This window comes from Marmota monax, unplaced genomic scaffold (assembly GCF_021218885.2).
Source record: "Marmota monax isolate L192 unplaced genomic scaffold, Marmota_monax_Labrador192_F-V1.1 WCK01_AAM20220418_F8-fsc00101, whole genome shotgun sequence".
In the NCBI taxonomy this organism is placed as follows: domain Eukaryota; kingdom Metazoa; phylum Chordata; class Mammalia; order Rodentia; family Sciuridae; genus Marmota; species Marmota monax.
Window position 1 is genome coordinate 2,423,973 of NW_026692786.1, and position 142,346 is coordinate 2,566,318.

Sequence of the window (142,346 nt, forward strand, 5' to 3'; positions counted from 1 at the left end):
AGTTAAAACCCCTGCCCTTTATAAATTTCATTTTGAGATATGGTCTCTCTAAGTTGCCGAGGCTGGCCTCGAACTTGCTATCCTCCTCCCTCAGCCTCCGGAGTGGTCACTGAGATTACAGGTGTGCACTACCATTCTTGACGTCCTCCCAAGGTTTCTTTATTCAGATGAGTTCTTCCCGCGGGAGTGCTGGGAAGCCCGGTCCCGGGCTGAAGCAGAATCAAGGTGTGTACAGTCTCGGGTCACTTCCTCCCATCCTAGAAAGGGGTGGGAATATGCTCGGTCCAGCCTCGTACCTCGCCTGCAGCCGGAGGTTGGCGCTTCAATGCTCTCCATGGTCCAGCGCTCAGCCTCTGCGTCCAGCGGAGCCCCTACTCTGGAGGGGGCGGGGCAGAGGCGCCCAGGACACGCCCCTCCCGGGGACACGCCCCCGTCCCGCCCTCTACAGTGGGACCAGGCCGGGTTCAGCTGACGCCGTACTTCACGTGACGCGTGCGCCGAGTGAACATGGCGTCTGCTGCGAGGTGAGTGAGGCTCCTCTCCCTCGCTCCTGCCGGCCACGGAGAGGGGACCTCGGTGTTCCCCGCTGGACAGGGGGTGAGAGCCTCCGGGCTCGGCCGGGCTCCTCGTGTGGCAGCGGGCTGTGCGCTTCTTCCCGCCGACCCAGCGGCCGCGTTGGTGCCCGCAGCCCCCTGCACCCTCCCGCTGCTCACCTTACGCTGGGGCTCCCCTGGCTCCAGGCCTCAGCCGCACGCCTGTGGCGGCCTCACTGTGTGCGGCCAAGGTGGGCGCCCAGGTTGACGCGAGTGTCCATTGCCACGCCCCTCAGAGGGGAAGGTGGCCTGGCCCTGGCTGCCGGTCCCCAGGCGCTTCCCGAAGGGGCTAGTGTTTGAGGTGGGCGTGGAACCCCCTTTGCCAGAGGGGCGCTTCCCCCTTCTTTCGGGGCCCAGATGTCAGCTCCTCTTCCCTAACTACCTGTCATACTTTCGTAGGCCTGTGGCCTGATAAAATGTGGAGTTCATCAATGGTTCACGGTTCACAGGGGGTCTCACTGGCCCAGCCCCGTGCACACAGTAGGAGATCCATAATTCTTCAGAATGAAAGAAGAATTAGTTGTCCTAGCGGGGAGCATTGTCACCAAAGGGTTGGGGAGATTGTTCCAGATGAGGGAATATTTGAGCAAAGGTTAAGAGATAAAGACTGAGAGTTGAGGAGTGTCCTGGGGACAGGGAGGAGGGGTGCATCCCTGGGCTAGAGGGTGTGGTGGCCCAGCTGGCCTCTCCAGACTTTGTCCTGAGGGGTGGGAGAGGTTTTAATCTACTGGGATCTACTTTTTAAGGAGCTTGCTCCCCTGGTGGCTGTGATTTCAGTAGAAGGGGTTGTGGGTCTGGTGGCCCAGGGCACTAGGAAGGGTAGGGGTAGAAGGGAGCAGCATCTCAGATACCAGGGTGGGAACTGAGATCAGAATGGGGAAGCTAGTGGACAGAATGCATTTTGGGGGAGGTGGGGAGAACGACAGCACAGTAGGTTCTCAGTTGACCCTCAAGGTTGGGAAAACTTTGAATGTACAAATCAGACATTTAGTGGGCACCTGCTGTGTTCCAAGTACAGCACTTGGGCCGACACTTGGGTACTCACAGGCCACTGGGGTAGATGGACATACAGGGCTCTGTCATCTCTCTGCCTCAGGTCTTGGAGTGTGCTTTGGAGGGACATGGACTCTAAGGTCAGGGGAGAATATGGGAAGGCTTCATTCCCTGGATGATCTTTGTGTTAGGAGTTAAGCAATGAGACACTTCCCGTAGAGAACTTTGCAGACCAAAGTCCCAATTTGGTGTGAAGGAGTTCAGGATCAGAGCTTTGAACCCAGCCTGTGACTCTGTCTTAAGGAACAAAGTGAGCAGTAGGTGTAGTCTGGCATCTGCTGTGGGTTGGTTATCTCTCTGTTTGGGCTGGTCAGGTGGCTACAGGGAGTGCCAGGGGCTGCATTTTGGTAAGGGCTCCAGGCTGGTCTAAGGCCTGCTCCTCTTCTGAAGGTATAGAGGAGCCAAACTGGTGATTGGAACTGACTGAATACTGGAAGGAAGGGCTTTTGTAGCAGAACTGATTCTCTGGGTCATCACACAAGATGGATGAGGAGGTTAAAGCAGAATTGAGAGAAGTTTTGGAAAGGGTCACTGTTAGAAGGGAAACCTGACAGGTAGGGGAGCTTCCAGAGGCTAGGCAGGGCCTCCTTGGGAAGGGCCATCCCAAGCTGTACAGGGCTTCTCTTAGTGACTTTGAGCCTGAGGTTAAGCCCACTTGCTTCCCCAAGAGATTTGAGTATGTCCCCAGCAAAACCCCACTCCCAGCTGCAGTATTCACGGGACAGATCAGAGTATCATGCATAATGAGCCATTAAGTCATGGCCAGGGAGTTAGATTTGGTTGCTCATAGAGTCCTACCAGAGCCTGGGACTGGGGAGCTCCCTGAGAGTCCCATGTGACTGAGGTGTGCCACACATGAATTGGGGAACAGTGGAAGCCCTGCGTAGCATCTCAGGCTCACTTAGTAATTTAAGAGGCTCCTCTGGGAAGTGTTTCAGGGTAGGTACTACTCTGGCCTGCCTGGGCAGAGGCTTCTGTTTTAAGACAGAGGGTCTCACAGCCTCCTGAGGGTCAGCTGCACTCACCATTAATTCCTCCACGAAGAGGGCCCCCATCCAGTGGCACTTGGTGAGAGGCAACCCTGCCTTCTTGAGCCGGGCTTTGAGCTTTCTGTGGACAGAGTTGGGACCTTTCAGCTCCAGCCAGACCTGTCTGCATCTGCTCCCTCACGTGGCTTTTTCCATTCTCACTTCTTGGCCCCCTCCCCTTCTGGTCCTGGACCACCCCTGTCCTCTGACATGATTACAAGATTATTCACACACTTGCAGGCCCAGCTCAGATGGTTCCTCCTCCCAGAGACATTTCCTGGCCTCCTACTCAGAACTCAGGCTTCCTACTCAGAGCTCCAGAGGATCCAAGTTTTCCCGACTGGCAGGACCTGTTTCCTCACCCGCCCGTCATGACTGGGTGGGGGGTGGCTTCCTTTCCTGCCTCTCCTGGCATTCTAGGAGCCCCGGAACCCATTCAGCTTATATCCCCAGGGCCATCTGTGGACGCTCTGTGACTGGTGCTTGGTGAAATGTGCCACACACATGAAAGGGGCATTTACTCTAAATTAGTCCAGCATCCTGTCCTACTGTCTTGAGAGACACTTGGCAACTGAGGAAAGAAGTTGTGGGTGGAAGGGGGACCAAATTCCAAGGAGTGGGATGGATCTAGCTCTCATTCTTTAACTGAGAGACACCCAGGAACTGTTGCAGAGTCAAGGGAAGCAGCAGGTGAGTGCCCTGGGTGTGGCCCTGTTGGGCCACAGGCCACACTGAAGTCAGCATTCTTCTGGAGAGTATCTGGAGATGTTCTTGGTCAAAAGCCTGCCCCTCTGTCCCACCTTGCTCCGGAGTCAAGGCCTTGGGCGAGCACTGGGAGCTGCAGATGGTAGGTCTGTGGCAGCCAGGTTTGCCCTTGAGTGCCCCTTTGCTCTCCCCGACTTTTCCTAGACTTGGTTCTATTTCCACATAGGCCCTCTGTTGGTCCCTGTGTGTGCTTGACCCCCTCATCCTCCTTGGAGTGGAGGAAGTGGAGTGGGAATGCTCACCAGCTGCTTTGAGGCCCTCTCCAGCCAGGTGACCGCCGGCCTTGATGATGGTTAGGAGGCTTCCCAAGTCTCTACTCGATGCCTGGCCCTATGCCGGAGGCTGAGAGTTGAGAAGCTGGCTAGTTGTTGGCTGGCTTCTTACCGGGAGCTTAACAGTGTGGCCCTGTTGAGAAGTGACTTCACACTGTAGTGCAGGAGTCTTACCCTGGTTTGTGCTGTGGACCCCACGGGCATTGGTGAAACCTGTGCTCCTGCCAGTCTATTTTGTGTTGCTATAATAAAATACCCAAGATGTGGTACTTTTTAAAGTGAAGAGATTTATTTTGGTTCATAGTTCTGGAGGCTAGATCAGCTGACTGCATCTCTTGAGGGCCTCATGCTGCAGAGGCAGATAGCATCACACAGCAGGAGCACATGAGAGAATAGGAAGCTGTTTGTGGGGAAGAGAGGGGTCTTGTAGCAAAAGAACCAGCTGAGAAAGCTGAACTCATTTTATAATCATCTACTGCCACAGTAACTATTCCAGTCCTGCCAGGCCTGACCCATTCTGGGGAGACAGGTATCAGCCTCCTCTGAGGGTGGTACCCCACAGTGAATTAAGCACCTCCCAGTCAGCCCCACCTCTTAAAGGTTCCACTCCCTATTACGTGGGCGACCAGGTCTCTTATCACATGAACCTTTGGGGACAAACCATGGCAGTACCCTTCTTGGCCTAATATTTTTTAATTCATGAAATAATTACGGAGGATTACAAGGAATATCCATTATATGAAAATACACTTATCAAAATGTTAAATTTGCGATTGATCATATGTTTCTTTATTAACACATTCACTAATAAAAGCTAACAGCAGGTCTGATAACTACTTTGATTTTGACAGCAATACTGTGAATTGAAAGTGCCTGTGATTTCTGTGGGTGATAAATTCACATGCATTGCTGATTCTGAGTGATTAGTTGCTTACATCATTAGTTGGAAAAAAATGTAAATTTGTATTAGAAATTAAAGAATAAAGGTCTGACTTTTTCCCAAAAAGAGGATGAAGCCTCTAAATCCTATGTGTGACTCCCCAGGGGTCCACAGTCCTTAGGTCAGAACCTCACAGGTGGTCTTTGAGGGTAAAGGAGAGGGTGGCACTGATATGGGGACACAGATTTTATAGGACAGGGACAGTTATAGGGGCAATGACATCACCCTCCTTGGGGGTTGACCCATTGCCGGTTGCTCTGCTTTTGGCCCTGGGTTGCTTGCTGGCCCTTGGTGGCTGTCTGGTGGGGTTGGGGGGCTGTCCTGTAGGGCCAGAGGCTTGTCTGCTTGTTCTTGCCCCAGCTGCTCCTCTGGGGCATCCCTGTGTCCTTGACTGTTTGCAGTGAAGTGGGCCTTATTTGTCCTGGGTCTCGGGGATGACATGGCTTGTGCCTTTTAAATTCCAAGAGCCAGTTAATAAAAGCTCCAGCAGAAACCAGTTGGAGATATTTTATTAGTGCTGCTTTTGCTGAATTTGCAGGCAGAAGACACCTGCCTTGGCTGTGGGCCTGACCGTCTCTCTGGGGGTTTGGTTTATGCTGTGAGAAATCAAAGGGCATGTCTCTCTAAGCCTTGATTCCGGGGTGTCCTGCAGTAATTAGTGACTGTGGAACATTGCCCTGTAGTTCAGGCTGAGCTGCCCTCAGGCCCAGAGCCCTGGCCAGGTTGAGCTCATTCAGTCTGAGCCCTGTGGAAGTCATAAGTGCAGTCGTCCCTGAGTGTCCTAGGGGGATTGGTTCCTGGACGACCCCCCTCAAATACCAATATCTGCTGGTGCTCAAATCCCTTAAATATAACGGCCAATAAACCCCAGTGTGGGTGCCCCAAGGGATTTCGGCCTCTCCAAAGGATCTGACAAGAGGCCCAGCCCTTCTGAGCACCCCCCAGGTGGAGTGTGGTCACAGGCCAGGTGGAGGCAGCACCCCACATGCTTAAGGTGGAGACTGGTCAGAGGGAGGTGGAGCCGTGGGAGAAGAGGTGGCCCCTGTTGGACATGTTCAGCCAGTGGTGCTGTTGGGTGATGCTGGCTGAGGCCATCTGTAGCAGGGTCCCATCGTCATTGCCTCTGTGCTGACAGGGAGTCTGTAGAGATGAGTTTCTCCCCTGTGCCCACCCTGCACCGTGGCCTTTGCCCGATGAAGGAAAGGGTGTAGGAGGCTGTGGGGGACCCCTGTGCATGGATGTGACAGATACACTTTCACTTCCTGATAGCAGGGCCAGCTGGGACAGCCATGTTTACAAGCTGTCACCAAGTTCCCTTGGGCTGAGCATGACAGAGAAGCACCCTGGCATAGAGGAAGCCCTGGTCACTTGGGTCCACCCACCATCTGCTTATCCTGGGAGGAAGGACGGGCATGTGCCCAGGGAGGGTCTAGCCCTGTTGGTGTGTGTGGGTTGATCCTGACCCTTACACCCTTCCTGACCAGAAGGGAACCCAAGGGTTTGCTTCCTGCCCCGCTGGTGCTGATGTGGCACCTTTGATCTGCACAGCTTGGAGTGTGGCCTGGTGTTTCAGCTGTGAGTCGTACACTCAGCAGATCCTTACTGAGAGCTTGCTGTGTGTCACGCAGGGTGCTAGGCCCAGTATGCAGTAGTGACCAGAGCAGGCTTAGATCTGTGTCTCATGGGGCAAGTGGGCAGAGAGGACAGCGCCAGGGCACACACTGCTTTAGAGTAGAAGGCCAAGGATCAAGTCTGAAGCCAGGAGCCCGCTTAAGGGTGTTGGAAGATAGTTTAATGTAGGGACAGTTCTCAGAGCTGTGGGCAGGTGACGGGAACCTGGAAGGAAGAGGAGAGAAGCTGTTTAGTATTCTGGGAGGACTGCACCAGGGCTCAGGTGGCCTGGCCAGAGCTGTGGCCCCTGTGTGGAGGGACTGCCATAGGTCATTTAGTTTCATGGCCAGCCAGGGAGGAGCATGGGTGTAGGTTCTCTGTCCTTGTTATCCCCCATCTCTTATACCTCCTGTTGTCTTGGCCCACCTAGAGGCCAGAGGCAGGAGGCAGACTGTTAGGGCCGAGTCCATCTGGGCAGAGTGGGTGGGGGGGATCTGGAGGGAAACTTGCCCAGAGCAACATGGGGGTCAGCAGGACAAGTGTTGCAGGTTCAAAGAGGGAAACATGAGAAGACCTCGTTAGAAGGTGGCTCTGGGGCCAAGATCTACAAGAGGCACCACCTGCTTGTGTCCCTGGCAGGAGGGCCGGGTCCTCCGAGGGTCTCAGATGAGGTGCCCTGAGGCCTCTTCAAGGCCATGTTGCTGTGAGGGAAGGTTTCTCCCCAGGCAGAACCCTCTCTGCTTGCGCTAGCTCTGGGTTGTCCCTGCCTTCCTTGAGCACTGTCTCCTGGCTGAGAGTCTTTGGGGGCTCCCTCCCGCGTACCCCACCTCTGCCTAACCCCTCTCCACCCCGGTCACTCGTCTCTTCATACTTTGGTTTCCAGCTGGCCTGCTGACTCTGCCCTTCCTTCCCTCCTAATTTGTTGGACAGGTAGCCTTTGTCCCTCTCGTGGGACTTGGATCTCACCCAGCGAGCTAATGAATTCCTTAGTTATGATGCTGGAGAGGCGGAGGAGCAGGGGCTGGGGTTTGGGTGGATGACGAGGAGACGCTGCTCTGGGGAGAGGGAGGTGTTTCTGCAGAGGTGTGGACAGAGCGTGGACGAGAGTGGGCACCGCAGGAGAGCAGTCCCTAGCAGCAGCAGCAGCAGCAGCAAAGGACGGCGCCTTCCTGGTGTTGAGGGAGGGTAGAGGAGGCCCACATTGCAGGGGAGGAAACCTTTTCTTGACCTCCTCATCAGCAGGGAGTAGCCTGCTCCTTGTTCTGAGCCCACGAGGAGCTGGTGAGGGGCAGGGAGCTGGGACCAAGAGAATACCTGAGAGTTCCTTGCAGTGGTCCAGGTGGGAGGTGGTCCCCAACAGGTGAGGGGTCAGGTCCTGGGTGTGTGTGGATGCTAGAGCCCGTGGCTTTGCTGACCAGGGGCGGATGAGAGAGGAGATGAGGATGACTCTGCAACAGTCAGGCAGAGGTGCCCTCCTGGTGGCACCAGCAGGCAGGGTTGGGTCTGTTGTGTCTGCTGAGTTTAAGGTGACTGGGGTCTGAGATGCGGATCAAAAGGCCAGGGCTTTTGTGAATCTGGAGGGGGATGTTGCTGGGTGCATAAAGCCAAGGCACTGTGGGAAGGAGCCCAGTGAGGGAAAGGTCCAGAACCCAGCCCTGGGGCTCCAGCAGGACATTTGGCCACTGGGGAGGGAGGGAGGGAGGGAGGATGGAGTCAGTGTCATGGACACAGAGGCCTGGCGGGGACTGGGGACTAGTAGGGACTAGTGCAGATTCAGGAGTAGGGGGTCATCGTGTCCCCTGGGCTGTGTGTGGGGTACAGAGACCTGATGGGGTGGACCTGGGAGAGCAAGGGTTGTCAGACCATGGGTGGGGACATGGGCTGGGTGACTCTTTAGAGGATATTAAATGCGAAGGGAGGGCGAAGTAGACCGCCAGGGGACCAGGGGAGTCATTTTCTTTCTCTTTGTAGGACCCAAGGGGTTCCAATGTGCTCCACTGTGGCTGATGCTGAGGGGAAGCTGCTGCTGGAGTGCCCATGAGTAGCTAGGGGTGGGGGGGCCGTGCAGGTGGAGGAGAAGCCTCGGGGGTCCAGAGGCAGATGGGGGGTTTGAAGGGAGGATGCTGGGCACGAGTTGTGTCTTCTGGTGATCGGGGAATCCAGCAGGGCATGAGGAGCCCAAAGAGAGACACCTCCCAACCCTACCAGGCCCTGCTCTACCCACCCCTCGAGGGGCTCTCCTCAGTGATGTCCTTGTTGGTCCCTCTGCTGTTCGCGGGGTCTGTACCCCTGTGACTCCTGCTCACAGAGTCATCTTGTCCTGGTTTTTCCTCAGACACTCAGCTCAGAGTGCCGTGTGTGTGTGTGTGTGTGTGTGTGTGTGTGAGAGAGAGAGAGAGAGAGAGAGAGAGAGAGAGAAAGAGAGCGAGCGCTAAGAGGGTTGGGGTATGAGTGTTGTTGGGGTGGGGACAGCAAACCCAGGCTGTGGGTCAAAGGCTTGAGGAGAATGGGACAGAAGGCTGGGAACACGGTCAGATGCCAGTGTTGTCTGGGTCAGATCTTGTTTCACACTGGCCACCATCACGGGAAGCTCTAAGCAGACGTGGAGCTCCTGGGAACGATCCTGGAGAGTGATCGTTGTTGCGTGACATCTCTGAGCACTGCAGGCTGTCCCTCCGTGGCCTCACCCTTGCACCCCTGAGCAGATCAGCTGTCCCTCAAGCCCATGGTAGGCCAGGCCTTCAGAGACAGCAGGGCAGGGTGGATGATGAGCCCTGTGGCCCTCGGGCGGCCCAGCGAGTGACCATCTCCGAGCCACAGCAGTGGAGCTCTGACTGGCTTGCCGAGGCTGGTGGGTCCCCCACAGTCTCAGACCTTGGGCGGTGGGACCCTTGGAGGTGCTGATGTGCCTGTGTGCTCATGTGCTTATGTCTCTGCAGCCCTTCTTTTTCCCTGGGGAATGAGACCCTGAAGGTCCCGCTGGCACTCTTCGCGCTGAACCGGCGGCGCCTGTGTGAGCGTTTGAAGAAGAACGTGGCCGTGGAGCCCGGCTCGGCTGTGCTGCTGCAGGGCGGTGAGGAAACGCAGCGCTACTGCACCGACACTGGCGTCATCTTCCGCCAGGTGAGTCTCCAGGGCTGCCCGGGAGGTGCAGGGTAGTGGAGGGGGCAGGGAGTCCATGCTGAGGGGTTCAATGTCCAGAGCTGTCACCAGCCAGGCTCAGTTCCCTCAGGCCAATGTACAGAAAAGTGATGTTCCTGGGAGCCAGCAGGCCAGCTTCGTGGAGGGGGAGCTACTGGGGTGGGCCCCAAAGGCCAGGTGAATTCGGACAGGTGAGGGCTAGTGTGCACAGGGGTGGGCGAGCAGAGGGTGGGCTGGGTGTGTTCCTGCGGTTGGACGCCATCTGCACTGAGGAGGACCCAGAGGGGATGTGTGATTGGGCTGCTTGTCTGAGCAGGAGTCAGAGCCTGGCTTTCATCCTGGCTTGGCCAGTGCTGAGCCTCCCTGGTTTCCTCTGCTGGAAAGTGGTCTGGGAACTCCTTTGGTTCTGGAGCCCCGTGTTGTCCTATCTGGATGTGGTGGCCTCAGCTGAGAATAGCTGGCAGCATTCAGTCCCCAGGAACAAGGACCCTTGCTCATGAAGCCAGGAGACCCTGGGCTGAGCTCACGCCTGTTGGTCCTAGCATTATACCCACTTTACAGATGAAGAAACTGAGGCTCAAGAAGGGTAATAACTTGTTAGGAGATGAAGCTGGGATTAGAACCCTGTCTTTGGACTCCATGTCTAGTGCTCTTTTTCTCCCTGCTGCCAGGCCCAACTACAGTGGGAATTCCAGAATCTCCCTGGGGACAGAAAGCCTAGGGGACCTGGGCCAGCATCCACATCAGTGGTGGGACAGGGAATGTGAGGAGTTGCTGAGGTGGAGAGAAGTAGCAAGGCCTGGCCTCCGCAGGTAGACCATGTCTGTCCTGGCAGGGCACAGACAGGCTGAGATCCTCTGCTAAGGGTGATTGGAGAGGTTTTTGTTTGTTTGTTTTTTGTTTTTTTATTTTTTATGGAAAGCCCCTCCTGTCCCAAGGGTCCTTTCCCTCTGCCCCATTGTTTCTGCAGCTGCAAGACTACAATCTCCAGCTGCCAGCAACATGGGGCCCTAATTTTTTTTTTTTTTTGGACCAGGCTTGATGCTTCTTAAAGTTTACATTCTCGTGGTTTAAAGATCAGTTTCCTAAATTCACCTGTGGGCTCTCTTACTGACGTTTGGCTGGGTAAATCTCAAAAGAGCTCCTCCTACACATCGTACCTTGATGACGTTGTTTGAGCTCAGTGCTTGTTGCTAAACACTGAAGTCATCAGCTGCCCCGGGGGGTGGTTGGGGGAAGTAAGCTGTTCTAAATGAGGGAATCCATTTTGGTGTAGATGTCTGGCCTGGGTGTCTGAATCGAGCTGGAATTGTGGGGCTGTTGGGCACTGTGTCTCAACCCTGCTATGTTCTTGGGGAATGTGGGTGGGGGCCTGGGGGCACAGGAAGGCTGGGGCACACACACAAAACACGCATCATTGGAGAGGCCTGGAGCAGGCTTGGAGGAGCCACCGGGCTGCCCTTGCCAAGCCATGGCAGGGTGAGATGGGAAGCCTGCAGCCAGAGCAGAGGTGGGAGGGCTGTGTGGGGTTGGGGGTCAGTTTCCAAGAGCATGAGGGCACTGGTCTGTTTCCTGGAAAGAAGGCCCTGTTTGCTGCTCGCCTCCCCCTCCCCCCCTTACCTCTTGTTTCTGTCCTGATCACTGGGTAACCAGGCTCCTTATTCCATCCACAGGAGTCCTTCTTTCACTGGGCATTTGGTGTCCTCGAGCCAGGCTGCTATGGCGTCATCAATGTTGACACTGGGAAATCCACTCTCTTTGTGCCCAGGCTTCCTCCCAGCTATGCCACCTGGATGGGAAAGTAAGGAGTGGTCTCTGCCATGTTACCATGGTTGCTGACCACTGGGTGGCTGGGGGTGGCAATGGGGGTGGGAGTACAGGTTGGGCCAGTGGGTGGCTAGGAGGCACAGTAACAAGAGGAGAGGTTGGTGGTAAGAGAGGGCCCTTTGATGGCATGCTCTGTGCTAGCAACTTGTGCCTTGGTTGGGAAGAGACACCTGAGTATGGTGGCTATATTAATCTTGAAATCAAGGATTCTCAGCTTAGTTAAAATGCCCAAGGTTTTGGCCCCAGTGGGTGGGTGGTCACATCCACTTGGCCTTGCTGGGGGTGGTGTGGGCCTGCATATGCCCAAGTGGTAGATTTGGTTTGGATCAGGGAGAGCAGTCTGGGGCCCATCACCGTCATGAGGGGACATTACTCCTTCCTGTATCTGGCCGCAGATGAGCCTGTCCTTCACTGGCCTATCTCTGAGATAGGGTGAGACCTTAGAGCTGTCCTGTGTCACAGGTGTGGGGTCAGAGACTGGGCCTTGTCCCCCAGGAGAAGTTGCCCCTCCCCCATCCTCCATAGTGCCTGCCAGCTCCAGGGCCTCTAGAGAGTTGTCCCTGCCTCTCGCAGGCACTGAGGCAGAAGCTGTGCTTAACCAGGGATGTTTGAGGTGATCAGAGGATCCTGCTAAATGCTCCCCGCCTTCCAGCCTGTCATTTCTGCCTGGAGAGTGATTATTCTTGGCTAATGTGTAAATTGCAGCCTTTGCTGCCTAGTGCCCCAGAACGCTCATTACCAGGTGGGCTGGTAAGTCAACGGCTGGTTTGAATGACAAGGCACTTGGCTGCTGCAGGGACTCTGGGCTTTTCGCAGAGGGCAAGGCCATTGCAGGGCTTGCCTGGACTTCCTCTGCTTTGTGGTCTCCCCTCCCCTTCACAGGCTCTTTAGTGCAGACTCCACAGCCTCCCTTGCTGGCCCTGGCATGTAGCTCTTGTGCTGTCTTGGAGTTGGGTGGCCAGGCCCACAAACTGGCATCAGTTCTACTCTGAGGATCCCAGCCTGGCTCTGGGCTTTCAGCTTTGCCATGACGACTCAGCTTCAGGCAGAATTGGCAATAGAAGAGAAGCCGGCTCTGTTTCTCCTGGGGGATATTTTCCTGGCGTAGCTCTTGAGAAGGAGGGCGGGGAGTGGACACTCCCCATCAAGTTGGCCTTTGGTGTGAATGGCTGCACTGTCATGGAGAGGCCTTACCTGATCACTGCCTTCCCATTCTGACCTCAGTTATTGTCTACTTGTATTCCATTTGTGGCTGAATCCTTGCGAATGCCCATTTATAGAGGAAACTGGCCCAGTGTGGGGGGACAACCTGTGCAGGTCCCATGACCTGGAGCCGAAGTTGGGAGCTAATGTTGTCAGTGGTTCAGTGTAGTGTCCATGTGGAGGTCATGGGGCTGGTGAATAGGTCTGGTCACTGTTTGGGGCTCCAGTTCCTTCCTGCAAAATAATAGTGGTGCTGCTCATGAGATGCCACCTGGGCTGTCGTTACAGTGGTGGCCACTGTGGGGATGGTTATATTTTTGACACTGACATGAGGCAGTAATGATGGGGTAGATTGTAATGTCCAGAATTGACTGCAGCAACGTTTCTGGCAATTTGCTATCTAAAAGTGGAATCTGTTTTCCCTGACCCTGGTCAGGATTCCCTGACCATCTTGGTGCTTAGAAGTGGTGGTGTCATTGTGCAACTTGAGAGGCTAGATGTCAAATGCAGTGGTAAGTTCACCCATGGAAGCGAGTCTTCCTGCGGAGGTCTAGATGTCCTAGGTGTGGTGGAGCAGAGCTTAGGCATACTCTCTGGGCTCCAAGTGCCTGACCTAGAAAATCCATGAACATGATAAATGGTTTTCTGTTCCACCGACTGTCAGGGTAGTTTGTTACCCAACCCTAGCACCCAGAACAACCTTGTTGAAGAGTTTAGATCTGGTCCCTGTAAGAGGATCCTTGCAGATTTTTTCACCCCAAGGTGGTCACAGGAGCAGAGTTGTGGCCTTAGCCCTTCTTTGTGAGTCACATCTGAGTAGTAGCTGGGGCCCCTGTGCTGAGCGTCCCGTGGCTCTGGGTGGCACCTGCAGTTTTCACCTGGCTGCCCTCTTAGCCTTTTTGTGGTCCTGCCTCTTGGCTCAGAAATTGCTGAGAGCTCACTGCTCAGAGAGTTAGCTCGGCTCTCAGACCAAATGCCTCTGTCTGTGAGTTGTGGGGAGAGACTGTGGTAAGAAAGACAGCTTCCAGAAGGTTCTGATCAGGGCGTCTGTAGGGCCTCACCTGGGGTTTCTGAATCAAGAGGAGGAGGGGCTCTGAGAATGTCTCTTCTGCCTATTTACTTCTTTTTATGAAGAACTGGCTCTAGCAAGAAGTCAGAGGGTGCTTGTCCATGGGTTGAGTGTGGGCATCTTCTGGGGCTGTGGGAGGAGGGACCTGGTCCTACCTTAGGACCACTATCCAGTGGCTAAACCTGAGCGAATTTCAACATGTCTCCTCGCATCCACCCTGTGCACTTGACTTGAGGGTTTAAAACCCAGTATCCTATTGGTCAGGGAACAGCAGTTAGCAGCTGGCTTTTCTGGAGCATACAGGAATAATATTCTATGCTTTGGCCACAGCTGGGTTTCAGAGAAGCTGTTAGAAGTCTCCTTTAGTCTGCCACTGCTTTGCCTTGCCCTCTCATTGTCTAGGACAGGCAGATAGCCTTGGGTGACCTTGAGGGTTCAGGCAGGTCTGTAGGGTGGTCCTCCCTGGTGGAAAAGTCTTCATGTGTAGGCTGGACAGGCTTGCTGGGCAGCCTTGGTCCCAAGGGGAATTCCCACACCTGAGTAGATCTTTGTCTCCTGCAGCCCTGGCTTCCTGCCATGGCCACTCCCAGCAGGCCTTTCCCTTTCTCTGTTCTGTGATGACCCTCTCTTAGTCCCCCGTCTCGAACCTTTGGGAGAGAAGGCGTGGTTATAATGGGGCAGCGACAAAGGGGCTGGTTGTTCAGGCTGGTGTTGGGGGTCGGCCAGATCTGATGTGTGTGGCTGCTTCCAGACACTTCTATAATCAATAGGGCACCGGGAACGAGCTCATGGGATTACCTGGCCTTTGCAATCAAAACCCACCAGACTGAACATTTGACCTTCAGCTCCTCAGCTTCCTTCGGAGTCTCTATCTGATGACTTTTGAAAATCCATCTGGCAGATACTGCAATCCAAAGTCACCCAGGGAAACAACACCCCCGTCTGCAGGATCTGCCGCTTCCTGCATTCGCTGTCTAGGCTGCTGTCAGGGTTGCAGACACCCAGGGGGCTGTGAGCAGCCTGGAGCCTGCCTGTGCCTTACCCTAGGCCTTTTTTGGAGCAGGAGAGTGGTAGTTTTAAACTCATTTTTATTTGCAGCCTTTGTTCATGAAATTGTGTTGTCTTTTTGATGTAAGGGTGTTCATCAAAATAGTTCATCAGAATCAGGCTTAGCTGATGGCAGCGTTGGTTTTGGGGTGTCTGGGGTCCTCAGAACAGGAAATTACTTCTGTAATTTAACACCCTGGGAAGACACAGGGCCCATAGAGGGTGAACAACTTTGGACCAAGGTAGGGACCCTCCTGGAACCTCTGAAAAACCCAATCTGTAGGATGAGAGACAGTGTGTCGAGCTTGAGTTTGTAGGTAGTGGGTGCTCATCCTCCTGAATACCTGTCTGGGCCTCAGGCTGCCCAGAAGAGTGGCAGGTGAGTTTCTCTAGGGCTGAGGACCTGAGACTCTGCGCCTGATTTCTTTTGGTGTAGGAAGTGATATATGGGTGTGTGTGTGTGTGTGTGTGTGTGTGTGTGTGTGTGTGTGGTGTGATGCATGTGGAGTGTTTGTGACATGGGTGTGTGTGTGTGATGTGTTTGGTGTTTTCATGGCACAGCTCCTCATGCACACATCTTGGGTCATGAGGACAGAGCTTCCTCAACCTCTCTCTGGCCTCACCCCAGCTCCTTCTATTATCAGAGGTATGTGCGGGGCCATCTTCCAGGGGCACAGGCCTTACCGAGAAGGGGCTGGTGGGGTTCCTTTGGCTTTTCATGGGCTGCTCGTAGATCCTCCCAGCACCTAGTCTCCGGGGCTGTGCTGACCCCCTGGCAAGCCTGTCTTAATCACCTGTGCTTACCCCCTCTCTCTCTGCTGGGCCTCTCTGAGCTGAGCATCTCACAGGAAGCGCTGCCGATGCACCGGCTCGCCTGCGGGAGAGGTCTCTAGGATCACACGCCCGCATTGCTCTGGAGGGGGCTGCTTTTCTCTTTGACAACCTAATGAAATCTTGAAATGGTTGCCGACTTCCACTCAGGAGCAAGTGCCGCTGCGTTCTGCTGTGAACGGAATGAAGGGCAGCGGCATTGTTTGGAGCTGAAGGCAGGCTCTGGCCGCTGGAAATTGATGGTGACTGCTGTAATTTGGCCCTATTACTTATTCATTAACTGTATGCAGGTGGTCAGCTAGCCGCCAAGACCTGCTCTTTGAAATTTCATTTTCCAAGGGGCTCCATCGTGTCTGCATTGTGTGACATTAATTTAATGTCTCCTTCCCACCCGAGGCCTTGCGCGGGGTGTTGGCGCTCACTGCACAGTAAGCAGATATCAGCTCTGACTCTGGGCTCCTGCTGGGGCCCAGCTGCTAGCAGAGCAGGCCTGCATTGGCCAGGTCCCTGGGCGTGGGCCCCCTCTGAAGGATGAGAATCCATTGAGTGAGAGGACTTCTCTTTTTGCAAAAGCTTCCTTTGCACTTGAACGAAAAATATTGCACCGGAAGCCTCAGCTTCCCTCCAGACCCATCCTTTCCTAGTCCAATTTTTTTTTCTTCAAATTTGCCATGTGATGGGGCCTGGAATGAGTTATTTTCTGGATCCCCGACTCTAGGTGGGACAGGGTGTAGAACCTCCAAGTGGGTATCTCCCGCTCTGGCCAGCCTGGCCCTCAGTGGGTTCAGAGCCACTCAGTGACCTCTCCAGTGGGTTCAGAGCCACTCAGTGACCTCTCCAGCCAGCTTGGCAGGGTTCCGTGGACATGCTACTCCTGTTCCCATCAACCTGCCAAATCATGGCTGCCAAGCGTTCTGATGACTGGTGTGACATGGTAGCCTGGCATGCATATTGCTTTAGGTGACATTTAAATGATTTTTACTATAATTAATTCCAAAACATGAAAAAATAAGTACTATTCAAACTTAATTATTTCTGCCCTTTGACAAGAATTAAGTGCACGGTGCCAGACACAATGCTTATAAATCTTCAGGTCTTAATTGTCAAATAAAGAATCAGGCCTGTTGCTAGGGAGGCCCTTTTTGTCTCATTGGCATCACTGAGGAGGGCAAGCACTGATTGGGCAAAGGGCATTTGGTGGGTCTGGCGCCTATGCCCGCTTCTTCCTGATATTGGGGTGGCAGTAGCAGGCTCTCCTGTGGGCCAGCTTCCTGTGCTTCAGCTCAGCTTCCATGATCAGTGAGTGGAAGGGCTATGGCCACCAAGAAGGAGTGGATAGGTGAGCACATCCCCTGGGGTCACCCACAGGTCTCAGCTCCCTTAGTTCACCTCCCCTTTGCTGGTACCTCTTTTGGTTTCCTGCTGTTAAATCCTTGACCTCAGGCTTACTGGCTGGAGACCTCCCCATGAGGACTAACTGACAAGACTCTTGGGTTGGAAGGGCAGGTGGCTTCCTTCAGCAGGATGGTTCCAGTGAGGTGGGAGGATTTAGGACTCCTACTGGAGTGGAGATGGAAAGGCCAGGTGCCTACCTACACGTAGCCGAGATGCCTCTCTGTAGGAGCCATGGAGGCTGGCTTTGAAGTCAGATCCGATGAACTTTATGAATCCATTGGGAATTTGCCCTCCATGCCTCTTATCACTGGAGGTAATGAAGTGAAAGGGGCCAGAGTTGGGCAGAGTCGGGGACTTGCTGAGGATGCAGGCATGTGTTGTGGAGCTGGCAATCACAGTGGATATGGTCAAGACACCCACAACCACCGGTCCTGGGGATTGAACCCAGGGGTGCTCAATCACTGAGCTACCTCCCCAGTCCTTTTTATTGTATTTTGAAATAGGGTCTTGATAAATTGGCTGAAGCTGGCCTTGAACTTGTGATCCTCCTGCCTTAGCCTCTCGAATTGCTGGGATTACAGGCGTGCACCACGCTCCAGCAACACATTTTGCTGATGGCCCTGCCTCTTGCTTTTCTGGTTCTTGTTTTTGTGCCACTTGCAAGGTCAACTACTTGCCAAGAGAGTCGCTGCTCAGTAGCGAAGGACCTGACAGTTCTCTAAGCCAGCCTGCAGCTGGGACCTCCAGAATCCTGCTGGGGGGTACTTGTCATCCATTTCTGCCTGGAGCTGCTTGGGGCCATGCTAATGGAGGTGTCAGACCTTGGCCATTTAAACTTTTGAGTCCTGTCTCAAACATGGAAGTTAATGTGATTGAATTGTGCAAATTTAATTAACAGTAAGAGCTTGATACCCAGTGATCACATCTGAAGGGCCGAAAGGGAGGAAAAGCTGAGGGCATTCTGGGCTGTGGTGAGCAGCCGACCACACTGAAACCAGACTCTGGACCCTGAGGTGGGCTTTCTGCCTGACCCAGCTCACCCTGAGTGCCTGTGAGCTCCCTGCTGCTGCTCCCACAGCCCACCACTGTGCCCTAGGTCCTGTGGCCTACCCTCTTGGCAGTCAGTTCCTGAGGATTGTTCTTGTGGAGAGGGAAGTGGTGGAGGGCCAGGGAGAGCTGTGGGATTCTGGTTTTTGGTCATTCATGTCACACAGGCCTTGGATGTAGGAGTCTTTAAGGATTCATTCTGAGTGCTGAAGTTCAGTGCCTCCCCTGTTTCATCTGGGACTCCCTAGATACCCTCTTATCATATAACCCCTGAGGGCCCAGGAAGCAGAATCCGGAAACCATCTGCTGTGCTTTGTCTGAGGCCAGTGTAGGGTGTGACACCTGCTGATGACAATGCTGTGAGACCACAGGTAGCCTGGCAGGGCAAGGATGGAGGTGACTGCTGGGTTTCTGTTCTCCCGACTAAAAGGCTCAGGGATTACTCCAGTTGAACTGGGCTGACTGGGCTGTGCAAAATAACCACACAAGAGACACAAATATCTTTTTCTTTGGGGTCGCTGTGTCGGCACCTCTGACCTTAAGGGTCCGCAGGAAGAGAGAGAGAGCGAGAGCACACGCTGACCCCTTTTTTTGAGGAGAAGCTGTTCAAATGAGGCAAGGGGTCAGGTTTCATGGGGCTGAATCTATCTTCATGATGTCCACCATCAGCAGGTTGACTGACATCTGGGTAGGCCACACCCAAGGGCACAGTAAGAGAGGGGGACACACACAAGGCACTTCCATGGAAGATTTTATCCTAAACCAGGCAAGGAGTTATATTTCAAAGGAACAGGTGAGCATAGCTTCACCCAAGGGGCTGTAGGAAGACACACCCATGCACGAGACACCAACTCTCAAACCCAAGAAAGGGGGGGAAAGCTCTGCCATATTTCTGTGACTGAGCGCCTCAGCACCCAGCCGGGGAGTGTGACTCAGTCATGTGCAAGTGGTCTCCCACAGGTGACTCCTTGTGATGACATTGCTGCCAGGGGGGATGGCGTGGATGGTGTGAGCGTGCGTCATTGGACTTGGCTGGCGCTGGCCTTCCCCCATGTAGTTAGTGTTCCTCCATATGTAAGTTCTGTCACCAGCAGTGACATTGACTCATCTGCTGACCTGGAGCCTGAGAGTGGGGGTGGTGGCCTGCTGGACCCAGCGTGAGGTCTGCCTGGCATAGCTGTGACCCCCAGGCGCATCACTGTAAGGTGGGTGAGGTGGGCGAGGGCTGCCCAACCTCATCTGCCCTGTCTCTTCTCATTGGCTGATTTTTCAGGATTGATGATTCAGCTTAAGTTTTTCTCATCCTGTTGAGTAATACTGATATTAACTTCTTTAAAATGTTAATTTGTTAACTTTCCTTTAAAGAGACTCCATTACAGCCAGGAGGCTGCTTGCTTCATGTTCTAAGGGTTGTGCATACAGTCTGGGCCAGGCTCTGCGGTGGTGGAGAGAGATCTTGGAAAGAGGGGGCATTTGCATCTGCTTGCTGCAGGCAAGAGGGGTGGAGGTCCCTGGGAATGGTGGTGTCTAAGAAGGCAGGTGACATTCTGGCCCAGTGTCCTTGTCCTCAAGTTCTACTGGGCAGATCCGCTCTGTGTCCACTCCAAATGGGCCCGGGGCTTCGGCCTAGGCATGAAAAGCAAGAAAGTGGCCACGCTGAGCCATTGCTAAACCCTGACCCTGGCATTCCTTGTGCTTCCTTTTGAGGATCCATTCCAAGGAGCATTTCAAGGAGAAATATGCTGTGGACGCCGTCCAGTATACAGATGAGGTAAGTTGCTGATGCCTGCTCTCTCAAGCAGCTCCTTGGCTTCAGTAACCCTTCTGCTTCTGAATTTCCTCTCCTCCCACTGCCACAGCCTGCGGACACCATTGCCTGGCCACCAGCCCTGAGGAGAACCTCACTCAGAGCTGGCAGGAAATGTGCACTTCGGACTTCTCGGAGGAAGCCATTTGTGCCCTGGGTATTGCCTCTGACTTAGGTGGAAATGCCTGGTGACCTGGATTGTGGCCACTGAGATGCACCGGGGGATGACTTCTCTGAGAGGCAGCTTACCTGAAGCAGGGACTTAGGTCTGACCAAAGGAACCCCTGGGCTTGGCCTGAGGCTGTGTGTCAGGAGGCTTCCTTACAGGCCCTTGCCAGCTACAGGTGCCACTGTCTAGAGAACCCAGGGCAGTGAAAGGCTGGTGGGGTGGGTGGAGTTGGAGGTCTCTTGACTTAAATCCACTTCCCAGCCTGGTTGTCCGGCAGGTGTGATGTGACCTGGTTAAGTGTATGACTGTCCTCCTGAGGCTTTGAATGTGTTCCAGGCAGACGGAAGGGTTCTCCTCCAGCTTCTACTGCTGAGAGGGCTGTGGCATTGGTGACACTAGCTAGCTCTGTGGTCCAAGTGACCAAATGACCAAGGCTCTGTGATGCTGTGGCCACTGCCTGGCACACAGGAGGCCCCTCCGCTCTGTTTTGGGGCACCAGCACTACCTTCAAGTTCTGTGCAAGTCAGAGCCCCACCCCACCAGGCCATTGCTACTCACTTGATATCACATATAAAATGCAAACTGGGCTTTCCGGTTCCCCTCTCCTCATATAGGGGCCTGAGTTTAATTATTGAGATGGTAGCTTCCCTGACAAGGGGACACTCAGGAGACCCGTGAGTGGTACTTGAGGCATTGCAGCGCGGCGAGGACCCAGCTGGGGGCTAGTGGCGTGCAGGGAATGCTCTGTGCACTTTCTCTCCTTCAGGGCACCTGGCAGATGTTCAGAGACACTGGGGTCACCAATTCAGATCCAGAAAGGACAGATGTTAGAGAAACAACCACAGCACCACAGGGAAGATGCTGCCTGCCCCCCAGCCCCGGGGTAGAGATACCTCAGGGAGTTGGGGGGTGGGGGGGCAGGGAGAGCCACCCCTCCTCTAAAGGGGCCGCTGTTCTGCAGAACTCCTGGCCCAGGTCTGCTGGATATTCCAGTTGTTCAGCTGCATATCCATATTGTTTGTGATGTTTCCATTTTAAAAACAAATTCAAAATTTTAAAAGCATTGCAGGCCACCAGTGTGCACTAATGTTTCAAGAGACTGCTGTGAACGAGGGTTTACTTTCAAGAGTTTTAGTGCTTGCATGGCGAAGCCCAGCTCTCTGGAGCCAGATGGGCGCTCTCGGCAACACTGGTGAAGGCATGACTAATTCCTTTGTGAAGAGTGGCCACAGGCCTGGTTGGCATCCTGATTAGGGGAATGCATGAGGTGGCCGTGCCCACCAGGCTCTGAAGCATGCTGTGGATGCCTATCTACCTTGACCTGCCCGGGAGGCCAGGCTGCCTGGGAGATCAATGCTGGCCATGGCCTGCGGCACAGCCGGGGCATTTAACAGCACTGGCTGGGGAGAGCTGATGTGTCCCCAGCGGCCACTGCTCTGTGGAAATGAGGCCCTGGGTTGACAGAACTGTGCTGTCCTGTGTGGGGGCTGCATTTTGAGCCAGCGGGATACAGCCACATCGTGTTCCCTTAATTTTTGAGACACAGCTTCAGAGTGTGCCGATGAGAACGTCACCCTAATGGGTCTCCATGGGGAAGGGCTGATGGAGCTGCCAGGCCGGGAGAGGCTTCACAGCTGCAGAGGTAGCCAGGGCCCACTGAAGTAGTTGTGATCAATAAAAGATGTTGCCCTGCCAGGCCTCGCAGACGCACAGCCTGCTCTCTGTGTCGGGCCTCGATCCATCTGAGCGTCAGGCAGCATGGCGAGGGCTGCTTTCTCCTCCATTATCCCTAACCAGCACGTCCAGAGAGTCGTTGTAGAGAGAAAAACCATCAGCCCGCACATTTGTTATCCAGCTCCTCTCTCCCAAGGACAATAGCAGATACAATCCCCAAGTGCCTTCTCTGATTCTGCTGCTGTAATTGACAGAATCGTTGTGTGCTGATGAATGTAGACCCTTCGTGTCAACATAACAACACACGCAGGACCTGCTCCGTGGCAGTGAGGCAGCTCTGTTCCTTTTCCTGAGCCTCCCGCTCCTGCGGGAGGGGCTGGGGAGTGGAAGGGACCGAGGCTGAGGGCTCATTCATTCTTAGAGCAGTTTCAGAGTGAATGAGGGAGTGACGGACAGGACATGGGGAGAGGGAGCCTCGGGCATGGCTGGAGGGAGGGTGGTTGGTATGAATCTGGAGGGTAACTTGACAATGGGCATCACAAGCCTTGACACTGTATACAGCTTTTGACCCAACTGAATCAACTTTGTTTTTTTCCTTCCTCCCTCCCTCCTTCCTTCCTTTCTAAAGGAAATAAGCTTTTTAAGAAATTTAATTTTAAAGAAATAAAGCCTTATGTGCTAGATGTTCATCACAACATTATTTATAATCGCTCATCCTTAGAAATAATTTATGTCCAATAGAAGGATGAATAAATTATGCTGTGTCCATTCAGAGAGTATTACACAGTCATAGGTTCAAATCTGGGCTTTGCCATCTTTTAGCTCTGATCTTGGGCAAGTTCTCTAGCCCACAAGCCCTTCTCATTTGTGAAATCTGGCCGTGGTGGCAGCATCTTCATGGGTGGTTAAATGAGATGATGGGTGTAAGATGACTGGCACAGGCCATAATCAAGGACTTATTGAACGTTTATCATCCCCAGAGGTAGTGACTGCTAAAAATTGCGTGTTTGAAGAATATTTAATGACAGGAAATAAGTGAACCGTGTAATTTCGTATGATCCAAATGTCATTACAGATCTCTGTTTTTATGTGTAGAGCTAAAAAGTCTCCCAGGATGGGATTGCAGGTGCACTTTATTGTCATGTGCTGAACTCTGATTGTTCAAGAGTAGCTGCACATCCATATTGTTTGTGATGCTTCAGAATATTCCAGCTTTTCTCTGGGAGCATCTCTGTATTAAAATAGATGTATATACATATGTCAAAATGTCCCCTTAAAATAAATTCATTGTAGAGTATGTCAGTGACAGCTCAGTCAGTCTGTTAAAACAGCAACATGTCCTCCTTACTGTCACAGTGGCCAGGGTGTCAGAGTTTAGGGCAGGGGCTGCAGGGGGAGGGGGCCGACTCAGTAGCCCAGACACAGGCAGACTAGGGTGGGGGTCTGGAGAGGAAGAAATTGCTCCTTGCAGGGCGGTGGCACTCTTGGGTGCAGGAGTCACAGCTGGGGAATTGATGACTGCTGGTGAGGTCGTAGAGGAGGGGCGGATGAGCCTGCCTTGGGGATGCAGACGGGGTGGAGCGGTGGAGATGGGGGGAAGGCATTCTGGGCAGAGGTCCCATTGAAAGGAGAGCAGGGATGTGGAGAGTTGTGTGGGGTATCGGCGGAGGAGGAAGTGACTGGCCTGCTGAGAAGGGCATCTGAGTGGGCTATGGTAGGGCGTGGGGAACTGGAGAGCAACTGATGGGCTGGAGGCCAAAGGGTGGAGTTGGGGATGGCTAACTCTCTCAGTCTAGTTGAGAATGGGGGACAGGGAGGGAGGTGTCTTCCCTGGGGTTGCAGAGCTGGTGGGACAGTGCCTGAGGGTTTTGGGCTGGTGGGACTGGCTCTTGGCAGATGGCAGAGGTGGTAGCCTGGAGGGTGGGCGGGTCTGGTTGTTTGGAACTAGGATCTGCTGGTACCTGGAGGCCCATGCCATGGGGTCGTGCCAGGCTTAGGTTTGAAGCCTTCTCTTCCACTTGATAGCTGTGTGACTTTCAGAAGTTCTTCGACCTGTGTAAGCCTTGGTTTCCTCCTCTGCAGAATGGGACAATAGTCTCACCTATTTTAAGGACCTGCTGTATAAATGTGCACTGTCATTAAGTAATGGAGGTATATTATATCCAGCAGACTTCTTCACAATTGCTCTAAAATGGTAAAATGGTTTTTTTTTCTTTCTTACCTTTCAGATTGCCAGTATCCTGACATCACAGAACCCCTCTGTCCTCCTAACCTTGGTAAGTGGCTGGTGTCTAGGAGCTGGGCAGTGTTCAGTACAGAGAAGAGGTTTCAGGGAGCAACCTTTCCCTGCTAATGTCAGAGTGGTAGGGGAGAATTAGGAAATGGGGAGGAATGGTCATTGGTAATAGTAGCCATGTTTTCTTAGTCTGAATGGCTGACTGTGTCCAGGACCCATTCTTGTCCCTGGGACGTGATGGACGAGGCACCATGTGCACTTAGGGTTAACACCTGCTGGAAGATGCAGTCGTGTTGGTCTGAGCTCATGGGCTTTGCAGTGTGGAATGATAGTTTACTCCTCCCTCAGTAGCATTTGCATATAACTTGTCGTTAATGGAATTTGAAAAACACCCTTGGTTTCCCTCCTCAGATAGCTGGGCTGTGGAGCCCAGCCTGGAGTGCAGCATGGGCTCCCGGCACCTGGCAGGGCTTGGGCTCGCTTGCTGTGGGATGTCTAGAGGGGAAGCGCGCTTCGTTGCTCTTCTTTGACTTTGGGAGTTTCATCTACATGGTCCTTCCAAAGTGACCCTTCTTTCCTTTGTTAATTGATTTTTACAGGAATAGTTCTTGGTGATTTTTTTTCTTTAGTCCTTGGTTTATTTATTCTGTGCTGCTGTTTTGGTGGCTAAGAAGGAAGGTTGCATTCGATGCTTGTGGTCAGAGATGGCCCAGTGCCTTGGGTATGCGGTGAGACATCGATTGGCCTGAAGTTCTTGAGAAAGCAGTTGTGATCTAAAATGCCTTGCCTTGCTGGGGGGCATCTTTTTCTCTGAATCTCTTGTTTCATTTCCACTTGGTCCATTTCCACGTGAAGTCTCCTTACAATTAGGAAAAGGATAGGGGTGGAACAGCTTCACAACAGTCCTGTCTGATGTAGGTCCCACACCCTTGGATTTGATAGTACAGTCATCCCTCTATCTGTAGGTTTGGTTCTAGAACCCTCTTGGATATCGAGACCTCCAGGTGCTCAAGTTCTTTATATAAAATAACATAGTATTTGTATAACTTATATATCTCTTTTAATATACTTTAAATTATCTCTGGATTATTTATAATACCTGATCTAATGTAAATGCTATGGAAATAACCTATGCAGTAGATTTAGGGAATGATGACAAGAAGTTCAGTACAGATGCAATTTTTTTTCAATTATTTTTGATCCGCGATCGGTCATATCTGTGCAGATAAGGGGGCTTGGGGGTGCTGCTGATATCCCTGTTACATGTGGGTGAGAGAGATGATAAGGCCCAGCCTGGGCAGAGCAGTTGGTAGTGGTGGAGAGCAGTTCCTGGTACCCACTTTTCTTGCCTGGGCCCTACCTGGGCCCAGCACCCTAGCTGGTGTCATCAGAGTATTCTGACCCATCCATGGAGGAGACCTTGTTGTGTACCTGGACATTGTGGGAAACATGAGGCTCCTGACTTGCTTTTCAAGCTGCAGTGCAGAAAGGAGGGCCTGGGTTGGAGCTGCCTGGCCAGGGTGGGAGTGGGGGCCTCATGGGTGAGGGAAAGGCAGGAGGGGGAGGGGTTTTGGGTTCAGAGTTGGGGCTCCCTGACTTCCCCTATCTTGAGCCTGCTTGGAGGAGGTAGGGTCTCCTGTGCAGGCTATGGGGACACTGTGTGGCCCCCGTGTGACATGTGTGTATTCTTACACCCTCTCTCCCTTTCCTTGCAGCGTGGTGTCAATACCGACAGTGGCAGCGTGTGCAGGGAAGCCTCCTTTGAGGGCATCAGCAAGTGAGTGCGGGTCCCAGGCTGTCTGTCCATCCCTCATGTACTTGCTCCTTGGCCAGAGGGTCTTCCCCAGTCTATACATGAGCTGTGAAATACACAGAGGAACATTCGAAAAATGGATTTGGTGCTGGGCATTTTGAGGAAATGGTTTTAAAATTATTGGCCTAAAATTGTCTATTTTTGCTTTAAGGAGCACAAACCTTCTCTGTTGTGCTTCATGATGCAAGTGCCCGGCTCTAGCAGCTGTGCATGGTCTCTCTGGATCACACTGTTTGCCATATGGGCCCTCCTGTTACTCCTGGCCACTGACCTCTCCCAGTCCAGCTCTCAACAACTTCTTGTGTCCCCTACTGCCCTAGTCTCAGGTAGTGTCCCTTTATCTGCCTGTATTCCTCAACTGAGCTCTGAGATGAATCACCAAACCCTGCTTAGGAAGCAGTTTTCCCTTTCTAGGCCTCTCCAGGCAGGTGGGCAGCTGTTGGTCACAGGGAGAGGAGCACCTTCACCTCACTGTCACCTCGTCACCCTGTGGCCCCCAGAGAGTACTGCCTATCCACTATGCTGTGTCCCCAGGCTGACTCGGGACCAGCTTCAGGGATCTGTGGGCCTACAATGCTGGGCTGACCCTGCCGCAGACAAGCCCTCAAAGAGAGGCCCTGCTCCAGGCTGCTGAGTGTGGACAGTGGACAGCACCCAGCCTTGCTCCTGAATGAACCTGGGCCGCCAGCGTCCTCCTCCACCACACATTCACTGTAGCTGCTGCGTCCTCTGTTGTCCTTTGGTGGACCCAGGCAGTGACGGAGGAAGCTCCTTATAATTATGTATGAGCCTGAGCTGCGGGAGTTTGTGCGTATGTGTGATGTAGTGGTGATTAGAAAGGATTATGAGCTCATGAATATGTATCACTTTCCCAGTGATAAGAGCGCTGAGATAGGGGGAGTGGGTATCAGGTTTGCTTCTTTCCATTGTACAAATCTCTGCATCCTCTAGGGAGTTTGCTCAAAGTGGCCTTGCCTCCTATGCCATTAGTCTGCTCGTTGAAATGCTGACCATGGAGCTGGAACTGCTGTCTGTCCTCAGGCCCTTGGGGGGAGTGTGGGCACAGTCAGCTGCTGCTGTCCAGGGCTAGGCCTCCCCATGACCCAGGTGCCTGCATTCAAGGCCCTGCTCAGCTTCCTTGACCAACACCACGGACCATCTCCACAGCATCCTTATGTCCACTCCTAGGTCTTTCCTCGGGCAGGGCCCTGAGCTTTGAAGGGGTACCCTGACTGGCTTTGTGACCTTGCCCTCCCCCCCCCCCCCCCCCCACCGACATAACATGATACTGCTTGGGCTTCTTGTGGGGACTAAAGAGATCCCATTCATCCAGAGTCTGCATGGAGCTGCTGTTTAGTAGTTGCTTGCCGTGTGGGCCTGTCTTCACATCTACACAGTGGGCTAGATAGGCCCAGCATGGCGGGCGTTCCCAGGTGATGGTGAGATGCAGGGCCTCTTGGCTGTGGGGCCTTTTCTTGTCTCTTTGGAGATCTCTGTTACAGAGGGCTGAGCTTCCCCCAGACCACACAGTGAGTTGGTATGGCAGGTGTGGTCCTGGGTGGGAAGCTCAGGATGGGGTCCCTGAGGCAGACCTCTGCTGGCTGCTCTATGAGGTTCACAGAAAAGAGTCAGGGCCACCGTCACGTTATGGGGGAGTCAGAAGTGGAGGCCTCATCCCACATCACTGTAAACTCCAGCTTTCTCTCTCTTTTAAGCAGACCCTGCCCTGTTCCCCTCTTACTCCCATGAATCTCCACAGTCCCCCAAAGCCCTGAGGGTCCTGTGCTCCACAAGCCCTTACCCACTACCTCAGCATCTGGAGATGATTTTCAGAGAGCCAAGGGCAAGCTTAATTTTGCATCATCTCCCCTGGCACATAGATTGCACCATCTGTGGCACACAGTCTGGTCCAGATGTGGGCTGACTGGTGGTCTCCAGGCCTTCATCTGCTTGTCTGGGCTAAGAGACTGTCCTCCAAATGGGCATTGGGTAGATTTATTTTCACACCCACATGATGGGCAGTTGGCTGAGGTCCCTGATTGGTTGAGTGCTGCAGGGGAAAGCCCTCCCACCTGTTTCTTTGCTTTTGTATCTCCCGGTCTCCTGGTCTCCCTTCTCCTCTATCCCCAGGCAGGTGTGTCCCCTCAGGCCTCTTCTCTGGGCCTCACATCTCACCATTCTCTTGGTATAACTTCACAACCAGGGGTTGCTCCGCTGGGGAAGGATCCTTCACAGGTGCCCCCTACCTAGTATCCCATGGGCACTGACTTGGGGCTCTGGCGTCTGCCTCCAGGTGCTCCCTGATCCTTCCTCCAGGAAGTCACCTCTGTATTCCTGGGCTCTGAGTATAGCTCAGTCCCCTGCCTCCCACCACCCAGGTGGAGAATTGACCAGCACCTCAATTCTACCACTGCACTGGGCTGGGAAGAGACCTTGTCCTTGAGGGCCACTGCGGCTCAGTGACCGCATTCACCTGCCTGCTGAGTGCCTCCAGCTGTTTGCTGGGGATAATAATAGACTGTTTCCTAAGCAAGATGAATCTTGCTGTCGTCCTACTTTCCAGTTCTCAACTGCTGTGTCCCTAGTTGCCTCTCACTGCCCTAATGAAGCTCCTTATTCCTGGAATTTTTGCTTTTGACCATATTAAACATCTCTGCTGTACCTCCGTCTTGGATTTTTGTTGAACCTCCCACTTCAACAGAAGTTCAGGTTTGGCCTCTCAGTTTGTCCTGATGGGCCCTCTCAGGCTGCCTTTGCTTTTGCTCGCAGACAGGAGGAGGCTAACTCCTTCCACTTGGGCTCAACCTTGGTCTTAGACCTCCCTTAGCTCCCAGGATCAGAGGCGATCAGCCCATTGCAGGAGGGCTTGGGGTCTCACAGTGATAGGGATGATAGAGGGTGGCATCAGAGGGAAGGGAGGCAGAGGCAGGGTGGGTGGTAGACGCACAGGAGGCCAGAGAGCTGAGACGGGGAGAGGAGCCCTGCAGTAAAGAGGAATTGAGACTTCTTCCTGTGGACTCTGGGTACCCAGGCTCCATGGAGCACCTGATTGCTGCACCCTGGGAACCCTGTCAGATGTGATGGGTCTTTGTTAGCTGCTGAGGAGATGATAGATTTCAGGGCATATTTTCCTGAGATGGGGAGGCTGACCATGAAGGGAAGAAAATGGTCTTTAGGGGGCCATGCTGTCTGAGTTGAGGGCCCCCCCATTTTTCAGGTTTGATTTGCCTCACTTAATAGGGATGCATCCCTGGCATGAGACAGTTCCCTTCTAGGCAGGCAGAGTCTGTGCCCAGGAGTCCTGCATGGGGACAGCAAGTTATAGACTGCATTTCATAGGCTGTCTGAGAGAGAAATATGGTCCCTGTTTTACATCAGCTGGTTATTCAGGATAAGCATATTTCTTATCTTTTGGCATGTACTTAAATTGCCTTGGATATTTGAAGACAATTGGTTACAAATTAATTCCATTTAAATAAGCAGTTAAATGTGAAATGCTGAATTTGGGGGTTGTTAATGTAGGAATATTAATATTCAAAGATGTGAATTTTAAAACCCAGGAAGTAGAGGGACATTATTAAAACTTGATAATTATAACAAAATGCCAATTTGTGGTTTGGGGACCTTGGCTTCTGGCTACTGTTAACTTGCATAACAAATTAATATTTAGGATTGGGTTTCAAATTCCATGGAAGTCTCCATGAGGGGAGAACCTGCCCCACCCCCTAGCAGGGAGTAGAGTTGGGGGTCTGCCTCATGCATTGGGTTAGACCCTCCAGGGTTGAAGCTAGAGGCCCACGCAGGAAGTCAGGCCCACCCTGTTCACCCCTTTATTGCTTACCCCATATTTAGAGCGTACCAGGAAATTACCGTCTTCTTCCAGGACATTCTTGCTTTCTTATGACCATTGGTGGGTTTTGTTGTTGATTTTATATAATTGATATACAGTCATCATAGAAAAATGCTGTTAGCACAGAGGTAAAAATATGGAATATTCAAGTTTCATTATCCAGAATTAAACCCATCAATACTGTCTTTTGAACTCTTTTCTGTGCATCTGAATGTGTTTCCTTCTGTATGTTTTTGTGGCTGAATGTGCATTTGTGTGTGTCTGTGTATATACATCAGTTTATAGGAGTCTGTGTATCTGTATCTATTTATCTGGATCTGGGTCTTTGTGTATATCTGAATATATCCTTGTCCAAATGGGTGTGTGTGTGTCTGTGTTTGTTCACATGCTTCTAAGTTTATGTAACTTAGTGTGTGTTTGTGTGTATAAACCTGTATCTATGTGTTTGGCCATATACAGTAGTCCCTGCTTTCTGTGGTTTTGGTTTTTGAGGTAAGTTAGCCATAGTCAATGGAGGGCCAAAAACATTAAAGGACAAATTGTAGAAATAAACAATTCGTAAGTTTTAAATTGTATGCCATTCTGAGTAGTAGCATGATCAAATCTTACACTTTCCTGCTCAGGACATGAGTCATCACTTTGTCCATTGTATCCATGTTACACATGCTACCCAACCGTTAGTCACTGGTAGCTGTGTTACTTATCAAATTGACTGTCATTGTATCCCAGTGTTTGTGTTCATTATTATTTTACTTAATAATGGCCCCAAAGAGCAAAAGTAATGACGCTGGAATTTTTATTACTGTCTTTTTGTATAATTGTTCTGCTTTATTATTAGTTATTGTCAATTTCTTATGTATTTAATTTATAAATTAAACTTAATCATAGATGTATATGTATATATAGGATAAGATTCCCTATTCTCTGTGGTTTCTAGTATCCATAGAGGGTCTTGGAACATGTCCCCCTGACCATGGATAGGGTAAGACTGGGACTAGCGTCTATTGTGTGTATCTCAAGCATATGACTATTGTGTACACACTTGGGTGTATTTTTTCTAAGCATATGCCCATCTTTGTGTGTGTGTGTGCGCGCGCGTACTCTGAGTCATTTTGTGCTGGGTCACTGCTGTTTATGTGTTTGTGCATGTGTGTGCATACATATTGTGTAAAGTGAAATTTTGCTAGTTTGTCTGGCTGTCAGGTAGATTGGCCATTGCTTTTCCTAAGGTCAAAGTGACATTTGGCAAAATGGGCAGCAGTGTCTGTGTTGTGTCTTGATTTATGTTGTCTGCTACTCTGTTCTTCACCCTGAACTACCTTGCTGCCTCTAGCCTCTTTGATATTTCACAAGTAGGTCTTTGATTCTACAGCATTTAGGTTGACTTTGAATCAAGTAGTCCTGCTTATAGTTAGGAATCAGATCTGGAATCCTCTTCACCTGCTGGTTGTGCTTGCCTTTCTCTTCCCTTCTCCCTGCTTCTTGGTCAGCTGGCTCAGCCAAGAGCAAGGCTGCTGGCCTCACAACCATGGCATTACCTAGGTGTTTTCAAACACTAGTAGTGAAGCCATGGAGAGTCCCTGGCTTGCAGGTCAGGAGCTCAGAGCCTTGCATGTGCTTGCATGTGGTATCCCAACCTGAGATGGAGCAGGTCTTGGACGAGAGTTGAAGGCTTGCCAAGTCTCCTCTGCCGAGACTTCTACTTTATTGGGCCACATCATTTTTCCCCAGCTGTCTCTCCAATAGCTTGAGCTCTGGGTCACACATGGCTCTCCTGGGTCAGAGAGGTGCCCTGACCTAATAATTTTTGTCTCCTGGGGTCATCTTTTATGTTACGTTCATCTTATCCAAGAGCAACTTTTGACGTTTTTTTCATCTCCTGTTTTATTTCATTAATTTGTGCTCTTTTAAATTTCCTCCTAATCTTTTTTGGTTTTATTTGTTCTTTCTCTAGCTTCTTAGGAAGGAAGAAAGGGACATTGTTGGGATGGAAGCTTAAATTGTTGATTTTTAATGTTCTTCTCTATTCATTTAGGACTGTCAATTATCTTCTAAAAATTACTTTAGCTGCATTTCACAGCTGATATTTTATATTTTTGTTTCTAGTTTCACTGTGATTTTTGTCTTTGAACAGAGGGAATTTAAAGTTTGTTGCTTAATTTCTAAACAACTTGGGATTATATATTTCCCTTTCTGTTACTGATTTCTAGTTTGATTCTGTGTTCAATGAATATTCTTAGTATCTCATCCCTTTGAAAGTTGTTTCAACTTCTAGCATGTGATTGTTATGATATTTATTAGTATATAAATGATATACACTTGTAGAGAGCATAGATTCTGTAGCTGTTGGCAGTGGTGTTCTGCATGCCAATTGAGTCTGGTTGATTAATTGTATTGCTCATGTCTTGTATATCTTTCCTGATTTTTCTGCTTGTTTTTATTACCATCAGAGGTATGTGACAATCTCAACTATGTTTGTGGATTTATCTATTTCTCCTTTCTGTTTTGTTAATTTTTATAAATCAGCTTTATTTAAGTAAAATTTGCATTATATAACTTTTACTATCGGCATAGTTCAGTAAGTTTTAAAACAATTTAATTGGGATGCAATCCATGTACCTTACAACTTACCCATTTAAAGTGTGCAGTTAAGTGAGTTTTGTGTGTTTATAGAGTTGTGCAATGATCATCACAATCAATTTTAGAACATTTTCATCACCCAAAAAGAAACCCTGTGCTCTTTTACAGTTCTCATTCCTCCATTCCTCTCACTCCAACATTCCTTTTACCCTGAGTCTCTATGGATTAACCTGCTCTGACATTTGATATAAATGAAATCATTCAGTATGTAGTATTTTGTGTCTGGCTTCTTTCACCTGGAAAATATCAAACTTTATCCGTATTATAGCATGAATCCATACTTTGCTTATTTTTGTGGCTAAAAAAAATTCTTTTTTTAATGAATATTTGCCACATCTTCTTTGTCCATTCATTAGATGATGAACTCTTGAGTTGTGCCCACTGTTTGGCCATTATGAATATTGCCACTGTGAATATGGATGTAAAAGTTTTTGGGTGAACATGTTTTTCAATTCTCCAGAAGTGGAATTATTGGGTCATGTGGTAGCCCTTTAACTTTTTGAGGGATTTCCAAATAATTTTTCAGAGCAACTGGACCAATTTATATTCCCAGCAGCAACGTATGAGGGCACTAGTTGCTCTACATGCTCGTCAGTACTTGTTATTGTCTGTTTTATTATAACCATGCAGATGGCCGTAAGTAATATCTTGTGGGTTTTATTTGCATTTTCTTGAAGATTGATGATGAGCATCTTTGCTTGTGCTGTTTGGCAATTTGTTTATCTTCTTTGGAAAAATTTCTATTCAGACCCTTTACCCATTTCTTTCTTTTTTGGATACTGGGGATTGAACTCAGGGGCACTCGACCACTGAGCCATATCCCCAGCCCTATTTTGTATTTTATTTATAGACAGGGTCTCACTGAGTTGCTTAGCACATCACTTTTTTTTTTTTTTTTCTGAGGCTGGCTTTGAACTTGCGATCCTCCTGTTTCAGCCTCCTGAGCTGCTGGGATTACAGGTGTGTGCCACCACCCAGCTCATTTACCCATTTTTTATTAAGGTGCTTTTTTTTTTTTAAACTCGTTTTCAAAATTCTTTATTCTTTATTCTGGGTAGCAGCTCTTGATGATTCACGAATTTTTTCTCCCATTGTGTAGGTTGTCGTTTCAGTTTCCTGATAGTATCTTTGATACACAAAAATTTTAATTTTGATGAAGTCCAGTATCTATTTTTCTTTGGCTTCTTATGCTTTGGGTATCATATCTAGGAAATCTAGTTCAAGGCCATAAAGATTTAAACCCATGTTTTCTTCTAGGAATTGTATAGTTTTAGTTCTTACATTTAGGTCTTTGATTCAGTGTGGTAGATTTTTTTTTACGAGGTGTTAGGTAGGGACCCAACCTAATTCTTTTTCATTTGGATATCCAGTTGTTTCGGCATCACTTGTTGAAAAGATTGTCTTCACATTTATTGGATTGTCAAAATCCAACTTGCCAAGGATAAATATTGTATAATTCTACATATATGAGGTTACTAAAGTAGCCAAATTCGTGGAGACAAAAAAAAATAGAACAGTGGTTACCAGCACTGGGGGGAAAAGAGAAATGGGGGTGTTACTGCTTACTGGATGCAGAGTTTTGGAATGGGATGCTGGACAGTTATGGAGATGTGTAGTGGTGATGATTGTTCAACAATATGACAATGCCACTGAATAAAAAGGCCACTTTACCATTAATGGATGGATTTATTTTGGGACCTACAATTTTATTATGTTTATCTATATGCTTGTCTCTGTTAAGATTTCTGTCTCTTTAACAAAATACCTGGGATGATCAACTTTCAAAGAGAGGTTTATTTTGACTCAGAGTTTTAGATGCTCCTGTGCTTGATTGATTGGCCCCTCTGCTTTTGGGTCTGCACATCACAGTGGGAGCATGTGGCAGAGCAGAACCATCCATCTCATGGCCAACATAAAAGAGAGTGAGGAGTAGGGGACCAGGGACCCCATTGCCTTCTTTTGTGTTTGATTTTTTTCCTTCCTTTTTTGTTTTTGTGGTTCTGGGGGTTGAATCCAGGGCTTTGCACCTACTAAGCAAACACTGTACCACCCAGCTTTATATATATTTATTTATTGTTCAATTTTTATTTTCTTATTTTCTGTATGTTTTAGTTATTTTCTTAGGGATTGCTCTAGAGATAACAATTGAAACTTTAAACATAAAAATCTAGTTTACATTAAAAGCAATTTAATTTCAGTAGTATACAAAAATTTTGCCCTTATAGATTTCCATTTCCTCCCTCTCCTTTTTGCTGTTATTACATGTAAATTGCATCTTTGTGTATTTTGTGCATATCAACAGTTATTATTTTTTGCAGTTTTCTCTTAAGTCAGATGGGAGGAAAAAAGGACTTAGAAAAATACATTTGTCCTGTCTCTGTGTTTGCCTATATGGTTACCTTTATCAGTGTCCTTCTTTTCTTCATTTGAATTCAAGTTATTCTCTGGTGCCCTTTCTTTGCAGTGAGAAGGATTCTTTTCACTGTTTCTCACAGGGTAGGTCTGCTAGTGATGAATTCTCTTGGTTTTTGTTATGTGAGATGTTTTAATTTTTCAGATTTGAAGCAGAGTCTTGCTAGATGTAGAATTCTTAGTTGGCAATGTTTTTTCTTTCAGCACTTTGAATGCATTATCCCACTGCCTTCTGCTCTCCATAGTTTCTGATGAGAAATTAGCCATTAATCTTATTGAGGATCCTGTGTATGTGATGAATTGTTTTTCTCTGGCTGCTTTTAAGATACAGGTGTTCCTCACCTTACATTGAGGTGATATTCCAATAAACCCTTTGTAAAGTAAAAAAAAAAAAATGTTGAGTTGAATCAATGTGAGTGTAGTTATTCCTTGTTACGTCCTGATAAACCCATCATAAGTTGAAAAATCCTAAATTGAACTATTATAAGTTGGGGTCCATCTGTATTCTTTGTGTTTTCACAGTTTGAATATGATGTGTCCAGGAGTGGATATCTTTGAATTTATCTAACTTGGAGGTCATTGAGCTTTATGGATGTGTATGTAGGTTAATGTTTTAATTTTTTTTTTAGTCAAGTTGGTGAAGTTTTCAGCCATTATTTTTTCAAATATTCTCTCTATTGCTTTCTGTTTTCTCTCTGATGCTTCCAATATGTTGGCTGCTTGACAGAAGCTCTGGTATCTGCATTGTGGGGGTGGAGGGGAAGCTGCATTTGGGGGATACACCCTGGGCTTCCGGGTCTGCTGTAGGAACTGAATGGCAGGTCTTCTGCAGGTCAAGAAGTCTTGAAGTTCATTGGGGGCCTCTCTTGGTCATGGTGTGTGTGTATTAAATGAGGTACTTCTCAATGTTAGACTACTGACCGAATGGGCTTTGTTTATTTTCTTTCTGTAGGTTCAATGTCAACAACACCATTCTTCACCCAGAGATCGTTGAGTGGTAAGTATGGTTGTGGGAAACTTGGCTTCTTGTTATACTCAGCTCAAGGAGACAGGAGACCCTGGTGTTTCTACCTACCCAACTCAGAAAGCTGGTCCCTAGAACTTCCTCCTTTAGCCTTTTCTGTTTTTTCTTTTTTCTTTTGGGGTGTTGTTGTTGTTGTTGTTGGTTGGTTGGTTTTTTTCAAAAGGGCATGAGTCACTTGAATATCAATTAAATTTCACTTAACATTTCTTCTATTTTTTGGTGTGTGTGTGTGTGTGTGTTTGTTTTCTGGGGATGAACCCAGGCCCTTAGGCATGCCAGTGTTTTCAGAATTCTTCCATCATAAGTCAGACATACACAGCTCAGAGCAAAGGCAGGTAGTGCAGAGTACAGAAGTGAACGTCACACACAATGCCATGCCAGAAAGGTAAACATGTTTTCCTCCTGTTGCACAGGTGTCCTGACAGATGTGTCATTCCATTATACATGTTTTTTTTTTTTTTTTTTGTGTGTGTGTGTGTGTGTGGCTTCTTTCTTCCCTAGGCAGCCCTTAGCTGTAGCACACCTGATTTTTGTTAGGTGCCTGGAGGTCAAGCCCTCTCAGGTTGGGCATGGCCTTTGTGGGCCCTGGCAGTGACCCTCCAATCTGATTGCCACTGATTTTCTTCCCACGCCATCAAGGTGTTCTGCGATAGCAGCAAGGCATTCTTTCTTTGCTGCGTGACTGGACTTACTGTAAATGTAAAAGAGAGATGAGGCAGGGCCTTTGCCACCTTGTCACTCACTGGTGAGATATGTAGACTTTTCGCTTCTGATCTTCCCAAATCTAATTGAAAGATGTAATTCACCTAAGCTTGGAGCTTGGGACCAATACCGTGACCCAAGGATTAACAGAAATTGGCTGCTGGAGAGGGAGAGAGTGATCCAGGCCAAGGAGACATTAGCTCAGGGAACCAGAGAAAGGGTAGTCACCTTGTGTGGCCATGGGGGCAGGGAGGTGCAGCCTAAGGGTGGTCAGAGAGGTGAGCTGTGACTAGGCCAGTCTTGGTGCCAGTTTTGACTCTATCTTGAGAGAAATGGGAAACACAGGAAACCCCTGAAGGGTTGAAGCAGGAGAGTGTGGCATCAGGTTTGCCTTTCCAAAAACAATTCTGGCCTCTGACTGGAGACTCAGCTGTGGGGGAAGAGTGGGAACAGGTTGCCTGTGAGGAGGCTGTTGTTGCAGGGATCCAGGTGGCCATGGAAGGGGTATGGTGACAGATGTGAGAGAAAAAGCAATTGCGTCGGGGACTCCTGGGAGGAACCAGCTGTGATGGTGGAGCGAAGGTGGCTGGGTTTTTGCCCTGAGCAGTGGGATCATACTTCACTGAAATGGGGATGACTGGAAGGGGAGGCTGTGGCATATTGGGACTTACTTGGGATGTGTTGAGTCCACTGACCCTCCAGAGAAGCCAGGTGGGCTGACCTAGGTCTCTCAGCAGCCCCGGCCTGGTTTCTGTCATAGCCACACACTGTGAGGATGGGGGCTGTGACCTTCAAGTTCATGGCCACCTTTTCTTTCTGTATTAAGTAACAAGTGCCTGGCCTCTCGGTAGCCCCCAACTTGGCAGAACAGGCCCACGTGCATCCATGTTGCCTCACTGTGACTTTCCCTTGCTTATAGTGGGGGCGCTTTGGAGCCTGTGACAGGATTGTGCACTCCAGCATCTCCCTGAGGGATGCACCATTAGTTTGTCACTTTGGAGCAAGCTTGCTTTAATTCAAGTGACATTTCCAAGGCTCTGAGGTGGAATCTGCGTTCATAGAATACCTCTCAACTTTATTAAAGTGAGCAGCGGAAAGGACTTATTTGGCATTTGATGGCAGTAGAACGATTTCAGAAATGTCACATTGTCCTTGCTGCCTCAGGGGTGTGTTTTAATAGCACAGACCTTGGCCTCTGCAGTGATGCAGCGGCTCTCCGTGGATCTGTTGCAGCCTCGAACATCGCCCTTGCCCTGTAAATGAGGAAGGGTTCGGGGTAGAATGCTGGGCAGGTCCTTCATTTCCTGGGGAGGATGGGCTTTCCATGATGTTGCATCTGGGCTCCTGGGTCTTGAATGCTCTCAGCACCCTCTCTGTCTATAGAGGGAAGCTGTTTGGGGGAAACTGTCAACCCAGACACCTGAGTTCTAGCCCCAGCATGTGACCCTCAGAATTTACTTAACTTTTTACAAGGCTTGACTATTTCATCTGAAAAGTGGAGGTGTAGTAACACCTAGCCCACCGTGAGGATGCGGAGATGCACCCAGCCTCCACTGCTCACCTGCAAAGGAGGTGGATGGAGCAAGGATTGAATGAGAGCACGAGCCAAATACTGACTGCTGAGGCTCCCTGTGTGCAAGGGACTGTACTGAGCACTGGGCGTGCCACCTGATTCATTTGGTGTTGTAGGTAGGTTCTTAGTTACTCCCATGCTACAGATGAGGAAACTGAGGCACAGGGAGTTTAGGGACTTGTCCAGGCTGTTGGTTCCAGAATCTTGTGCAGCCCTTGCAGCTCAGGAGAGCTAGGACCTGCCAGAATGCCAGCCTTTCTCCCTGTCCACTCCTGGTTATACTGGAAGTATGGGGTTCTTGGAGTCAGCAGAATGGATTTTGGGCTGAGGCCAGGGTGTAGCAGGGCTGGAGAACAGGGGCTGTGTACAAAGCTTCCGTGGCACCCATGCGTACCCCAGCTCCAAGCTGGCTTGGGTTGTTCCCCGAGTCTGTCTGATTGGAAGACAACAGCAGACTCCCAGCCTGGGGAAGCACACTTTCTCATTTTTGTTTGGTTGTCATTCATTTCCTTTGTGTGACTGTTTTATTGTTTTCCATTCTCTCAAGCAGGGCCTTTTTGATTTCCTGTAAATTCCTCTATAATCATACTCTTCCCCACAAACATGAGATCATAACCGATCATTTCTTTTCTTGTGCTGGGTATTGCAGTTTGAATGTGTAGGTCAAAAGTTGAAATTTAATAAGAGCAGGCATCTCACTTCCATAATTTAGGCTGTGGTTCTACTTTGCCGTTTTGCAGATGATGAAATTGATCTGAAGGTAGGGTAGGAAATAAAAGGAGAGGCCTTCATACCGTCTAATAGCTCAGTGCTTTGGGTTCTGGCTAAGTACCTCTGGAAGTGTCACAGAAGAGCAAGTGTATCAGCGATTGCCGTGTGCCTTCTTGGGTTTTAAGTGCGACTGTTCAATTGAGTCATACACCGGTTTTAGAACTGTTAATTACACTGAGTGAAAGTGTCCTGCATGCATTTAACAGGCCGTGGGTAACAGATCTATTTCTGCTCCCCTGCCTTCTGTGAACACAAGAGATGGTAAGCCTTGAACGGCTTAGGGGCAAAGTGCCCCAGGACCCTACATTCTGAGTAACAAGTCCCAAGTTAGAAAAGTAGATGATGACCTACATTCTTGGTGCACATATGAAAGGTTTTCTAGTAGAGTAACTCATCTTTGTCTCCTAATAAGTAGGCATTTAACCTTCCATTTGAAGACAAAGTCAAATGGAAATTGGGATTCCCAGGGCAGAGGGAGAATGAGTTATCATGAACCAGAAGGCAGGAGACAGGATGTGGGAACATCAAGATGGGGGACAGATAATCTAGGTGTGGAGTGAACCTCCCATCCACACTGGCCTGTCCTGGGCCAGGTCTCAGGTATGCTGTGCTCTGGGTTGAGCTTGGCTCTAGTTCCTTGAGAGAATTATTGATTGAGCCTTCTGAAAGGTTGGTGTAATTCCACCCGACCCATTTCTTTTCTGTCCCTCCTATTGTTCTGAGATTTTATTCTTTGTATGGCTCCATCTTGGGATGTGGAAGGGATGGTTGTTGCTTGGGAGTGGGAGGGGGCAGGGGGAGTCCTGTGGTATTGAACTCTTGCCCACCTGGATCCCACAGAACCATGCTGTGCACATTTGTCTTCCAGGAGAGATGGAATTTCCAGGTCCTTCAAATGGGTTTAGTTCAGCACGGTGGCACTTTGATGCGCAGAGAGTGATTTTGGAAATACTTTATCCTGTCTCACTACTGTGTTAATCAGTGGAGCAATCAGACCTCAGTTAATTGATGTCTTAATCCTGGGTTTAATGCCCAGAGGCAGTTTTGTGACCTGTGAATATTTAAGGGCCAAAAAGATTGTGCAAATAAATCTCTGCCTAATACAGTTTTTGTCATTTCTACCCAGTAGCAGGAAACTCTGGGCACAGGGTGGGGCAGGAGCCTTCACTCTCTCAACCTCCCCGTGTGGAGGTGGCCACCTTTCTGTTTGAGTGCAATGATGCTCGCAGGCATGGCCATGAACCCATGATTTGGCATGAAGCCCAGGGGTGCCCCTGGCTCCCAGCCTATACCAGGCACCTCCTTCCTATCTGGAAAGCCTCAGCTGCCTTCTTCCCCAGTTTCTTATGGGACATCTGTGTTGTCCTGTCCTGAGCTGTGGTTCTCTATTGTATCCTGGAGGAGATGACCTGGTCTTCTCATGGGGATATCAGCCTTATGAATTCTTGTAACAGCCACTCCTCACCTCTGTGGACACACAAGGCTGGGACAGCATCCCTCTCTCAGGGATGGTGGGTCTACAGAACCTTGGGAATCCTCCTTTCTCAGTCCTGTTTACTCAGGAGTGGCAGAATTAGCTTCATCAGATGGATCGAAACCAGGCAGTGTGCTGGACAGTCTTATTTCTGCAGCAATCATAACAGTGTCTGGGGCTTGTGTCTTAGAGATAACTGGGCCAGGAATGGTTCCTCTCTCCCTGGCGCCTGGGCGAGACTGCAGGCCCAGAGCCCCCGATGGATAATTGGTTAAGCCAGCACACACAGACGTCTGTTTGAGCTGGGATTAAGTTGGGCCAGCCCAAAGAACAGCCGGGCCAGTTTTACCAGAGAACTGCCTTTGTGGAATAATTTGCCTGGGTTCTATTTGAATTCTTTTTCTTTTTAAAAGGAGATCCAAGGGTGTGGGGGAGAAAGTCCTGGGTAAACCAGCCAGAGGCCCAGTGTGTCACCTTTCCCAAAGTAAAATCACAAAAGAAAGCAGGACTCCACCTCAAAGGCTGAAAACACATCATTGTGCTCAAGATCAGGTGTGGTGTGGGTCAAGGCTTCTTTCTCCTTGGGCTGGCGATATGCCGTCCTCTCATCTCCAGGAGGATGGAAGGAGGCATTGGGGAGCCTGGGAGTGTGGGCTCTGTCTCTTCTTGCCTTTGTGGTGAGAGTTTGGGCTGCAGAGGCCCCCCGGAGGCTGTACCTATGCTGCCTGGCCTGGGAGCTGCTGCTGGCCTGGGAGCTGTGCAGAATTCCACTTGACCTGATGAACTCCACCGGGGTGGGGCGGAGAAGGAAATCTGTTTTTAATTTTAACTGAGGCCATTAACTCTCCTTGCTGGAGAGTTTCCAGCTGGGGTGCAAAGTCTGTACGGTGTGGTGAGCCTGTTTCTGTATGCCTGCTCTGGGCTACCTTGTTCTGGCACTGTGGGACCTTGCCCTTAGGGGCTTTAGCCTTTTGGAAGAGACTTTAAAGAAATTAGAAGTGTGAGCGCTTTCTGAGGATTCCTACAGACTGCCCAGGGAGCACAGAGAAGGGATTTAGCCTACGGTCACGGATGGAGGAGACCCTCCCCAACCTTGGGAAAGGAGTATTTCCAGGGGGAGCTGGAGGCAACTTAGGTGAAAGGGCAAGAGCAAGGTCCAGGCAGAGGAGGGAGGAGGCTGGAGACAGAGCAGTGGCGAGTGTTGGGGAGCAGAAGGAGGGCCTGGAGAGCCTCAGGAGCTTTACCTTCATCCTGAGGACACCTAGAGGCCACTGAAAGATTGTCAGCAAGAGAAAGCTCGAGAAGATTTGCATTTCCTCAGCATCCCCAGATGCTGTCTGGGAGCAGGCAGGGCCAGAGGTGGTCAGAGTGAGGTCCCCCAGGGAGAATGGCAGCCCTTGGTCCTGGGTCCTGTGGGGAGCCATGGGTGGGCCAGAGGGAGGTGTCTGGGATGACGTCCATGGCCGTTCAGCAGCAGGAGAATCATGGAGCTGGGACACAGTGGAAGTTGTCTCATGCAGGGCTCCAGGTACCAGGGGACCTCCAAGTCTTGAGGAGCAGGTGCGGAAGGCAAAGTGCAGAGGGAGGGGGAGAACAGGCCAAGTGGGCACCTGGGAGCCCTGTGATCTGGGCGGGGGTGAGAGGAGGGCTGGTAGAGTGGCTGGGGCTGAAGAGGGGAGGGAAGGAGGTGAGGTGGGAAATGAGAAAGGCTTGTCAGGAGGAGGGGGAGACAGGAGCGAGGAGGGGAGGGGTTTTCAGTGGAGCTGCTAGTTAAGAGGGGCAGGTGGGGGGGGCTGGGAGAAGGGGGGGAGGGAGGGAACGGTGTGCACATGCTTGTGTGTGCATGTGCACGTGCGCCTGTGCCTCTGCCTGCCTGCCTGTCTCTGTCTCATTAGAAGGCCTCACTTCCCTCACAAGGGGAAGGAGAGGATTTGTAGAGAGGTGGAAAGTCCTTAGTTCAAGGTGGAGTGGAGGCAGGGTTCATCATCTCCTGAGCAGGAGCCTGTGCATGGAGAGGGGCTGCAGGAGTAGAGAAGGTAGAGGAGTTGAGAGGAGGCTTCCTGCATGTTGTGTAGCTGGGGGCCATGTGGGAGTCAGGTGTGGTGGGTGCCTGGGAGCTTGAGGGCTGTCTGCCCAGCCGTGCACTTCCTGGCAACCATGGCTCTGCAGCCCTAGAGCAGGCATGGAGCGGGCTGGTTGGGCCCAGGAGAGGGCAGTGTTGGCAGGAGTGGTGGTTAGAGGGATGGGCCCACCACCCAGCCAAGGAGAGGGCCAGAGGGCCAGAGGTGGGCATGGCCTGGGCCTGGTTCCATCCATGTTGTCACTCTGGCCATCACTGTCTTTGATAAAGGTCCTCTCCCTGTGGAGGGTGGCAGTGAGGTTATCCTGTAAGTGGATTTGGATCTTAAGAACCCAAGCTGCTCATTGAGTCCTGTACATTTGAGTCCTATATGCCTATCTGTACCCTCCTGCTCTAGGGAATAGGGACTAGGATTCTGATCCCCAGGTGGGACAGCAGCTAGCACCCTGCCCTAGAATCAGGCTGCGTTCTGATGACGGAGAACACACTGCCAGGCTGTGGGTCTGCCTCCTCAGGAAAGGGCGTTCCTTTTGTGAAAGTCCCTCTGGGCCTGTGTCTGTTTTTCCGCCTGACCTGGAAGGTTTTATAGTCTTTGGGAGACAGCGGCATGCTGCAAGATGCCTTTCTCATTTTGCAGTGACAAATGGCTGTCTGAGCCATCTGTGTGGCGTCATTGGAGACAGTGTGAGTCAGTGGCTGCTTCTGTGAAGTCCCCGGGGGCTGGCTGGCTGTGATGGAGGTGGGGGAGCCGCCCCGTCCAGATCTCACAGAGCCCCTTGTCTGCCCTGCTGTCCTCATCTGCCCGAGGCCAGCTCATGGGCTCTCTGGTTGACTGAGGAGAATGGACAGGGTACCCTCTGGACAGAGGGGAGGGGTTTGTCACTCGGGCTTTTCTGATCTTGATGGTGCTTGAATGTCCCCTTTTGGGAGAAGGAAAGGTAATTACAAGGGATCTTGGAGAAGGTGGGTCACCTTTAGTAAAGGAGCAGAGCTGACCATGAGGGGGATACACCTAGAACCTTTGGCCTCTCTCCAGGCCCCTTTGATGGCAGGTCAGCTCTGTATTACAGGCCTCTGTACTGGGACCATCTCCTACCAAGCTTGGGTCCCTGTGGTTCTGCTCCATAGCATCTGGACTTGCCCTCGCAGCAGCCCTTTCCCATTTTGTAACTGTGGATTTCCTTGTAAGGCATATCTCCCGAGTCTCAGAGCCCCACCAGAGAAGGAGGGGTTTGCCTTACTCCTCACCAGTGCCAGGAACACCAAATCGGCACTTCCTTAACAGAAAGGTGAAATGAGTGAATGGATATTCATTTGCCATCATGGTAGCACCTTATTAAAGGTTTTAGTGTTATCAAAGCAATATGTGCATTTGTTAGAAAGCCCCGCTAGTGCAGAATCAGAACAGGGAAGGTAGATTAAAATCAAGCCACCGACTCTGCCTTCTTGACACCTCTTTACCCTGCTCACTTTTAATGGTATGATTATTTCTGCTTCCTTTGCTGGTTCCCTTTGTCATCTTGTAGTGCACTTGATCCTCCTTTATATATTGCTCTTTGAACTCTCCATACCATCTTGCCCTCCCCCCCAGGTCAGCCGAAACTGTGGAAGGGTCCTTGAGGCCCTTTCTACATCGTATCTCCAGTCCCCTGCCTTCACCTCCTGATCTTTTACTGTTTGCTCATCAGGATTCTTATCATTTTCATCGTGTTTATGTGATCAGTAAATCTTATGTGTGTTTTGGGAAAAGTTAAAGGTAAAAACAACAAAAACCCATAAAATCAGACTTTTATCATTGTCACTGTAGTTGTGGCCTCTGCAGAGCTGAGGAATGTACCAGGATGGCAGCTTCTCTTTGAGTCCAGCATCACCATTCCAGGGTGCTCCTAGCATCAAGGACATATGGATTATTTTCTTATATAATAATCAGTTGTAGAAAAATAAAACTCCATATTTTATTCTATGCCCTGTTTGGAGTATTTTTTTAATTAAAAAAACTTTTCATTAAAACAAAAGCAGCAAATGTACATTGTTGAAAGTTAGGAAATATGGCCAGAGCTTGGGAAGGGTGCTAGGGAAGGAGGGATGGTGAGAGGATGATTAATGGATCCAGGGGTGGGATAAGAGGAATAACTTCCAATGTTCTATAGCACAGTGGAACAACTACGGTTGGCAGCAATTAGTTGAATATTTCAAAATAGCTACTAGAGAGGATTTTGAGTGTCCCCAACACAAAGAAATGATATATATCTGAGGTAATAGATATGCCAATTACCCTGATCCAATCATCAGACACTGTATACATGGATTGAGGTGCAAGGTCGTACCCCATAAATACATACAATTATTATTTCAATTAAAATGTTAATTTAAAAGACATCCCTAACTGTCCTTGACACATTCATTTTCCATGTCTTACTCAGTTATTTTCATTATTTGCCCATGATATTGACTATATAAGTTAGCTTTCCATTGTTGCAACAAAATACCTGAGATAATCAACTTATAAAGAGGAAAGATTTATTTTTGCTTATTTCAGAGATTTCAGTTCTTGGTCACCTGGCCCCATCACTTTGGGCCTGTGGCAAGGCAGAACATCATGGTGGATAGATGTGGTGAAGGAAAGCTGTTCCCCTCATGGCCAGAGGGCTGGGCCCGCAAGATCTCCTTCAAGGGCACTAACTTCCTCCAAGTAGGCCTCACTTCTTAAATGCTCCATCACCTCCCAAAGGCCACCAAGCCTTTAACATATGATCTTTGGGGACATTCAGAGCCTAACTATTTACTGAAAAGGCTGGGCTGGTTGTGCTGCAGGATGTCCTGCCTTCTGGATTTGTATAGTGGTTCCTTTGCGATGTCCTTAGCTAGTTCTTCTGTGCCCAAACGTCTTAGAAACTGAATGTTAGACCTAAAGCTTTACAAGTTTAAAATATTTGGTAGAATACGTCCTAGGTGATGGTATTTCCTGTTGCACCACATTAGGACCCAAATAATATGGAGCTGACCTGCCATCAATGATGCTAGATTGACTGCTGTGTCACATTTCCTGCCTGGGACTGGAAAGTAACCTGCATGGTGTTATTTTGGTTCCACACAAATCAATGTGGCTTCTATATATATTTCCTGGAGTTCTATTTGCCTTCGCCATATCACTAAGAGTTTTAAGCTTCTTATTGATTTTACGTGTGGAAATGAGTCCATTCCATTCTCAGAGCCACATATCTAATTTCTGATTGCTTTCCAGGCTTGCCATCCTGCATGTCCTGGGCTTTTATTTAATTATACTTTGGGGCCAACTCTACTTTCTAAAAATATCCCTTTATATCATCTCATCCTCTTAATTGATTTGTTCTTTCTCTCTCCCCACCCTTTCCCTCTCTCTCCCCACCCTTTCCCTCTCTCTCCCTTTGTGCTGGGGTAAATTCTTAAATATTTTCCCCATTTCTGAATTTTTGAACTTCTGAAAAGGACTCTCTTTCTTTTGTATTTGATTAGTAAATCGTCTGGGTTTAAAGTTCTATATTTACATGCAGTTAAAGAAAAGGGAGTCAGTGAGGCAGAATAGATCCTGCACTTTTTAAAATAAATTTAGTTGTAGATGGACACAATACCTTTTATTTATTTTCTTTTTATGTGGTGCTGAGAATCGAACCTAGGGCTCTACACATGCCAGGTGAGCATCTACCACTGAACCACAACTCCAGCCCGGGTCCTACATTTTTGATCTTAATTTAGCTGTTTCAGTTTCTCATCTGTGAAATGGGGATGGTGATGTTTTCCAGGCAGGGTTCCCCAGGGAGCTGGGTCTCTGAGATAAATAGGTAGAAAACATGCGGAGGCGTGCTCTTGGGATCAGCACGTGTGGCAGAGAGAAGAAGCAGGACGGGCCTGTATTGCAGTCCCAAGCATGCCCCAGCTGATCCCAAAGGGCGCTTTGGAGCTGGAGCGACCTGGCAGAGATATCCCTAGTTGAAGCAAAAAGCTGGGTCTTTGTTCCCTCCATTGAATCAAGGAGACCTCCAGAGAGGACTGGTTGGCCGCCAGCATCCTCAGCAGCTGGGGGACGAGTGCGTTGGCACTGCAGGGGGTGAGTTGGGCATCACAGCCGGTGTTCATGGCCATTCCCAGAACCTACAAGGAACAGGCCCCCAGTAAATGGCAATCCAAAAAGAAGGGAAGCTGTGTTTGTTTTCTGAGATTTGTCTAGCTTCATAGTCCTGTTGTAAACATTGGGAGATACAGTTAGCCCACATATCCGTGGGTTTAAACCATCCACAGGTTCGACCAGATGCAATAGGGAAAAAAACCCAGAAGGTTCCAGAAAGCAAGTCTCAGATTTGCCATTTACTGAGCACCATGTTGAATTCACATGAATGAAGTGATGTCTCACACTTCTTCACAGATCCTCAGCTTCTCTCCAGCACTCGTTCCTGACCTTTGTGGTCAGGTCTGTACCTGTGCAAATGCTGTGTAAATAGTTGTAAAGTTTATGCACATCCTCTGTGAACGGCCAAAGCGTCTCTCGATTACTTATAATACCTAATACGATGTAAATGCTATGTAATAGTTGTTATACTGTATCCATTAGGGAATAAAGACAAGAAAAAAGAGTCTGTACAGCTCAGAACAGACATAACTATGTAGGCCTAACTGCAGAGTAGGTGAAAAGCAAATACTACACCATTTCACATAAGGGACCCGGCATCTGCAGGGATTCCAGGCCACGCCTCCTCAAATACCACCTTTTGAGGAGAATCAGGCAACCTACCTAAGGGTGGCTTTGAGGTGGGCAGTGTGGCCGAGGCAGCATCTCCAGGCTTTGTACTTTGTTTATGTCACAGACACTCACAGAGCGCTGGCGAGTGCCTGGCACCGCCCTCGGTACATAGAAAATGCAGCGCTGAATTCTCACAACACCCTATGAGGGGAGCATGTTGTCATCCCCACTTTACAGGCAAGGAAACGGGCACAGAATAAGGAGCTCAGCCGCACAGCTGGGGAGGGGTGCAGTTGGAGTAGGAGCTCAGGGTCTGTCTCTGGATCAGTGCCCTTAGTGACTTACATGCCTGTGAATGTGGCATTATGCACAGGGGTAGAAGATGAGGATCTTTGTGAATCTCACTTGGGGATGAGGCTAAGTGCAAGGACCAGACACCTAACACATTTGGGCACATTGCCGTGAGTTTGTTGTGAGAGCCCTGGGCATCCCCCAGAGCCAGTTGCTGGAGACACAGCGGGGTCTCTGGTCTTGCCTCCCTTGCCCTGCATATGCCCATTCTCCCCTTCATTGCTGCCTCACTCCTCTTGTCTGCCCCAGTCTCCTGCTTCTCTCTGTAGACCAGCTGTTTCCACATCTGTATCTGTACACACAGGCTGAAAATGGCTGCAGGCCTCCTGGTGTCTCCCACTGCCTGACCTGTCTCAGGCAAGGCCCAAAACACATGTGTCCCTGGGCTGCCCCAGGGACAGGTGGGTAGGGAGAGACAAGTGTTCTCTGCAGCCAGCTAGGCAGAGCCCTAGGAGGTGGCGCCTTAAGGTTAAAGTCCCACCTCCTCGCCATAGGGAATTTATTCCCCTTCCATGGGGGAGGAAGCAGGCTCAGAGAGGTAGGATGTGTCTGGCTGTAGAGGCTGGGCTTCTTCCACTGCCAACAGTGGCTTCAGGTTCTGGTCATGGGCCTTTCTGCCCAGGGCTGGTGTTGGGACAAGATGGGCAGCTGCTGTTCTCCCCTGCAGGGATTTTCTTCTAGGCCACTCTGGGTAACTCGTCACTCCTGGGGCGTGGGGCTCCCCTTCTGGTCCTGTGCAGCCACAGGCAGGCAGAGTGTGTCGGGTCTTCCTGGAAGGGTCCAGTCTGGGCTGGAGGTCACTGACCTGCTACTTTCTTTTCTCCCCTGAAGCCGAGTGTTCAAGACAGACATGGAGCTGGAAGTTTTGCGCTACACCAATCGAATCTCCAGCGAGGCCCATCGGGAGGTGAGTTAGGTGGTTGGGCAGGCAGCACTGCTGTGTGTGCGCTTAGAAAACCACGTGGAAGCTTGCGGGCGATCTAGTCCCTGAGGACCTGTGACAGGCAGGAAGTTTTGCACAGAATGATTCTTTTCCCTAGTGGGCAGAGGCCAGTGACAGGAGAGGTTCTGCCCTGGCTCCTCCTATTAAGGCGGCCACCTTCGTGAGTGGGAACGCTAGTCCTCAGGGAGTTTTGCAAAAAAATTCCCAACTGTGGGAGGGTAGAGCTGGCCTTCCTGGCATCTTGGCACTTCCCAGCTTCTTTCTTTTGTTCTTATCAAGATTCCAGCACATTTATTACCATTGTCCACTTTCTGAAAACATCTTCACATGGTTGTTTTTCACACTTCCCAATTGATAGAGAAACAAGACCAAATAAGGAAGTGCATCTTTTGAAGGATGTTCAGGGTGCTGGGCCAGCCCAGGGCCTGCTTAGTGTCGCAGCTTCATGTTAGGAAAAAACCAGGGTGATTGATGGACTGCGTGACCTCTTGTACAGGCGATTTTCTCCATTTTATGAAAGTCAAGCAAAGGAAACCTTTCAGAGATCATCTTCATAGTCTTCTCAGCATTAGGTATTCACCAAACACACCTCAGCCAAACCTTTGCTTTCTTCAGTTTTGCTCGCCACCTCGCAGCTGTGGCTCAAAGCGTGGCGTTGATCCGCTTCCCAATGGAAGTACTCCACAGTGGTTTAAATAAACTGTATGGATTTTGGAGCCCTTAAAAGTCCAATTTGTCACATTTCTGCACCACTGTGTGCACGTATCATTCTCCCCCCTTTCTCTAAAGAAGAGCTTCTTTTGAAAAAAATGCTATACATTATTTATAAGGCCGAGTTACTTATCTGCGTAATACAAATGTCTTTGCTTAATATCCATCCTCCAGGTAATGAAGGCTGTAAAAGTGGGAATGAAAGAATATGAGATGGAAAGGTAAGCTGCGTCTCTCTGGGTAAAGATTAAAATGTAAAAAGTGGTAATTTATGTTCCCTGAGTGAGTAACAGATGAGGCGCCGCAGCGCCGTGCACAGACCGGGCGGGGATTACGAGCAGGCTTTGGGGTCCTGGGCAGAGATTATTTCTCTCCCGACTGTGGCTACCTCCGTAGCTCTTGGCAGAGTGTTTGATGGTAATGGTCTTTCATTACTTTTCAGGGTGGTTTAGTGCCCATCATTCTGCTCTTGGACTTTGTTTCTGCAATTTGCAGGAAACTTTACCAAATAGCTGCCATTGTGACTCTAAAAGCTGCTAGTAAAACAGCTTGCCATTTTTATGTGTAAACACTGCCATTATGTCTGCTGTGCTTGGGCGACTGGGTCGAGGGATGGTTAAGTGGCTCATAAAGCGCTCTGGAGAGCTCCATTGGCCTTTGGCTTCAATTAGGCCTGCAGTGAGCCCATGTCCTGGGGTACTTCCTGGGGCTACCCAGCTATGCAGGTGTGGCTGGTCAGCTCAGCCCTGCTCCAAGACCCCTGTGACCAAGGAGTTGGTATTCTGCTGCCCATGGATTGTGGAAGCCCTTGACTCAGACCCAGGCTACCCGCATAGCTCCCTTCCCACTCATGTTCTGGGTCTCCCACCAGTATTTGCACTGCCCAGAACCTCTGGGGAGGGGACCTTGAAGAACTGCTAGTCTCTCTAGGGGACTAGGGTTTCTCTCCCATGACTGGTCTTGGAAGAGCTGCCCCATCCCTACCTTGCAGGGCCCAGGTCTGGCTCAGGTGCCCTCAGGGGCTGCCCTGTGCAGAGCTGGCTCAAGGGGATGCTGGTTCTGCATTGCCCTCTGCTATGGTTTGGATGTAGTTTGTCCCTCAGGGGCTCATGTACTGGAAGTTTTGTCCTCAGTATAGTGATGTGAGAGGTGGTAGGACCTTTAAGAGGTGGGCCCTAGTGAGAGGCCCTTGGGTCATGGGGGGCCCTGCCTCAGGGGAATTAAAGTGGTTCTTGTGGGATCCTGAGTTAGTTTCGAGATAGACTTGTTATTAAAGTGGGAGCCTGACCCCACACAGCTCACTGGTTTCCTCTGTCAAGTGTGATCTTTTGCTCTTGCTAATGCTCCTGCAATGATGTCATCCATAGTTTACCCTCTCCAATGGCCAAACCAAGGTTACCTGATGTTGAAATTTCAGCCTCTGAAGCTGTGAGCTAAACACACCTCTTTTCTTTATAAAGTAGCCATCCTCTGGTATTTTTGTTATAGTAAAAATCAACAGGCTAATATATCCTCCTAGCCCCTCGGGCCTGCCTGTTGCATCAGTGTGGGAAGCAGGGCTAAGTTATGGGTAGGACTGCAATGGCTGAGTGGACATTTCTGTTCATTGTGGCTGTGGCTTGGGGACGGAGGTCTTCTTCAGTGTCTAACCTGAAAGGAGACTGCATCACAGTCTCTGTGGTCTAATTCCCAGGATCCCAGCCCCCTTGAGTATCTGAGATGGGAAGAGTACTGTGCCCCAGGGAGGTGGCTGGGCATTGGGTCCTCAAACTGGCATTGCCCCAGAAACCTGTTCCCAAATCAGTTGACTCATAGTGACCCATAGCTGATGCCTCAAATAAAAATAACCAAGAAATTGGAGCAAGAGTAGCTTACTGCAGTGTGGGGCTGACTCTGTGCTGCACACGGCAGCCTTGTGCCCTGAGCTACAGGAGGTCCAGCTCTGGAGTGGCTTCTGAAAGGGTCCTTGAGCCACCTCCTCTGTGATATCCCAGAGCCCTACCCTGCTGCAGCCTGCGGACAGGCTCCAGTGCTCCCCCTTCCCCGCTACCCTCACAAGGCCCCCCGACCTTGGTAATGGAGGAGATCTTTTTTTTTTTCCTCTTACTGAGAAATTTCAAATTTCTAACAAGTAGAATAATATAATGAACCCTAGAGTCTCCACAGGTCTTTGTCTTATGTTTCATTTTGTTTTGTTTTGCTGGAGTATTTTAAAAATGAGTCTCAAATATCACGTCATTTCACTTGTAGATACTTCAGGAGGTGTCTCAATTGACAAGGATATTTTTCTCTTTATATAACCACCCTGCCATTATCGCATCTAAGTAAATTAACAGTATAGTTGGTCCTCCGTGTCTGAGTGTTCGGCATCACAGGTTTAACCAACCGTGAATTGAAAATATTTGTTTAAAAATACTGCATCTGCACTGAACATGTATAGACTCTTGTCATTATTCTCTAAGTCACCTAGTACAGCAACTGTTTACATCATGCTGGATAGTATGAAGAACCTAGAGATGATTTAAAGTGTATGGAGGGATATGTGTAGTTTATATGCAAATACGGTGCCCATAAGGGACTTGAGTATCTAAGGGGGTTTTGGTTTCCAAGAGAGTCCCCAAACCAACACCCCCTGGATTCAGAGAGACAAATGTAATTCCTGAATAGTATCAGTACCCTAGTCTCACCCCTCCCCGCCATCCCTACAAGGTCCCTGGGTTGGCCCTGCTGGTTCCTCCTCTGTGGACCAGGGGGCCTGAAACTGGAGGCTGTGGCCGACTGAGCATGCCGGGGGACCATGGCCAATAGCATCTTCCCAGAGGGTGCTGAGTGGAGGGACTTGGTGTGATGGGCCAGTTGTGCTCACTGCTGTGCACCTGCTGTGTGCCACACCCACTTGTGGCTAGTCCTGGGAATCCACGGGGTGCCTGTGTCCAGTGGGAGCCATCTGGTCATGGGTCCCTGAGAGCTTAGAATTGAGAGGCGACGTCTCCAGGGAAGAGTAGAAGGTGGGAACAAAGGGTGTCCCGAAGGTTGTGGGAAGACCGTTGTCCACAGATGCCATCATATCCCCTCTGATGTGTAGGGGGGCATCTGCAGTCATGAGGTGGGCAGACTCTTCCTGCCTGAGCTCCCTCCCCCAGGCTTGTCTCTCTGTCACTGCCCAGGTCACTGCAACACAGTGTATAGCCCAGATCCTTGGGAGCCTGGGGGCTTCGTAGGAGCCACATCTCATCTATTGTGCCATGTCTCGCCCACCACTGGCGTCAGGAAATGTGTGTGGGTTTGATGGATAAAAAGGTCCTGGGCTATTTTTCTGCCATCCTCTGTGCCACTAGGGACTTCAGAATTCTCCTCTTGATTAGTGGAGGAAGTCTTTTAAAACAGGAGGTGTTGGTTGCCCAGGGGACATGGCCCTTTTAACACAGGCTGGGCTGCTGCCTGGAAAGGTCAGGGCGGCCAGTCTGCTGTGCAGACTGAGGACTCACCCGGTTGAAAGGAAGCGAGCTGCTCTTTTGGGCAAGTCACTGGCACCCTGCACGAATGGTGGGCATCCCTAAAACCTGCTGGACCTGCTGCTCCAGCCCCATAGAGGGACATCTGGCCGGAAGGACAGGGAATCCTGCAAGTCGGTCTGGAAGCAGAGGCAGAAGACTGGGGACACCACAGGACAATTGTGCTCATACTTGAGCCAGAAAACCCAGTTCTAAGCCTCATTTTTTTTTTTTTTAATTATCAAAGATTTGTTACACAGTCTTGCAGGCACGTTAAAAAAAAAAAAAGTAAGCGAGCTGATGGCATTTATAAGATACCTCCTCCTCTGTGCTGTGCCTGTGAGTGAGGTTTCAGAGGAAATGAAAATCATTTTCCAAAATTGAGGTGTAGTAAATTGTGTTAAACCAATAAGACACTAATGTTTGGGCAAATCGGGCTCTAACAGCATCTGACTGCAGGCCCAATCAGGCAGTCCATTTTACCGCCTCATATTATTTAATGTTAGTGGTGTAACCAGCTTGTAGCGGGCTGGCACCGGGCTGGCAGCTGAATCAATTACCTGCAAACACTAATTTAGAGCATGCTCAATTGGCTGTGTAAGCAGGTCCCTGCTCACATTTGCCACAAGGAGATTAATAACTTGATGTTTTTGACAGCCTGGGACCTTAATTGGAATTATGCTGTCTCTCTCTCCAAGCCACGAGTAGGTTGTTTGAGCCCCTTTTGTGACAGTTTGGGACTGGGGGTGTTGTGAAAGTCATTTAAAAGACAGAGGTTCTGTGATGTGCTGTGGTGTTGGTGCGGCCTCGTCCTCCTCCCCTGGCTGGGTTTTCCTTGGCAAACACTTGGCCCCATCTGAAGACCCTCGGTCAGGCCTGGGTTTTTCTGAGCTCTTCTGTTACAGGCAGCAGCCCACAGTAGTAGCTTCCTGTTTTCTTTGAGTCCTTTGTTAATGAAGAACTTGGCCTCGCAGTGCAGTCTTTTTTTTTAATTAAAGGTCTTATTGCTTTTTCCTGCCCTTTGGACAGATGGAGTGACTCACAATTCTGTGTTCACTGCGTCTGTCAAGTCCAGATTTGGGGAGTGAGGACACAGCCGGAGAGTCTTCATCTCCCCAGTGTGTGTGCATGCTCTTGCTTACTGTCACCCACAGCCCCCAGACCTCTGTACACACCACACCTACATAAACATACCCCACACATACTCTTGACAACCCCTACTCCCCACCACACCCCCGCCCCCACATGGATAGTCGATTCAAGCCACGAGGTGCAGGGTCAGGTGGCTGATCTTCCAGTTTACCCAGGTTGCAAAACCTTGTTGAATTCTTGTTAAGCAGGTGGTGGTTTTTGTTTTTGGTGGGGTTGGGGTGGCACTAGAAACTTGAACCACCATCAGGAGGTAGAGTCTGTAGGCAACCCCATAGCACTGTTCCCCCTTTCCTGCAGGTAGGCCACAGCAGATGGGCTTAGTGGACCCCTGAGTGCACCCCTCACTCTGGGAAGCCCCCTTTACTACTGAGCCAGGCTCCTGCTTCTCTGTCACACCTTCAGGGTCTGCATTTCCATCTCCCTGGAGGCCATGAGCCTTCTCAAATGTCATAGTCTTCTTCTTGTCCGTCCATTCCACGGTTTGGGTCCAGGGTGCCTCTGAGGCCAGGACAACAGTGGATGTGATGGGTCCTTCTCCATGGACCTGGTCACTGTTGATGCTTAGTGCCCTGCACTCTCCATAGCAGATGCAGCCTCTCTCCTTTGACCAAGCTGAGGGATGAGAGATGAGGCCCAGCCCATTTGAGCAGGATGACCCCCCACCCATGTCTGGGTGCAGAAAACCCCCTCAGCCTCAAAGTCTGTCCTGGGTGGAGAATTCCTGAGAATCCAGGGCAGTCTTTACTTCATCCTGGGCCACCCATACAGTCAGGGCAGTCCTATGTGCCCACCTACCCCACTCTGGTGCCAGGGTCTGGTCATAAATCTCTATATATCACTCCAGTGGTCTTGTCTACGTATAGTATGCTGGGAACTATACAGGAAAACTGACCAGGGTTGCTCAGGGCAGTCATGATGGTTTTGACCCAAGATGGCAGCCATCACATCAAGCAGAGTCCACTTTCAGGGACAGCTCCACCTACCCCTGAGGGGAGCTGAGAAATGGTCACACTTAGGGTGCAGACCAGCCTGGTGTCCACAAAAAGCTAGACAAAGAACCAGAGAGAAGAGCTTTCTTAAAAATAGGTAGCCCTTCAAAAGAGGTTGATGCAGGCCTAATGAGAGGTGTGAGGGCAAAACCATCCAATATAGGTGTTGTCTTTTGTGGGTACCCAGGATTGAACTCAGGGACCCTTGACCACTGAGCCACATCCCCAGCCCTATTTTGTATTTTATTTAGAGTCAGGGTCTCACTGAGTTGCTTAGCTCCTCGCTTTTGCTGAGGCTGGCTTTGAACTTGAGCTCCTCCTGCCTCAGCCTTCCAGGGATCACAGGAGTGCACCACTGCGCCCAGCAGCCATTGTCTTTTCAATGCAGAGGAATTGCCCCTCAAAACCCCATTAAACAGTGGTGCCAGCCAGGTACCCTTATGGGTTTGCCTCCAGTGGTTCACCACTAGCCTGGTTCTGACTGTTGACTGCAGATAAATATTTATCATGTGTTTACGGAAGTAGTGTTTTCTTGCCTGCTGGGAGATTTTATCAGGAAAGGATGTCAACCTTTATCAGCTGCCTTTTTGGCTTCTCGCTTGGCTGTGTGTGTGTGTTCAGCAATTAATAAATTTTTATTTTAGATCACAGAAGGATTAAAGAGTTGCATATGCCCTGCACCCATTCTCCCCATAGTTAACATCATTATGGAACATTCCCACGACTCAGGAACGTCACTGAAGCATTCTCATTTCTAAGCCATACTTGACTCCACTTCCCTTAGCTTTCACCCAGTGCCTTTTTCTGTTCCAGGATCCAGGAGAACATACTAAATCTAGTTATCTCACATCCTCCAGTTTCTCTGGGCTGTGAGTTTCTCACTCTCCTTGTTTTTGATGACCTTGATGGTTTCGAGGAGTCCTGCTTAGGTAATGTGAAGGGTGTCTCTCATTTCTAGTTTTTCTTGTGGTTAGACTGGGCTTATGGGTTATTAGGAGGAAGATCACAGAGATAAAGTGCCGTTGTCATTGTGTCATAGCAAGGGTAGGTATTATCAACATGACTTAAGTTGATGTTGACCTTGATCACCTATATAAGGTGGTAGTTGTCAGGTTTTTCCACTGTGAAGTGACTGTCTCCCTCTCCCCTTCCATATTGTATTCTCTGGAAGGAAGTCACTATGCACAGCCCACACATAATCATGGGGGGTTTGTTCCCCCTCCTTGAGGGGAAATATCTACATGTTATTGGTAAGTCTTCTGCATTCATTTGTCCATTCAACTTCTTTTTTTTAACCTGTATCTGTACAGACCATGGACATTATTTTATACTTTGGGTTACAACCCAGTCTTACACTCTCTACTTTGTTGTCCAAATCACTGTAACTTGTGCATTGAAGGAGGCTCTTTCATTTGGCTCCCATGTGCCTTTGGTACACTCCCATCATTTTGCTTTCTGAGCACTGCCTTACTTAATGGCACTGCAGGATGCGCCACGCTTATCTCGTATATTCCCTGCTCCAACCCTAGGGCCATTTCTCCAAGGAGCCTGGTTTCTGTTATTGGAGAATTTAAAAAAAAAAAAAACAAACTAAGATTGAGTACTGGGTATACAGTGGGTGGATGTATCACCAACCTTCCTTCTCTGTAGAGCCAGTGTGGCATCCTGGGATATGCTATCCTTTGCATGGTAGATTACTGTTTTCATAGGCTAAAAGAGGGAGCCAGGTTAGAGTATGGTCCCTAAAGATGGGGCCTTGGGGTTTGGATCCAGTTCTGCCACTTACCACCATGTGACCTTGGGCAAATTGATAATACTCTACCTCAGTTTCCTCATCTGGGAAAAAGGAGACTGATAAAAAAAAACTTTATAGCATGCTTGGGAACAATTCAGTGAACTAATGGGTGTCTTGTATATAGAATAGACTTGATATTTACAAATCTTCATAATGATGTTTGCTTTTGTTCTTTTTTTACAAGCATTTTATATAGGTTCAAAGTGGGAGGTGAAGCTATAAATGCCCCCTACCCCCTTTTAATTCTCTTAGCCATATTTTTGAGGCCCAGAGATTTTTTAGATCCTGTTTTGGGAAACGCCCTTATTTTTCTCTTTTCTGGAACAATCCACTGACTGTTGATTTCAGATAAATATTTATCATGTGTTTAAGGAAAGCGTAGGATTTGGCTGCTCCTTGAATATATAAGAAGTCCTTTGATGTAATCAGAAACTGTTGTTTCTCTGGGGAGAATTTCTTCATTCACTTTTCAGGTTTTTCTATATGGGATTGTTTTATTCTGACTTCATTACTCTTAGAATCAATACATGATATGTTCCTAGAAAGTTTTTGTATTCACCAAGGATTTAGACTTTCTAGTTTGATTAACTCTTACATTTTTAGATGTATCTCCTCTCTATCCACGGTTGTATTTCCTTTCTCATGCCTATTATGTATTCATGTTCTTTCTCATTGATTAACATGGTGTGGATTGTATCTGTTTTATTGGTCTTTTCATAAAATCTGTTCTGTAATTTATTTTCAGCTCTACTGTTTGTCTAACTCATTGATTCCCAATTTTATTATTAACTCATTTCTCCTTCCTTCCTGAAACTTGTTCGGAACTTGTTTAGATGAATTTTAGTTTGTTTTTTCTTTCCTAGTGATAAATGGATCTTGGCTAATCTGCTTTTCAACACTGCCTTTGCTTTATCCCAGTAAGTTTTGATTGATTTGTTTTTTGACCCAAGAAATGAACTAGTTCTCTCCCACATTGATGTGGGTTTTCTTAGTTAACTTTTTGTTATTAGTTACTGGTTTTGTCACCATTTGTAGTTAGAAAATGTGGTCTGTGTAATTTTTTTTTTTAATTTTGAGATTTTTTTTGTGGCCTGTTCAAAAACATTTTTGTCAATATTTTATGGAACACTGGAAACTATTTAGTTTTTATTTTTAGAGTGTGTACTATAGTGTACATTAATCAGGTTTATTATATTTTTCCATCTTCTTTCTCCTTCCTTAATTTTGAATGTTTGTTCCAAGATTAGGAGAGATGACTTTTATGAATTTTTTTTTTTTTTGTGATTCTTAATAGGTTTTATTTTACTCACTTCAGTGGTAAGTAGTTTGAACTATATAGGTTGCTGATTATTATGTCTTTATTGTATATTTTACCTTTTTACAGCTTATATGAAAACCTTTTAACCTATTTAGTCTTGAATCTGATTTTATCTGATTTTGGTATTGCTATTAATAACCAATTTTAGGTTATTTTGTTTGTTTGATTCGTTTGGTTTTGGGTACTAGGATTGAACTCAGGGCCTCACATGTGCGAGTCAAGTACCATTGAGCTATATCCCCAGCCCTTTTTAAAATTTTATTTTAGGACAGTTCTTTCTAAGTTGTTCAGACTGACTTTAAAGTTTCAATCCTCTAGGCTCAGCCTCCTGAGTAGCTGAGATTATAAGCCTGTGCTACCCTACCTAGCTTAAATGTTTTCTTTTTGTTCTATTTTTCTGGCTTATATTTGTTCATTCCTTTATTTATGTAGGTATTTATTTTTGTGGTGCTGGGGATTGAACCCAGGGCCTCATGCCTACTAGTCAGCCATGGTACTGTTGAGCTGCACCCTAACCCTCCTTTATTGTTAAGGTTTGTTATTGGTTGCTTATAAATTGGAGATTTCTTTATTCTTGAGAGTAACAGTATTTCCTGAGGACCCATCTTGGTGCCATTCTGGGCTTGGGCTGTGCTTTGAGAATCTGAATCTCACCCAGCTGCCAGTTGGTTGGGAGGACCAAGTGGAGGCCCGCTCCTTGGGATGCAGCGGAGCTGGGTGCTGGGCCGCTTTCCAGCTCTACGGTCAGTAGGCAGCACTGGTGGGTGTGGAGGGCCTAACAATCAAGTGGCTGGGTTCAGATCTTGTGTGTTCTGTTCTGACTTAGATCTGGGAAGGGTAGACAGAGGAGCAGTCATACCTAACAGAGTCTGAATGAGGTGGGAGGAGGAGGTGGCCTGCTGATTGGCATATATGGTATGTCTGTGGAATCAGGGACAGCTGGGCCCCCAGTGAGGCTGGTCTGCCCACAGTGGACAGGCCAACGGCTACACCCAAGGAGGGGTCTCACCCTCTCTGTGTTTCCTGTTATTCCACTGGTCACTCACCAGGGGCAAGCATTTAGTCTATGGTCATGTTATCTGAAAGCTGTGATCTAATTGTCATGTCATCCAAGACAGATTTCACTCCCTGTCTTTGTGGCTTCCTTCTCAGTTACAGAAGGTAATGGGGTGACCTGTTAGGGTTAGAAACCATGGACATCGGCCTGGGCCTGGGCCTGGGCCTGGGTTGTCCCTATGAGCCCCCGTGATGGTCTAGGATCTGCTTCTTTAATCAGAGCTGTCTTCTGCTCAGGGCCTTCTTTGAACTTCCTGTTCTCACACACTGGAGATTTTGGATAGTGCCCTGGGGCTGTTGTCTTTTCTCTCATAATTCCCACTTCCGTGTAGTTGTAAGTTCCCACCCTTCTCTCCCCATTCACTTCCTGAAACCCACCTGTTCTGGGGCTCACTACTTGTGTGCATTTTGAAACTTGACCCCTTCCCACATTTGAGCCTCCTCTCTGTTGAGACTGTGCCCTGTTCCTCAGCTGTGCTGTCCTTGAGGAACAGCTGGCTGGAGGCTCTAAGTTCCCCCAGGGAGACTTGCCCTGGCTCCTGCCCGTCTGACCAGGGGCTATCTGGTGGGCCCCAGAACCTCTATGGAAAATGCTCAGGTGCAGAAGAAAAGGGGTGGAAACCTGGCTTGTGCAAGTGAGACCCCTGCCCAGAGAGGCTAAGGAGTGGAGTGTGGGCTACACTGGGAGGCCCCACCAGTGCTGAGCCCCCTCTTTGTGGAAACAGGGGACATCTCCTCCATAGTTCTGGTTGCCTGGAGGTGCTTTGATTGAACCCCATTAGCTTGTCTGCCTTCAAACTGAGGCCCCAGTGGAACTGACTTCAGCACCTGTGGGACTCTAGAGTCCTCTCTGTGGGCTCAGAGCCTTGGTTGGAGGGATTTCAGGAGGAATTTTCTAGCAAGACAAAAGGCCAGAGCTTGTAAACTGGTAGCCTCTGAGCTCAGCCCTATGCATAGGTAGCTTTGGCTTGGTCCATGCCAAACTAAAGGGTTTTTTTGTGGTTTTTTATGGTTCGTTCGTTTGTTTTGGTTAATTTGAGTCAATGATTAAAAATGGATTTTTCTAGAAAATCAGTAAGTAACCTTAAGTTGGAATTCCACAGAGCAGTGACCTAGTGGTAACTGAGTAGGCTTTGGGTGCATGCCACAGGCCTCACCCCTCCCTGTGACCTCCCCCAGTACTGGGCCTGGCCCTTTCATCAATCTCAGGCTGCTGACTCTTTTCCCAGTTGAGAAAGATTTCTCATACCAGTGTCTCTAGCAAAGGATGAAAGAAAGTCAAAAGAGTCATGCATTTCAAGAAAAATGGAAGAGCTCCGGAAAAAAGACTTTTTCATGTTTTGTCTGTAAATGCCCGGTCAGCTTCCCTCCTGCCAGGGGCGCCATCACCCATCTCAGAGGGAGCTCTGTCCTGTTTGTTCCAGCCTTGTCCTGGGAGCGCCTGGTGAGGAATTACCCCGTAGGAAGGGTTATTTCGGTTTGGCTCCCTGAGCAAGCAGACAGCTGTGATTACACTGTGAGGTTTGGTGCCAGGCTGGTTTTTAGCAAATTCTCATCCAGACCTTTTACATGCTGGTGCAAAAAGGCATTCCCTGTGGGAGCAATTATTCTGGGCCTTGAGTTTTTTCCCTCCTAGCTCTGACTTCTGTGGATGTCATGAAGGGTTTAACCTAGGAACTTTGAAAGGCGTTTCCAGATCTGCCAGCAGGCACGTCTGCTCTTGAAACCTGGAGGTAATTTATGATAGAACCACAGAGGGGGTTCCCGTGGCTTAGAGGTCCCAATAATAGGCTGCATGTCCTGGGGCTGTGAGGTCACCCAGGCCAGGCCCGCTCCTGCCCTGCCTGCAGCTCAGGCTGTTTGGCTCCGCTCAGTCTGCGGCATGGAGGATGGGAGGTGTGAGCCCCTGAGCTTCCTCCAGCAGCTGTGCCCGGCTGTGCCACAGTCCTGGCCGCAGCCTCCCCCTCCCACAGCTGCCCCAGAGACCATCGGGAGGCTGGGTTGCCTCCACCTGCTCAACTGGGCTCTCACAGCTGTCAGGGGAGGTAGGGCCTCAGATTACTGCCACACTAGAGGGTCTGAAGTGAGTCTGGACACCCAGGGGAGCCAGCTGCTTATGGCTGTGGATGATGTCCTGGTGCTGATGAAAGGCTCAGGTCAGGGGCTTGCGTAACATGATCCTGCCCTAGCTGCAGTGACACAGTCTCTCTTAAGCATCCTGGGATCCAGCACTGCCGGAGCCTGGCAAGGGGGCCATAGGAAATGGGTCTGGGGTCATGTTACTGCTGCTCACAGATTCAGCCAGCTGCTTTTGTGCAAATTCCACCCTTTAGTTAGACAAATCTGTTCTGTAGGCTCTGAGTGCCCATGCCTTTGTGTCCCTTGCTGATCCTGCATTTGTGCAACTGTGAGTGTGTTTCCCTGGGGCTGCCTCCTGTAAGCAACACACACACACACACACACACACACACATCTTAGCACCAGCTCAGTGGACACGTCTGTGACAGCACTCTGGGGCCCCCTTGTTGGTGAGTGGCGATTTCTGGCCTTCTGTGTGTCTGGCCCTGGGGTTAGGGCTTTTCCCATGTCATGGCCTTCAGAAGCAGCACTGTGGCCTGCTCATTTGGCTCTCTGAGTGTGCCAGCTAGGACCAGGTCCACCATGCTCCCAGCCTGAGGTGACAGAGGATTGTTTAGTGGAGCTCTTGGCAGGTCCTGTCTCCACACCACACACGTCTGAGTAGCTGCTTCGGTCAGAGCCTGGCTGGCTCAGTGTCTGCTCTTCTACTCTCTTAGTGTTCACCCACGCAAAAGAAGTCGGGCTTGATGCCTTCTTGGGGCTGGCTCATGGCTGTGGAGACAGGCAGGTAGATTTGACAGCAGGGTCACATCCGAAAGCTATGATCCCAGGACAGGGTTGGCATAGGTGGAAGAAAGCCTCACCACCCTGCAGGAGGAAGAGGCTGCTGCCGCCTGCTCCCCCTCTGGACCTGGGGTTGAGCAGCCATGGTGGTGAGCATGCCCTTTTGGGGGTAGGGTTTTTCTTGGAAAAGTGGTACCAGCTGCGAGGCTAGGGAGGAGCTTATTCCTGAACAGTGTGCAAACAGAGCACCTCCTGCTTCCCACCAGCCATAGCCAGCTGGCATGTGCCTGTGAGGCCCTCGGTAACACTGGGTGAGAGGTAGCGGGGGCTTGGCCATGGCATCGGCACCTGGTTTTGGCTGGATCCAGATAAGCATCACCATCCCACAGGAGAAAAGACCTCAGAGGGAGTGTCCAGGTGCCAGGGTGAGTCAGGCCAGCAGCCAGTGTGGCCCGTCCTGGGTGAGAGGGTGGTCAGCGCTTCTCTCCCCAACTTTGGCTCATTAATCAGAATCCGCTTTGCAGTCCATATATCTTCAACACAAGTCAGAGCCTTTGAATCATTTATCTTGGCAGCTCTTCTTAGAGCTGGAGAAGGTGGAAATTCATCTAGGTACTGAGAAAGGAGCCTGGAAGAAAAAAGTGTCGGTGGCCGCCGCGATGAGTGGCGTGCCTGGAGACAGTGCTGGTGGCTCTGCGATCAAACAGCTGAGAAATGGTTTCCCAGGAAGAACTCGGGGAATTCTAAGTAGGTAATGAGGAGTGACTTTCTTTTGATTTACTGCAGGACTTGGCAATCAATCCATAATGCTTTGAAGAGGAAAGAAACGAATCCCTAACAAGCACGGTGTCTGGAGAGTTTGGACCCGAAGCTCTTGTTGGGAGGGGTGGGCAAAACCCCAGCCAGGGCCATAGAGGTCTCGGGCTACTTCTCTCCTCTGCCATAAAAACATAGGCCCCTCCTCCACGCTGTGGCTGGGGCTAGCCCACGGGAAAGGGTCCTCATGTCTTCTCGAACCAGCCCCTCCAAGGTCTTGGCTTTGACTCTTGGGGGACTCTAGTTCAGAGTTCAGGTCCTGGATGATGACCCAGTGGTTTGTGACCATAGCCTCCCTGATAGATCTGGAGACCTTTTGGTCATCCCTTGGGCCTTGAGTTTCTGTTATTAATCTGTTTGGGCTGCCATAACAAAATAGCACAGACTAGGGGTTTAAACAACAGAAAGTTATTACTCATGGTTCTGGGTTCTTGAGAATCCAAGATCAAGGTGTTGGCAGGGTTGCTTTCTTCTGAAGCCTCTCCCTCTGGCTTGCAGATGGCCACCTTCTCACCTTTGCCTCATGTGGCCTTACCTATGCTTGCACATCCCTGGTGTCTCTGTATGATCAATTTCCTCTTATAAGACATGAGTCAGATTGGATTAGGGCCCACCCTGGTGGTGGCCTCAGTTTGGTTTATGCACCTCCTTAAAGCCCGTCTTCAAATGCAATCACATTCTGAGGTACTGGGGGCTGAGGCTCCCATGTGTGGACTTGAGGGGGACACAGTTCAGCCCGTAACAGTGCCTCTGCTATCTGGAGAAGCGCAGAGTGGCCCCAGTCTGCTGGTTCACTCATGCTGACTCAGCGCTGCCTAACGTTCCAAGGGGTGGGCTGGCCTGGCCTCTGAGGGGGACAGACACATAGTGATAAATCATTATCCAGGAAAATAAGGTGACCCTCAAGATGAGGCTAAGAGGGGACAAGGAGCCAGCTCAGGATCTGCCACATGTTAAGAAGGCACGTGGGAAAGGGCCCAGTGGGTGGGGTCCAGTCGGTAGGAGAGGAGTGGATGGCAGGACCAGGTTGCAGTGAGACTCCCTGCTGTGAACTGGGTTGTGACCTGACCAGCCAAGGCTGTGGCTTTGGGTGGTGAGTCAGTGGAGGTGATGAAGGGAGGACCCTGTGCCTGGGCAAGGCTGGAGGACATGGGTGTGTGGAGAGGGTAGTTAGAGCAGAAACGAGGGGACTTGTGGATAGAGTAGATGTTGGGGTGAGGGAGGAGGAGTTGTGGTGATGGGTCCCAACTATCAAGTGGCATTGGGCTGTGTAGACTGAGTCAGGCCTTTCCTGGGGATTGTGGCCTGCCAGGGGGGCCGGTCCAGGAAGCCCCAGTGCTGTGCTGAGTCTGCGGATTCTTTGTTTCCTGCCTCCTGCCTCATGGTCATTGTATTTCCTGCTTAAACCACAGAGCTCTGCCCTCAGGCTGTACTTTTATGGGGCTCATGAATTTGGAGGAGGAGAGATCCCGAGGGCCCTGGTGCTGCACTTTCAGTCAGGGCCTGGCTGTGTTTCATGTTCCTGCCTAGGAGGGGGGAGGGGAGGAGGGGGAGAGAGAGGCAAGTCTTCTCACTCTGTGCCTGCCTTAGTCAGAGGGCTTCTCTCTCAGTCCATTCATTTGTTCAACAAATATTTATTAAGCATCTACTGAATGTCAGACACTGTTCTGCACCCCAGGAATGCAGCAGTGAAAGAAATGCTAGGTCCCTATTGAGCAAAGTTCTAGGGTGGGAGCAGTGGGCAGCCCCAGAAGACATTGCCTGAGGCCTATGCCTGAGGCCCAGCCACACACAAGCCTCTGGTCTGGGCCTTTTGCATGTTGCAGTTAAATGAGGGTATGATCCATTTAATCTTCAAAGCAGCCCTCTTAGCCTAAGGACCACTATTAAGCTCCTTTTATGGGTAAGGAACAAAGAGACCAAACAGTTTTATCCAAAATCACACTGTGGGCTAGTGGAGGGGCCTGGTGGAAACCCTGACTGGTGACCCCAGAGCCTGCACTCCAGGCTGCCACGGTGACCTCTGCCTGATGCAAGGGGACCTTCTTCTTTCAACCCAGTAGGTATCATGCACCAGGAAGATAAAGTTGTCTTTTGGGGTAGCTCTAGTTTAAAAGATATCTACAAAAAAGGACAAATACCTAATACATTAGGAATTACTATGACATAGACCATAATGCTGGAGTCAGGGTAGAATCTGGCCAGTTCCAGGTAAGGAAGAAGGCATGAAGACACTGCCTAAGAAGGGCAAGAGGCCCAACACCCTGGGTCAAGGTCAGACTTAGCCAGGAAGCCAGGGAGCCATGGCTCCAGCCCCCAGCCCTGATCTCTCTGTGGCCTTTCAGGACAGCAGGTCCAGAGCAAAGGGCTGCGCTGTGCAGGGATAGGGAAGGGTCAGAAGGGTGGTAAGTGGATAAAGGTCATGTGCAGGAATGCTCAGTGTCCCTGGAGGCCTATCCTAACAGGTTCCAGACAGGGCAAGGCCTGGCACCCAGCAGGCATTCTGTAAATGCTCTGGAGTGAAGGGAAGGAGCAACACCAGCAGCCACTGGACATGGGAATGAGGACCCAACACTCCACACCCATTCAGAGCAAGGTGGCAGTCACTCCAGGGCTGTGTTCTTCCAAAGGCCCAGCTTCCTGGGGATGTGGTCACCGATAGCCCCAAGGTTATCGAGGAATCGGGTCCCTGCCATTGGACTGACAGATAAAAGGACACATGTTGTTGTGTTGCAATGAGGCAACGTGGGGCAGTTGTTCTCAGGTGGTCTTGAGGCCAGACAAAAGCCTATCTCACCGGAAGGATGTTAAATGCCAAGGCATTTTTCTGAAGATGCCATCTCAAGAGGTCTTGGGGAGCCAGGGCTGATCTATTTGGCTTGATGAAAAGAGCAGAAACCAGACTCATTATCCCTTTAAGACCAGGAGTGCCCGGTATCATTTCCAGATATCAAACATTTGGCCAAAACTATCTAGGAATTACAACTAACCAGGGCTGTCCATTTCACGGAGCTCCAATTTAACCATTCTGTGGGTTTGCTGGATTACAGCAAAAACCTTGACTCTCTGCCTGCTGGGGGCCAGACAGGCTGATGGTGTCCACCATCCACTGCCCATGGCAAACAGGTCACTCACGTCCATTTTGGACCAACACATCTGGTTTGCAGCTTGCCCATAATGGTCTGTTTTGTTGCAAACCCTTACTGAGTAATGACAGGTGCCAGTCCTGTCATTAGGAACTGCCAAAACAGGAACAGCTGCTTTTGAAGCTCTCAAGGGGAAACAAACCAAATAAATAAGTAAAATAAGCAACGTATTGGGTGGTGGCAAATGCGGGGGGGGGGGGGGCAGAGAAGAAAGGTCATAATGGGACTTACTGGGTCCCCTTATGGTTTGATTTGGGTGTTGTCAAAGGCCTTGTGAAGAGGACTCAAGTGAGATTCTTAGGGAGTGAGGGGTCCTAGGTTATTGGAGAAAAGGAACAGCAAGGAGGCCCGAGTGGCAAGAGGACAGGGCAGGGGTGGGACATGCCGTTGGAGAGGTGCAGGGCAAGTTGAGGAGGGGCACAGCTTGATGTCTTGTGGAGGAGCAGTGGGCCAGCTGATTGGCAGTTATCAGACCCAGGAGGGCTGTGTGAGAAGAGTCAAGGGTATCACGGGCATTTCCAACTTGAGCAGCTGGAGAGAAAACTGGGAGAGGTGTCTCAGCCACTGGTCCCTGGAGAAGTTGAGGCAGCAGAGGGGAGACTAGAAGAGCATGTGGAGAAAGGTTCATGTCTAGCCAGGGTTACCCATCCTGTGGCACATCCCACCAAATGTCATTCATGGGTATTAGAAATGGCCCATTGCTAAGCTTTAGAAAAGCTGGTATAAAATCATTACTTAAGAGCATTTTTTGGAATCCAGTCTTGTACAGTTTGACATTTGCTCCAGGGAGTTTATGAGAGGCATTATTCAAGGCACCTTTGAGGTTGTGATCTGATTTAATCATGGGACAGGCTTATAGTCAGTGGGCCTTTCTCAAGGTAGGGACAGCCTGGCCAGGACAGTGCTGGGCTCAGGACCCACTTAAGGAACTGTGGTGGTCATCATTCATCTGGGGAGACTTCTTGGTTGAGGGCCCCTAAGAAGCTAAAACAAGTGGCTGGGCTCCTGAGGCATTGCCAGGTAGCCCTCACAAAAATGCCAGGGAGGCTTGGTGGGCACTCAAGCAGCCCACACAGGACACCATGCCACCCACATTTCCCCTGCCCCCGTGCACAGGGGAGAAAGCCATTCTTCCACTCCTCTTTGCTTGGGGGGATTTAGAGGGTCCTTGCTTCCCAGGGTCCAGCCAGAAATCATGGCCATCAATAGCTGGGGCCCCTTGGCTTGGGTGCCCAGCCCAGAGGAGCTCTTAGGTATTCTAGGATTTGTATGGGGGCTGGGAGGCATAGTTGCTGTGCACCCCAAGGGCTGAGGGTACCCGTGGGAGCCCTGGATGGCCACATCTTTCCCTCCTTGGAGAGGCACCTGGTGTGAACAGCCTGTGCCGAGCCTTCAGCACTCCAGGTCCTGTCCAGGTCCTGCCGGCGGGGTAAAACCACACTTGGATCAGCCTGGCTGAGTGCAGATCCCTCTCTGAATCAAATCTGCTCCTGATGTTTCTGTGCAGCCATGGGGACTGACCACTCCTCAGCCCCACAGTTGCCATGAGTTGTTCCTGAGGTGTCACACTTCTGCTCCAAGGAGGGCCACCAACGTGGGAAGGCATTTTCTAGGACAACTACCCCTGCTAGGGCTACTCTACCGGCCACAGATGGAACCCTGCTGTCCCTACTCCATCACCCAGGAGCTGCTCCAATCCTGGACCTGTCTAGCTGGACAGTGCAAGAACTGGACATCAGGAAAACCTGGGACACAGAAGTCCTTGGCACTAAGGGCAAGGGAAACCTTTGGGTCTGCCTCTTCCCTTGATGTCATACAAGCTCTATTTTAGCAACCATTTGTGGGGCCCAGGACAAGAAGCAGCCTCTTTTAGTCTGGGCTGGGCAGGATTGCTGAATGGACATTGTGGGTCCTGAGAGAGCTGGGATACAATATTCTTCAGGGCCCAGAAAACAAGTGTGTGTCTTCACTCAGTGCTCAGCACCATGAGCCTTTCCCTGCCTGGTTCCTGGATGCTCTCCCACCTCAAGGGTTGATATCATCCTTGGGGACTGGTGCTTGGCAGAAGGTCAGACAGCAGGACTGAGAGGGTTATTACCAGCTATTCAGAGAATCACCCATTGCTTTAGTTCACTGTGTCTCATTCATGAGTCAGTTCACCACACTAGTATTCTTTTTTTTTTTTTTTTTTAAATTCCTTTCCTTGGCTCTGCTGTGACTTGGCTATGGACTACCTGTGTATCAGACCCCACGCGTTACCAGGAATTTGCCTCCTCCATCAGTGAGATTACATGACCAGAATACGAGCAAACAGACCCCAGACCACAGGTCCAAAGCATTTTCGGAAATTATTGTCTGAGTCATTTCTGACACCGCCACCTGCCTGAAGATTCCCCCCCTCACCCCCAGGTCACCGCCTGCTTACCTGTAGTGGGCAGTTTGGTTGGATTTATTCTGATGGGCTCTTTGTACTTAGCTGTTGAGAAAGATATTTGTCATTTTGCTATAAAACATCAAACACATCATGACCTAAACGATTATGACAGCAGAGGCTTCAACTACAGTCTAGAATTTTAGCATTATTTATGATGCTTAGAGGTCTGGTGCCTACAGTGTCTCCTTAATCCTGTCTAAATCCGGAACACTGTCTCCCGGGCCTGGCCCTGTGTCTCCCAGGGCTGTTAATAACAGCTCCTCCAGGCGCCCTATTTGTGGATGGAAAATCCATCTGAGGCTTTTGCATCTCACGTGGCTATTAAAAATTGACGTTTCTTTATTGATGTAACTGGTTCCTGCCAAATACTTGGGGACAAATAAAAGTGCCTGGACTCAGAGACAAGCAGAGAACCATTTGTTCGTGAACTTGCCGGCCAATTGATATTGGCAGTTAAACAAGCTTTCGTTTAAAAGAATCTTGAAAAGAAGAAGTTGACTGTTGTGAGACAGGATCAGAGTACTATGACAAAACCTGGTGACACCGCCTTTCCAAGGATCAGAGCCCAGGTGGCCGGGAAATGCATCTCTTCTCCGGACTCCTGGCTGCGATCGGGAGGTGCTGGCTTTGCTCGGCCCCTGCTTCCCTCGTGTGTCTCTTCTTGTGGCCTCTGGATTTCCCACTTGCTCTTCTTTCTGCTGAAGATGCCGGAGTCTTCCCACAAGCCCCATCCTGTGGCCGTGTCCCCCAGCACTGGCTTCTGCCTTGGCATGCTCCACATCCTCAGTCACTCAGGGAGGGGACTGCCACTGCATGGGCTGCCCTGCTCATCCTGCCATCACAGCTGAGCACTGGCACACAGTAGGTGTGCAATAGTGTTGACCTGACCGACGGTTGCAGGGGCCCCCAGGGCACCCACAGAGTGGGGGGTGTGGGTGTCCCAACCCCACTCCACCCAGGGAGCACTGGCCAGGTCCTTCTTTTCTCTTCACATCCTTCTCTCCTTTTCCTTGTTTCTCTCAGCCAAAGCAGCACCCCTAAACCAAGGTGGGGGGCTTCTGTAATTTAGATATAGTTTGTCCCCCTCAAAACTGAGGCAGTATTGAGAGGTATTGGGACCTTTAAGAGGGATTAACGCTTTTCTCCAGGGATGAGTCAGGATTGGTTACTTCTAGGGGGGTTGCTATAAAGCACACCTGCTGCCTCCCCTCACCCACTGCTGCACACACCCACTTGCCACACTCTCACGTGCTCCTGCCGTGATGCCACCCACCATGTTATGACACAGCCTGAGGCCATCACCAGATGCAGCTGGCATACTTTTAGACTTGCAGAACTGTGAGCTAAATAAACTCTATAAATTTTCTGGTCTCAGGTGTTTTGCTATAGCAACACAGAACAGACTTAGAGAAGGGCAGGGAAGTCAGAGGTAGCCTTGGGCTGGTTTAAACTCTGGCCCATTCTCACCTCCCTGAGCCCACACCTGCCTTTTGTCCCCCTTACTGCTTCCTGTAGGCAACCTTCCTCCTCCAAGCCCTCTCCACCTTCCTGTGGCATTTGCAGAGTGAGTGTTCAGTGCTGGGTACCAGGAGGTGGGGGATCTGCCGAGAGGGACACCCGTGCCAACCAGCCTTAGACTAGCATAAGCATCCTGTGTGGCTGGTGCCAGTGACCCAGCTGGGAACACCAAGGGAACTGTTTGGAGATGCCCTGGGTGTGAGCAGCCTGGGGCAGCTCTCTGCCTGCAGCCCTTGGAGATTCTGACCCTTGGAGATTCTGCTGCTGTGAGAACTGAGGGTCCTGCAAATAAGAGCTGAATTCACACAGCCTGATGTGACAGCAGCCACAGTAGCACTGCCATTCTCGTTGCATTAGTGGGGCAACCGACACCAGAGAGGCATGCTGCAGGATCCAGGGTAAGCTGTGCTCAGAACCGAGCAAGGAAGTCAGTTCTGGGATGGCCCTCATAACCCAGCCAGGCCTGAACTTCATTGTTTTTCATTCTGTGCTCTGGCCAGGGTGAGGTTTGCCCATAACTTCCTCCCTTGTCTATAAACTGCCCCCCCCACCCCGACCTCCTGACCACCTGTCCTTTCTGAGGGGCCCTGGCGGAAGTGACAAGGGAGACAACCTGCTAAGTCACTCACCCTGGGGCCTCTACTTGGCTTCTAGATTCTGTTTTCCATCATGCTAATTACATTTATTATTCATAAACTGCTAAAACCGGCTTCTTGGGCCTCAGTGTTCCAAGCCCCCAGGCTGTCACAGCTGAGGCTCCTCTGTGTCGGGCTGGCCAAGGGTCCCCTGTGGTTTTGAGTCTGGATCAGACGCTGGCACAGCCAAGGGGCCTTGGAGTTTGGAAATGAAAACAAAGGATTCCCCAGTGTGGTGGCTTTCCGGCAGCCTGGGGTGGCTGCTGCTTTTTTCTCTTCTGCCTGGAAATGCCAGCTGGACAAGGGAGGGTCACCTCAGCCACCTCACTTGGCCTCTTCCTATCCGCTGTTTGCTTTTGATCTTCCCGAGTCCTTGGGCCTGAACCTGTGCCCTAGGGCTCCATCACTGTGGAGGCTGATGTCTACTTCTTTCCTTCTCTCTAGGCTGTCCTCAGATATTTTAGACTGTCCAGTAGTTGAAGGTCCCCAGTGCACCGTCTTTATCCTTGGCTCTGTAGGCAGGGAGAACCCAGGCCTGTGGAACCCAGCCATGCAAAGGCTGGACCTCGTGTGTGACTTGCTCGGCTTCCTGCTGATCCACCTGGATCATTTCTGGCCCTGTTCCCAAGGTTCAGTGACCACTCAGCGGGTACAACCTTTCCCAGCCACTTATGGACACACCTTGCTTTCATCCATCCCTAACCCCCATCCATGGTCAAGTTCCATTTCTATGAAGTGTCCATCTGTAGGAAAATCTCGGATGTTCCCACCCCTGAGACCAAGGGAAGGCCAAATACACTGTCATCCATTCGGTAGGTGGCACCTGGCAGGCAGCCCTCACCCCTGAGGAGCCACTCTGACTCCTTACACTTAGGCTCCAGCCTCCAGGTTCATACAGTGATGGTGTGAAGGTTTCCTCCCTGTCATGAGAAAAGCAGAAAGATGCAGTAATGATTGCTGGAAAATGACAGGTAGCATCAAGCAAAGCCAAGCATCCCCTACTGATGCTCCTGCAGTCCCACTAAGCATGAAGAAGATGACGTGCTCTGTCTGTGGTCCAGGAGAGGTTGGAAGCCGGAGGAAACCCAGGCCTGTGGATGGTGGGCAGAGAGACCACGGTAGGTTCAAACCATGAGTACCACCAGGCAAATTGATTGAGCAGATTGTCGTGACACAGAAGAACATTGCTGGATGAGTCTCACGATAACAGTGTAGACAATGCAGAATCAAGAAATCCGTAAGAATTTACACATTTTAAAATGTGTCATCCTGGCACTGGCCTCGCATGTGTGAGGCAACAGGTTCAATTCTCAGCACCGCATATAAGTAAATGAATAAATAAGGTCCATTAACATCTAAAAGAATATTTAAAAAAAAAGAATGTCATCCTATTTATATATGAAGTTTTCAAACAGGAAAAAATGCTGTTAAATGAGGAGTAGGGAGAGTGGGCAGTGATGGAGCCCACTAAGAGACTAGAAGTCTTCCGGGTCTTGATCTGGGGGTATGTTGGTGGACCCCTGAAGTGTGTGCACTTTATGGGGTAAATGTTATATACCTCAAGAAATAGATTCAGGGCTGGGGTTGTGGTTCAGTGGTAGAGTGCTCACCTAGCATATGTGAGGCACTGGGTTCAATCCTCAGCAGCACATAAAAAAATAAACAAAATAAAGGTACTGTGTCCATCTACAACTAAAAAAAAAAAAGAAATAGATTCAAAGAAAGCTTCAAAGAAGAGCTACTACACTGGAAGTCTAGGCAGGAAGACCGCAGCATCTCTTATCCTGAGTGGTTCTTATAACTCCCAAATTTACCGGCTGACACCATGAAATGACCATTTGTGTGCTTTCTGAATTACTCCGTTGCTGATGACAGAAAGAAAATGTAAAGTTAAATGCAATTTAGGGAAGTACCGCCTGGACTGTCTGTTAAGGCCAAGGCCTGAATATTGAGTCTATTAGAAGCAATTATAAAAGGGACAGTGCTTCTTAATGTTTCTCATTTGACAAGAAGATTTTTAAATATGGGGCATTAGTTAATAAAAAATCCCCAGAAGCCCATTGTAATATATTACCTAATTCCTAACAGTTCAGAGCCACTGGAATAGGTAAAAAGGGGATGTAAAATTAATATATAGTTATTATTAAAATTGCCTTATAAATTAGTTAAGGCCCCTGGAGGCACAAAGTAGGCATCGTGATTCTAAGAGCGTCTCAAGGGCTTAGCTGTGCCCTGTGTGTTTGTGGAGCAGGAATGCCCCCTTCGCGGGGTGGGCCGAGCTCGGCTCTGTGGTTGGGGACGAAACACCTGCTCACACTGCAAGAGACAGGAGCCAGCAGAGCAAGCGGGCTCCAGACACTTCATAAAGAACCCTCTTCCTGAGTTATTGAAATTTGGGGGGTGGCTGGTGCTTTGAGGCCTTACTGGGCATATTCTGTGCTGGAGGCAAGAAAGACCAGATAGACAGCCCTGTCCACGTGGGTTAGGAGCAACATTAAAACATTTGTGTAGTTCCTGAGGTCCTGGGGACCAGCCAGCTTGTCCCAGGCCTGGCGGGGTTGAAATGATTGCTCTGTGGTGTTTTCACCCAAGAACACCCAGCTGCAAGCAGGATGGAAGGGAAGGCCAGAGTGCAGGCGGGCAGGCGGGCAGGTTACTGTGGGCCAGCCACATCTGCAGGCTGCTTGAGCTGAGGGTGCTTCTGAGCAATATTTGTATGTGACTCAGGCTGTGTCACGGCCATCATCTCCAGGCTGTGCGTGCTGGGAGCCCAGGAGTCTGGCCTTCCCACCTTTGCTATGCAACTGTGCATTTAATTGGGGGATTTAGAAGCTGTGACTGGAAATCCATTCAGATCTGAGCTGTCTGCTGAATCTTAGTTTTCTGTCCAAGCAGGATTTGGCCAGAGTGATATTTTACCCATTCTAGGTGATTTGCCTGTACCTGCTGCATCTGTTCATGGTGGCAAGCTAGTTTCCTGGGAATGGCACAGTTCTCCCAGAAATAGAAGCTTCCTGCCGCCCCCCAGGGAGATAGCTATCTGGGGTCTTCTGGTGGCAGCACCAGAGGCCCATTTGCCCTTTCATTTGGCCCTGCTTTAGTTCTACCCCATCCTGCCTGTGGACCCCTCCACTGCAGTGGAAGCTGGGGCTGCTGCTGCTGTTTCCCTAGGAGCGGGGAGCTCATTTGGCTTAGGTGAGTGGCCTTCAAGATATAGCATGAGTGCAGAGGGCAGCCAGAGGAAGCAGGTAAGGCTGTTGTCCAACCAGTCTCTCACCTCTCCAGCTCACATTGTGATAGGGATACCTCCTTGTGCAGACTGAAGTTTTGCCAAAGAATCTGATTCCAGAGGAGGAAGATACGTGAGCTTTCAAAGCAGAACTGAGCAGAAATTCTTGTGACTTGAATTCTCCAAAGCACATACCAAAGAGTCTGACCCATAGCCTGGCACGTGATGCATGCTTGTGATCCTGGCAACTCGAGAGGCTAAGGTAGGAGGATCACAAGTTCGAGGCCAGCCTCAGCAACTTAGCAAGGCCCTGAGCAACTTAGTGAGATTGTCTCAAAATAAAAAACAAAAAGGGCTAGTGATGTGGCTCAGTGGTAAAGCACTTCTGAGTTCAACCCCCCCTCAAAAAAAAATCTTGCCTATAGAGTTCATTTCTGTGCCTACTGATGTAATATAGAGAAGGTCCAAGAACTCTAGGTAGAGGAAGGGGTGGGGCCTCACTGTCTTCCAAGAGTATGTATTTCCTTGAGGTTTCTTCCTGGCCTCATTCATTAAGGGGCACCTATGACCCCTAAGCTCGTGACAGCCCCTTTGGGTTTAATCTTCCAGTTCTGATCCTGAGCCCAAGAAGCAGAAGAGTAGTGGCACTTAGTCTGAACACCCGTCTCCAGGCAGAAATGTTACCAGATGGGTATAAAGAGGGGCAGGTAGGAAAGTCTCTGAGGGTTGTGTCCCTCCTGGGAAGGATCTGTGCCCTGGTGGCAAAACACAGGTGCAAGGCAGACAGTTTAAGAAAATATCAAGAGCAGGGATTTCAAATGTCTTGGGCAGAACACGGAGGGAGAAACTGCTGTCCTGTTTTACATTCCCCTCTCTTGGGGACATTCCCCATGTGACTCCCAGGACTACACCTCAGTCCTGGCCTCTAGGAGGACCCAAGGCATTCAGACTTTGGATGATCTCAACCCCCTACCCCCACTCCAGGGAGGTTCCCCATGAAGAGTCAGCAAGAATTGAGTTTGGGTCATTGTTGGGTGTTTTTTGTTTGTTTTTGTTTTCGTCTGTGGTATTTAGGATTGAACCCAGGGATGCTCCACCACTGAGCTACATCCCTGTCCCTTCTTATTTTGAGACAGGGTCTCGCTAAGTTGCCTAGTCTAGTTTCCAGCTTGCAATCCTCCTGCCTCAGCCTCCCGAGTCACTGGCATTACAGGCATGCACCACCATGCCTGGCTTGATTTGGCTATTTTTTAATTTGTCCACAACAGTGGTGTAGAAAACAGATCTAGTTGTGGTTCCCTCCAGCCAGGCAGAAGGATTTTCAAGGCACTCCTGGTGGGCAGCAGATGGTGTGCACTCGCGACCCCTTGTGGCAGCTTCGCAGAGTTGTTCTGGATCTCAGAGTGCTTAGGAGTATGGGCTGAGTCCCCTGGCAGCTAGTGAGGCAAGTCTGGGTCCAGGGGAGCTGTTTGGTCTTTGACAGATAGCTTTCATTTCTTTCAGAAAACATTTTTGAATGAAAATGGCTTTAATCTGATACAAAAATAATACCTATACCAGTAGGATACTCAGTACAGAATATTATAAACAAGATATGGGGGACAGGGTGGCGTGGGGGGAGAAGTCAATGGTGCAGAGGCTCACTCACCCTTGTTGCTTTAGCCAATAGGCTCCGGATCTCTCTGGGGTACAGACAGACAGACTTTGATGTGCTGAATCACACTGGGTGGGGTTTGTTCCTCATTTGTGCAGTGGAAACCTCTTCCGTCAGTGAACTGGGGCACACTGTGGGGCTCCAACCATAATCCACCCCCACAGTCCTTAACCGGACAACCAGATGGTTCTTGGCTTCTCTGTATGACACTATGATGATCAGCCTTATCTGGCCATCCCTGAAGGAACATTTAACTGATCATCTCTTTGGGACAAATTCCTACAAATGGAATTGCTGGAGGAAATGTTGAAGCACAAAGCCAATCTGCCTTCTTAAAAAAGTTGTTCTCCCTTCTCAACTGTGACTGGCATGGATATACTTCATACTTCCTGAGGATTTTCTCACTTAATCCTTGGAGGGGCACATAGCATCCTTTCCACCTTTGTAGGATAGGCCACAAAGGTTTCGCAGGCCCCACAGCAGACAGGTAGGCCTTGGAGGAGCCAGGTGGTCTCTCTCTCTCTCTCAAAACCACTCTCAGAGCCATCATGCTGAACAGCCAATGAGTGTCCGTGTGTCCACAGGGCCTCAAGGTTAGCTATGTTGTTTCTGGGATTATTCCAATCTGATAAGGACAAAGTACTATCCCATCTTTATGGGTGCTTCTATGATTACTGGGAAGGTTAAACTTTTGCCAGCATTTCTTGGGCATTTGTCAGTTGTGGCCTGTCTCTTCTTTGCCCCATTTGCTGTGGGGACATTTGTGCTTGACTTACTAATCTACAAGAACACTCCGTAGTAGGGCTCATGTTATTATTCTGTATGTTGAAAATAGTTTTCCCAGTGAGATATACAGAAATTTTAAATATAAGTAGTTCCTTCCTATATAGTTTATATCTTTGCATAATTATCATTTCTGTTGACTCAGTACATTTCAACTATTTACATGTGTTTTCATCTGTCTATAATTTTATTTATGATTTTTTAAAAACTTTCTGCATAATTATGAAATACTTCAAACACTGGTACATATAGTATCATAACATATCCATGCATCTACATGCTTGACTTTTCTTTATATTTACCTCTCCATCTAAAATGCATTTAAGGTAAGTGTGGAAGCAAGAATCCTGATTTTTCTGCTCCCCCAACCCTGCAGAATGTCTGGCCAGCTCATTGCCTTTGGAATAATGTCTTTGCCTCATTGATTTAAAATTCTTTTTCCATATTCTAGATTTCCACGTGTATTTAGTCAGCATAGGGTAGCATTTGTTGCTGTAACAACAAAAACCCAATTCTTGGTTGTTTAGTAAAAAAAAAAAAAAAAAAAGCCTTATTTCTTGAAAATGTTGCAGTTTGAGGCTGGCACGTGGCACTACTGGGGAGCAGTGACTCAGGGCTGCTTCCGTTGCCTGACTTCCCCCTCTTAGAAGGGAGAGAAACATGGAAAACTCATACCTACTCGTAAAAGCCAAGGTCTAGAAACAGCACATGTCACTTCCCTTCATATTCCTTTTGGGGGGAAGACAGTCACATGTTCACAACCTAAAGCCAGGAGGCCAAGAAATGTGCCCAGAAAGAGGAAATAGAGTGGGGAGCTTATGGCCACATCTCCACTGAGGCTACTCTTGGACAGGTGGAGTTCAGGGGGTGTGTATGAGTGTGAACTTTCTCTTTCAATCATTATTCAAGTTGGGTCTTTCTGTCATTGGTTACCCTTTCCTCTCATACTTACTGAGGACCTACTGTGTGCCCATCACCATGCTTATCCTTGAGTACCAGACGACTTGGGCTTGTTGCTAGGAGTTCCTTCAAGACTGGTTGGGAAAAGAGGAAGCACTGTTTTGGGCCACATGCTTGACTGAAAGCTCTGTGGGACAGGAGTGAGGGCAGAGCCATCTATGAAGAGCAGTAGGTGGTGATAGGAAGGAAAGCCACCTGAGAGAACCCAGGGAGGTTCCTAGGGTGGGAGGTCAGGCCCGGCATGTGGATGCAGGTCGTGATGATGGTGCCTTCCTCCTGACTCCTGAAGCCCCCCAGGAGGGCTGCTAGTGCTAAGAATACACCAAGACCCCTCCAGCCACCACCTCCTGGGTGGACAATTGGGCCAGGAGGGGATCTGGTTAAAGCCAGCAGATGGATGAGGGAGGGGAGCAGCAGGGAGGGACATGGTAACTGTGGAAAGAGGAGACCTGATGGGGTGCTGGCAACGGCTGGGCTTGGGGTGGGGGCTTGGGTACATTCCAGAAAGGAGAGCTCAGGGCACACGAGATGCATACATGGATACCTGGGTTCCCCACCTGTGCCCAGCATGGCTTCCCTAGGTTGACTCCGTCTTCCTTGTCCTCTGACCCGTTTTGGCAGTCTGTGAATTTTCTGACTTTTGGTGGGAGACGATGGCTTTTATGGGTCATCCTGGTGAGGTGTGGCAGAGAGTATGCAGGCCAGGGTGGAGAGGCACAGGACTCCTACCTCATGGCTAGACAGGAGGGCGTTCCCAAGCCTTATCCCTCTCCCCTTGCAGAGGGATGCTTATGGGGGCCCCAAGGGTGAGTCCCGATGAGTGGACATTGAGTAGACCTCTGACAAGTGCCCTCATTGCCATGCAGACCAGGAGATGGGATTTCTCATGTGGGAGAAATCCTGTAGTTGGTCTGCTGGCTTTGTGTTGAGGAGGCCTAATACCATAAAAAGAAAAGGGTCTTTAACTTTGCATCAATAGGTAAAGAATAATCAAAATATAATTAAAAGCATGAATTCTTCTAATTATTGTCCTTGTATAATATGTATTTTAGTAACAAGACATCTGCAAAGGCTTCCTTTTGAATATATCCAGAAACAAGAGAGGGTAGCATTTTAATTAAAAATGGATTATTTCAAAAACAGTTTAATCATCCTGTCATCAAAGGACTTAGATCTTATTAATTAGCTATTGATAAGTAGGTTTAAGTTGCCCAAATTTAAATTCATGGGGATTGTTGTTGGCATCCCCTTGAGGAGTACTTTTCAGACACCACCACCCCCCCCACCCCACCCCCCCGCCGTGTGTGGGATGTCAGCAGGAGGAAGATTCAGGGTACGTGGTCTGAAATCACTTCTTTCATCCTCTGTGGACCCCGAGTGGACATCCTGCTGCAGGTGGGGACAGATGGGGAACACAGGTAGCTGTCTCCCCTGCCCCACCTCTGTGCTTTGGAATGAGAAGGTCCTGAGACCCCAGAAGATGATGTCTGCTCCCTGAGCATGTCCTTCCTTCTGATTGGCCCTCCTGACAGGTCACTGAGGGAGCACAGTTGCAGAACGTGCTGGAATATGCTAGCCAGGCAAACCCCTGGGTCCACCTGGCCCTGGCGATAACACCTTCTCTTCAGGGCTGATCTTTCTTTAGGGGCAGCGTGAGCACAACCCCCATTTATCATCTTAAGTGGATAAAGACTTTCAAAGTGATAAATAGTATTCATGTTGTTCCTTCAGCCAAGTGTGGCTAAACTAATGCTCAGAGTTGTGAACGGGGATGGGAAGGCTCATTAGAAGAGGGGCCCTTGGCAGTTCACGCCTCATAACTGTCAAGCCGCTTTGAAATGCAGCCACAAGCAGGATAGAGAGGATCCTTCCCACCAAGGACCCGCAGACCCGCAGAGGCTGGCCCTGCCAGAGCGGATCTTGTCCTCCCTCCCCTGGGGGTTGGACTCTGTCACGGGCTTTGTGGTTCGTGCATGCTTAGAAGAACCTTCTCAAAGAGGAAACAAATCTCTTTCCTAGGTACCTGGGGTCTCACCCTCCTGGCCAAGTGGCCATGGTTCTTGCTTCTTGCAGGTGGCCAGGGGTCCAGGCTGCCAGGAACACACCTCTTTCTGGGTCCCTCCAACCTGGAGGTGGCCCACCTGCCTGCTGCACACTGACCACTGGGTTGCTACTTGGTCCCAGGTGGCCAGACCCTTGTGCTCAGAGCCCTGTGCTTGCACCACCTCCATGGTTAGTGTCTGTAGGCCTCCCGGCGATAGCACTGCCACTTCTCTCGCCCCTTCACTTCCTTCAGTGGAGGGCAGCTGGGAGGGAAGCAGGGGACAGGGACCCAGAAGACAGATCAAAGTGTGCTGAGGCTCAGAGCTTGGGCTCAGCATGGGGAGGGCAAGACTGTACTTCAGAAAGGCATTAATCTAAAATGGTTTTTTCCTGGGATAGTTATTTCTGAAATGACACATTTGTGAAATATTTTAAGATTGGAAAGCTGAGAAAGGAATTCGATATTTAGAAACAGCGTATCACTGGAACCTTTTTAAATGAAATAAACATCCTAGATGGATTCAAAAAGCAAAGCATTTTCTTTCCCTAAAAGGGTAATTTGGGGCTTCTGTCCTGCCTGTTCTAGATGGGATGCAGGGCCCTTGTCTCCTGCAGGGTCAGTATTTAGAGAACATCTGTTTGGCAAAAGACAGGTTTCCTTTGTTTTGTTTGTTTGTGGTGCTGGGGATTGAACCTAGGTTTCATTTCTTCTACCCAAAGATAGCACATGGAGCCTCCAAAGACCTCCCACCCCTAGGCAGAGTGCAGAATGACCTGGCACAAAGGGTGCTTTGTAACGGGGCCTTCATCTTGAAGCCTCCAGGAGAGTCGGTGCCCTGACCAGGCTTCATCTAATGACCCAGCCTCAGGATTAGCTGTTAAATAAAGCCGGTGGAAGCGTTGCCAAGTGAGACTCCTGCCAGCATTCTGGACCGCAGGGACATGCCTGTGCTAAGCCTGCACTGTCAGCCAAGCAGAGCATCCTCAAGGGGCTTGGTACCTTCCTATCCAAGGCCCTTAGCTGCCAGGTTTACAGGACCTGGCATTGTTCCCTCCCACACCTCAGCACCTGAGGTTCTAAGGACCGAGGGGCCTATTTGCTCATTTTTCCGTGGGTCCTAGTGTTCCCAGGCTGAGCCAGGGAACAGAGAGGCCTGATCACAGGGAAGAACTTGGGTTCTATTTGAGGTCTTCCTGCTAACTGCTGAATGGGAACTTGGGGAGGTTCCAGACCAAAGTTCTCCCATCCAGAGCTAGAAACCAGGCTTTTCCTCCAGCAATCTTTAGAACAAATTTTTTTTTATCATCAGCCATTCATACAGCACTTTCACGATTTCAGCCAAATCCATAGCCCAACTTTGCTATTACCTGCTTACTGGTTTTCTTTAAATTGATTCCTTTTTCCCCCCACTTTAAATGTTTCAGAAGAAAGCTTTTTTATCTCTGCCATAAGTGAAACTCTTCAGTATAATTTGCCAGTATAAATGGAAGGTAGCACTTTAAAATAAATAAAAAATAAGATAACTCTGTTGATCCACATGATGTCATCTCATGGGCTCTTATCATGCTTTGGGAAATACTGGCTCAAAAAAAAAAATCCCCTTCCTCCCTCCCAGACTCTCCAGAAACCTCCCCATGTTCCTAGCATCCCTCGTGGGGTCGTGGAGGGGGCACAGCCATCTCTTAGAGATAAAATGGCCTCTGCATTGCAAGAATATAACTAGGATTATATTCTTCTACTATGGAGAGCCTTTCGTACCCTGGACATGTGGTCTGAGCCCCCCCTGGATGATTCAACTGGTGGTCTGATCCAGCTTAAAAGGGGAAGATTGTGTTTCAGGCTAAGAAGGATGTTATTGCTGAAGTCAGCATGACTAGTGCAAGGTGGGGTCAGATGTAAGCAGACTTTCACCCCAAAATCAGAGAACTCTCAGCAGATTTACTTGTATTTGCATACCTCTTCCAGGACTTTCCAAAGCTGGGGCACTCTCTCTCTTGCTCAGTCCCCAACTGGGTCTGGACTCACAGGCCTAGAACTTCCCACTTGAGCCGTGTGCTGTGAATTTCTTCTGTGTGTTGTCTTTCTCCTGGAAACCTTCCTGTGTACCTGTCCCAGATAGACACCCTCCCTTTCCTTTCTGAGAATCAGCAAAGAAAGTACCGAAGAGGGTCAGAATGTAAAAAGAGTAGAACTCGTCCTGAAAGCCCCAGCGAGGGCAGGGGACAGTCCCTGCACAAGCGCAGACTGCAGTTGGAGGCCCTAACGGTCCCACATATAAAGAATTAATCTTTTAACAAGATGGCACTCCAGGCCAGCGTGCGGGCGACAGTTAGTGAAAGAAGATGAAATGGAGCTCTGCCTCTTGACCTCCATTACAGTCAGTTCAAGACTGATTGATAAAGTAAGTGTGAAAACCGTCCACAAAAGATGTCAGGGTTTATTTAATCCTAGGAATGGGGAAGGGCTTCTTAAATATTATGCCAAAGGAAGAAGCCATAAAGAACAAACTTTAACACATCGGACCAATAAAAATGTAAATTATCTGTCCAGAAATGCCATAAAGAAAATTAAAGAGCAAAGGGAAAAACTTGTTATACAGATGATAGTCAAAACCACTGCCCAGTATCCTTCAAATATAAATACCTTAAGGATCAATAAGAAAAAGATGAACATTCACATTTTTCAAAAAGGAACAAGCCATTCAGAAAGGAAGAAAAATATGAGGAATAAGCACATAAGCTCATTCAAACTTGCCAGTCCATCAATGAAACTTTGAAATACTTGGTATTTGCCTACAAGATTCCCAGTCTTTTGGGCAGACAGGCGCTGAGGTGCCTTGCTCAGAACCCTGAAAATCCTGATGAGTGTCCAGGGGTCCATTTTGCAGAACTTTTCCTGAGACTGAGAAATGCGCATGTGCTCAAAATTCCTTCTAGGAATTTTTGTCTAAGAATAGTGAAAAGGCATATGGCCATGAGCGTCCATCATAACAGAGGTGGAAGTAACCTAGATATCTGACAGTGGGAAGCTGGTTAAGTAAATTATAGCCATGGTACTCCCAGCTGTACATTCAAAATTAGTTATTCAATTACTCAATTAAAAACATACTGAAAACCTCCTGTGTGCCAAGCTCTAATCTGAGCTCTGGAGGATACTACAGTGAACAAAACAGATAAAACCCCAGCCTAGAGTCAGCAAGAAAGGTTGGATGGATTGGTGGTAGGGTAGATAAATGGATAAGTAGATTGATAGATGATAGAGATGGATGGGTGGGTGGGTGGATGGATGGATGGATGGATGGATGGATGTGTGGGTCAAAGGAAAAACAAGATACTCTTTATCCAGGGACTCAAGACAGGCCTTTCTGAGAAGGAATCATTGAAGGAGAGACTTGAAGGAGGAGAGAGAAAGCAAACCGATTTCCAGGTGGATCTTCCAAGGGGAGAGAATGGGTCTCATCCAAGGCCCTGAGGCAAGAGCTTGTCTGGAAGGTCAGGCATGGTGAGGAGGTGGACTATCACAAGACCAGATGAGATGGAGAGTAAGAAACAGGCAGGCTGCTGATGGGAAGCCAGGATGGGTGTGAGCAGGGTGGTCCTGGTTTCCTGCTTTAATTGTAGAAGGATCCTTTTGCTGAACATGTTCTTTAGGGGACAGGGGCTGATGCTGGGAGGCCAGCCAGATCACTATCACCATTGACCAGGCAAGAGAAGCCAGGGGCCTGCACCAGGGAAGGAGCAGTGGCAGCAGGGAAAAGTCATCCCATTCTAGATATTGTGACAGCATTAAAAATACAATAGTACAGACAGTTGCCTCCTGACAAGGCTCACACTCTTGCTTTAGCAATAACCTCAGTGGACAGCCTGCCCTCATCCAGGACTGGGTGGAGCTGTTGGTCCTTGCAAATCCGTCACAGCTCAGCTTGGGCCCCATCCAGAGGTGTGAGTGGAAGAAGGACAGTAAATGAAGGGGTGACTACTCGGAAAGTCTCGTGAGCTGTCTCCACTGCAGCGGGACCCACACCCAATCCTACGACCTGCCATTTGCTCAGCAGAGATGCACGCACACCAGCCCCCAAAAGATCAGGCAAGAACTTCCACAGCAGCATTATTGTAATAGGTATGGTGTGGAAACAGCCTGCTGTTCACTGATAGAATAATAGAAAAATACACAGGACTTTACTCACTCAGTGGACACAACCCAATAACTAGAACAAGGGAATGACCAGCCCCCACCACCTGCATGGGTCTCATACCCGATGCTGAACCACAGAAGACACCAGACATAAAAAGAACATATTGCCGGATCCCATTTACAGAAAGTTCCAAAATAGACAAAACTAATCTGTGGTATTAGAAGTCACCCATGGAGAAGAAGAAGGACCAATGGGGACAGGTAGGGTGTACACGGGTGTGCTCAGTTTGTGCCAATTCACTGAACTGTGTTCTTACTATTTGAGTCCTTTCCTGAGCATATATCATATTTAAGTAAAAAGGTGACTTTAAAAAAAATTTAGAGCTAATTATCTTTAAAAATCTGTGTTTATGTAAAAAAAAAAAAAATGCCTGGAAGGATGTTCAAGAAAATATTTGATAGAGGTTATCACTGGGTGATAAGATTTAGCGTTATTTTTTTCATGTGTAATTCCAAGGATCCTTGTGTAAGAATTTCTTAGATCTCTTCCATATACATATTTACATAACTTATTAGGAGTCTACCATGACCAGGGCTCTGACGACTAAGGAGATCAATTTTTTTCCAATAACTGATACTGCGTAAGTCAGAAACTCAGTGTAATCAAGCATGTCAAGAATAAAGGGGAAGATTTGTTAATTGAATGTCATGTTATGTCCTCAGTTATGCTTAATACAAGATAGGCAATTTAGAATTCCCAATTATCCAATTAAAATGCTAATTATCTTGTACCTTGATAAGGCCTCTCTGGAAGAGAGGGCGAGCTGACGTTCTCTGTCGCTTCTCGTCTCCCTGTCTTTTTCTGTGACTGCTGCAGTCTTTGATGCTGCCCTTACCTCCGGTGCATGGGTCCTTCCCTTGCAGGACTCCTCATCCCAGGGGCCTCTCCTGGAGCCTCAGCTGCTGCTTTCCAGCAGCCCACCCAGGGCTCTTGGGCTTGTCTAGTTGGAGCCATTTGTCCTTGCAGACCTGTTTCAGCTCAGCCTAGGCCCCATGCACAGCTAAGGGTAGGTCGGGGCCCTGGAAGGTGTTTGCCACAGTTATCATCCACCACAGGACTTAACAGAGCACCCAGCCTTTCCCTGCTTGATTTCCTTCAGTCTTCGAAGTGAGGCCCAAGGAAGGTGCTATTTTAGCCCCCACCTATAGACAGAACCAAAGCTTCAGAGGCGTCTGTGTGGAGACCATAAGGTTTGCAGTGTGTGATGGCTGAGGCCTATAATACCAGCTGCTTGGGAGGCTGAGGCAGAAGGATCATAAATTTGAGGCCAGCCTGGACAACTTAAGCAAGACCCTGTCCCAAGATAAAATAGAAGGAGCTGGGGATCTAGCTTAGTGATAGAGCACTTGCCTAGCACTCTTATTCCTAGCGAGATCCTGGGTTCAACCCCCAATTGCCCAAAAAAGAAAAATAAAAAACCCTGAATGGACTCTTAAGCTCAAACCCAGATTCAGTGGCCTCCCTGAGCATCATTTCTCTGTGCTGTGGTTTCCTCATCTGTGAAGTAGAACAAATGCTCCTTCCACAAAGGATTGTGCCAAGTGCTTCAGCTGGCTGTTTGCTCTTTCTCACTGGAGTGGCTGCATGACCTTCCCCAGGTCCCAGGCTGAGTAGGCAGCAGAGCCTGGATTGGAGTCTGCAGGAGTCCCAGGTTCCATGCACCCTTGTTCCTCAAGTGCAGTCCCTGAGGTTGCAGGCACTGCTAGAGGGGCCCAGCAGGAGCTGAGGAGTGGGGAAATGGCCTGGGCAGGTGGCCGGGCCCCAGGGGTCTGTTTTCATCAGGTTGGCGGGCTCACATACTCTGAGACTGGGCTGGCCAGGCCTTTGGGAGGTGTTTCCCTGGCCAGGCGGTCTCAATCCAAGAGCCAAGACTGGTGTGGGGGTCTCTGGGAGGGAATGAGGAGGCTCGGGGAGCACTGGGCAACAAAGAAACCCGCAGAAGGCAGAGGCATCACCGCAGCCGTTCCAGATCACCCGTGCCCTTCTTGGTGGGACCACTGTGGCAGGTTGTATTGTGAAGCTGCCTCGGCCTCCGGTTAATGATGCACTACTGGTCTTAGTCCAGTGCTTTAATAAGCCAGGCCCTTCCTGGTGATGTACCACGCGAATGCCACTTGCTCATTTAAAACACAAATATAGTCTGGGCAGTGGCTCATCCCTAACCTTCTCTGTGTCTGTCCTTACCTAGGGCTTGGGAAAGGGGAGGACAAAGGAACTACCCTGATTCACCTGTCCCAGTGCCTGCCCTTCACAAGGCTCACAGAAAATTCATTCTAACAGAACTGGCCCCTCCTTAAGGTATTTAGGCAGATCTGTGAACCAGTGGCTGGACCCACCAGTGACTACAGGGTGGGTAGGGGCCCTGTTGCCAGGAGCCTTCTGATGACCCATCATTCATCCCAGAAGAAGCCAAGCAGCTTCCACCCTTCCCCTGAGAGTTCAAGGATGATTTGGTACGTGCTTACGGTTCCACGTGAGAGAAGTTTCCTGCCGCCTGCTCCACTGATGCATGTGAGTTTGGCTCCGAGTCTCACCCTAGGAAAGCAAGAGAGGCGCCTGTTGGCCTGAGATGACTGTCAGGGCGCCTCTCTGCAGAACTGCATTTCTCTCACTCTGAAAGAGAATTTCCTTTAGTAAATGGATAGATCTTCAAAAGGTGTATTGCAATTGTGGTCATGTAGACCTGGAAAATGTCATTGTCACTAATTAAAATAAATGTGAATTACAAGTCACTTAGTACTGAGACAGTTGTACCCGACACTGGGAATAGGGACTTTGCACTTCCTTCCCCTCCCACTTTTTATACACTCAAGACCTCCATCAATCCCTGAGGAGGCAAGACTCCTGTATCAGTTTTCCCTGAGGGCAGAGGCAGCCATAAAGGGACAGCAGGCCAAGATGCCACTTGTCAAGCAGGAAGCCCACGTGTGTGTGTGTCCCAGGGCTCGTGCAAGGACACACCTTTGCATTCTGTCAGGCAGGTGCCCTGGAGATGCTGCCTGTGCTTGTCCTGCACGAGGCCTGTGGACTCCTGGGAGGACTTGGCTGTGCTGGACCATGCTGGAATGGACGCCCAGGCCATGGGTCTATGCAGGTTCTGTTTGGTTTTCAAGGAGTAGCCAAAGAGTGCTGAGATGCCGGTGACTTTCTGGCCACCTGCAGTTGGGATCCATCTTCTGTAGATTCCCTTTGAGGCCTCTGAACAATGACAACGATATCCGCACAAAGTGTTCATTGTGTACCGAGCAGCATTCTACATATTCCATATGAATTAAGACATTTAATTGTCACAGCAACTGTGCAAGGGAGGTGGCATTACCAACCCCTTATCACGGTGAGGAAACTGAGGCATGGAAAGAGGCCTTACAGCCAGCAAGTGACTGAGCTGGGGTTTGGCTTCTGAGTCAGTGTTGGGCAGAGCCCTGAGATGCTAGGTGTGTGGGGCCAAGGACGAGGACTGAAGGAAAGGAGTTGGGTGGGGAGCTCCTCAGCCCCCATCCTCTGGCCTCTACTCACCTGTATAAGCCTCTGTCCAGATTACCACCCTCCTGAGTCTCTGCAGGCCACGTGGGCTCCACCATCCCTACCCAGCTTCCCCGCCATACGCCTGTTTCTGTCACTCTTTACCTCTTGGGGCCTGAGGAATGATGTGGCCAAAGCTGCCCCTCCTTACCCTACCCCCACTGACCTCCTTGGCCCCAGCTACCGATGCTCACAGCCTGTGCTAATAGCTTGATAGGCACTTGCTTCCTAGGGCAGCCATTTTGCTGTTATCTGGGGCAACTAATGTGTTTTAAGGGACTGTGGCTTATCTTCTTGTTAGTTGATAAAACCTCTGAGGGCACGAGCTGGGCTTTGTGCCCAAGAACTATCCACCAGAGGGATTTATGGGTCCCTGGGGGGAAGCCCAGCAAGGCTTTCCCTGGAGACATGGTTTCTGCAGATGTGGGCCTGAGTATTTGCTGTTCTTGTCCCATTAGTCATCTCCAGGCACTGACAAATGGTCCTGCCCCCCTCTGTCACTGCAGTAACTCCGTCTACCTCGTTATTCACGGTGCCAATTCTCCCAGGTTACTTAAGGGTTCTCATTTATGCTCAGATACAAAGCATCTTCTACCCGAGTCTTGCCTGAGAGAAATTTATAGACAATGATGTTGGTGGAACGGGCACGCAGGGAAGAGCTTCAGGGGGCGCAGAGCAGCGGGGATATCTGGGAAGCTGGTTAGCTGGGACACGGGCAGATGTCCCCCCTGCCTATCAGGAAGTCCCCCTGCTGCTGGGGAAGGCTGTGTTGGCCCAGGAACTTGATCTGGGTTCCCCCTAAGCCCTTCTTCCAGGTGAGCAGGAGGGAGCAGGGATGGCTAGGCTCAGCCTAGTGTTTGTGCTGCACGTACGAATTGCAGATTGATAGAAAGAGCAGGTGGAGGTGGTCCTGGGATGGCAGTGCTCCTGCCTGACTTGCTGTCTGCTGTCCTCTGACAGACCATTCAATTTTAGCAGTTTTGTTCTGATTCCTCATAAAATCTGCCTGTGTTTTTTATGCTGTCCTCTTAGGTCTTAATTATTTTATATGCATGGAAAGTCTCCACCAGATATGCTGTTATTCAAAGTCCTTGGGAGGTCTCGGCCTGCTGTTTGTTGTATCTGAAAACACTGCATGGTGTGTGGGGGGGAGGGTTTGCAGGTATGTAGGTGTGGCATGTCTGTAGTGTGTGTGTATGTGGTATGTGTGTGGTGTGTGTATGTGGTATGTGTAGCCACTTGCACTTTGTGCATGATATCGTTGTCATTGTTCAGAGGCCTCAAAAGGAGTCTATAAAGGGCTGTCCTGCTTGGTTTGTGTTGGCTCCTGCTGGGAGCTCCTGGTATCACAGCCAGGGACCAAGTGTTTTGTTAATTTCTAGCTTGGGGGATTCCAGACTATGCACATGCAAACTGGAAACCCATGGTGCACAGACTGGTGCTTATGAATCCTGAGATGCTTGGTGTTCATCTAGAGCCCAGCAGGCTTCTTTGGTTGCTGGTAAATTTTTTCCAAGTTTCCCTTTTCTTTGTGGGTTCATGATATGAGGTGTCCCCCAAATCTCTTGTATCTCTGCAGGAATATTCAGAGATGAAATGATTGAGCTGTGAGAGCTGCAACCTAATCAGTCCATCCTACTTTGAATGGACTGGGTGGTAGCTATAGGTAGATGGGCTGTGGCTGCAAGAGGTGGGTCACTGGGGGTGTGCCCTGGAAGGGTGGGCTTCCCTGTGGCTTCTCCCCACCTTCACTTCCTGCTTCCTGATCCTGCCATGAGGGAGCAGCCCTCCACTGATCCCTTTGCTGTGATTTCTTGCTTCACCTTGGGCCCAGATTAATGGAGCCAGCCGTCTGTGGACTGAGACCTCTGATAGTGTGAGCCCCAAATGAACTTTTCCTCCTTTAACTTGTTCTCACTGGGTATTTTGGTCATGGCAACACAAAAGCCAACTAAAATAGTGCATCACTATAGCAGTCCCTGCTTTGTGTGCTGGGGGCCGAGGGTGTCTCAGGTCCATTCCTTTCATCAAAACTGACTTTCTGGCCTCTCCTTCCTTCCTCCATTATGAGCTCTGCTCTGCTATTGCGCTTTATGGCGCCCTTCTGAGTGTTAGAGGTGAGAGTGTTTCTCGCTGCTCCTCTGCCATCATTAAAATGCAGCCGTGGACCTGGACCAGTCAGTAGTTACCCCTCTAGCTGAGTCAGATAGACACCCCCTTGTCTGTCTCACAGTTGGCCAGATTTTCTGTGAAGATATAAAGGGGACTTTATCAGGTGTCCTCTGGCCACTGTAGCATATGAGCCATCAGTGGGAAGTTGGGTCAGTCCGTTCTTGCTCCCAGTCACCCCAGTTCTGCTAGCTGAACTCAGACCGAGCTGCACAGAGCCTCCAGGTCAGGCCTGTGGCCCCAGTTTGGAGCATCTGGACTCCATTCCTCACCTTGGAAATATTAGAAGTGTGTCCCACTTTTCCCCATGGTCCCCGGCACCACCACACCAGCCCCAGAACTCAAGTATCTTTATGCATCAACGGCCCAAGCCCAGAATCTGCAGGAAATGGAGCTGGCCCTATTTTGTCCACCTGTCAGAGCTCCAGTTTGTCCTCAAGTCCTGTCAGAAAAGATCACTGAAAACAAAATTAGGTGCTGAAGTCCATTGTGAAGAACGTCAGAGTCCTTGGGGCGGAGTGAATGTCAGCATGGGGCCTCTCTTCTCCTTTGGCTCTTCCTGGCAGGTGTGTGGAACTGTCAGTGTTCCTGCAACAGCGACTAGTGTTGGGCTGCAGTTACAGGTGAAAACTGGGTCACAGTTAGACGCCTCTGACAGTCGCGCCTCATACTCAAAGTCACTTTTTTTCTTCAACAGAAGCCGGGGATACAGGAAGGTCATTTCTGCCAAGGGGATGATGCAGCAGGAAGGCTTGCTGCAGGCGAGGACACCAAACCCACCCCGGTCTCCTTTCTCGTGGGCCACCCTTGTTCATCTGCACATGCCGATGGCACAGCCAGCCCTCTGCCTGTCCTTTCTGAAGCCAGCCAGTCCAAGTACAGACTGTGGTCATCTGCAGAGGCCCACACTGTCTCCCTTACCTTGAGCATGGTGGCTAGGTGTCCCCTTGAGGTGGTGTTCTGCTGGGGCAGGGTCATGTCTCCCAAAACTGAGGGAGCACTGTCTTCTTGTGTCATCACAGAGGGAGCCAATTTTGAAACTACCTGTAGAGGCTTCATGCAGGAAGACTGGCCGGGTGGGGCACTGGCCCTGCCTTGCCTTAGTAGGAGTGGGCCTGGGCTGTGGCCTGTGTCAGTGCTGTGAACCTGGGTCTTACTGTCCCCCTGGCCTCCTGGAACTGAGGTAGAGGCTACATTGCCGGTCGTCCAAGTGCCCCTACCACAAGGAGGGGAGCAGCTGAGGAGAGGAGCGCGTGGTTTTGCTCACCTCCCTGGCAGCTCCTGGAGTCTGTGTTGTGGAATATTTCACTTGCAGCTACCCAATTATCCTGTAAGGTTTGTAAGGCAAGTCTGCAAGCCGATTGAATCTAGCAGAACCATTTCTGCATAACAACTACTTAATACCCAATCATAACAATTATACATAATTTGTGTTTACAGTGCTTGAAAGATTAAACTCCTCCACACAGGCATTCTCTAAACAGACTTAGAACACGCAGGGCAGACAGGGCCGCCAGTTGGCATGCCCACAGTTGGTCTTTGGTGCTCTGCAGATGGCTGCCGTGGAGGCGGGTAGGCAGGGTGGGGGCTGCTTGGGTCTGCTTCTCAGCCAGGGCCATCTGAGAGCTGGGCAGAGCTGGGGTCCTGCATGGAAGCTGTATTACCCAGGCCTGGGTAGGGTAAGGGCAGCTCCCTGCAATTGCAGTCTCTCCAGCTGGGTTCTGCAGAGACTAGGCACCTGGGGTGTGTGGAAGACTAGGGCAGAACCTCAGGACCACTTAGTCCCTGAGAGCCCAGTCTCATGTTGGGAGGAGGCCTCAGGGCATGTGGTGGGGGAGGAGGAGGAGGACCAGGACCACTCCAGAATTCTGGACAGTGTCACCTCCCTAGAGTTCCGGACTTAGATGTGGCTAGTCTGGTTGGTCCATCAGCCCCCAGAGCCATCTCCAAGATCTGCCATGGGGGACCCAGCAGGAGGAGATATCTTACTGCCGCTGTAGACACCCACCTGGTCCTGCTGGGCTTTGCCAAGGTCCGGCCATCCTCTGCCTGGGTTATCAGTCTCTTAGACTTGCAGGGCTGCTGGTGTCTGGCTCTCCTGGAGGCCTCCCTGACACTCACTGGACTCAGCCTGGGGCTGAGGTGTGCCTGCCTTTGCCTGCAGACCTTGCTGCTGGGCCCACCTGCTTAGGGAGGAGTGTGTCCAGGGACCTCAGCTGGTTTATTGCTTTCCCAGGCAGGGAGGAGCGGGGCCTGCCCTGTAGACCTGCCCTTCCCTGCTTCCCTGGAGACTGCCCTGCCTGCTCCCTCCATGCGGCCTACCACTCACCCCTGTCTAGCACAGGACGGCCCTGGGGTTGGAAGGGCTCGTGTTCCTCTCCAGCCTTGCATCCTGTCTTTCCTGGCAAGACAAGGGGTCTGACTTGCAGGAAGGCCCTTCCTCCAGCCCTGCAGAAGCACGTGGCCCCTGCCCCAGCCCGCTCCAGTGATCTCTCTGTCTTCCTAATGAGCCTGGGAGGCAGGGCAGCCCTAGGGCAGCGAGGCTGGCAGGCTCCCACAGCTCAGAACCCCCAGGTTCTTCCCTAAGCTCCACCCAGACACACTGGGGAGCTCGGGCTTCTCGGGGCCCCAGCAGAAGGCAGCCTGGGCTGAGGACTCGTGCATGCTGCAGTGATCTCAACCTGATGTGTTTCCCTGCAGCCTGTTCCAGCACTACTGCTACTCCCGGGGCGGCATGCGCCACAACTCCTACACCTGCATCTGCTGCAGGTAAGTGCACCATCTCCTGGGGGAAGGTCCGGGGAAGGAGAGAGGGTGCTGCCTTCTTTGTCACTTGCTCACCTACACACCAGGCCACCCAAGCCTGGAAGTCACTTTTGCCCCCAAGACTCCAGGACTCAAGTTGCCTCTACCCGCCAGACCTGGGATCAGGGGAAGGAGAAAGCAGCCAGCTTGCTCCAGAAGGACACCTCCGTCCCCGTCCTCCCATCCCTGGTGATGGGCATAGGAGATGAGCACTGGGAGGCCACCCCTCCTGGGGCACTACTGTCTTTCTTGCCCCTTCACATAGCCACACACAGAGCATATGGGGACTGAACTGGGACCCTAGGACGGGTGGCTTCTGTGTGCAGCAGGGGTGGAGTGTGGACAGAGCTGTGTTGGTGAGGGGGCTATGGTTGTGTGTCCACATGTGGGTAAGCGTGGAGCTCTTGATGTGGCTGCATGGAGACCATCCTGTTATGGTTATGGGGGTGTTGGGCTCCGTGTAGGTATGTATATCATTGTAGGTGTCTGTGTGTAGCACTTTGTGTCTGGGGTGTCCTGTGTGGCCGTGTGTGTGGCTGTGTGCATCCACTGTGTGTGGCTGGGTGTGCTCAGAGTGCACAAGTGGTAGCAATAACCATGAACGGAGAGGCAAGTGGTGGCCATGAATATGCACTACGGTGTGGGTGTCTGTGACTGTTTGTCACTCCAGGTGTGGTTGCACAGGTATGTCCTGGCTCTGGGGCTCACTCCATGCTCTGTGAGACTCTGTCCCTCAGGTCTGGCCCCTGCGCAGCCAGGATGGAGCTGGGCTTCTCTTGCTGATGTGCACGTCCTCACACATGAATAATACATATGAGCATCTCAGTCCTTGGAAATGTTCTTCTCTGGTGGATAGAGGGAAAAATCATTATTTCCACTTTTATGATTCCTGAGACTCCCAAATGGGGCCATAAATATTACACCCAGGTGGGGTTGGGTTTTGTTGTTTTTTTTTTTTTTTCCTTTGGACAGCCTTACAAGTCCTTTTTTCTTAAAGGCATCGCTCATTAGGGAAGCTCTCTCGAGGCAACGGATAAATGAGAAGCTGCTGGCTTCCTGTCTCTCTAGCCCCAACCAGGACCCCAGGGTGGCTGTGAAGACTGCCAGGGCCCTTTCCATTGACCCCGTCTCCCTTTAGTCTCCAGGAAAGGAGGGCTTCCATAGGGTCCCCCATCTCCCAGGTCCACAAACTATTGGACTATTGGTTTCCATTTCTGCTCTTCATCTGTGCTGTTCACGTCCCCAGACCAGAGGGCAGTGGCCTGAGCAGCGATCACAGCCCAGAAGCCCCACAGGTAGCACTGTCATGAATCAAGAGGCTGTGGCTGGTGGGTGGGTGGTCACCATGACACCTGATCTCAGGTTGTGGGCCTGGTCCAGCCAACTTATGGCCTCTGCTGTAGGATGGGTAGCACTCTCCCTGGGATAAGGGCTTGGAGTGCCAGGCTCCTGGGGCTGCTGGGTGAGGATGAGCTTTTGACCATCCTCCTGGCTCTTTGCAGCGGTGAGAATGCATCTGTACTGCACTACGGACATGCTGGGGCCCCCAACGACCGTACAATCCAGGATGGAGACATGTGGTAAGTGAAGCTGGCCCTGGGGCTGTCGCAGTTCCATCTCTACACGTGAATAGCCCAGCCAAGGTGGAATGTAGATGTCAGTGTTCACTGGGAGCCTCTGGGTCCCTATCCTGAGAGTGCTGACCACAGCAAGATCCCCAGAAACCAGCTCAGATTTCTCTGCCAAGGCTATAGGCCTGCATGGTGCTTTCTACAGGGCCAGAATCCCCTGTCCCCTGCAAATAAGCACCACGAGGTGGGTGCAGAATAGGGTCACTGTGTTTCCATGGGATATTGGGCTTTCTGAGGAGGAGCTGAACTGTCCCCAGCCTCTGCCAGGTTGTTCTTTCCATTCAGAGAGCTCCATACTTACATCCCCATGTCCCAGTGCCTGGAGGCCAGGAGTCCCCCACATCCTGAAACCTGCCGTCCTCAGCCACAGGACCTTTTGGCATATGCAAACTGTTGGCTCAGCAAGATCAAGGTGGTGGCTGTCCTGAGCATGCTGTGCCGTGATCTCAGCCCCTGGTGGAGGACACGACAAGGCTGCATGGGCAGGCCCTGTGGCCTCCATACCAAGAACTGCAATCCTATTCGCAGATCCCAACATGGAGGGCAGAGCACACTGGGGTAGCACTCATGGGCTGGCAGGGACACCCTCAGATATGGCCTCGGCCACAGTGGCCAAGTTCCCTGCCTGTCCTCCTCACCATCCAGCGCAGAGATGTTGAGAGCTGTTCAGATGCTCAGCCCCAAACTACATAGGGCCACCCTGTCTTGGCCTTCAAATGTGCTGTGGTCACTGACCAGCGGTAGGAGGTCCCCCATCCCACCCCCCCCCACCTTGACAATCCTTGGGCCCCTTGTCATCCATTGCTGATGCAGCTGAACAAGGTACCTCCAAGCCCTGCTCCTAGGCAGTGTCATGGCTTCTCAGGTGGCCGGTGCAGCTGGGCTGCCCTCTTCCCCCTCGGCTTCCCCGATGTACTCGTTCCCCAAACTGGAGTTCCCATGATGGCTGCACACTGTGGCCCTGGCCTCATCTGGGCAGGCCTTGGCCCTGCCGCAGGGAGTGGTGGGAGCCTCACACAGGAGTCCTCTGCCACATCTACCAAGGAGTACAAGCACCTGTGCGTAGACTGACAGGCGAACACCCGGCTGCCCAGAGAGATCTGTGCTCTGAGCTGTACTAATGGAAACCCACTTAAGCCCAGGGTCATCCCTGCCACAGGGCACGCCAGTACTGACTGGCCATAGTCTGCTGAGCCAGGTCAGTCACTGGATGGGATGTTCTGGTTCTGGCTACTTTTGTCAGGAGCCCAACTCAGCCTTCTGGAAGAAAAGCCCTTTCCTCTCTGAGCCTCAGTTCACCCATCTGCAAGTGGCGATGGCACACGCATCTCAGGGCTACGCACAGTGGCTGAAGGGGTGTGTGAGGAACCTTCAGGGGCACCTGAGGCCTCTCCCTAGGGACCTGGCCAGCAGGTCCAGGGATGAGAGCCTGCAGAGATTGAGGCCCAGAGTGAACCTAGAGGTTACCACCACCCACCTGGCCATGAACAGAGCCTCAGTGTCCATCTTGTTGACCTGTCTGGCCACACTACTCCAGAGTCTCTGTGACCCACAGGTCATGCTGGGCCCTAGGAACTGTGGGCCAGGGCCTAGTCTGCAGGCTTTGCTGCCCTGCCTCTGGGCAGTGGCCAGGCTGTGCCATGCCTAGGCCCTCCCTTGTCTATCTGTTTCCTCCCCTGACCCTACACTGCTCACCTTGGTGTTGGAGAGCAAAAGAGACATAGAAGGGTACTAGTCACAGGTGTGAGGCAGAGGGATTTTGGGAGAGGAGTGGCTCCCTCAGACTTGGTTCAGCAAGAGACCAGGGAAGGAGAGATAGCGACCCTCTCCCTGGGCCAGGACTGAACCACAGATAGCCCCAAGGAGACCACCTGTGCTCTTCAGACTCTTGTCTTCTGAGAGCTTTTCTAATGATCTTTAGCTCTGGGGCCCATTCTGGCTGGGTCAGGAGGATAGAACACAGGAACCCAGACCCAGGGCAGAGGCAGAAGCCAAGGCCAAGGCCAAGGCCAGCCATATCAGCAGGTCCATCTCTCATGGGGGCATCTCTAACTAACTAGAAGGCTTTGTGCCAGAGTCAGGTAGCCATGAGTTTTTCTGCTCCATGAGTTCAGCACATGTCAGAGGAGGAGGCTGCTTTTCTACTCCCCACCATCTGACTCAAAGGGAGTCTGAGAGGCCAGTTCCATCGGTATTGCTGTGGAGCCAAGGCCAGGGTGCTGGGTACATCAGATCTGCACATCTCCCAGGTGTTGGAGTCTCAGCCCTCTTGGGCAGTGCATGGCACCTGTGTCTCCTGGTGCAGCTGTAGACAGGAGGGATTGGAGAAAGCCCACGAATGTTCGTGCCAAGCCCAAATTGGTGATTTTGTTTTTCTAGTGCTAACTTTGAAATGTAGCCAGTAGAATAATTATGAGTTTATTATAGTCAATTTATTATGCAGCATTTAGAACAACATGTTTTGTTGATTACTGCTACTGCCAGATTGCTGGCGGCATTTATAATCCATTGTTTTATTGAAATTGATCTGCTGAGTGCCTACTGCATTTGGTAAATAATAAATCACTCTGTTATCCCAAAATAAAAGCTATGGTACTTCATCATAAGGTATGAAACCACAATATGAGCCTCGTGGTTTTCCCAAAGGCAGGTGGGGCTTGAGGTTGATGAAGCCCATTCCCCATCTCCTCTGTCCTCACAGTAATAGGATCTGGAGCTGGGCTCAGGCCACCATGAGCCACTGTGGGGTCACAGTCCTCACACACTCAAGGGCCTGTTCATTGGACATGCTGGTTCATACTTGAGGTCAAGTTCATCAGCCAAGAACTGAGAAAAGCCTATTTCTTGCCCTGGGCCCCTCCCTTTTCCAAAGCTAGATCCTGGTTTGCATGCCTCCAAGGGGAGGAACAGGGGCATGGATTGCCTTCCTGTCCCTAGGACCCCCACTCAGGTTGGTTCAGAGCCAGTAGGCCTTGTGCAAGGCCTGTGGCCATGAAGCTTCTTGGAGTTTTCCTCTTGGCTCCCAAAACCCTCTTCAGCTGTGTGCCTGGGGTTCCCCCATGCACCCCATGAGCAGATCACTGTCCTAGAAGAGCTATCAAGCACTTTTGATTTTCCTTTTTAAGGCAAGCATGCCAGCCTTCTAGAACAGGCTTACAGAAGCATGGCAAGCAGCCTTGCTAGTGAATGCTTTCAGTGTGTTCACACAAAGGTTGGTGTCTAACAGGGTCCCTGGAGGCCCTTTGGAAGTGTCCAGAAGGCCCCTGCCCACTCATCTAGCCCAAGCAGGTAGGTGTGAGCACAGTCATGCGCGGAGTTATCGCCCAACCCAGTCATCTTCTGAGCCCTCATGCTCTTCCCCGTCCTCCCATAGCCAGCCTGGGCAGTGGACACCAGGGAGCACTGCTGTGTCTCAATCCACTGGGAAGCAGGGCCTCAGAACTGGGCCACTCATTTGCAGGACTCCCAGTCTGAGCCTTGCAGCTCCCTGCCTCCCCTGTCCCCTAAGCAGGCTCACAACACAGAATAGGTAGGGAGAAGGCCAGGATGTGCCTCCAGTGGGCTCTGACTTGGAAAGTAGCTGGGACACCCCTCCTCATCTGCCATCTCCTACCTTTTCCATCACCAGATAAGGCAGCAGGGCTTGGGACTATAGCCGCTCTCTGAACCTTATAGGGTTCAGGCCCAAGGACGCCCCAGACCTGGATTGCCCAACTATAGTCAGAATGTAACTGGTGGGTGTGAGTCAGACCTTCCTGTACTGGCCAGAAGAGGGCAGTGTTGTCTCAGGCTGGGCCTCTGCCCCGCTGGGTAGTGGTCTTCTGTGTTGCTGAGGGGGCATGGGAGATGGGCCTGCAGCCCAGCTGGGGAGGAGAGGCCTATGTCTAACCCCCATGATTAGCAGCTTACCAGATTCCTTTCCTCCTTCCCTGCCATGGCTTAGGGCCTCATCTGTCTCCCTGCCATGAAAATAGCTAGGCTGAAGCCCTAGCTGCCCTACAGAGGGGGGGAGGGACACCACTCTAGTCACCAAAGCCCAGAGAAATAAGGGCTACCAATTTCATACCAGGACAGTGCCTGAAGGCACCCTGAACTGTGAGTGACATATGGCTGGCATGTGCTGCTGCTCTCATTGCCAGGGTCACATCCCCAAGCAAGGGTGGCACCAGAGCCTCCTCTGCATGACTGTCTTCACCACAGAGGTGCCAAACCCTCCGCCCCACAGGCTGGGAACGCCTACTCACCCCAGGCTTTAGCAGCCCCTTCGTATCTCTTAGGCCTTGCAAGCTGGGGTAGGACAGTTCTGCCACCCCCGTTGTCTGTCTGGCACTGTGACCCCCAGAGGGTGAGTCTGTGCCTGGGGCTCTTCCCCTGCTGGCGAAGGGGCTGGGGTGAGGGGAGCCTCCATGCCCCATTGTTCCTGGTGCCTGGTGCTTTGGTGGGCTTTAGAGTAAGAGTGTCACTTCAGGGCCTGTTTCCTGATGCCAGGCTCAACTGAGACCCTCCCCCACCTTGCTGCTTCCTCAGAGGGTCACTTGATTGTCACCAGGGACCCCTATCCTGAGCATTTAGTGCCCAGTCCTTGGAGCAGTACAGGTCTGGTCAGACATCTATCCAGAGATGAGTTGGCCATGGCCTTCAACACCCAATCTCAGAAGTACCCTGACCTTCTACCCAGGACTCACTTGTAGGCAGCTGTGCCCTGATGGCAGGCAGACACCCTCTCGTGTGTTTTCTTTCTGTTCTGTTTGGTTCGTCAGTGCTTCAAGGGGGCACTCCCTCAGTTGATGTCAAGACCTACAGTTTGAAGGGCCCTGGTCTAGACAGCCCGGGTGCTCGCAGACATCACAAGACACTGGTCACCAAAAAAGTGAAATAAAGCATGTGCTGTGCGCATGACATTGACTGCCTGCCTCCCCTCACCCACAGCGGCACTGCCCTGCTGCCCAGCCCTTGGCCCACAATACTTTAGGGACAGCAGGCAAGCTGCAGCATGGTGCTCTTCCCGGGGCCTCCACCTGACACTGGTCTTCTGCATCCCGCCCTGACCTCCATAAAATGGCAGTGTTGATTCTCTCCAGACTTGGGAGGCCCCAGCGCATGGTTGCTCTCGTCAGCGAATGCACCAGGGACTGCTGGCTCTGGGGCTTGGGGACAGGAAGCTGCTGTTGGCGTGGGCTGCTTGCGTGAGCACTGTTCCTGTCTGCCCAGGCCCCGTAGGAACAGCTGTCCCAAAGCTGGGTAAAGTGGGACGGACATGCCCAGAAAGGCCCTGGGGAGAGGTTCACCTGGCGTGTCAGCCCATGGCCCTAGGGAGCCTCTGGGACCCCAAAGGATGACCTTTGCCCCTGTTGGCCACAGCTGGAGGCTGGCACTGCACAGAAAGCGTGACTGGGAACTGGGAGCAGGCGACCGGCCTGTGCGCCAGGGAGGCCAGCACTCACCACCCTGTCGTCAGGGACAGCCCACTGTGGCGGACCCATGGAAAAGAGACCCAGTTGCCTTCCTTTTTCTCTCCCATGGAGTTTCTAGGGGGAATTGAGAGCTTCCTCCAGCTCCAAACCTCACAGCCTGACCTGGGATGCAGTCCCATTTTAAAGGTGGGAAAACTGAGGTCTTAGGGTCTGCACTGTCCCTAAGGTCCTGCACACACACGTGTGTAAGATGTCAGTCTTCAGAGAAAAGCAGCTAAGAGCTGTGCTGCACACTCAAGAGATGAAGGTGAAGCTCCATGCCGAGTGCAGAGTGGCTCTTGCTAAACGTTGCAGCACTTCCCTCAGACGCCTTCTGCCTGCGGGCTGGCCAGGCCCTGCGGGGTGGGGTCTGGAGAGGGACCCAGGAGGGTCTGGGTGGGCCAATGGTGGCAGGTAGCCCGGGCCTGGAGCTGCCCAGGAAGAGCCAGCGGAAGACAGAACCTCTGATCGCAGCCAGAAGCACAGCTATAGGAACACATGTGGGGAACGAGACGCCAGCGTATTGCTGGGAGATGTGTAATCTCTCCCCAGATGTCTCAGATTATTACACAGATTCACTGGGCCAATGATAGTAGTGTCCCTGGTGGGTGTCCCCAAGCAGCCGGGAAGGAGGCATCCTGCGTTCTCAATTGAGCCAAGTATGAGCAAATTCCATTGTCATTTTGCATTCAGAGTATGGATGAAGTGAACAGAGGAGTTGGAAGGAGATGATTTATAAAAGAGATGGCTTTTATCACTGGATTCCAGAATGGCTTGAATCTGAATCGCTTAGCATGTAGAAACTCTGAGGGAGATTAAAAAAAAAAGAAAAGGCAGAAAAAGATAGGGAACTGAGAACACAAAAATAGACTCTAGCCCCGTGCCCGAGTACTGCTGGGCAGGATGGAGCTGGCTGGCTGGTGTATACTTCCTTTTCCAGAAAGTGGATGATTTAAAACAAAAAAATACAGTTGAAGTCTTCTAGAAGCTGGAAGATAAAGCCAGGCTGGCTGAAGAAATCCAAAAGCCTTCCATCCCACGCTCTTTCTGTTTTATTGAAGAGGGCTGGGAAGACTTGGTTCAGAGTCTGGTTTGCCCTGAAGAGTCTTATTTTTTACTGTTCTAGATGATTCCAGTATTTGGTGTGTTCTTGTGGGCTTCCTGATTTTTTAAATAGTTCAATTTCTGTTTTTCTTTTAGATCAACACAGTCCAATAGAACTTTTTGCCCCAGAGGGCTGCTGCAGGTCACCCTCTGATGTGGCACTCCCAGGAATCTGTGTCCCCCACACTCCTGGCTCTGTCCTGTCTGCCCAGTCCATTCTTGGATATTCTAAACCAACAAACCGCAAACCATTTTCCTCTGTTGACTCCAGGGAGCCCAAATGAAAACACTTGCTTTCCCCAGGCAAAACTAGGCCGGGGCCCCATGCAGCTGCATCCCCACTGCTGCCTGAATGCTGGCCCCAGGAGGACACAAACCTGTAGCAACTGTCGTGGTCCCATTTTAAAGGTGGGAAAACTGAGGTCTTAAAGTCTGAACGCCGGAGCCAGGAGAAGAGAGCTCACTGCAGGGCTGGGCACTGAGTTGCGACTCAGGGCTTTTTGTACTAGTGTTAATAGGCTCAATTTCCCTACAGTTTAGGGCTGAGATGTGCCCCACCCTCTAGGCCATCTCTGAGCGAAGTGTGTCCCACGCAGGAGTAATCCTACAGGCAACTGTTGGCCCCTACTGCCTTTGCATCTGCAGCCTCCTGGGGAGCGGGCGCCTGGGTGTGTCTGCTCCAGTGTCTCTGGTTCCTTGCAAGTCAGCCTCAAGTGAGGCCCAGGCCCCCCTAGGTCTGCTCCAGGCAGGGTTCCCCCTGAGACTTTGACCCAACCCCAAGTTCTCTGTCACGCGAGTAGGGGCTCTGCTGTACCCCCTGAGAGTCACCTGAGTTGTTACCTGGGCTTCCTGTACTGTTGACTCTATTTATGGTGTTTTGCAATCAGAAAAGGCAGGAGATTCAAACGTGCCCATCTGAGGACTTTGGACTCCAGCAAAGCATCTGGGGATCCTGTGCATTCAGGCTTTTCCTTTAAATCTGCTTCTGTAGCGTGGCAGTCCCTTGCTTCACACATGAGCCCAGGGTCCCCTGCTCTGTTCTCTCCCACCCAAAGACCAGCACACAGGCAGCTTCTGGAATGTTTGTGGTTACCACTACAGTTGGATTTGGGTGAGAGGCCCTTGTAAAGGAAGCCACAGCGGTGCCCCACGCTCCAATTTGCCAGGATTTGTGCTGCTGTAGATGGACCCCCACAGGAATCCCAGGATGAAGCCAGACACCGAGCAGAACTGGACTTGGCCAGTGCAAGAGGGCAGCTCCCACCTTCTCAGCTGGCCTGCCCCTGTGGTCACCTGGCCCCAAACACACGGGCAAGAAACCAAGCCAGGGGCTGGATCTATGTTCCTCAGCCAGTTTCATGAGGATTGTTGTGACTCTGCCGTGACCTCAAGAAGGAGCTAATGGCCTCCACTGTTGCCAGCAGCTTCTAAAGCTGAGGTGGGATGGGGGAAGGAGGTGAACCATCTGAATACCCCTTTGCCTCTACCCAGGCTCCTCCTGGCCCACTGGGTGACCCTATACCATGGGGGCCCTTCTGGACCCTCCTGGAAGCCAGACCTGGACCCAACGTGTGCAGACATGTTCTGTCTGGCTCTTGGTCACAGGGTGAGCAGGGCAGGACTCTCATTGGCCCTCCCCATGGCCCTTTATGTAGCAAGGGCTGTCCATGCTCCTTCCAGGCCCTGCTGTGTCAGGGGCCCCAACGTGATGTCCAGTAGGGTGGCTCCACTGCATCCTCCTGATTGATTGAGCAGATCTGGCCATCTGTCACACTATTGCCTGGCCTCTGCTGCCCCCTGGCTCCTGGGCCTCTCCTGTCTTCCCCTACTGTGTGCCCTCCCTGTGCTTTCTACCATCTGTGCCCTGCTCAGCCACCTGGGGATGCCAGGGTCACAGGCAGCAGCCATTTCCATTCAGCCCCAGGAAAGCCCTGCTGGATATGAGGCCATCCTCTTGACGTTCCCTTCCTACCCCTCCCTCAGGCCCTGGCAGGACAAATCTATCACACCTCAGTGGGGAGGATAGTGTTGGGCACCTTCCTCTGGGCAGGGGGATCCCTGAGCTGGAGCACAGCCAGAGGTACCAGCCATCTGCCAAGTGTTCACCCAGATGCACATTTAGGTGACGTGGCCCCACGTCGCATTCTCTTGTAGACAGTGTGTCCTGTGTCCATCCCCAGGCTCCTTCCTTCTCCCCTCCCTGCTGGGTAAAGGGCAGACCTAGGGGATCTGTTGACATGTTCATATAGAGTCAGGTGGCATGTAGGGGCCTGGGGACATGTCTGTCTTTCTCAGTTCTCCAAGTGAGTCCCCACAGGGGCTAGGCTGTGGAGGGAAGCCCCACTCTCCTCGGCCTGCCCTGCTGAGGCTGAGCCCTGTGCCACTCTCTTTGCTGGGGATAGAGGTCTGGGTTTCTCTGCTACTCATGCTCTTCCGGGGAACACCAGGTTGGAGCTGCGCACGCTGGTCACCTTCTCAAGGTGGGGTGGTCACAATACCCTACTGCATCCGGGCCAAAGGAAGCCATCCTTGAGTCCTGTCCATGGCAAGGGAGCAAGGAGGCACCCTGAGTGCCCACTCACCTCCCACCCTCCTCTCCCTGCAGCTTGTTCGACATGGGAGGTGAGTATTACTGCTTCGCCTCGGACATCACCTGCTCCTTTCCAGCCAATGGCAAGTTCACCGAGGACCAGAAGGCCATCTACGAGGCGGTGCTGCGGAGCTGCCGTGCTGTCATGAGCACTATGAAGCCAGGTGAGGGGAGAGGGAGTGGGGCCAGCTGAGGAGGACTCCCTGGCATGGGGAGGGGGCAGCCTTGTGACAGGCACCTGCATCTACCCCTCCACACTTGACCAGTCAGACTCTGATGAGTCAGTCTTCAGGCCACACCCAGGAAACAGAACTGACCACCAATCAGGAAGAAGGCTGTAGTCTGGGAGCTCAGCCCAAAGTCACCCCATGTCCCATCTGGCCACCTCTTCTGCACATCCCTCCGCCCACACTGGTCATCAGAATGTCAGCATGTCCCGTGCCTTGTCCCAAAGCAGAGTCCACTTGAGGGAGAGTTGGCCAGGCTTGGACACTGGCATCTGGGTGGACACTGGAACAGGTTCCTGGCCCATTCCGCAGCTCTGTGACCTTGGACAGAAAGCTCTTCCCCTGGGTGACTGTTCCCTGTCAGTACTTGGAGAGGCAGCAGCTCTCAAGGATCGGGCTGAGCCATGGGAAACACCTTCAAGCACCTGCCTGGCTCGTGTTCAGGCTCTGTAGAGGTCACGGTCACTCTATGATGGGGGTGAGTCTAGACCCAAGCCTGCCACTCTCTCCCCACAGCAAGCCTTGGCCAGCATGTTGTGATCCTGCTCCTGCCTGGCCCCTAGTTTTCCATGTGTGTCCCCCCACCCCCGGGCAGCTTCCAGAGGCCTCACTGCTCTGCCTCTTAATGTCCATATATGGCAGTCTTGGCCCACCGAGGTGGTCCTCTGGAGGGGAGAAAGTGTCCCCCCAAGCAAGACTGCCTTTCTGACGTCCCTTCCAGGCCCATCGGGTCCGCCCATTCTCCCTATTTCAGTTGTCAGCCATGTTCCCTCCAGTGAGCCCCGGGCATCCATAGTTCTGAGATGGGTAGGCTCAGCACATACCTGGTCAAATGCCAGCTCCAGTGTTTGACTTTTTCTGCCTCAGGAAGAGACCCTTTTCCAGCAGTGACCAGGGAACCCTGACTTGTCACCTTTGCCTGGATAGGATAATTTACAGATGTGCCATACTCTTGCTTCAGATCCTCCTGGGCTTCAGAGAAGCCCATCCTGCAGGCCTTTGATTCCTTACAGCCCAATCAAGGTACCATGTGCCAGTTATCCCCCAGGCTGAGCCCTCTTGGGGACATGTGACTGCTGGCTACCACTGACCATGCCTAATGATCTGTTTGGCTGCAGCCTGTCCTGCAGTAAGGATGGGCTTTCCCTGCCTCTCTCCCAACCTGATCTGTGCCTACGCTGCCCAAGGCACAGCTGTCCCACCAGGACACTGACTTCTGCATCTTTGGTTGTAAGCAACAGAATGGCATTGGGTGCTGTCACCAATCCACAGAGGTAGGGAGAGGAGGTGTGAGTGGGGCCAGAGCTGGGGCAGCTCAGAGGTACAGGACCTACTGGGCCAGTGTGGGAGTGAGCTCCTGGCTGGAGCCAGCTGGCTGCAGAGGCTCCTGCCACTTGTTTGGTTTTTGTTTTTTGTTTTTTTAATGGTACCAGGGATTGAATCCAGGGGTGCGTAACCACTGAGTCACATGCCCAGCCCTTTTTTTAATTTTGAGACAGGGTCTCACTAAGTTGCTGAGGCTGGTTTTGAACCTGAAGTCCTCCTGAGCTGCTCAGCCACTTTCTTCATAGGGTTGAAGGCAGAAAGCACCTGATGTTTTGGGTCATAGACGCCCCAGCCCCTGCTTCCTCCAGCGCTCACTCACCACCTCCTTCTCCTGCTGTGCAGGCCCCAGGCCTCCAGGGTAGGGGGAGCTCAGGCGTCTTCTACAAGCCACATGAGGGTCACTGCAGCAAGAGAGCCAGCACAGTGGAGCACCAGAGCGAGGCTCCGGAGTCTAGAAATGAGCCCCAGGCCCAGAGACCCGCACTCACTCCAGCTCGGCTGCCTGCTGGCTGTGTGCCTTGCTCCCATCCTTCAGCCTCCTCGTGCCCCAAATGGCTGTAATAGTCCCCCTCCCTGTCTCAAAGCAGAATCCGCTCCAGGGTGGGCTCAGCCAGCTCCAGACACTGGCATCAGCCCTCTAGTTAAGGGCCAGCAGAGAGCTGGCTGCAGCCCAGTGTCTCCTCCGTGTTCCGGGGATGGTGAACAGAGGCTTTGGGGCCCTCTGGGGCCCTAGCCGTGACAGGTCTGAAATTAGACTTGGAGTTCCTAAACGGGGGGCTGTGGTAGTCAGATTTGTACCCCTCCATGGAGCTTTGATTTTAAAAAGAAGAAAAAGATTGCGAGCTCTAGAACTGTAAGAGCCCCAGGATGTGGCCTCTCGCAGACCCAGAGCTTGCTGGCTCAGCATCTGGCTGAACAGTCCCCTGCGGCCCCCTGGCCCATTGCTGGGAAGACTCACAGCCATGATCACGGGGCCAAGGGCTGTTTGGGAAGCGACATCAGCAGCAGTCATTGTCAAAGGAGGCATGTTGTGAGCGGGCCTTTCTGGATGGCCCCTGGTCCATCTCCAAAAGACCCAACCAGAGCTTAAGGAGCCAGGGGAGGGGGGGATTCTGGGGGCACCTCAAGGCCCCAGCCCCACAAGCCCCTAAAAGAAGACCAGTATGGAAAGGTAAAGTCTACAGACGAGGTATCAGAGTAGAACAAAGTTGGGGAGGATGCACTGTGTCCCTTTTTAATTTGACTTTGAAACCATGGGATACGTTGTCCTTTGTGGAGTCATCACCAGAGGGATACATCTCCCATCTTCACACCACAGATGAGCATTTTTCCTCAGTCTTGAATATACCAATCATTTCAAGTGATCAGTGTTTCAGATGGCAGGTGGTTTGGGCTGGGGAAGGTGGGGTGTGGTGTCTTCTCCCACTGTCTGTAGGCACAGGCCCTCTCCAGGAAGCCAGGGTACCCCTCCCATGGAGGGCCTTCCAGTGAGTATAGCCTCTGGTCACACTGACTCATGGGGCAGCCTCAGGTCTAGCCAGGGATTCCCGGAGCCACTAGGCCAGTTCACCTGAGCTGGTCCCTGCAGATGGTGAGAGGCACACTCTTGCTCACCCAAGGTCCACTCTTGCTTACACCGCAACTTTCCCCCCAGCACAGACCTGGTCAGGGAGCCTACACTGAGGCTTCCAGGATCCCTTGTATGAGAGAGTGGGACAGAGGCCCCAGCATTACCCTGTATACATTTTAACCACCCGTACTGCCAGATAGTGACACACCAAGGCTCCCAAGGGCAGAGCTGGGCCCCATCTGGGTCACATGGTATAGGCCCAGCACTGGGGCATTGGAAGTCCTGTGCCCACAGAGCGGCTTCCCAGGTAGAGGCAGATGGTTTCTCCACAGCGTCGGGGCAGCTATGGCCAGGTTGGACCCCTGTCTGTCCCAGTGGGAATGCCCCCGGGTTGTGGGTTGAGCTCCTGGGCCAAGACAAACACCCCACTGAGACTGCCCGACTGCTTCCTGTGACCTTCCAGGGAAGAGTAAATAAAGACAAGCAGGAAGTCACACAGTGATGCCCAGAGGAGAGGCAGAAATTAATAATCACACATAGACCCTGGTGGATAGAGCCCCCCGGGAATTGAGGAATGCAGTCCTTGGCCCCCCATCCTGGGGCAAGGGGGGGGGGACAAAGCATTCCTCATGGCCACTCAGGAAAGGAGGGCTGAACTCAGGCAGGAAGCCCTGGTGGGCAGGAGGGTGGGCTGGACAGACTGACGGCTCCAGCACCTGGGAGAATTCCATCTTCATGAGGCTGTGAACCAGCTTTGGCTTCTGGTGGCCGGAATCCAAGTCCACTGTGGCTTTGGGGTTAGGGCAAGAGGCCCGCCGTTGCATACAGCCTGGTCTCCGTGGCACCAGGAAGCCTAGCCATAGAGAGGGCTCAAAAAGGAAAGGTGCTACTGGAGAGGAGTGGGCTGAGCCCACGGGGGTACCCGGAGTCAGAGGTCAGAGCTAGCACGGCTGTAAGGCTGCCCTGGAGCTGATAGTACATCCTGGTCCTGCAGAGCCCCAGGCTCTCCAGCCATTGAGTGACCCTGACACTGAGGCCTCTGCACTCCGCCAGCAAGCACCCTCCCTCACCCTGCCCGTGCGTCTCCCTGGGCTTGCATCCCCTGCCCTAGACAGGGGGCCCTCCCTCCTGTGCTCTCACATGAGCCCCCACCCCGTAGCCTCCACTCACAACACCCTGTCATAGAAAGTACCCTCATCCTAGAATGGGCCTGAAGGTAAGGGAGGAACACAGTTGCCGGGGTGACCAGCTAGCTGGGGGAGGGACATGGGGCAGTGCCCATCCAACATGTGGAAAACGAAACACTTTCCTGGTGTTTTGCCTCCCTCCCAGGTGGGCAGGGGCAGAACCAAGTGTCTGGATTTCCCATCGGCCTCTCCCTTGCAGATAGGGAGGAATATGAGGGTCAGGCAGACAGGTACAAGGTGCCTGTCACCCTAGCCATGCTGCTGTCTGTGGCAGAAGCCAGGTCAGATAGGGCTGTATGGTGCCCTGTGTCCTCCCTTCCTGCTTGGTGGCAGGATGCTGGGCAAGCTTCCTGCCTTTGGGTCCTCCCTTGGGGTGCTTCGGCAGGGTGGAGGGGAAGACCCCAGGGAGTGCACAGCAAGGTACCTGTAGTGTGGGCAGGCTGACTCCTTGCCCTTGCGCAGGGTGAGTGGGTCCCTGAGACAGGCAGGGTGGGCTGGGCTGCAGGCCCTCAGCCTCACGCCAACTTGGCTTGCCCCACAGCTCCCGGTAGTCCTTGGTCCTGCCCTGGGACTGAGCCCTGGGCCTTCCCTCCTGCACCCCCAAGCCCTGGCTTGCACGTCATCCATCCCCGGAGGGCCATTGTCCACAAATGAAGCGAGCTCTTTGTCTGGAAGTGACTCAGGATGCAGCCCGGGGGCCTTCTACAGCCTTCTCAGCTGGGCTTAGGCCTGGGAGCCTGGGCTGTCATACTCTGGGCAGGAAGCCTCACAGCTCTGAGGAGCTGAGGAGCCAGCTTGGGCCTCGGCCCAGCAGGCCTTCAGGAGAGAGTGTGCCTGAGGGGACCTGGTGGGCACAGAAGACTAGGCAGTAACCTGGGGCTGCTCGGACACATCCTGGGGCCTGGGCACTAGGAGCTCTTGTTTCTTTGAGCCTAACAATTTCATGAGGCAGATGGTGTGGCACTAACCATGCAACTACCCTGCCCAGGCTGGGTATGTGTACACAGAGTGGGTCACAGGATCACAGCACTGGCTAGGAGAGGGCCAGGAGGGAGACCTGCACTCCTTATATTCACCACACATGTGCCACATGCCAGGCATAGAGCAGAGTCCAAGCCCACGCTGTATGGACACAGAGGCCCAAACCAGGCCCACACTGTGCCCTTGTGCTATGCTGTAGTAGAGGGGCTGTGGCAGCAAGGAAGGGGCAGTTAGAGAGGGCTTCCTGGAGGAAGTGCCTCAATAAGAGGTCCAGTATGAGGAGGACTGGGTGCTTGGAGGCCATGGTCCCATCCAAGAAGAACAGGTGGAAAGCACAGGAAGTATCGGCTCTCAGAACCATGGTCAGAATCATGGCTCTCAGAACTTTGGTCTGACTGCTGCCCTGGTCTGGCTGCTACACCCAGAAATGGGTGAGGGATGAGACTGGAGTCAGAGGCCAGCTGAGGAACCTGGGCTTTGGCTCGGCTGTCTGCCCCACATTTCTGAGCAGTTTGCAGGATATGACTGGGGTGAAAAGTGGGCAGGGCCCTGGGAGAGACAGGGCGTAGCCTCAGGAGATGTTTCAGGGAAGCCAGGACAAGATTTGGTGCTGGCTAGAGGTGGAGGGGAGAATTGGGCTACCTACACCTGTCTCTGCAATGTGGCCTCCCCAGAATGGGCAGGTATGGGTCCAGATGCCTTCTGGCTCAGAACAGTGGGCTCTAGGTGCCACAGATTGCTGAGGTGGGAGGAGTCCAGGAGTCAGGGTAGGCCTTGGCCTACAGGGAGGCTCTCTAGTCTGTGCCCACCCCCAAGCCTAGCTCAAGGACGCTAACCTTCACACACTTCGGGGGCCCTGCCCCAGTACTGGGTGTCGTAACCACCATCCGGGCCAGACACTGGGCCAAGTCGCTGGAGGTTGAATCACTGTCACAACCCTAACCACACACAGGCAGGAACTTCCCACTCACAGCCAAGAGAGCCGCGCACAGGCCTTTCCCCAGGGTACACAGTCAAGGGGCCCTGGAGGCGCCACTGAGCTGCCTGAGCCACACAGCCAGGCAGGCACTGGGCAAGGGGCCACCATAGGGTATGATCTATACCTGATTCCCACCTTCTGCTGAGGCCAGGCCAAGCCCGCAGCCCCACTGTTGAAATGAGTCAAGTTGGAAGGGAGACTGCATTTCCTGGGGATGCCCTTTGGTGACTGGAGAAGGTCCCCATCTAAGAAAGCATCTCAGAGAGCCGGGTAGGAGCTGAGTTTGCAGAGCTGTTGGGGACTTGTAGCACCTCAGGCGCACTCTCTCTGCCAGGCCGTGGAGACGAGAGAGGCAAGTTAGACTGTCTAGCGACCAGAAGGTGCCGGGAAGAGTGTCTGGGGAGGGTCTTCAGGGAGGCCATGGCTTTCTTGCTGAGGTCCCAAGGATGCAGTGGCACAGGTCATGGCCCAGAGTCTGAAATGGAAAGGCTCCATATGCTTCTGGAGCAGAAAGGTGGCCCAGCCTCTGGAGAGTCCTGCAGAGGAAGCCCAGGGTGGGCCTGGCTACGGCATCTTAGGGAAGAGCAGTAGCTAGAGGTGAGGAAGGCGTAGCCCTGGAGCACAGTGACCAGCAGGATTGAAATCAGTCTCTGGTTGGTTATAAGCCATCTATCAATAGTGGTTAATGTCCATAGCTTCCCGTAGACATCAGACGGTAGCCGTCTTTCAAAGGTCAGCATTGTGACTCCTTGACAGAGGCACCAACAGAGACTCAGAAGTGGGGGAGGTTGCCCAGGTTACACAGCTGGTGACAAGCTGAGCTGAAATTCTAGTTACTCGGTTGGTCCCCATTTCAGGAAGGCTGACCATCAGAGAAAGCTCGCCACCCTGGCTCCACCCCTAGGAGCACAGGGGCCAAGGTGCTGTGTGGGCCTGAGACTCCTCTATAAATGAGCCAATAATGGCCAGAGGCACCCTAAGCCTGCCCAGTAGCCAGATTCCAGACCTAGGAAGACTGCGCCCACCTCAGCACCTTGCTGGCTAGGGTAGGTAGATGGGGCTGGGCTGGAAACTAGACTCCGAAGAGTGTATTCTTCTGTCTCCAGGTCTCCACCCCCTGCAGCCTTGGGCCACTGCCTGTGAACGTGTTTGAGCCACTCCATGACCCCAGCTGTGGGGTGTCCATCTCTGTCAAGGAAGTGGCACAAACCTGAAGGGCTGGTGCCCAGTGAGAGTGTTGAGGGGTGTGTCCCTGGGTAGGCCCTCATTTCTCTTCATCCCATTGAGTCCTGAGCCTCATGGCCCAGTGCTTGTCAATTCAGGATCCAGCAAAGCCCCTCTCGATGCGGGATCCCCAGCCCTCCCCTCTTGCATCAGAGGTCACCAAGGTCAGGGCCATATGTGAGAACAGGTCTAGCTCCGAGCCAAGGCAGGACCTGGTGGGGAGGGCCTCTGGAGCCAAGGTCACCCTTAGCTCCAGTGCCAGAGCACTACAGTGACCTGGGCCCTCACTGGGCTTGCTTGGCATGTCCTGGGCCACTGGCCTCAGCCAGCACGTGGCCGTCTACCCTCATGAGGTCAGGGCAGGAAGCTTTGCTGGCCTAGGATCCTTGTCTGGTGCTCAGGATGGGTCCAGAAATGGGCTGGAAGCCCCTCCGGGAGGTACAGGGAGATTCCCAGAGCTCAGGCAGACCCTGATGCTGGCCCAGTCTCTGACAGCAGCTCTCTAAGTGACCTATGTTGCAGCTCCCAAAGGCCCCTTGGCCCCACAGAGCCTGTGTGACCCCCAGGGCTCTGCTTACAAGGCTCTCTACAGTGATCCTGGGCCTGGAAATGGGGTGAAGATGCGTTTGATTAGCAGCCTGGGCTTGGACGCCTGGGCTTCCAGGGAGATGGCTCCAGTGCTAGAGCAGGCCAGGCACAGATCCCTGCCCACTGGTGCTGAGACAGCTGCTCCTTCACCCAGAAACCTCTGCTCCCTGCAGTGCCTCTGAGGGTGACCCTGGCCTTTCAGGATATACAGGGACACCCACTAACACCACCAAGCCTCCGGCCTCCCCTTGCCCCACAGCAGCAAAACTTAGGCCTGAACATCCGAGATAGCCTTCGGTCCTGAGCCACCCACATCTGCCACTGGAGAGACATGTGCTTTTCTTCTGGTGCCCAGGGATCTTGCTGGGCTCCCCAGCCCCAGAAACACTCTAGGCAGGGGTGGGCACTGCATGGGCTGGAGTACACCTGGCCGGGGGCCCTGGCCATGGGTGACAGAAGTGTACCCGTGAGGCAGAATAGGGAGGCAGAGCATCTGGAGGTCCAGGCTTTGACTGGAAAAGGCCAGTACAGAAGGCCACCTAGGCCACATCGCCCTTGGTCCCTGGAGTGACACTTGGGTCCTTCACTCCAGGTGCTCTTGCCCAGCCTCTGTGAGGGCTTTGCGTCTCCCCATCCCTTGCCCTGTGGAGCCCCGACTCACTGCAGCCTCTCTTTGGGTCACAGGTGTCTGGTGGCCTGACATGCACCGTCTGGCTGACCGCATTCACCTGGAGGAACTGGCGCGCATCGGGATTCTGCAGGGCAGCGTGGATGCCATGGTCGAGGTCCATCTGGGAGCCGTGTTCATGCCTCACGGGCTCGGCCACCTCCTGGGCCTTGACGTCCACGATGTGGGAGGCTACCCTGAGGTCAGTGTGGACATGTTGTCCCAGTTGGCCTGCCTGTGGGCTGTCACTGAGCCTGGCTGTCTTTGGTGCAGAGTGGGTTCTGAGAGACAGGAGAGGTGGGGCTCCCTGTGGATACAGAGGGGAAGAGAGGGGGGATTGGGGTGGGTTCCTCGTGACCACAGGACCTAGGCATGGAGTTGTGTGCCTCTGTATGCTGGGCCTTGGGACAAGTATCCTCTGCCCAGAGGGTGGTAGGTAGTAAGTATATAGTGCATGGGACAATGGGGCCGAAGCCAGGTCTTAGTGACAGACCTGCACTGATTCCTTCGCCTCTGACTTCATTCATTTACCTCACCCCTCACAAGCCCAGCGGCAGAGCCCTTGCCCCTGTTCGCTGGCTGGCATGCCCTCTGCCTCCCAGGCCCCTGGGCCAGCACACCTGTGGCCCTATAGCTTGCTTATCCCCAGTCACTTTTTGGACCTCTGACAGGGCAGAAAGGCTTGTTGGGGGTCATTTCCAGACAACTTCCCCTCCTCCTCTTACCACCCAGCCCTCACAGGACCACCCAGAGGGTGCTTGAGGGCCCACAGGAGGCCCTACCAGGCAGGTGGCTACAGCCCCTTTGGGCCCCTGTGGGCGGGGTGAGCGTCCCTGCCTCCTGGCCTGGCGCCCACTGCGCAGGGGGCTGATTATGCAATCGGTGCACGCCCTGGGGCCCACCAGCCAGTTAGCCAAGAGTAGGCTTGGCCTCTTGGCTGCAGGGTATTTTGAAAGCACTAAGAATGATTTGAGGGGGGAGTGGAATTGCTCAAGAGAAGCATTATTATTCAATTATTTTTTCCTCAAGTGTAAACAGTTAAATTTGGAGAAACAAAATCAGTTTTAATTTCCTAATTTCTATCCTTCCCATTGTGTGCAGGGAGCCAAGAGCAGGGCCTTCCAGACATTGTTAGCTGAGGTTCGTTATTCATTAGTCGCCAAAGCACTTTTTTTCCACCAAAGAAAATTGGCAGCAAACTGTTTTCATCTTTTCCAGTAAGCAGCCCTTTGTGCTCACAGAGTCTATTCTTCTGACAGATAAACACTGTGGAAAAAATATGGCTTTTCCTATAAAAGTCATTTATTTTATTTCAGGCCTACAGACACATCTGGGTCTTCTCTGCTCAGAGCCCAGTAAAAGTTGGGGCTTCGTCAAGCCCTCCGCCCAGGCAGAGGCAGTTATGGGCACAGCATGGGCACCCCCAGCTAGGCTGGTGTCCTGGGCCAGGGGAGGCCCATGATCCCTCCATCACGGGCCTGTACCCACTCCACCCAGCCCTTCATGCTCTCTGCCCAGCAGTTGGGCTGGTCTCCCAAGCATATCCCGGGCCTGTGCCCTGTTTCTGGTGGGCCCCTGAGAAGCGTTTCCTGTGCTCAGTGGGCTGGGGTGGGCATACTCCCTAAGCCCCCTAGGATCCCTTCCCTTCTCCCCCAACCTCAGTTGGAGTGATGGGTCTGAAACTCTCTGGGAGGAGAGAAGCGGATCTCCATGCATAGGCAACCTGTCTCCCCCTGCAAGCCTAGGGGTCCACAGAGAGGGAGGGGGGCCTGGAGAAAGAGCATGTCTTTGTCTGGGCTTGGCCAAATCCCTAGCTTTGAAATCCCTGGAGTGGGGAGAAGGAGACAGGCACTAAGGGTGTAGCATGAAGGAAAGGGACAGGGAGGGGATGCCAAGGGGGCAGGGGTAGCTTTGGGTGGTAGGAGCAGGAAGATTCTGGAGTAGAGACCCAGGATCCCCAGCCCTGGCAAGCCGCTTCTGGGCAGGAGACAGGCCCTTCCCCTTGCCACAAGCACCTCTCACCTGAGCAGTCCAACCAGGACCGTCCGGCTAAGGAGCACCCTGTCTCCCGGCATTCCCTGTCCTCCTGCTTATCTTCCAGCTCAGTGGCCCAGAGGGAGTTTTGTGGGGCTGGGGACCACATCAGCCAGCATCTGTGCCAGGGATCGTGGTGCCTTGATGTCCCTTCACTGTGTCCATCCTGGCCTGCTCCCACCAGGTTAGGGTGGCTGTCCCCACCCTGGCAGAATTACAGTCACAGCCTTCCCTGCTGTGCCCAGCCTTGGAGGCTGAGCCAGCCTGTTTCTGGTTACCTTACATGAACCACTAATTGAAGTCTGATGTTCTTGGCCCCCAAACAGTCAGAAATGACAGCTCCATCTCCAGCAGCGGGCTTCCTGAGGAGAGCCACAAGTGGGGCAGGGCAAACTCAGCTCCTGACAGAGAGCTTGCTTGCTGCCCACTCACTCAGAGGCCTTGACCGCAAGCCAGATGGGTGCCCCAAGGGCCTGGGGAGGGCAAGAACATTCCTGCAAGTGTCCTGGGCACCACTTGCCCTCAGTCCAAGCTGAGGCCCTCTTGGCTATGTCTGTGTGGATGGACAGGCCCTGGTTGGGTGTGCACTGAGAGAGGCAGGACAGCAGACTCTGGCTTCTGTAGGGAACAGCGATCCCTGGTCATTTCTGGTTCCAGGGCTGGAGGCCATGTCCCAGCACCTCACTGCAGGGCCCAGAGAGCTTCTCTGGGGGTCCAAGCCATGCGTATGCATATATTTATTTGCCATTGCTGATGCTGGTGGGCCCATCCTGAAGACAGCGCCTGTCCTCTTCCTGAATGGTCATGTGGAAAACCTGGGGCTTGGCCTTGGGTAGCTGGGACCTGCACTTTTGAGACCAGTTTCCACTTGAGCTGCTGGAAGGAAAGATGCAGCTGTGGAAGGCTCTGCAGCCTCCTTAAGAGCTTTTCTGGCTTCCCTGGTTTGGCGTCTGCCATCCCCTAGCCTGGAGAGGGGCCTGTGGCCGGCGCTGGGGCTGTCAGCTGGGTCCTCCCACCATCCCTCTCCCCACAGGGTGTGGAGCGCATTGACGAGCCAGGCCTGCGGAGCCTGCGCACCGCACGGCACCTGGAACCAGGCATGGTGCTTACTGTGGAACCGGGCATCTACTTCATCGACCACCTCCTGGACCAGGCCCTTGCTGACCCAGCCCAGGCCTGCTTCTTTAACCGCGAGGTCCTACAGCGCTTTCGGGGTTTTGGCGGGGTGAGTGCCTGTGAGCCCAGTCTTGTTCTCAGAACGCCCACTCTCCCACTGCTGCTGCTCATCAGAACAGAGGCCCTAGTGGAGGAGAGACAGTCTTCACTTCCTCACTTGAGGAGGGCCTGGCCTGCCCCTTCACATAGTCTGGTAGCAGACATGTGCCTCATTCCTCAGTAGGAAGACAGGCTCTACTCACCCGAGAGATTCCCATTTACCACAAGGACAGTGAGGTCACATAAGCAAATGACCATGGGAGGCACCTTCCTCTAGTGGGTAGTCCACAGAGACTTTGCAACTAGTGTCTTCTGGAGAGTATTGATCATTCCTAAATGTGTTAATCAGCCTTCTGTCACTGTGACAAAATACCTGAGATAAATCAACTTAAAGGAGGAAAGATTTTACTTCCAGTTCTGAGGATGGAACCCAGGGTCTCACACATGCTAGGCAAGCATCCCACCCAGAAAAGGTTTGTTTTGGCTCGTAGTTTCAGAGCGTCCCTGGTTACTTGGCCCCAGTGCTTTGGGCCTGAGGTGAGATAAAACACAGCTGCTCACCTCATGGTGGCCAGGAAGTAGAAAAAAGAGAGGGAGGAAGGAGCTGGGGCCACAATAGCCTTCAAAGGTAGCATACCTCCAATGACCTGCTTCCTCCAGCTAGACCCCACCTCCTAAAGTTTTTACCACCTCCCCAAAACCAGGTAAGCTGTGAATCCTTAAGTGGATTAATTCGTTCATGAGGTCAGAACCCTCTTGATGGCATCACCTCCCCAAGGGCCCCTATCTGACACTGCTGCATGGGGACCAGGCATTCAGTGAATGAGCCTATGGGGGACTTAAGATCCAAACAATAAAAGCTGCTCCCACACAGCAGGGATCAGGCTGGAGCAGGTCAGACCTGTTTGCGTGGCACGTGAGGCCAGCTCAGTCATAATGGGCTTCTGTTGGTCTGACCCAGGTCCGTATTGAGGAGGATGTGGTGGTGACAGAGAGCGGCATGGAACTGCTGACCTGTGTGCCCCGGACCGTGGAAGAAATCGAAGCGTGCATGGCAGGCTCTGACAAGGCCTTTACGCCCTTCTCTGGCCCAAAGTAGAGCCAGCCAGAATGTGCAGTGAGACTGGGCTGGCCTTGTAACCTCTCTCCAGGCCGGACACAGCCTGGTGATTGGCCCTCCAACAGCAAGAATGGTGCTCAGCAATCAGATCCTAGCGTTGACACTTGATCATACCAAATAATCCTGTTTCCAAGGAGCTTTTTAACCTTCTGCAAGAGCACACCCTTAATTTCTTATGTACTTTGCTTAAATGACAGTGACTTAAAATGCTGATTGAAGAGATTCTTATTTTTTAGTAGCAACTAAAATGTGTCTTGCTGCTATTTGTATTCCTGTTCTCAAGAAAGATGCATTTCCAGTGTTTTCTCCCAAATCAATGTGCAGGATAAAATTTATAATAAAATGTTTCCTAAAATGGTCCTTTGTTCATGGTTCCCTCTTCATTTTTTTTCTTTTTGGATACCGGGGATTGAACTGAGGGCCACTGGACCAGTGAGCCACATCCCCAGCCCTATTTTGTATTTTATTTAGAAACAGGGACTCCCTGCATTGCAATTTCTCACTAAATTGCTGAGGCTGGCTTTGAACTCATGATCCTCCTGCCTTTTCATCCATCCTTTATGGATGAGCTCGGGGAATCAGGACCCTAAAAAGATGGTTCGTCTAGTGTCTCAGGAATCAATTCACAAGAAAATGGTGCTGCTGGCACAGGCCCTGTTCCTCCTGTTCTGCATCAGACTGGCCTGAGAGAACAAGGGCAGAGTCCTCCCCCAAGGCCTGCTTTGAGCCCCGGGGACTCTGCTGGGCTTCAGTATCACCCTGTCACCTTTGCTGCTAGACTTCCCAAGCGTCACAGGTCATCAGAATCACTGGGGTACTTGGAATTGAGAATCTCCAGAGATTATGCCCAAGGAGCAGTGTAAACAAGCCCTCCTAGACACTCCAGACACACAAGTTTGTACCACACTGATGTCACCCCATCAGTCCCAGTGCAGCCAGAGGCTGGGGGCTGGGTAGATGTTGAACCAGCCCTGTAGAAAGATCCCGGGCACTCAGGACAGATTGGTGGAGTTATTCTATACCTTACCTTTGCACAAGTTAAAAGGTTAACCTAAGTCTTTTAAATATAGTTATTGCCTCAAAGTTAGATTTCTGAAAGGGACAGAATTATATAGCACTTGAAATGCAGTTATTTAAAATTTGAGACTTACAGGGATCCTGCAACCATGATTTTCTTCATGTAAAACCAGCATCTGTTAGGCCCTGTCACCTGTGTGGCCCAGGAGCTTGCCCTAAGAGGAAGCCCACTGATCAAATTCTGCTCCAAGGTGGTAAGGCCACCCAGAGCCCATTGTGCCTGGTCCCTGCCACGGATAGGGCTTCTGTTGGTCTGACCCAGGTCCGACCATTGCCACAGAAGTCCCACAGAACTGCAGAGCCAGCTTCTAGAAGTCTGCACACCCATTTCAGATTTGTCTCCTCACAGTGTTGTCATGCAGGAATTTCCAAGTCAAGGTGATGGGCAAGTGACAAGAAAGAATGCCAGGGATGAATGATGGAGTGGAAAACTAGCCCAAGCTAGACCCTTTTGAGAAGCCACCAAGGAGTTCAATACAAATGGATGTAACAAAAAAGTGCTTATGATGTGACCCTAAAGAAATAAAAGCCAGAGCTGGGAGTGTAGCTCAGCACTTTCCTAGCATTGCCAAGGCCCTACCTGGGTTTCATCCACAGCACAGCAAAAACAAATAATCACAGTTCCAAGTTGCTTTTATCTCTCCTGCTTTTGGGGTTTACGATACCCACTCTTTAAGGTTTTTTCCTGGTGCACAGATGTATCCCCTCAGCCACTGGTGACACCAAGCAGTTTGTACAACACTGGGTCTTTCTGAGCATCAGATGAGTTGAAGAGTTTGCCAAGCATTTCTCCACCCCTGCTGCCCCTGATAAACCAGTATAGGTGCACAGGGTTACAGTATCACCCACCTCTGGCTAAAACCAGTCCAAGTTAGACTGAAACTCTAAATGGATGTTTTGTTTTGTTAATTAAGAAACAGAGCTATGTGTATCACACACCTTTCTCCTTCCTCCCCTTTAGACATTCCAAACTGCCCATTCCACACCCAAACTGCTCATTCTACGTACGTTTTTTTCCCGATTGTCAAGCATATGGACAAAAAATTAAGGAGAAAATCTCAGTAACTAAACACTTTGTCCAAGAGGGACACTGGGAACATAAATGTGACTTGTTTAGTCCAGGTCAATAGGCATTCTTTGAAGGTACAGGTAGGTCTCAGGCAGCCCACTCCACCCCATGTTCCTAAGGCTGTGTTCAACTTGTATCTCCTCCAACCTCTGCCAGAAATTTGTACAGCCTCAAAAATACTTGAGGCCTTTCCGGAATACACGAGGCTAAAGCACTCACAAAAAAGGTGTAGGGAGTCATTTGATAAATAATTAAGCATCTACTCTGCACCAGTGTGGTATAAACACATAATCCATGTGCTCAGAGCCTATAGCCTTCTAAGAGGGGCTTCGCCTTAGCAAGCACAAATAACTATATAGTCTAGGCCAATGAAAAAATGCCAGGAAGAAAAATAAGGTTGACCTTGCACAGAGGCTGGGGGCTAAAACAGGAAGGGTTTGGGTTGAAAAGTAAGAGGTACTGCATTCCAAACAAAAGGTAGGAGAAGAGTGAGGGGAAATGAAATTGGCAAGATGAAACAGAGCCACTCTACAAGATTGGGTCTCACCTTGGATGCACTTGGGAGTAACAGGATGGTTCTGAAGAGCATGTGATGATTCTCCTGTCTAGGAAGACCAAGTCTAGGCTAGAGAGGAGAGCCCTCCACAAGATAGGGCTAGGGGAAGTGAAGCAGACAGGTCCCCAAAACACATTGAGGGAGAACTGAGAGGTGATGATGTGCGAAGGCACCAGGCTCTAACAGCTGCTTCAAAGGGAGTGGCAAGTCTTGATGTTTGGGTTCCAATAAAAGAATATCTAGGGATTGGCGCTCTCCTTTAAGTGCATATAAAATACTTATGAACTCTTCAGATTCATACAGTGAAAGAGTTGGTCTGAAAGTGTTGTTAAGAACGACCTGGCACCTTCAACAAAGAAATAATCTCTCTATAAAACTTCCCAGGACAAATTATTGGATCCTAAAGTATACCTAATTCATAAAAATGAAGTGGGACATACTACCCACAGAAATGACTGTACTACAGTTTTCATGAAACTGCTATGAGTAGAAATTTATTTTCCAAGACATGAAAAGAATCAAAGGATCATAGAAAAGTATCTCAATGGCATCTTCCCTTGAAACAACTCAATCAGCAAACTCATCTCTACAAAATGATGTCATGTAAGTGAAGATGGTAATATTAAAACTGTATGGTTGGGGGAAAGCCTTACAGTGATCCATTACTTCAAAACAGGAATTTATTACCACTCTGAACAGAAATCATACACTGAGACACTGGGTGATTTAGCAGAATCCATTCATTGCTTTCCCTATTGTAGTAGACATGTTTAAATTAGACCCAGTGACTAAAAGTATATCTGAAGATATATTCACATTCAGAGAAAACTACTTCCCTGTCCACTAAGGGAAGTGTATGTAAATGTGGGCAAAAGCACCTCTGCTTATTCCCCAACCCCCACCCCAGGCTGGGAGCAGGAAGCTCAGCAAGGTTTCGGCACATTTTCAGAACCGCTTTCTGTTATCTAATATAAAGAAATCCACAATGAAATACAGAGATTGTTCCAAATTTCTTTATTTTAAACTTATTGAAAGAAATAAAATTATATTTAAAAAAATAGAGTAATCTCACAAACTGAAAGCCAGGAACAAAAGAACAAGTTGGTAGTTTTTCCTGAGAGGCAGATCTAATTAGCTGGAGAATGGACTTTCTCTTTCCTAGCTTTTGTCAAACAAACAAAAAAAGTTGTTTTTCCTATTTCTAAGGCATCAAAAGCACTCTGAATGCTAAATGGGTTGTTCAGGTACAAAGTTTCAGCCCTCTAACAGGGATTAAGAAACATCAAAGGCTGCTATAATTTCCTTTCCTTTAATATCAAATTGTACATACTTCTACTTTTTACATAAATTTGAGAATGTCACACTCATGACCCAAATTTTTAAAATCTGGTCATATTTTAGTAAAATCTTACTACTTCTCAGTAAGAATGTCCAAAGTATCTGAGCTGGCGTCCCAGTGACTGAAAGGGGCCAGACATAGGAATAGCTGATCCGCTCAAATGCTGCCAAAACCAGTCAAAAAGCACCTATCCCAGGAGACTTGGATCAGCTGGAAATTTATACTACTGGCTAATTCCTAAACCACTAGACCTGCCCACAAAGCAGATCAAATCCTAATGGTTCATAAGTAACACACAGAAGTTTAAAAAAAAAAGTCACTTTATAATTCCCAAAGCTCTAAACTTAGTCATTTCCCACACTTAGTTTCCCTCATTTTTATACTGGTAAAACTATCAAACTAAAAACTTTCACTCTTGACTTCGGTAAAGTAGTCAAGACAATTGTTAGCATTTTCATTCTATGCATAATTGCTTGTGTTAAAAGTTTTGATTTATACAGGTAATAAGAAAGCTTGAATCAGTTTTTTCAGATGTTCCAATCTTATGTTGATTTGAAATATTGAGTACACACTCCAGATGATTATTCCCACAGCTTGTTTTTCAAGATAGCTTATCATCGTATCATGGTAACCACAAATTCCTTGGGGACATCCATTTCTGAAATTTTTTAAGTGAGAGAGTAAAATGTTGGTAACATCTATTTAGGTATTTAAAGATTCAAGGGTCTTAACTGTCTCTCTAATTAATTATATAACATGAACTAGCTTTTAAAGATTCAGTAGGATTCTGTGGATGCATCCTCATTAGTTACTCCAAACACCTATCAACCTTCATGAGTAGTAGATCAATATTGCAAAGTAAACTGGTGATGGACCCTAAGGGAAGGGGAAAAATTTTTTTTTTAAATCCCCATCCTTCCCTACCCTGTTTCCTGGTTCTGTAGGGTTAACAGCCCTCCTGAGAAGCATCTCCAACAATACTAAGTTCTTGTTTTATGTGCAGCAGCTGAGTTGCACAGCAAAAAATGATGTCTTCTGCCCAGGAGAACTGCAGAGTCAGCACTCTTCCACCAAACCCAGGGCACAATCTGCGTTACAGTCTAGTTACATTATACCAAGTCCTAGTAGGAAACAGCAATTGGCCAGAAATGACCATGTTCAAATAAAATACCTGGTAACACAAACTTTAATCAGATATGACTCATGTCTAGACACCATCCCAGGCACAAAATAACACACAGAAGCCAAACAAATCTGAGCTAGAATTGTGCTTTAAAAAAAAAAAAAGAAAAAGAAAAAAAGATTAAAGACAATCTAAACTACCAACATTGATAATAAGGCAGACTCTCAAGATGCCCTACATTAGTGATTGCCATTTTTTAGTCTCAACAAAAATGTCAATATCCTGAGTTTTATCAGCATTTTCTTTCTAAAATAATTTATGGACCATAAAAGCATACAAAAGAATAAACAGAAGTAGTGGTACATAAAGTCTGGAAGAAGAGCCCAGTAACTAGGAAAAAAGTCACAAAAACAATATAAAAAGATGTATTTAAGTGAAATAAATTAAAGGTTAAAACCTTATACTTTCAAGTTTTCTTAGAGACTGTTATTTTGGGAGATGGCATGGAGATGATACATTTTTCTAATAATCATGTGGTTAAGATCAAATACTAAAATGTTCTTTCACAAGAATTTTTGCCTTTAAAAATCATGGCCCTGTGGCAGTTATTTTCAACACAGAAGAAACTAACAGCTAAACCAATATTCTAATAAATCTTAATCAGAGCTTATGTCATCAAACTGTTAAGACTTGTATTTACTAACTTGGCTATCAAAAAGATACCTCTCCCCCACCCCCCCAAAAAAAGAAGCTACTAGCATCTGCAGAAACTAAAATTTTGGTAAAAAATGTTTTTTTAGGACACAAAGCAATGCCTAATCAATAACCCAAACAATATCCCCAATATTTGCTATACTTTTATTTTTTAAAAATCTGCTTCTTAAATGTCATGTGCATTTTTAAGCCAATTTGCTGCATACTGCTTTTAAGAGGTGATGAGATTTTTTATTCAACCTGACATCACTATTCAAAAACTGGTACTTTGGGGGGAAAACAGTACTAATTATGCTAAAACAAGGTTTGTGCTATATATAAAATCATTCCAAATTACTATGATTGATTTCTATAGCCTTAGGATTTATAATATACAATTTAGGATAAAAATCACAAATAGATGGAATCCTAATTTTTCTTAACCCAATTAATCATAAAACCAAGTACCTTCTGTGTGACCTGCCAGTTTCCCATTTCTTTTGCCAGCCTAAAAAATAAGGATTTCTGGGGAAGTCAGGATTTACATTAAGAACATCAAGGTCCAAGATATATATATTTTTTACCATATACCTTAAAATTTTGTTTTTTGATCCCCACAAAAATCTGTATCATTCAAAACCAGATAATTAAATTATACGGCTAATCAACTCTTCAGTGCTGATCCTAGAAAATAATATCCAATGGATCTTTGAATAATGGATCAAGACAACATTGAGCCATTGGTATGAGTGGTGCAGGTTGTCACACCTTTAATGGTTCAAGCCACAGTTTGTGAAGTCTGGAAAGGGTGAGGTCTACTGTCCTGCGTTATCAGAATTTGTTGTTGTATTTTCAGTGCTAATGGGCTGCACGTTGTCTGCAAGGTTGTGTGCATGCTCAAGAAATAAATCTTTTAGTACGCTTAATTCCTTTGTCAGCAATTTAATTTTAGCTTCCAACCGTTCATTCTCTTCTTTGAGCTGATTCACTCTTTGTAGTGTATCCTGTGCTTTCTGCTTGCTTTTCAATCGGCTCTTTTTCACAGCCATGTTGTTCCTTTCTCTCCTTTGACGATATTCATCGCTATTTCGATCCATGGGTGAACTCTTTTTGCTTTGCTTGCTTGGAGGCACAGCTTTGCCTCCTCCCCCAGGGCCAGCAGGCACCAGCTGAGGAACCTGCTGTAAGCCACTGGCATGTGCCTGAGTATGAATAACGCTTATTCCATTCACCCCTGGAGTACTGTTTTGCTGTGATGTCTTGCTCATTTGGGCACTCTCTTGCCGACACAGAACAGACAGAAATGAGAGCCAGGTGATCAATGGTATCCAACTAAACTGCCAAAAAAATCTTCACTTGTACCTAGTTAAAAAGAAAATAAAATGCATAAAGTATCTGAAATAACAGATCAAATGAAATTAAATCTGCAAGTACCTAACTTGCAGTCCACCATGCTGTGAAAAGTTTACAGCAACTGCCTACTGTTGTAATGTTTCAGAAACCTAAAGCATTTAATTTAGAGAGGTGAGTTAGTACAGAAGCACCCTAAGAGTGAACCAGCCCACCTGAATCCTGAGGGTACTGCCCATCTCTGATATCAGGAAAAAAAGAGGATGGAGGAAAAAGCCAGGCATTGTGATACTTACCTATAATCCCAGCTACTCAAATGGCTGAGGCAGGAAGATTTGCAAGTTTGAGATCTGCCTGGGCAACTTAGACCTTCTCAAAATATAAAGGGCTGGGATATAGCTCAGGGGTATAGAGCATGCCTAGCAAGCTTGGGGCCCTAGATTCCATCTCCAGAATAGCTAAAAAAAGGTGGGGAGGAATAGGAAAAAACAAACAAACAGAATACTACTAATTAGGTAGCACAATGAACTAATAGCACTTGATAATCTGCCAGAGAGAAATTTGAGATATTTGGGTTAACCATGGAAAAGCTGAGTTCAAATATGGTAGAAGAGACACCCGCAATGAAAGGGGGAAAAGTTTAAATGTGGATCAAGTCAAAATAGAATACTGGAGTGTCCAGTCCCCAGTATTTATGAAGAATATTATTCTATGATCTCTGCATGTTCCATACTCTAATATGTAGCCAGTGAGTCATCAAGAAGTTGACTTTTCTCCCTAGCTATCTTTACAGGGTATCTGAAAAGGTATTTTTGCTTCTTTATTTACTGAGCTAGTTTCTTGGATTAAGGAACTCTGAGATACCAAATATGCTCTCCCATTCCATCATGTTTTTAACTGTTTTTTTTCTCCCTGATATAATTAATAAAATATCTAAATACACCCAATCTGAAACCACAAGGAAAGAAACAAAAGCCCTAACAATACATACAAGAAGTGTAAATACTGGGACTCGGGCTGGACAAAGGACTAAACAATTGCAGTGCCTGCACCCACTTCTGAATGAGCATAGAGAACATGCCAGTTTTGAAGCTGTGGTGTTACCCATAGAAATGAAGTCAGTTTCAAAAACTCCCCAGATTTGACATGAACCCAACTGTTTATACAGTTGCCTGAAGAAGTATAGAAACACACCTACCCTATCATCATGACAAAGCTAAGTGAACTATCCACCAAGAAGTCATAGCTCTTAGAAATTCAGAAAGCAATGGTATTGAACCATAAAACTATCCTATTCTCTTTTCGTAAAACTGCTAAGACTATATCAGTGGGGAAAAACAATCTGGAGTCAGAATTATGAAATGTCCCCATTGAATCGTTAAGAAAAATTCACTGAGGCCAGGTACATGGTAGTGCACACCTGTGATACTAGCTACTAGAAAGAATGAGGCAGGAGGATCACAAGTTTGAGGTTACCCTGGACAACTTAGCGCAACTGTCTCAAAATAAAATAAAAAGGGTTGAGGGTGCAGGTTAAAGGTAGAGTGCTTGCCACCCGTGAAGCCCTGGGTTCCATCCCTAGTACCACAAAAAAACAACATCAAAAAACTTTGCTGTATATAAGGTCCATATATCATTACTGTGAATTATTTTAAAAGCCACCCAACCTGCCCTGAGCTACTGGGTTCAATCTGTTCTCACTCCAGCACTAAGCAAGACAGAAAGCTTCCTTGCAAGCCAGGATGGATAGCTACTCCAAGTCTCTTTTAATAGTGGACATTTCATAATTTCCCTTGAAAAAATTATATGGCCTAATTTTTCTTCCAGTTAAAAAGTGGGTGTTCAGTATTAACTGAAGCCACTTTTGCTGCCATTTAAAAATATTGCTTATCTAGTTGATATAACGTGAATAAGTGTTTTAACCAATTTCTAAGAACTTGTTTAATTTAACATCTCTCCTGGGACTGTCTTAACAATCATAATCAAATTTATCTTGATTTACATCAAGAACATCAAGGTCCAAGATATATATTTACTTTTTAAATTTTTCTTGTATGTTATATTCTTAAGTCCTTAAAGCTAATCTCTACAGTCATTTTGGCCAAGTTCAGGGACAGCAATACCCCAGTGACATACAGGCAAGAAACCAGATCAAATCTTATCTCAGCTCTGGCTCCCTCTCCTTCTGTTTCACTGTGAGGCATAGCTAACCCTTCCCTTCTGTGGGCTTCAATCTCCCCCTGTACACGCGAGGGATGTGGAATGCTAAGATGCCTTCCGACTACCAACATACTGTGAACTCCATTCACTAACAACTTTTATTCACTACAGACTCCCAATTCAGTAATGTTCATGCCTGTTTATGTACCCAAAGATACAGGAATGGGGAAGGGCTCTTTTACCTCAGCCTGACTCATCTTGCCAAGGTACTAGACTGAACAAAGGAGGTGAGCCCTTTGTCTTGAAAAACAATGAATATTCACTGAAACTACAAACTGGCAAAAAAGAAAGTTGAAGTAAATAAAAAGAACTCCATGATTGTTTAAAAAAAAAATAGGCAAGCCCAAGAATATAGCTCTTAAAGAGAATATCAAGTAAAAGGGATCAAAGAGCTAAGTGAACATCAAAAGATTATCAATTTTGTTTTTACACTGAACAAGCCACTGTCATTTATTTTTTTGTTCCTTCCACATTTACTGAAAAACAAAAAATTGGAAAAACAAAATAAAAAATTAGTTTATTTCAAATCTGGATATTACAATCTAAATGGAAGTCTGGCTCCTATGTGGACAAATACTATTCCAAAGTTCAGTTTACAGGAAGCAGGGTGGGGCTTGTTTCCTTGCATGTGAATCATTCAAATAGGAAGCAAAAGGAAAGCTGAAAGCAGTAGTTCTTTAAGTATGGTCCCTAGACCAGCATCATTAGCATTCAAGAACATTTCAGAAATACAGCTAGACATATAGGGCAGGCCCGTATTCTCAGCAACTCAGGAGGCTAAAGCAGAAGAATGAGACAGGTAGAAATACCCTGTCTCAGGATTATAAAAAAATAATAAAAAAAAGTGGTGATGTAGCTCAGTGGTAAAGTGCCCCTAGATTCAATTCCCAGTACCAAGAACAGAAAAAATAAAAAGTAAATTATTGGGTTGCCCCTGACCTCTGATTTCATTCTGGGTATAGGGTTATACAATCTTGCTTTAAGGGCACCTCCAGGTGATTTTTGGCGATAATGAGTTTGAAGCCACTTCTTATAGACGGATTAACACTGGATCTTAAAAATGTTGGTCCAAAAGAGTAACAGATTTTTAAATTCATTTATTAATTAAAAATTAATTTTTAATTAATTTTTTAATTTCTTAATTCGATTAATGTTCATTCAAATCAGTAACATACTGAAAGCTTAGACTATTAGAATAAAAACATTTCTAAAGCTTCAGCTTAAGAATCTTTCTAGCTCTTCTGTCACTTTTTTTTCATATACCTAGAATCCTAATCCCCTCAAATAAATTTTTCATTCAATTTCCTTAGTGAAGGTCCATTCTTCAAAGGAGCTGCTCCCTTGCCCCAGATCTGTTCAATCATTAAGATCTGACAATTCTACCTAAAACAAAGACAAAAACAAAAACTCTCCAATCTATCATTACTCTAGATCCCAATGCCACAGAAATTACCTCAAGATGACATCATCTCTCAGGGGCACTAGTCTCTGATTTCGTAGCATTCCCTCCAAACACTGTCTCAAGAGCAATTTAGTACTCAAACCTGAGTGTATCACACACTCCTGCTGAAAATCTGTGGCTCCAGACTACAGGATCAAATTCAAGGCCCTAACCCTTCTCCAGCCCCTGCTCCCTTATGAGTCTCCTCAATGGTCTATATTTTCTCTTCATGCTTCTATCCAACTTGTTCCTGGAGTTTCTTTGTCAATTCCAGCTCTCCTGTGGGCCTCTCTGTAGACTAAATTAGAGGCAGAGCTCTGTTCATCTTCACATGATAGTATCAGTGCAGGGTCTGGGAAAGAGGGGGCATCCCTTAGGGAATACATAAGTGGTCTACTGGGGTATGAGAAGAAAATGTACATAAGTTTGTTGTAACGTCATCTTTTAAACCTACTTATGATGTGATTAGCAACATACAGATTGTCTAGAAATATACATGTATCAAGAGTTCATGCTCATTTTTTTTTTAATTGACAGGGCTGGGAAGCAATGTAGCTACTAATGTAAGAACCCACGCAACCATCACTTCCAGGGGTAAACCTGGAATTGTGGCCATCACTAGTTATTATTATTAATTGGATGAGGCAATTTAGACAATAAAATCAAATTCATCCCCATAGGGTCCTATGCATCCTTCTCAGGGGCTCACGAGGTGCCATTTAACTCCCCAAGGATATACCACTTTCCCAAGAGCACAGAGCCTTGCTGACAATCATGATGTATTCTTGAGAACTGAAATGATATTCTGGAGGAAAGAATAAAATTTTGTTCCCACTTATTCTTTTTTAGGAAAATAAATGTCAAGTGTGGCCACCAGAAACAGGAAAGAAGAAACTGAAATATTCTTCAGCTCACTAGCATCCTGTAATTATTTAACTTTGTTTACAGTTTTTCTAGAAACAGAGGACTAAACTTCAAGAATGGCTTATCTCAAATACTATTCAAGTGGTAATACTAATCAAATCTTAAAAAAGAGCTTTTAGAGCTGAGGATGGGGGGGGGGGGGTGTTAGTGACAGAAGGTTTGCCCCAGTAAGCACAATCCCCAGCTCTCCAGTAACAACAGAAGAAACTTCTAAATGAAAATTTCTTAGTAAACCAAGCCCTTATGGTATTTTATTTCAAAATTTTCTTTGGGAATCACATTTCTTTGAGAATCACATTAAATGATAACATATTCAAGTAAGGATTCAAGTGAGCATAAGCTCTCAATTCTTGTGTTACCCACCAATTTTAAAACTGACACATTTTAAAATGCCAGCTTACAACACAAATCTCAAACAAGAGGAAAGCCAAATACTTCAAACGCTTACCTGGAAAAAATGACCATCCCTCCCCTCATAGATGCAATCCCATCCTCTCCACCTAGATACTTCTGCTGGCTATTTTCCTGTGTTCCCTCCAATCACGCTAAAGGACCTCATTGCTTGCCCTTTTTGTAGTCAACTCCTGGTCATCGCACGTTCACCTAAATGATGTCCCAGTGTGAACTGCAGGACAAATATCTCCACCAACAAGCAAAACATTCTTTCTGTAAAGCTTTGTATTTGCAAAAAAAAAAAAAAAACACTACTTTTCCTATAAAATCACTCTATTAACTTCTAACAGAGTTCTAGAGCACCCCAAACTCAGTCGTTTTAGAACGACAGGAAATGTCCTATGTGGCACTAAACTAAGATATGGTCCACCTTCTGCTATTCTGGGAACACCCTTCATCCCCAGGGGCCAATACGAGCCTGGCATGTCACGCTGCACGTTTCACAAACAGAGGGCCGGGTTTTGGAGGGGGGCACACCACGTCCTCCATCCAGTCCCTGGCCGGCAGCGAGGGGCGCCCGGGAGAGCGCGGGGGTCGGCTGGTGGCGCCGCGGCGCTGGGCCGCAGCCAGGGATGAGCTCAGCCCGCCGGGTGTTGCCGGCAGGTTGCATCAGACGCCGCGCGGGGCCCCCGCCCGCGCTTCGAGTCACAAGGGGCCTTCCGGGCCAACCGGCCGCCTCAGGCCGGGCCGGGCCGGGTCTCCCTGGACCGGGCTCGCGCCCACGCGAGCGGCCGGCTCCGCCGCGGCCTCCTCCTAAATGCCCGCCCGTTCGCGGCCTCCTTACCTGCGCCTCCAGCCCACCCGCCCCCAGGCGGCCTCCACTCTGAGCGGCCCCGAGCGGCTCGGCCCGACCCGACCCAGGCCTCGCAGCCCGCGAGTCAGCTAGGAGGAGCGACGGTTACGAAACCGGCAGCCTCCGCCCGTTCCGCCGCCGCGGCCACCGGCTTCCCCTCCTCGCCCGGACCGCGCGCGCTGCCGCGGCCACCACGACCAATGGGAGCACGGGCTTGCGGGCGAAGCACCCGCCTCTCAGGACGGGCAGAGCCTCCAGCCAATCACGGGCCGCCTGGCTGCAGGGGGCGGGCCCATGGCGGAGGCGTTAGCCGCCTCGCGGCGGAGCGGGCGGTGTGGCGGGAGCAGGCGGCGGCTTGTTGCTCCGCCCGCGGTCCCGCCGCTGTTCTCGCTGGGTGGTGACTGCCCTGAGCTGTGAGCGACCAGTGGCGAGGAAAATTCTGTCCAAGTCGGAGACTTGAAGAGCCCTCACCTGTGAGGGCCATACCTGCCTTTGGGAAGCTGCATTACCCGAGGCGGATTTTGGACTCAGGGATTTCTGTTTGGGTTTCACCACATCCTCTGGGAGTCCCCTCCGTGTCGCCCTCACGGTTTCCCAGAACACCCTTCTGGACTCGCCTCCTGGGACCGGGGGTGCCCGGCGCCCCTTCAATCTCGGACCCGCGCCCACGTGATCAAGACTGGAGGAAAGTCCTGGACATTTACGTCGCTGAAGGCAATCGCAGACTTTGTTTTTTGAAAAAACGAGTGAAACAAACTTTTGCCAGTCAGATTAGTATTGCTGTCCCGTTCGTGGAAACTGCAAGCTGTGATTCGTTGTTAGGGTGCAATGAATTTCCAAAATTGATTCCTAGGTGAGCAAGTGGAAGACGTGATCATATGAATAGCAATCCAGTTGAATTTATCTAAGACAATTCACAGGAGGATCTGAAAGCGTTTCTTAAATCAGGAAGCAGCAGCTCTGGGTGGAGGGCAGAGCCCGCCTGATAGGTTTGATTGCTTCCTCTTTAGCAATTCTTATCGTTCAAAAAATAGTCGCTTTGAAAGAGGAAATGTTTCTTCATCACCCAGGACCAGCTCTCTGCATAAGATTGTTTCGAGGAATCACTGATGATAAAGCACCTGCAGAAAAGAAAAATAAGTAAATAAAAGGGGCAGCAATTATTCGTGAACTATAACCAAAAATGCATATTTGTGAGAATAACAATGCCATCAAAACCAGTATGTCTCTTTCACGTTGGCTCTTGGTGTTCTGAGCCAAAATTTCTTTCAAGAAGATTTTAGCATTGTTAAAATTGGACAGTGTTTTATTACTCGATAAATCCTAATTTTACCCTGAACATTTTCTAATCAAAAGTTGTATAGAAAAAAAAAAACTGGATAGGTATATTCAGTTACCTTCTATTTGCTATCCACTCTACCAAACTGCTCCAGCATTCTCTGTGTCTGTCTGGGCAGGTCTTCTTCCACACCCAGCAGTTATAGTCAATGCCCAGGAGACTTGTATATTTTTTTTTCATTTTTAGCTGGTAGCTGGTAATTCCTTCTTCTACTCTGTTTGCAAATATTTATTTGGTGCCAACCATGCTGAAATCTGATTAAGTGCTGTAAATTCAGCAGTGAACAAGGCTAACAGTCCCTGCCTATGTGGAGCTTACACTCAGAACTAGGGAGAGAGATATTCAGTAATCATAGCTTTTTCCAATTACTGTTTTCATAGATACTACAGGAAATAAGTACAAGATGCTGTGAGATTATAAAAAGGGAACCAGACCTGATCTGATGGGTCAGGAAGGCCTGAAAGATAATAGGATTTGGCTAGGTGGCATAGATGAAGTGGATGTGCCAGTCAGGGAATGTCTTACCTACAGGCCTGTGATAAGAGAAATTTAAGGCCAAAGTGGCTGAAGCAGAGGACCCTAGTGGAGACTAGTTAGTTAGATAGGGTCATGTGGACTCAAGAAGGGTTCTGATTTTTACCCTAAGAGATGGGTGCCAAAAGGAAATGAGAGCCTGGTAGAAGCTCTGTCTCTAAGTTTAGGAGAACCATCATGTTGTTTTCTTGCAAGTCACATGGACCCAGGCCATCCCAGTAAAGGAAAAATGTCCTGTGTATATCTACCCCACTAAAGTCCAAAACATATTCTGTAAATCCAAAGAATTTGTAAACAAGTAGTACATCAAAATCTCCTCCATGCTTAGTATGTGTGAGGTCCTGGATTCAATCCCCAGCACCACAAAATAAATAAATATTCCTTCCAGACGATTTGAGAAGTAGGAGTTCCTGTTAAGTGAATAATCTAGTTACTTGTCAACTACTATGATTAACTACATTAGTTACCTAAGAGGTATGAGGTGTGGACTCCCATTATCCATCTGTTCTAGCCACAGCTTCACCTCTTATTGAATATGTGACTGTGGGCAAATTACTTAGCCTTTCTGTCATCTGTAAATAGGGATAACAACAGTATTGCTGTAAGGATTAATGTATGTTAGACCCCTGGGACAGTGCCTGCCTAGTACATGGTAGGAGCTCAAAAGTATTAATCATTATTACCATGATGCCCATTCATGAATTACAAACAGATTGTATCTGTAGAATTATAATAGATTAAAACACACTTCAAAACTAGGTCAAGCTATAATAATATTGCTTTGATGATTCAAGCACTGAAATACACATAATATTGAAGGTGTTAATGTTGACTCTATGTTGTATCCCATAAGGTAACTTTTTTAGAGTAGTATCCCTAGTTACCACATCTTCATTTGTTTCCAAAACATAAGAGTGGAGGAAAATTTTAGTAACTTGAAATCTCTTATTTGAAAGCCATATCAATAAGTATTTACTATGCAAACTTAAATAAATTAATATATATTTGGAAAGTTTCTGAAAATTGATAAAACAAATTATTATCTCCTTTGACAGGAGATCTGGTCCATATCTGTAATATTTTGAGAAAGGTTATAGAAATTTGTGCCACAAGTTGTATCTTAGTAGATATTTATTTGGGTGTAGTATAAAAAATACAACAGTAATTATCCATCATTGTGCATTAGTCAGGGCTCCTTTAATTGGTAGTAAGTGAAAACTATCTCTGACCAGCCTTAGCATAAAAAAGGATTTATGTTAAGGCTCTCTTCATGAAATAACTGGATCAAGTCAAAACCAGAACTAACAACTCAGAGATATATGTATGTGCACATGTCTATTGACTTGATGATTCTTTCTGCTTGCACACAAATTTTCTTCACATGGCCATTGACAACCTCAGTGTTCACAGTGTCAGTCACTAAAGAAAGGCCAACTTCCTTTTTAAGTTCCTATTCCAAGAATGCTAGCCAAGGACTCCAGAATGGACCCAGATAGATCAAGTGCTCATCTTGAATGACCAAATAGTCATGAGCAGGTCAAAAGGTACTAACGTGGCTGCTCTTGAGGATGGCAGCGGCAGTTCTTAGAGGAAATAGGAGTGCTGAGCCCACAAACCCATAAATATCTACTTCAAACGGCAATTTACTCTGGTGGAAGCCTTAGTCATTCTGGCCGACTGATTTGTTCTTTCTCATGTGATATGATCCCCATTCTCAAGGGCAAAATTTGAACCTGCAATTTCAACTTTGGAAGCACTATTTGGAATCCCAACAGTTAAGATGCGATATGGTTGTCTTAGAACATCTCTAAATTTATGTGAGTCTTATACATTAAAGAGAAAATTCTAATGTAGTCCGAACTTGAACATTTGACAAATATTATAAAGCACTTTTCCATGTATTGGATGTCATTATCCTGCAAAATATTAGTCTAGTGGCTTAAGTGACACAAATTTATTCCTCAGTCTGAAGGCTGGGAAGCCCAACATCAAGGTGCTGGCAAGGCAGGTTTCATTTTAAGACCTCTTCTCTTGGCTTGGCAGCTGCAGTCTCCCTGCAGGCTCACAAGACTCTTTGGGCTCTTGTGGGGGGAGGGGTGGCAAGAAGATATCAGAGGGCAAGTTCTCTGATATCTCTTCTGATAAGGGCACAAACCTGTCATCTAGACCCAACCTTCATAACCTCATCAAACCCTCATCAAGATCCCAAAGACCCCATCTCCAAATGCCATCACATTTCAGTTTAGGGCTTCAACATGCAAATTTGGGGGAAAAAATTTGGTCCATAATAGCATGTCAAGGGGGCACAGGAACCAAATGAAAGAGCCCCCAATAACCAAACTGAAATGATCTGAATGGCAAAATAAATAATGCAGTATTGAATTATAACCCAAAGTATGAAATAAATATCCACAAGTTTATACAGATATGAATAAAGAATAAATACAGAAATGGCAGAGAAGAGACAAATCTGCCATGCAGAAGAATTCCAAATAATTTATGTAGATCCTCTGCCCTCAGGTGGAGGACCATAATTCCTTACTTCTTTTTTTCATATTTTAATTTGTGTATTATAATTGCACATATTGATGGAATTTGTTGTTACATATTCATATCTATACACAATATAACAATATAATTTGGCCAATTATTAACATCCTAAATTGGCTTCACTCCCCACCTCCTGCCTCTTGCTCCTTTTCCTCAACAGATCTCTCTTTGATTTTAGGAGATCTACCTACATCTTTGTTTTCTTTTTCCTCTCTAGCTTCTGCATAGGAGAAAAAATATCCCACCCTTAACCTTCTGAGTTTGACTTGTTTCGCCTAATACGGTGGTCTCCAGTTCCATCCATCTTCCTGCAAATGCCATAATTTCGTTTTTTATTTATGGCTGAGTTACTCCATTGTGTAATTATCCATTGTGTATATATATATATATATATATATATATATATATATATATATATACACCATGTTTTCTTTATCCATTCATTTGTTAATGGAAACTTAGGCTGGTTCTATAGTTGGCTATTGTGAATTGTGCTGCTATAAACATGGGTATGCATGTATCACTGTGGTAAGAATACGTCTTCAGAATAAATTATAATTCCCCCAAATAAATGCAATCTGCGCATCAGACTTCCTTCTGAGGTATGAAAAGGAGAAAAAAAAAGAATAATTCAATTGTGGGGAGAAATCTTATAAAGACTACCCTCAAGCTCATATGTAAAAGAACAAACTTTGATCTATACCTCACACCGTGTACAAAATCAACTCAAAATGGATATAAACCTAAATGTAAAATTATAAAACTTGAAGAAAACCTAGAATACAATCTTTGTGACCTTGGTTAGGCAAATATTTCTTAGACAAAACATAAAAAGCATAATCCATACAAGAAAAAAATTAATAAATTGGACTTGAAAATCAAAATATTTTGTTCTTTGAAAGGACACTGTTTAGAGAATGAAAAAAAAACAAAAAACACCAGTGCACTATGGAAAAGGGAAGAGAGATAAAAAGAACTTTTACAGTGGAGAAATCTGACAAACATTGCCTCAGCCAGGTGATCCAAACCAACATCAGCAGTCATAAATCATGTTGATAGCAAGTACCCTTGAGGAAAGTTGACTTCTTTGTCTTCCTCCCAAGAACTCACAATCTCAGTCTAACCATTATTGGAAAAAAAAAAAAACAGACAAATTTCAATAGGTAGACATTCTGGAACACCTGATCAGGAATTCTAAAAATGATAAAGTCATCAAACAAGATAAGTGTCACAGTTTCAAGGATCCTAAGTAGACGTGACAACTACCTGAAAGGTGGTATCCTGGATAGGACTCTGGTACAGAAAAAAGGGCCAAAACTAAGGAAATACAAAGAAAGTATGGCTTTATTTAATAATGGACTTTAGTTAATGATAATGTTTCAACATACATTAATTGTTGCATATACCAATGTAAGATGTTAATAATAGGGGAAACAGGGTGTGTGAGAATTCTATACTATCTTCTCAGTTTTTCTGCACATCTAAAATTGTTTAAAAAAAATGTTTTTAAGCCAGCTGTTTGTGTTTTGGGCCAAGCACTGAAAGTGCTATTAGGAGCAAGGCTGGTGCTAGTGAAAGTAAGGAGACACTGTGTCCACTTCTAGGTATTTATTATTTCTTCCTTTTTCATTTTCTTTCCTTTAGATTCCTAAAGCAATAAATCTCTGCCTGAACCTAAACTGGGATTCAGATTGGGTTTACTGGGTAGAGGCAACAGAATCTACTTCCATAAATGTTGGGGTTTGGATTAGAAGTGGAATGTGGAGTTCAATCATTTTTCTTTGCCAAGGTTTCTGGGGAAAAACGGAGCTGGGGAAGAAACTCGGATTTAGGGAGAGAAGAGTATTGTTTTGCTGTTTTGAAAGAGTGACATTTTCCCACCTCCCTAAGCGAACCCCTGTGACTTCAGCCCAGTGGAAACAGGAGTGAATATAGAATCACTTGGATGCCTCTAGGAATTCATGTTTGTGAAAATCAGGAATCGGCACCCTTGGCAAATGTGCATCAACTTTTTGAAGAAGAAGCTGGAGTCATTGCTATGCTGAGGGGCTGGTCCTCTGACAGCAGTAAACATTAATGGTGCAGGTAATCATGGTGGGTGCCCAGCAGCAGACTAAGGTGAGACCCCCCCACCAAGGGTGCTCAGAAATAACTTGGGGATGGAAGTTGGAGCATTATCCTATGGCTGTTAAAGAGACCCGACTATCCCCATAAATGGGAAAGTTGGGGGCAAACTTGAGAGCAAAAATGGTAAATATCCTTTCAAACTTTCCAACTTTATCTCAGCTACCCTATGAATGAAACCAAAGTTGCAGCAGCCAGAACAGCTTGTGAGATCAGAAAGCTGTGTCTAGGATAGAGAGAACGGGGAAAAGAAGTAGAGAGTGCTCAAGAAAACCTAGAAATGCCCATTGAATCTTTATGTGCCATCTGGTAGGTCATTCTGTCCCAATTCCATGTATCCAAATCCTTCTTCCTCCTTGATCCCCCAACCCAAATCTCAAGTCCTGACCTGGGTGACTACCCAAGTTCTTGTTGATATTATTCTTTCTTCTCATTGGCACACAATTTATCATTAAGATACACATTATTTGTGGTCTGTTTTGTTTTATACTGCTGTTCTGTGTCCCTACAAGAGGTGGATGGAAATCGGATCAAAAGAATGAAGGTAAAATGAATAAAAAAGAGAGAGCAATACCTTTATAAACAGGCCTTTTCTGCAGAGTTCTGAGAATTATGGCAATGTTTCACACACCCTAAGTTAATAAATAATCAAAACCTATTAGGATGTGGGAGGAACTCAAAATGAAACACAGTTACAATGAACCACCTAACCGTACTATAATGAGCAACATAACCACACTGTTGGGAAGAAAAGAACTAATCTGAGTGTGTTAGTCTGCTTTCGTCACTGTGACAAATACCTGAGAAAAACAACTTAAAGGAGGAAAGATTTACTATGGCTCACAGTTTCAGAGATTTCAATCCATGGTCGTCTTGACTCCATAGCTTTGGGCCTGACATAAAGCAGAACATCATGGAGAAAGCGTATAGCAGAGGAAAGAGACTTAGCTCATAGCAACGGCAGGGTGGAGGGGGGACGGGACAACAAGGAGGGGTTTGGGGACATGTCCCTAGTGATTTACTTCCTTGCAACCTGCCCCATCTGTTTATAGTTTCTACTTCCTTCCAGTAGTCCATTCAAATTATTAATTCATTGGTTGGATTAATTCACTGATGTGGTTATGACCCTCATAATCCAATCACTTTCCAAAAGCCCCCGTTCTGAACATCATTGCATTGGGTACCAAATCTTCAATACATGAGCTTTTGGAGGTCTTTGCAGATCCAAACCATAACACTGAGTTAATTAGTTTCTTTCTTTCTTGTACTGAGGATTGAACCCAAGGGCATTCTACCACTGAGCTCTATTCCCAGTCTTTTTTATTTTTGGAGACAGGGTCTTACTGAATAGCCAAGGTAAGCTTTGAACTTTCAATCTTCCTGCATGTGTGCCACCACACCTGGTCACTGAAATAACTTTAGAAATATGATATTTTGATGTACAGTAGAAGGTTAAATACAAAAATAACTATGTAAGCAATATGATTTAGTTACTAAAATTTTAGGAGGGGTATCGGTTAGAAATTCTTAAATTATTTTATATACATGCTAGAACTGAACAAATTAGTACACATTAGAGAGCAAGTTTCTCACTATCGGAGAAAGAAGTTACAAGTAATGAAAAGTAAGACTTGCATGAACCCTGTGTTATTGGACTGGAATCAGAGGTTATTGGAATGAATCTATGATTTGTAATATATACATATGCTGATATAGAAATAAATATAGGTATATATAGATGTGTATGATTATACACACACACACACACACACACACACACATATATATATATATATATATATATACAAAAAAATATTTGTGTGCCTATAGCTCTGTCCATTAAGAGGTTCTAGAAGCAATGACACAGCAGCAGCAATGATTCTAATTAGACACCAATCATAGTTTCTGAATATCTTTCTTCAGTGAAAGGAACTATAGTTCTTTAAGAAGAAATCACTTCTTTAAAGAAGTGATTGATTCCCAGGTTGGGTAAGGAAAAGACAAATAATATGACACATCTTATGTTGCAAGGAAATAAGAAAATGTTCCCAAAAATTATGGTGGGGGACATATCAAAAAGATGGAGGAGCTTACTCGAAGGAATTCCCTATGGCCAAATATGGACAATTTTTGAATGACAAAATAAATAATAGTAACAGATTATAACTCACAGAATAAAATAAATATCTGAGTCCATACTGATATAAATAAATAAATAAATGAATAAATAAATAAATGGAAGAGAGGGAACAATTCATCCTTATAGTGAATTCCAATTAATAAATGTACAAAGGATGATTGAAATAGCAAATCACCATTAGACAAACACCACAGTCACAATTACTTCAGGCATGAATCACCAATGAGAGTCAAAAATAAATGAATGGAAGTATAATGAGAAACACATTTGCATGTTCTCAAAGTGTTTTCTCATATGATACTTAAAAGGGACAAAATTATAATTTAACAGTGGAGAAACCTGGATCTAAATTAACATCACCAGTAATAAGACACTAAGACACACAGACATTGTGGATCCCCTGGTAGGATGCATTGAGAAGGATTAAACATCACACCTGTGGCATAACGTAAAAATTATAATGGAAAAAAATATATATATATATAAACTCAAATTGAGGCGGTGTTCTGTGAGATAACTGACCAGTCCTCTTGGGAAATGTCAAAGTCATAAGAGGTAGAAAAGCTGGGAAAAACTGTTCCAGATTGGAGGAGGCTAAGAGGATAGGACAATAAAAGAAACATAGGATCCCAGGTTGGATTCTGGACCAGGAAAGGAATGTTGGTGGGAAAACTAGAGAGAAAATATAACTGAATCTTCAGATTTGCTAATGGTATTGTGTGAAGGCTAATATCCTAATTTGGATCACTTTTCCCTGGTCACATGGGTTTCTGCTGGGAATGAGAACTGGTATCAGCCATTGTGCTGAAGGCTCAGGGGACCATTCCCTCACCCACTTTTACCACCGACTGCATTACTACACAGGGTGATCTCTACCAATGGTTAACATGGCCAGAGAGGAGCTGAGTGCCATCAGGGAGTAAGTCTCCCCGTACCCACAAATCAGTAAGAAAAATTTCCTGGATCGGAACACAAACCCTGCTCCGATGTTTTCACAGACGTTAGCAAATTGCTCCCCTCTGGGATAGGAACTTCTCACACAGAGGTTATTTAAGCTTGATTTCAAAATCAAAAAGGCAAAGGAAACATGGATAGAATTGATTACATAAATATTTAAAACCTTTGGATGTAAAAATATACCATAAATACAATTAGTAGCAAATGACAAACTGGAGAAATATTTGCAACATATAACATCCATATTGTAAGACACTTTTAAAAATCAGTCATCAAATGATGAACACTAACAAGGGCAAAAGAATATGTGAATAAATAGGGCAAAGGAAATAAATAAGCATTTCACAAAAATACTAACAGCCTGAGACAAGAAAAAAATATGATTTTATTATGAAACAGACATACATTAAGATACCACATTTTGCCTGTCTGATTATAAATCATCAAAAAAGTATGTTAACACATTGTGTGAATGGAAAGGCAAGGAAATTTTCATATATGTTCAGGGAGAAATTAATGTGGTAAAATCTTTCTGGAAGACACCTGGACAACATCAATTATGTATGCAAAGATACAAGGAAGTAAACTATATTATTTATATTATTTACAATAACAGAGAAACAATCTATATATATGTCATTTGGAAGAGTCCCAACCAGTGATGACGAAATTCTGAAAATCAACAGGAAGAAATGAAATGATGCTTAGAAGAAAAGATTTGCCTAATGTGAGCAACTGATTTAAAGTAAGAGGATTATGACTGAGGCTATTACAGGATTTTTCATCAATTTTCTTTCTTTTATCTTCTTATCCCTTGAGGAAATTCTGACTGAATACCTAGTTGTATGGATTGAGCTATAATTTGACCATTAATGCATAGAACTCCATCCACCCTGACTTGATCTCAAGTATCCATGAAAAATGTTCTCCTCTTCATTTTCTATTATTTGAACAAACTAAGATTAATTATTTGTGTTTCTTCTTTTACAAGGAAATGCACAGTTAGCTTTGAAAGAAATATACATATATTTCTAGTTGCAGACTCTTAAGTAATTCTAAAGTAAGAATTTTATAAGTTAAAGGATTGGTCTTAGGAAAATCTATTATATTCAATTCATTCTTCTGGACAAATTAAACTGATACCAAATTTTACATATACTTCTCTTTTAATAAGGATTTATGAAGGGAAATACATATTAAAATAAATATATTTTAATGACAAAGCTTTTATTATAAAAAGTGCAAACAACTTTATAATAGTAATTACAGCTTGTATTTAATAAAAGCCTTTGAATTTTTACACTTGATCTCAGCCAAAAGGCTGAGAAATGATCTCTTTGTATTTCTAGAAAGCATATATTTCTAGATCTTATTTTTCATACTATATTTCAATCTGTGGGTTCAGAAACTTGCTAAAAACAAAACCCAGAATTATAAGTACCATAGAAAATCATCATCAAAAATCACAAGTGCAGGCTAGGAGTTAGTCCTGTGGTAGAGAACTTGTTTAGCATGCATGAAGCCCTGGGCTCAGTCCTGAGCAAAAACAAACAAACAACACAGATGGGTGAAAGCAACACAGAGGTTCATAGATGTTCACCGATGAATGGGTAAATACAACATGGCACATACATACAACAGAATACTCAGCCTTACAGAGAAAGGAGATTTGTCACATGCTAAGACATGGATGAAGCTTGAGGTATCGTGGTAGGTAAAATAAGCCAGTTGTAAAGGACAAATACTGAATGACGCCATTATGTGAGGCACTGACTATGATATGAAGTGGTCAAATTCATAGATATGGAAAGTAGAATAATAATCACCAGGGGTTGGGGACAGAGGGGGAAATGGGGAATCATTTATTGAGGATAGGATTTCAGTTCTGCAAGATGAAAGTTTCTGGAGATTTGTTTAACAACTACAAGATATGCTTTAACACGACTGAACCATATATTCAAAAATGGTTAAGATGGTGAATTTTATGGTATGTGTTTTTCTTAAAACTGCAATAAAAATGAATGAATGAGAGAATGAAATAAGCAAATGGCTTGCCTTCTCTGTTTGTTTGGTACTGGGGATTGAATCCAGGATGCTCTATCACTGAGCTACTCCCCTAGGCCATTTATTTATTTATTTATTTATTTTTAAGGTAGGGTTTTGCTAAATTTCCAGTGCTGGCTATGATCATGGTTATGCTAAGTTCTCTAGCTCCTCTGTTAGAGGAGCTACTTCTTGGTTAGTTTCAGATATTTATAGTCCATCTGTTACGAGCTAGGCACTTTGCTGAACATTGGGGTTAGACGGTGATTAAGAAATGATCTGGTTCCCAAAGAGTCTCAGTCTACATGGAGAGAGAGAGAAACCAAGGATTCGAAGAATGTCCCCCACAGTGGGGAAGCACTGGGTGCCAGAGAAACACAAAGTGGGGGTGCTTCTCCAGTCTTGCAGTGGTGGTGAAACACGTCTCACCTCCTTGCTGGAGTTCTGAAGGTGAGCAGAAGTTAGCAAGGCACAGCTACAGAGGGAAAGACCAGGCGAGGGCATGGTGAGAAGTCAGGGACAGTGAGCGGCCTGTTGTGAACAGGGTTTCCGGTTGGAGAGGGCTGAGGTGTTGGAGGAAGCTGAAGATACAGGCCTTTCCAAGGTGTTTGGATCTTATCTTGAGAGCAGTAAGAAGGCAGGAAAGCTTTGCCAAGAAAATAGAGGAGAGCTAGACTGGAGGTAGGAATGTGAGTGACGGGTGACCTTTACTGGAGGCTGAAAAATGAATGAGAGGAGCAGAAAACAAAGAGTTTACACAGCTTTTTCTAGAAGCGTGACTTTGAACGTGGCAAGATCTCTGCAGGGAAACCTGGAGCCAAAGGCGTGTGAGTGTGTGTGTGTGTGTGTGTGTGTGTGTGTGTGTGTGCTGGTGAGAGAAGGGAGGGACAGGCATGTTTAAACACAGAGAGGACTGAGAGGAGCCATTCCCTGAGGGTATGGGAGGGGATGGAACCAGATCTGACTTCATAGAGCTTAGTGTAGTGTGGGAGGGAGAAGGTGGGACTTTCAATTTAACCTGAGAGCAAAGAGGAAAAGATGGATTTAGGGGGTAAGTCTATAGGTTTCCCATTAGAAAATTGAGCAGTTCCCATATTATGCTTGTATTTACTCTGGGAAATCAGAGGAAAGTTCATCCTGCAGGAGAAAACGGACAGATGGTAGTTTACAGAAAGAGCCAAGTGTTACAGATGGAGCTAAGAAAAATAGCAAAACTGACTCTGGAAAGGTGAGACCGGGGTAGCATGAGGCCCCGTGGAAGCCGGAGATCATATTTCTGCCAAGTGTGTTTTTGTGGTTGCTTCTATGAATCCTAGCATCAGAGACATTTCTGAGAATCTGGCCTATGAGTTTTGCGTAGCTTCAGCCTACACAACCTAGACCTGGGCATCGATGGAGACTCAGAAGACCTTAACAAGCACCCTACAAATTCACAGGGACTTGGGAAAGAATTAATGAAAGGACACCTACCCCACCAGAAATCAAGAGAGACTATTAAGTTATAACTGTACAAACAACATGATGTTGGCCCAAGAATAGACAAGTAGACCTGGACAGCTTCAAATCACAGACAGTTCACTGTGGGAGTGTAGATGATGAAAAGTGTAGCCCTTTAGGCGGGGAAGGAAAGGTCCCGTAAATAAATGGGGACGTGACAATGGGCTGTTTGTTAGATGTCTGCCACGTTCTGTTTGAGACGCCAGTCCTAGGTGAGTTAAAGGTCTAAGAATTTCAAAACAAAAAAAAAACTTGTTAAATGATTAGAGGGAAATGTTTTTATAAATCAGGATTGGAGAAAGTTCTACTCAATAGTTCATAGCCTCATGAGACCTAGAATCCAAAAAGAAATTGTCAACGAACTGAACACATACAAACTAAAATAAAAATTAAAAAAAAAAACAAACCCGGAAAACAAAACAAAACAAAACAAAACAAAGTTTAAGTTAAAAGGTTAAAAATTAGCTCCAATAGTGTAAAATATTTGCAACATGTATAATGCACACAGGGTTCCTACATGAGGTACTACAAATCAAATCTGTGACTCTCATATGTGTCACCTTAACCATAAAATAAGTTTCTATGTATGTGAAGGTTTATCTTCAGACTCGGTTGTTTTCCAATGGTCTGTTTGTCTACCATGTGCCAATAGCACATCGTCAGATTATGGTAACATAATGGTCTTGATATTTGATAGTATAAATTCTCAATTCATTTCCTAAAATAAAAAGTGAAAAAAAATTAGTGATAATATCCTTTTTCTCAAATTTGATGGGTAGCTACTTGGATGTTTGTTTTGTCATTTTTATTTATCTCATGAATATTTTATAAATATAATTTATACCTGTTCAGTATTAAATACTACCATGTTAGAAAAAAAAAA

General features: G+C 48.9%; 2 protein-coding genes across 3 annotated transcripts; one reads left to right on the plus strand and one right to left on the minus strand.

Moving 5' to 3' along the window:
• Positions 1-440: 440 nt before the first annotated feature.
• Positions 441-115,598, plus strand: Pepd (peptidase D). The gene is made up of 15 exons (XM_046447917.1): positions 441-524; positions 9,202-9,385; positions 11,077-11,204; positions 19,530-19,593; positions 23,701-23,748; positions 25,424-25,485; positions 35,376-35,420; positions 47,947-48,022; positions 48,944-48,990; positions 91,241-91,309; positions 92,848-92,925; positions 102,139-102,287; positions 110,890-111,074; positions 113,940-114,131; positions 115,083-115,598. Exons 1-15 carry the CDS (start codon positions 508-510, stop codon positions 115,218-115,220), a joined length of 1,482 nt encoding a protein of 493 aa, XP_046303873.1. The 5' UTR covers positions 441-507; the 3' UTR covers positions 115,221-115,598.
• Positions 115,599-118,942: 3,344 nt separating this feature from the next.
• Cebpg (CCAAT enhancer binding protein gamma) lies at positions 118,943-128,399 on the minus strand. Of its 2 annotated transcripts, none has more exons than XM_046447936.2 (2): positions 128,271-128,399; positions 118,943-122,460 (listed from the first exon to the last, which is right to left on the minus strand). In XM_046447936.2, exon 2 carries the CDS (start codon positions 122,364-122,366, stop codon positions 121,914-121,916), a length of 453 nt encoding a protein of 150 aa, XP_046303892.1. In that variant the 5' UTR covers positions 122,367-122,460; positions 128,271-128,399; the 3' UTR covers positions 118,943-121,913. The 2 variants fall into 2 exon arrangements, with proteins under 2 accessions (XP_046303892.1, XP_046303893.1); XM_046447937.2 differs by lacking the exon at positions 128,271-128,399 and adding an exon at positions 127,482-128,008.
• Positions 128,400-142,346: the final 13,947 nt, after the last annotated feature.

What these genes read in the sequence shown, in the direction of transcription:
- Cebpg (XM_046447936.2), bottom strand. Translation starts at nt 122,366, where the DNA reads ATGAGCAAGACATCACAGCAAAACAGTACTCCAGGGGTGAATGGAATA.
- Pepd (XM_046447917.1), top strand. An exon ending in CACCCAGAGATCGTTGAGTG is followed by an intron (nt 35,421 to 47,946) that starts GTAAGTATGGTT and finishes TCTCCCCTGAAG; the next exon opens with CCGAGTGTTCAAGACAGACA. An exon ending in AAAGAATATGAGATGGAAAG is followed by an intron (nt 48,991 to 91,240) that starts GTAAGCTGCGTC and finishes GTTTCCCTGCAG; the next exon opens with CCTGTTCCAGCACTACTGCT.